At 55.1% G+C, this 141,555-nt stretch overlaps 1 protein-coding gene and 1 non-coding gene across 6 annotated transcripts; one reads left to right on the top strand and one right to left on the bottom strand.

Annotated features, from left to right (window-relative positions):
• Positions 1-26,349: 26,349 nt before the first annotated feature.
• LOC115861398 (U6 spliceosomal RNA) lies at positions 26,350-26,453 on the top strand. The gene has a single exon (XR_004042781.1). It is a non-coding gene; the product is annotated as a U6 spliceosomal RNA (small nuclear RNA).
• Positions 26,454-27,601: 1,148 nt separating this feature from the next.
• Positions 27,602-139,437, bottom strand: GTF2IRD1 (GTF2I repeat domain containing 1). Of its 5 annotated transcripts, XM_060285156.1 has the most exons (27): positions 131,501-131,562; positions 104,884-105,012; positions 102,015-102,156; positions 99,024-99,179; positions 97,033-97,216; positions 95,905-96,215; positions 94,737-94,826; positions 93,247-93,330; positions 88,307-88,490; positions 82,701-82,726; positions 81,662-81,770; positions 80,717-80,754; positions 80,196-80,276; positions 79,526-79,615; positions 72,784-72,831; positions 71,812-71,877; positions 70,532-70,715; positions 64,931-64,980; positions 64,655-64,711; positions 63,136-63,219; positions 58,981-59,164; positions 58,431-58,459; positions 36,362-36,439; positions 33,910-34,102; positions 31,752-31,789; positions 28,903-29,021; positions 27,602-27,819 (listed from the first exon to the last, which is right to left on the bottom strand). In XM_060285156.1, exons 1-27 carry the CDS (start codon positions 131,510-131,512, stop codon positions 27,751-27,753), a joined length of 2,835 nt encoding a protein of 944 aa, XP_060141139.1. In that variant the 5' UTR covers positions 131,513-131,562; the 3' UTR covers positions 27,602-27,750. The 5 variants fall into 5 exon arrangements, with proteins under 5 accessions (XP_060141139.1, XP_060141140.1, XP_030727825.2 ...); XM_060285157.2 differs by lacking the exon at positions 64,655-64,711 and having other exon boundaries at positions 131,501-131,561; XM_030871965.2 differs by lacking the exons at positions 27,602-27,819; positions 131,501-131,562 and adding an exon at positions 139,302-139,437 and having other exon boundaries at positions 27,828-29,021.
• Between the last annotated feature and the right edge of the window lie 2,118 nt (positions 139,438-141,555).

Below are 141,555 nucleotides of genomic sequence, written 5' to 3'. Positions count from 1 at the left end.
TGCAAGCGCTTCAAGATGGAGGAACTCTCCGGAGAGATCCAACTGCAGCAAAGGGAGGGGGGAAGAATAACAGTGCAGAGCCCTTAGTGAAGGCCCCTCCCCACCCGCCTTCCTGACGCCTCACCTTGGGAAGCGGGAGAAGCCACAGGCCGGGCGCACTGCACCGCGTCCCTGGCAAGGCTGCCAGCCTCTGCGCCCCACTCTGGCCCTGTCACCAGCAGAGCAGCCAGCAATGGCTTCCACCCCTGAGCAAATTTGCCAGAACCTTTTATGAAGCAAGAACACAGTGGTTTTCAGCGTGGAGGCAGTAAGAAGTGCTCCCAATGGGCTTCCTGGCTCCATAGTCAGGGCACCTGCTCTCTGGTTTCTCCTGGATCCAGCCTACCTTGACGCTGGGCCAAGTTGGCCCAGGAGATGCAAATAGCATTGGGAGGCCTAGGAACACAGCCTCAAAGCCAAAACTGCAGAACCAGATGAGGCTTCTGTGAAATTCCCAGGCCAGAGCTCTGAGCCCCAAGGCCTCTTTGCACGCCTGGCCCTGGGTTTGATCTCAGAGGCGGCTGCTGTTCCCTCCTGCCATTGCCACTGGTTTCATGTCAACTTTCAGCTATAGGTTGTGTCCTGAGAACCCTCTCTGCGTGTCCATTCTTTGTGTGTGTGTGTGAGGGAGCCTTTTCAGCAGTATGAATTTTTTTTTTGTGGCTGTGTTGGGTCTTCGTTGCTGCGTGCGGGCTTTCTCTAGTTGTGGTGAGCGGGGGCTACTCTTTGTTGCAGTGTGCGGGCTTCTCACTGCGGTGGCTTCCCTTGTTGTGGAGCATGGGCTCTAGGTGCGTGGGCTTCAGTAGTTGTGGCTTGCAGGCTCTAGAGCACAGGCTCAGTAGTTGCGGCACACGGGCTTAGTTGCTCCGTGGCATGTGGGATCTTCCCGGACCAGGGCTCGAACCCATGTCCCCTGCATTGGCAGGCAGATTCCTATCCACTGTGCCACCAGAGAAGCCCCTGCATGTCCATTCTTGTATAACTTGAAAGACCTTGACCCTTCCCAGCTGCCATAAGCACACCTTTCTTTTCTGCTCACTCAGATGAAACACCTGGGGCAGCAGTCTTGCACAACAGGCCTTCGGTGGCCCCCACAGATGGACTTCGTCCCAAGGTCAGTGCTGTGGGAAGCATGTGTCTGGAGTCTGTGTGTATGTGTAGTGTGTTTTACATACTTATTCATAAAGTTCAAGTTTTCAGATCTTCTGCTTTCTGGCTATGAATTCGATGGGACAGACACAATTACGGTTAAAAACATTTGCTTGCACGAAAAGACAAATACTGTATGATTCCACTTGTATGCACTACTTAGAGTAGTCACATTCATAGAGACAGAAAATAGAATGGTGGTTGCCAGGGGCTGAGAGGTAGAGGGAAAGAGGAGTTGTTGAATGGGTATAGAGTTTCAGTTTTGCAAGATGAAAACAGTTCTGGAGCTGGATTGCACAATACCGTGAATATACTTAACACTACTGAACTGTACACTTAAAAATGATTATGACGATGCATTTGATGTTATGTGCATTTTACCACAATTAAAAAACAATTTGCGGGGAGTGGGGGAGGGAAGGATTGGGAGTTTGGGATTAGCAGATGCAAACCATTATGTATAGGATGGATAAATGACAGGTCCTATTGTATAGCACAGGGAACTATAGTCAGTATCCTATGATAAACCACAATGGAAAAGAATATGAAAAAGAATATATATATATGTGTAACTGAATCACTTTGCTGTACAGCAGAAATTAACACAACATTGTAAATCAACTATACTTCAATAAAAATTTTGTTTTCAATTTACTTGGCCTACAGAAGATCATGAATATTTTATGACTTTGTAAGACCCAAGAGTGGATGGCTTTATGTATAGTGAGAGTTGTCAGATATAAGCACTTTGCAGGCCCAGAGTATGAATCAGAAGTTATGATGTTGGGGGGAAGGGGAGCAAAATAGGTGAAGGGGATTAACAGGCACAAACCTCCAGTTATAAAATAAATACGCCACAGGGATGTGGCTTATGCATACAGCATAAGAAGTATGGTCAATAATATTGTAATAACTTTGTATGGGGACAGATGGTTACTAGACTTATCGTGGTGATCATTGCATGCTGTATGCAAATGTCAAATCACTATGTGGTACATCTGAAACTAACATAAAAGTATGTCAACTATATTTTAATAAAAAAAAAGAAAGAAGGGCTTCCCTGGTGGTGCAGTGGTTGAGAGTCCGCCTGCCGATGCAGGGGACACGGGTTCGTGCCCCGGTCCGGGAAGATCCCACATGCTGGGGAGTGGCTGGGCCCGTGAGCCATGGCCGCTGAGCCTGCGCGTCTGGAGCCTGTGCTCCGCAACGGGAGAGGCCACAACAGTCAGAGGCCTGCGTACCGCACAAAAAAAAAAAAAAAAAGAAAGAAGTAGTTATGATGGGCCATGGCTGTGGTTAGGATGATGTAATGAAGGCGTTAGAGATATGCAATCTGGCTACATCCCAGTGGATGTGTGGCCCCTAATAGAGAAATACCTGGACCCCAGCAGCCTGAATTTTGCATTTGGCCAGAAGTTACTGCCCTTCCTTGGTTTCCAAGTCTGCAAGACAGAGTTTATTTTGAAGAGGTGAAGCTCATCGCACATTTGTTTTCCACCATGGCATGTCAGGACCACATTTTACAAGGCCTTGTTTCATTTGCTATTATTCCTGGAAAGGAAAGTTGTATGAAATTATTCCGGTTTTATTACAGAATAGTTTTTCTTTTTTTAAATTTAGGACTTATTTTGAAAAATGATGAGTTGAATTCAAATGTGTGCTGATACCTTCCAAAGAAAGGTGATTTTATAGCAAATTAATCCTGATCAGATAGCATGGAGAAATTTTCTGGAATATTCTTTTTTTTTTTTTTTTTTTTGGCTGTGCATTGCGGCATGCGCGATCTTAGTTCCCCGACCAGGAATCAAACCCGTGCTCCCTGCAGTGGAAGTGTGAATTCCTAACCACTGGACTGCCAGGGAATTCCCTGGAATATTCATATTTGAAGATTATTAATGAATGCCTCTGATTTTATTTGTTTATTTATTTATGGCTGTGTTGGGTCTTCATTGCTGCGTGTGGGCTTTCTCTAGTTGCAGTGAGCGGGGGCTACTCTTTGTTGTGATGCGCAGGCTTCTCATTGCGGTGGCTTCTCTCATTGCAGAGCACGGGCTCTAGGCGCGTGGGCTTCAGTAGTTGTGGCACGTGGGCTCAGTAGTTGTGGCTCACAGGCTCTAGAGCACAGGCTCAGTAGTTGCGGTGCACTGGCTTAGTTGCTCCACGGCATGTGGGATCTTCCCAGACCAGGGCTCGAACCCGTGTCCCCTGCATTGGCAGGCGGATTCTCAACCACTGTGCCACCAGGGAAGTCCCTCTGATTTAAAACTAACCAGAAACTGCTAATATTTTCACTAGAGGGGCTTAATAAACTTGGTCGCAATAAATGAAGTACTTAAAATTAGTTAAAAACTCTGAATTTAAGTATCGTTTTGCAGAAGAGATGGGGAATGGAGGAAGGAAGGTGTTAAAATAATGTATGAACAGGACTTCCCTGGTAGTCCAGTGGGTAAGACTGCGCTTCCAATGCAGGGGGCCCAGGTTCGATCCCGCACGCATGCTGCAACTAAAGATCCCTCATGCCACAACGAAGATCCCGTGTGCCGCAACTAAGACCCGGCACAGCCTAAGTAAATAAATAAATATATTTTAAAAAATTAATGTAGACAAAATAATAATAATAATGTATGAGGGTAGTCATCTAGTGCCTTTGGTTATTTGGACATTAATTTCAGAAGTGTCTCTATAATTATAGTAAAGATCTTTCAAATTATAGGCCACAGATATCCACTTTCAATGTTGAATAATTCTATAAAGATGCTATTTAAAATGAATGAAAGGATGTCCATTTAACTCAGTGAGGTCAGGCTGGCTTTAGCCCCCAAGGGATCTGTTAGGTTGAATTTGAAGCAGCTGTTTAACAGACTCATTTAAGCAAAAGCTTTGGTTTCTTGGCTGGCAGTGTCCTCAGCAAGGAAACCATGTGACCACTCAGGGTAAGGCCAAGTCCCTTCAAGGACATTCAGAGGTTTATGAAGTGTCTGCTTCATGTCCACGCCCGCCCCACCCCAGAGGGCCTGTGGTGATTGCCCCAGGCTGGGGTGAGGGCTCCCTGGTGACTCTGATGTGCAGCTGGGGATGAAAACCAGCCAAGAATTGACTGACAAGAGGATGATGACTTTGGTCTTACTTCCATTGTCTGTCCTGCATGGGAGACTAGCGAAGAAGAAAAAGCCAGCGGATAAAAATATTTTGGTGACCTGGTAAATGTCTGCTCTAGCTCCAGCTAATGCGTATGGCACGTGAAGAGTTTTTAAAGTGTTTTCAAAGATGTTCTCTGCTTTGCACTCTACAATCCCGTGAATAGATATTGTTGTCATTATGTTTATGGTTGAAAAAAACTGGTGTAGAGAGATCAGGTGAGGGGCCCAGCTGGCAAGAGGCGGAGCTAGGGCTCAGACTGGCTTAATCCATCTGCCCCTTTGTTCTGAGGCTGAAACAATTCTCTTCTGTAAGGGCCCATCCATTCTACTTTTTGTTCTCTGCTGCAATCCAGCTAGCTTAGTTCTTTTCTTATTCTTTTTCTTACAGTGTAAATTGAGATCAGTGTTAATTTCCGAGAAACTAGAAATTAACAGGGCAGCCATCCTGAGAGTGAAAAGTAAGGGACACAGCTGGTCGGTCTTGAAGCATGAAACACTTCCAGATGCCCAAATCACTTACTGCCCGCTTCACTTTCTTTGGCAGGGCTAAAATTAAATACTGCTTTCCAGTAGCTGGGATGGGAATTAAATTTTTGCATCTTTTGTTAGACGCTTTGGAAATGACCTTGAAAGATAGAAGAACCTCAACTTTTGTTCGTTGGTAGAAAATACTGTCAAGAGAATAGCGACACTTGAACAGTTTCCATTTTTAAGCTGAAGGACTTGTAAATCACAGCTTTTATTTCAAGGCAGGCAAAATTCAAGGGTAGGAAAGAGATCACTTTATTGGCAAAATTTTTTTAAAAATTTTCAAGCAAGATTATTTTCCACAACTACTTGAAGAACTGCTGCCACCTCACGGAAAATTTTTATAAACTTCCAGTTTAGGCAAGAATCCATGTTTGCTGTCTTCTAAGGCCTTCTAGTCACTGCTACTGTGTAACACTCCCTGGGACCAAAACCCCTGGGAATCTTTGGCCTGCCAACTGCAGCTTTTTTTTGCGGTACGCGGGCCTCTCACTGTTGTGGCCTCTCCCGTTGCGGAGCACAGGCTCCGGACACGCAGGCTCAGCGGCCATGGCTCACGGGCCCAGCCGCTCCGCGGCATGTGGGATCCTCCCGGACCGGGGCACGAACCCGCGTCCCCTGTATCGGCAGGCGGACTCTCAACCACTGCGCCACCAGGGAAGACCCAACTGCAGCTTTTATATCCTTTGAGGTCGCTTCGAAAATGGTTAGCATATCATAGAAACAATGGGATTAGCTATTAAGTAATAATACTTATTCTTAAAATATTTTAAATGTAAAATTTTTTAATTTATAAATAGTTCTTTTTAAAATAAATATTATTTCAGTTGTAGTTGAAATGAGCAGAGAGGACCTAATGATGAAATGTGTTCTCTGTAGCTCATGCCTGCCTGGTCTTGCACATACGTGAAATGACCTTCCCAGCATTGGGTTCGGGTGAATTCTTTTTTCAAAGCTCAGCTAAGGAATGGCTCCTCCGTGGAAACATCCTTCAGCTCATCCAGGCAGAGTGGGTCATGTTTCCCTCTTTGTTTCCACGGGAAATTGTGCCCACTGCTAGGGTCATATTTACTGTTACCATATTTACTGCTGTAGCACTTTATTCCTTTTACTGTCATAATTTTGTAGAGGGAATGAATAGTGTGAGAGCTGAGAGCTCCCACTGCGGGTTCAAATCCTGGCTTTGCCTATTACTAGCTGTGGAGCCGTGAGCAAGTTTTCTCTGGCGCAAAAGGAAGGTAATTATAGTCTTACCTCAAAGGGTTATTATAAGCCTTCAATGAGCTAATAGCCGTCACGCGCTTAGAACAGGGCCTGGCACAGAGGCAACCCTCTGGAAGTGTGAACTCTCATTGCTACTGTCCACATTGTAATGCCCCATGTGCAGGTCTGTCTCTCCCAAGCACAGGCCTTTTGCATCTCTGATTCTTCCATTTAGAACAAAGTGAGTCAAGCAGTGCTCAGTTGTGTTTGGTGAATGCAGGTGTGCACAAATGAGATGTTTAAAAGCTCATTTTCCACACAAATATTGTCACAATGGTGATCTCTGAGGGAGTGTGTGTGCGCTGGGGCCGGAGCTCTCTCTCCCCTGCCCGGGCATGTTCTAGCCCCCCATTCCAAGTCTAGTTCTAACTTGTATACATTACACCAGGCTTAGGAGAGGGCAAGCTCCAGGCAGCCTCAGGCACACAAAGTTCATTTTTTTTTTTTAATATTTATTTGTTTGTTTTGTTGCATTGGGTCTTACTTGTGGCAGGCGGCCTCCTTAGTTGTGGCATGCAAACTCTTAGTTGTGGCATGTGTGTGGGCTCTAGTTCCTTGACCAGGGATCGAACCCGGGCCCCCTGCATTGGGATCACGAAGTATTATCTACTGCGCCACCAGGGAAGTCCCATCAGGCACGCAAAGTTGACATCAGGTAACACGCAGCCCAGAACAGAACCTGTGCACATGATGGTAACGCATCTGGGTCAGAAGCCCAGCGTGGGAAGAAACGCTTCCTTTCCAGACCCTGAGCTGCAGATACCTCCAGTTGCCTCCCCATATCTCCATATTCCCCTCTGTTTTAGTTAATTTCCTAGGGCTGCCGTGATAAAATACCATAAACTAAAAATAAAAATATCAGAAATTTATTGTCTCAGTTCTGGAGGCTAGAAGTCCAAGATCAAGGTGTCAGCAGAGTTGGTTCCTTCTGAGGGTGAGGAGGGAGCATCTGTTACAGGTCTCTCTCCTAGCTTCCTGTGGTTTACCAGTGGTCTTTGGAATTCCTTTGCTTTCACGTGGCATTCTCCCTGTGTCTCTTCACATTGTCCTCCCCTGTGCTTGTCTGTTTCTGTGTCCAAATTTCCGCTTTTTATAAGGACATTAGTCATACTGAATTAGAGCCAACCCTAATGACATCATTTTAACTTAATTACCTCTGTGATGACCCTATTTCCCAATAAGGTCACATTCTAAGGTACTAGGGATGAAGATTTCAACATATCTTTTTTGGGAGGACACAATTCAACCCATAACAGTTATGGAGAAGATTTGAAGATATTACTGTTAGAGGATTGGTAGAATTGCTATATTCTTAACCTTTGTGGGTGAAGTTGAAGCCAATGTGATACAGTATTTAAGATTTGGGGGCTACTATTTTTTTCGCAGTTTTACTGAGATATAATTGACATAGAGCACTGTATAAGTTTAAGGTGTACAGCATAATGATTTGACTTACATATATTGTGAAATATTATTTGGTTTTTAAAGGGCAGAGGGATCAGCACAGATGTTCATTGCTGGGTTACTTATAATGGTCAAATAGAGGAAATATCTAAATGTCCCACAGTAGGAGGATAGTTAACTAGATGCTGATGATGAGAATGATAACCAACATTCTTCATGGCTTACTCTGTGCCAAACACTGTACCAATGACTTTATATGAAAATTACCGTTTAAGTGTAAGTTATGGTTCACAACCTGATAAAGAACATCTACAAAACCCCCCACAGCTAACATCACACTTAATAGTCAGAGACTAAAAAGCTAAAATCAGGAACAAGATGACGACGGCAATTCTCACCATTGCTATTCAACTTTGGTTGTTTTTTTGTTAATTAACTAATTAATTTATTTTGGGTGTGCCGTTTCTTAGTTGTGGCATGTGGGATCTTTAGTTGTGGCATGCGAACTCTTAGTTGCGGCATGCATCTGGGATGCCCCGCCCAGGGATCGAACTGGGCCCCCTGCATTGGGTGTTCCCCTGGACCACCAGGGAAGTCCCGCTGTTCAACTTTGTACTGGACGTTCAAGCCAGGACAATTAAGCAAGAAGAAATAAAAGGCTTCCAGGTCAGAATGAAAGAACTAAATTACTTCTACTTGCAGATGACATGATCATGTATATATAAAACCTAAGGAAGCCATTACACACACACACACACACACAATTAGAGCAAATGAATGAACTTAGCAAGGTTGTAGGATACAAGACCAGTATACAAAAAACATCAATTGCATTTCAATCCAAAAATGGTATTAAGAAAACAATTCTGCTTATAACGCTAACACACATATATGGAATTTTAAAAAGTGTTACTAATGAACGTAGTGGCAGGGCAGGAATAAAGATGCAGACATAGAGAATGGACTTGAGGGCACAGCAGGGGAGGGGGAAGCTGGGATGAAGTGAGAGAGTAGAACTGACATATAGACACTACCAAATGTAAGATAGAGGGCTAGCGGGAAGCTGCTGCATAGCACAAGGAGATCAACTGATGCTTTGTGACGACCTAGAGGGATGGGATAGGGAGGGTGGGAGGGAGGCGATATGGGGATATATGTATACATATAGCTGTTTCACTTTGTTGTACAGAAGAAACTAACACAACATTGTAAAGCATTTATACTCCAATAAAGATGTGAAAAAAAAAGAATTCTACTTATAACAAACTCAAAAATAATACAATATTTAGGAATAACAGTTTAAAAAGTAATGTAAGATTTGTACACTGAAGACTATAAAACATTATTAAAGAAATTAAGGAATGGGGACTTCCCTGGTGGCACAGTGGTTAAGAGTCTGCTTGCCAATGCAGGGAACATGGGTTTAAGCCCTGGTCCAGCCTTGCATGGGGGAAGATCCCACATGCTGCAGAGCAAGAAAGCCTGTGCACCACAACTACTGAGCCTGCGCTTTAGAGCCCGCGAGCCACAACTACTGAGCCTGAGTACCACAGCTACTGAAGCCCACAGGCCTAGAGCCCGTGCTCTGCAACAAGAGAAGCCACTGCAATGAGAAGCCCACACGCTACAACGAAGACCAGCCCCCACTCACCGCAACTAGAGAAAGCCCGTGCACAGCAACAAAGACCCAACGCAGCCAAAAGCAAATAAATAAATTTATAAATAACTTAATTAATTAAAAAAGAAATTAAGGAAGACCTCAATTAATGTAAAGACATCCCATGTTCATGGATTAGAAGACAATGTTATTAAGATGATAATACTCCCCAAATTGATTTATAGATTCCAAGTGATCCCTATCAAAATCCTAACTAGCTTTTTTGAGCAGAAATTAAGAAGCTGATCCTAAGATTTATATGGAAATATAAAAGACCCAGAATAGCCAAAACAATCTTGAAAAAGGAGAACAAAGTTGGAGGACTCACTACTTCCTGATTTCAAAACTTCTATAATAGAGTGCAGTACTGGCATGAGCAGAGATACCTGTATCAGTGGGACAGCATTGACAGCCCAGAAATAAACTCTCACTTCTAGTCAATCGATCTTTGACAAGTGTGCCAAGACCAATCAATGGGGAAAAAATTGTCCTGTCAACCAATGGGACTGGTAGAGTTTTGTTTTTGTTTTTGTTTTTTTGTTTTTTGCTGTACACGGGCCTCTCACTATTGTGGCCTCTCCCATTGCGGAGCACAGGCTCCGGACGCGCAGGCTCAGTGGCCATGGCTCACGGGCCTAGCCGCTTTGCAGCAGGTGGGATCTTCCCGGACCGGGGCACAAACCCGTGTTCCCTGCATCAGCAGGCGGACTCTCAACCACTGCGCCACCAGGGAAGCCCTGGTAGAGTGTTATATATACATGCAAAAGAATGAAATTAGATGCCTATTTCACACCATGTACAAAAATTAACTCAAAATGGGACATCAACCTAAATGTAAGAGCTTAAAACTCAGTCTCAGAAGAGGGTAAATCTTTGTGACCTCGGATTAGGCAGTGGTTTCTTAGATATGACAACTAAAGCAACAAGAGAAAAAACAGATAAGTTGGTAGCCAGCCACTGGGGGAACATGGACCCCAACGTTCCCTGCCTCCAGGGATTCACACCCTGTGTTGTCCTCTTAAGTTGTACTAGGTGTGCTGTGTGATCAGCAGCAGAAGGCAGAAGTGATGATCTCAGGGGATTAAAAAGTCTGAAGCTTCTGTCTTTGGTGCTCATTTTCTCTCTTGAATCACTCTTTCTGGGGGAAGCATGCTGCCACGTTGTCAGCAGTCCTAAGGTGAGGCCTATGTGCTGGGAAACTGAAGCTGCTGTCCAACAACCATCAAGAAATTGAGGTTTCGGTTTCCCTGGTGGCACAGTGGTTAAGAATCCACCTGCCAATCCAGGGGAAACAGGTTCGAGCCCTGGTCCGGGAAGATCCCACATGCCGCAGAGCAGCTAAGCCCACGCGCCACAACTACTGAGCCTGCACTCTAGAGCCCACGAGCCACAACCATTGAGCCTGAGAGCCACAGCTACTGAAGCCTGTGCGCCTAGAGCTCGTGCTCTGCCACAAGAGAAGCCACTGCAATGAGAAGCCTGCACGGTGCAATGAAGAGTAGTCCCCGCTCGCCGCAACTAGAGAAAGCCTGTGCACAGCAATGAAGACCCAACACAGCCAAAAATAAATATATTTAAAAAAAAAGGAAAAGAAACTGAGGTTTGCCAGCAGCCATGTGAGTAAGCTTGGAGCAGATTCTCCTGCCCCAACTGAACCCTTAGATGACTGCAGCCCAACCCACAGCTTGAGTGCAACTTCCTAGGAAACTCTGATCCAAAACCACCCATCTAAGCTGCTCTTAGATTCCTGACCCTCAGAATCAATATTAGATAATAAATGTTTGTTATTTTAAGCTATGAAATGTCAGGGTAATTGGTTCACAGCAATCGATAAAAGCAATAGATGCCCCTCGTTCATGCAGTAAGCCACTCTGGGTAAATCTAAACTTCAGAGACAGAAGCAACCGGCAGTAAAGGATGCATCTACAAGGACGTTTATTGCCACTGGCTTTGTTTTGGAAAATGATTCGGTATAATTATAAATTATGGTGGTACTATTCTGTAGGACGATTGTACAGCTTTTGATGGGAATCTGAAAAGATTCATGATACATCAAGTGCAGAGAAAAAGAGTTGCTGAGTTATTGGTATGGTATCTATAGTAGGCATTGCTGGATGTGTCTCCCCAATACCTGTACTCCCCTTCTTCCTTATTCACAGGCCATGTACCCAGCTTAAAAAATAAACCTTGGGACTTCCCTGGTGGTCCAGTGGTTAAGACTCCCCCTTCCAGTGTAGGGGGTACGGGTTTGATCCCTGGTTGGGGAGCTAAGATAGCACATCCTCACAGCCAAAAAACCAAAACATAAAACAAAAGCAATATTGTAAGAAATTCAATAAAGACTTTAAAAATGGTCCACATCAAAAATTCTAAAATCAATCAATCAATCGATCAATCAATCTTGATTTCTCAGCTTCCCTTGCAGCTAGGCATGACCACATGACATATTTCTGGCTAATGAGATCTATAAGCAGAAATCTACAGGAAGGAACCTCTGGGGAAAATATTGTTTTTCTTGTAGCACGTTATTATACTTTTAATCAGAATCAGCTGGTATATGCCTGTTATCTTTTGCCTTCCTTCTTCTGTCTGCCTGGAACATGGACTCAGCGAATGCAAGGCAGAGCCGTCTTGTGACCAGGGGACCAAAGTCACACTTTCAGGATGGGGAAACATAAAGAGATGTGTGCCTGAGTGGCGGCAGCAGCCCACATCAGCTAACAAAACACATTTCTTACTTAAGCCACCATTTAGGTGCCGCATGCACTCCTGATTACCGTAGGATCCATTTTCATTTAAAGGAAAAAGAAAGGGAGAAAAATTACCAGTGGATGTATGTGTGTGATGAATTATACCAGCATAAAGATGTTGAAGGATACACATGTCACCATGAACATTGACAGTTAATAGCAACGGATAAACTTGGAGGCAAAGTCGAGATTATTAAGTTTCCGTTTGTACTCTATGTTGTTGACATTGGTACAGGAAATGTTCGTTAATTTCGTGATAAACTACAATAGTGTCCCACCTTACAAAAAAAAGAGAGGAAGGGACTTCCCTGGCGGTCCAGTGGTTAAGACTCTGAGCTTCCGCTGCAGGGGGCACGGGTTCAATCCCTGCTTGGGGAACTAAGATCCTGCATGATGCGTGGTGTGGCCAAACGAAAACAAAAACAAAACAACAGAATAAAAAGGGAGAGAGGAAGAAAGAAAAAGGGTACAACACCTTCTTGGAATTACCTGTTATCCCTCAGCCAGCTCAGGTTCAAGGCAAGCTGGGCCCCAGTGACTGGGCAGGTACTACAGAGAGTGTCGTGGAGCCAGGCGTGGGGAGACTGAGGAAATGGAAGATTCGGAAGAGCTCTCCAGTTTGAGCCAACACCGCCAGATTCAGAGTGTTCCGCAGGCCTTGGCGTGGAGGGTGGGGCCCTAGCACTGGCAGCCTAACGAGGCAGGCACCCAGGAGATCATCAGAACCCCGCCCAGAGACAGGAGGCTCCAGGGTCAGGTGCAGCCTGGCAGAGAAGGAGAGCGGCCAGGGGTAGCTGGGGCCCGGGATCAGCGGACGACACAAGGCAGGGGTCCTGACCTGTGGCCTAGCACGGCTGTGGCCTGTAGCGCGGGCCCCAGGCTCCCCAGCGGTCCTGGCTTTCAGGAGCAGGGCTCAGTTACCTTGCCTGCTCTGGAGGCCTGGCCTTGGGGCTGGATCCCGCCGCCGTCCATGCAGCTGAGCAGGGCTGCGGCACACAGGAGCCAGGTGTCCGGACCAAATCACAAGCAAAACTGTGCAGCTGACTGTGCTTGGGCTTTCCAGTGATTCTTCACTTTCTGGAGCCGTCATGGCCCTCTCTCTGTGGCACCAAGGGGTCGGGGTGAGGGCCGCAGTGCTGCTGTCCTGGCCCCACCTCCCCCAGCGCTGCCTCCCTGCTCCAGTTTCCTCTCTCGAGGCAGCCAGAAGCTTCCTGTCCCCTCGGGCTGTCTGGGCAGCTTCCTCATTTGTCTCTCGACGTCTTGCAGCAGGTGTCTGGATTGCTTCTGTGCTGAGAAAGGCGGACAGGCTGGGAGCAAACAGAGAGCCTCTGGGATTCTTCAGAGGTGCACCGTGGAAGGAATGGCAGCTCCGCTTGGCGGGGCCCAGCTAGGTTCTGGGGGAGTCGGTGGAGAGAGGCCACCATTTTCCTGGACCAGGCCTGATCGCTTTGTTTCTTCCTCCATCCTCCCCCACTCAAAGGCCGCCTTTTCTCTGCAGATAACAGAGTCTAGCTTCTAGGGGAGGTTGCCAGAAAAATACAGAAATTTGAATTTCAGATCAACACCAAATAATTACTTTTAGTGTAAGTTCTGTGTCAAATATTGCATGGGATATACATATCCTAAAGAATTATTTGGTGTTGATCTGAAAATCACATTTAACGGCGCATCCTGTATTTTTATTTGCTAAATCTGGCAACCCGATCCTCGGCTTTCAAAGTTCAAATCAGATTTCCCAGAAAGAGAACAAAAGAAAAGAAACCCATAAAAAAACCGGTGAAAAGAGCATGTGTGCGACTCAACAGCTGCCCCTCCTCAGGGTCTGGGGTTGGAGAGACCTCCCCCCCCCCCGGGGGGGGGGCGCGAGACAGAGAGAGGCTCAGTCTGGGAGGGGACACCCGGGTCCAATCCTTACTCAGCCACCAACTTCCTGTTGGTCACCCTGGGCAGGGGCTGGGCCTCCCTGGGCTCCCAGGCTGGCGTCTGTGGCCTCAGCACCCGTCCATTCATCACACTGGTTCTGAGAAACCCCTCCGTGTGTCAGACTCAGGCCTGGGAGAGGAGTGGGATGCCCGGCCCCTTGAGCAACTGGCCAGCAGTTGGTATGTGCAAGATACAGTCACAAAAAAGGATCCCCGTGATCCCGAAAGACGGAATTTCCTCCTCCCTCCAGATGGAGAGTGACTCAGCCCCCACTGGGCCCTGAACCTGCCCTCTTCCTGGTGCCTGTGGCCACTGCAGGGACTGCCTCTGGGAAGCATCGCCTGTCATGGCACTTAGAGTACTCAGCACTGGCACGGCCATCATTGGCACAAAGCCCTCTGGGGCTATTCTCTCTGTTAGGGGAACCACTGACGGAAACCGCCCACCCTGGCCAGGCAAGATAGTAGTCACTTGCAACAGGAGGTCCTGGTAAGGAATGCGGAACTAACAAGCTACCACCAACCAGAAGAATTCAGGAAAGGTCAAAAGGAGAGAGGAGACGCTAGTCCATATGTCCTACCAACCTTCCAGAATCCTTCTCACTGAAATCCACCCTGGCTGAGTGATGTGCACGCCACCAGGAAGGACCCTGAGTCAGAGTGATTGGCCAGAGACAACCCAGTTACCATAAAACCCGAGACCGTAAGCCACGTGGCAGAGCAGTTCTCCTGGGTTCCCTTACCCTGCTGCTCTCCGCCCGGGCGCCCCTTCCCAATAAAGTCTCTTGCTTTGTCAGCACCTGTGTCTCCTTGGACAATTCATTTCCAAGTGTTAGACAAGAGCCCATTCTCGGGCCCTGGAAGGGGTCCCCCTACCTTCAAAATTTCTCTACAGTGGTGTAGTTTCAAGATGCTCTGGAGGGACTTGCTTTCCCTGGACCAGCTGGGTTGGGTTGGATTAAGACAAGCTTGGGTCTCCCAGATGCCCACCCATAAGTGTCCAAGGGGCTTCCGATCACCTGGGTGGGCCAGGAAATCTTTGAATGGCAGGCTGAGGATGCTCTGGTCGATACTACGTGCTTTTTCCAGCATGGATGGATGGTGGGAAAAACGGAAGGAGAGAATTTGATTTCAATGACTAGAGAGGTCATCTAGATGCCACCACTGTCCTCCACACAGCAGCCAGAATGCTTAAAAAAATTTTGTTTTTAATCATGGTAAAAAATATATAACACTCACTATTTAGGTGCATAGCTCAGTGGCACTAAGTACCCTCACAATGATGTGTAACCATCACCACTATTTCCAGAACGTTTTCATCATCCCAAACAGAAACTCTGTACCCATTAAATAATCATTCCCCAGGGAATTCCCTGGACGTCCAGCGGTAGGACTCTGTGCTTTCATTGCCGAGGGCCCAGGTTCGATCCCTGGTCAGGGAACTAAGATCCCACAAGTTGTGTGGTGCAGCCAAAAAAAAAAAAAAAATAGAAAGAAAGAATAATCCTTCCCCATTCTTTCCCCTCCCCTCCTAGCCCCTGGTAACCTCGAATCTCCTTTCTGTCTCTGTGAATTTGCCTGTCCAAATACCTTATAGAAATAGAGCCGTATACTAGTTGCCCTTTTGTGCCTGGCTTCTTTCACTCAGCATGTTTTCAAGGTTCATCCCTGTTGTAGCACGTATCAGAACTTCCTTCCTTTTTGTGGCTACATCATATTCCATTGTATGGATACACTACATTTTGCTTATCAGTTCATCTGTTGGTGGACTTCGGGTTGTTTCCACCTTTTGGCTATTGTGAATAACGTTGCAATGAACATTGGTATACAAATACCTATTTGAGTCCCTGCTTTCAATTCCCTAGGGTAACGCCTTAGAGTGGAATTGCTAGGCGAAAATGAAAAACTCCTGTGTTTCTCCTCTATTACAACATTCTGCATTTCTGGTCACCAAATGTGTGGGGTTTTTCCCACACCAACCAATTTTCAGACACCAGCTTAGTGGGTCTATAATTTAACTCAATTTTAATGCTATCTACCTGGAGATAGCATCAGATCCCACAGGTTAAGGGCTCAATTCCACAAGACTGACCCCACTTTGGATGCCAATCCTAAATCCAGGTTGTCACCTGAGCTTCTGAAGGGCTGGTGATAAATTAGAGGTTTCCATGACTCCCTTCTTGGGTTCAGTCATTTGCTAGAGTGGCTCACAGAATCAGGTTAACAATTTCCTTACTAGATTTCCAGTTTATTACAAAGGATGTTAAAGGATATGAATGAACAGCCAGATGAAGAGGTACATAGGGCCAGGTCCACAAGGGTACAGAGCACAGGGACTTCTGTCCCAGTGGAGTTTGAGGTGCGCCACCCTCCTGGCACATGGAGGCGTTCTGGTTCATCCACTTGGAAGCTCTCTGAACCCGTACCGTAGGGATTTTTATGAAGGCTTCATTACTTAGGCAAGACTGATTAAATCATTGGCCATTGGTGAGTAATTGAATCTAGCCCCCTTTCCCTCCTCAGAGTTCAGGGGGTGGGGCTGAAAGTTCCAACCCTCTAACTATAAGGCTGATTCACCTGGCAACCAGCCTCCTTCCTTAGGGGCGGTCCAAAAGTCACCGCATTAACATAAACTCAGGTGTGTTTGAAGGGCTTGTTATGAATAACAAAAGACACCTCTGTTGCTCTTATCACTTAGGAAATCCTGACAGTTTTTGGAGTTGGTACCGGGAAAACAGGTGAAGACCAAAATATATATTTATCATATCACAATATCACACTGGTCATATAATTCCATGTTTAACTTTTTGGAAAACTGCCAGATGCTTTCCCACAGAGGCTGCACCATTTCACATTCCCACCAGCAATGCAGGAAGTTTCCAGTTTCTCCACATCCTCTCCAACCCTTGCTATTTTCTGTTTTCTTTTTTATCATAGACATCCTAGTAGGTGGTATCTCATTGTGGGGTTTTTTTTTTTTTTTTTTTTGGCCACGCTGTGTGGCATGTGGGATTTTAGTTCCCCGACCAGGGATCGAACCTGTATCCCTTACACTGGGAGCGCAGAGTCTTAACCACTGGACCGCCAGGGAAGTCCCCCTCATCGTGGTTTTGATTTGCATTTCCCTAATGATTAATGATGTTAAGCATCTTTTCATTAATTGATTGGCCATTTGTATATCTTCTTTGGAGAAATATCCACTCAAGTCTTTTGCCCATTTTTTACTTGGGTTGTGTGTGTTTTCTGTCTTTCTTTTTTTTTTTTTTTTTGCCGTACGCGGGCCTCTCACTGTTGTGGACTCTCCCGTTGCGGAGCACAGGCTCCGGACGCGCAGGCTCAGCGGCCATGGCTCACAGGCCCAGCCACTCCGCAGCATGTGGGATCTTCCCGGACCGGGGCACGAACCCGTGTCCCCTGCATCGGCAGGCGGACTCTAAACCACTGCGCCACCAGGGAAGCCCGTGTGTGTTTTCCGTTGAGTTGTTGGAGTTCTTTACATTCTCCACAGAGCAACCAGAGTGAGTTCTGAAGAAGCATAAATTGGAGCGTGTTGCTCCCATGACTAAATAAAACTCTTTGGCAGCGGCCAGGACACTGCGGATGAAGTCGTGCTTCTCCAGCTGCATCCCATGGCTCTCTCCCCTTCACCCACCACTCATCACCTCCACAGAAAGAAGTCCACTTCTTCCCCAGTCCCCAACTCAGGGCCCCCATGCCCTGCTCCCTCTCTCTGGAGATGTTTGTCTTCCTCCTGTTCTTTGCTTGGCTGACTCCTACTGATGTTTAAAGACTCAATTTCATCCTCGTCTCTTCCCTGGCCGACCTCAGCCTTGGTTCCTACACCTTGTCCATTTCCTTCACAGCTCTGGTCTTGTAGTTACATGTCGGCTGTTGACTTGCTTCTTGTCCATCACAGGCAGGAGGCACGAGGTCTTGGCAAAGATGCTTCATGAGTGTTTGTTTCATCACTAAATAAGCCAATGAATTGTCACTCCAATGGGCTTATGACCTTTCGGGAGGATGCTTTCTGGTCCCTTTCACCTCCTGGTCCTGACAGCCAACTCAAGAGGTTCACAAATCTACTGAAGACACAGCAGGTAACTCCCCCAACCTCTGCAGTCCCTGCCCATTTTCCAGATTCACTTCAAACCATTCTCTTCATTGGGGTCCAGGGAACCAGGTGCTTAGGCCCTGAGGATGTCTGAGGCCTGGAGAGCAGGAAGTCCCTCAGGGGATGAGGCAAGTGTGTGAGCCTCCCAGAGTCCTTAGAAACACCTCCTCTGAAAGGAGGTGGGGGCAGTAGCAAAGCAGAGAGAGAGAAGGAAGGAGGCAGAAGCAAAGGGAGCAGAAGCAGCCTGGGGTACTCCCTGGCGGCCCAGTGGTTAGGACTCTGCACTTTCACTGCTGCAGGCATGGGCTCGATCCCTGGTCGGGGAACTAAGATCCTGCAAGCCGAGTGGCATGGCCAAAAAAAAAAAAAAACAGCCTGCAGCTGCAGGGCTGGCTGACAGCAGAGCAGGGCAAGCTCTTGGAGAAGGAGAAAGGGTCAGAGACCCCCCCCCCAAAAAAATGAGGCTTCAACAAACTACCGAATGGGAGAAAATATATGCAAATCACATAGCTGATAAGGGGTTAATATCCAAGATGTATAGTGAACTCACACAACGCAAGAGCAAAAAGCAAACAATGGGCAGAGGAAGTAAGTCAGAAAGGGAAAGACAGATATCATATGATATCACTTATATGTGGAATCTAACAAAACAATGATACAAATGAACTTTTTTACAAAACAGAAACAGACTCACAGATCTCGAAATCAAACTTATGGTTACCAAAGGGGAAACATGGGGGGAAGTGATAGATTAGGAGATTGGGATTAACATAGACACAGTACTATATATAAAATAGATAACTAACAAGGACCTACTGTATAGCAGGGGGAACTCTACTCAATATTCTATAATAACCTATATGGGAAAAGAATCTGAAAAAGAATGGATATATATATATAACTGATTCACTTTGCTGTACACCTGAAACTAACACAACATTGTAAATCAACTATACTCCAGAAAAAAAAAAAAAGGGCAGAGGATCTCAATAGACACTTTCCCAAAGAAGAGGTACACATGGCCAATAGGTACATGAAAAGGTGCTCAAAATCACTGATCATCAGGGAAATGCAAATCAAAACCACAATGAGATACCACCTCACACCTGTTAGAATGGCTGTTATCAAAAAGACAACAAATAATAAATGCTGGCAAGGATGTGGAGAAAAGATAACCCTTGTGCACTGTTGGTGGGAATGTAAATTAGCATAGCGACTCTGGAAAACAGTATGGAGGTTCCTAAAAATTAGAAATAGAACTACCATATGATCCAGCAATTCCACTTTAGGGTATTTATTGGAAGGAAACAAAAACACTACCTCGAAAAGGTATCTGTACCTCTGTATTCACTACAGCATTATTTGCAATAGCCAAGACATGGGAGCAACCTAAGTGTCCCTGGATGGATGAATGGATAAAGAAGATATAGTCTGGGCTTCCCTGGTGGCGCAGTGGTTGAGAGTCCGCCTGCCGATGCAGGGGACGCGGGTTCGTGCCCCGGTCTGGGAGGATCCCACATGCCGCGGAGCGGCTGGGCCCGTGAGCCATGGCCACTGAGCCTGCGCGTCCGGAGCCTGTGCTCCGCAACGGGAGAGGCCGCAACAGTGAAAGGCCCGCGTACCGCAAAAAAAAAAAAAAAAAAAAAAAAAGAAGATGTGGTCTATATATACCCACACAATAGAATATCACTCAGCCACAAAAAAGAATGAAATCTTGCCATTTGTGACAACATGGATGGACTTAGAGGGTATTACACTAAGTGAAGTAAATCAGAGAAAGACAAATACCACATGATTTCACTTATATGTGGAATCTAAAAAACAAAATAACAAATAAAACAACAAAAAACTGGGACTTCCCTGGTGGCGCAGTGGTTATGAATCCGCCTGCCAATGCAAGGGACATGGGTTCGAGCCCTGGTCCGAGAAGATCCCACATGCTGCGGAGCAACTAAGCCTGTGCGCCGCAATTACTGAGCCTGTGCTCTAGAGCCCGCGAGCCACAACTACTGAGTCCATGCACCTAGAGCCCGTGCTCCGCAATAAGAGAGGCCCATGCACCAAAACGAAGAGTAGTCCCCGCTCGCAGCAACTAGAGAAAGCCCATGCGTAGCAACTAAGACCAACGCAGCCAAAGATAAATTAAGAAAAATAAAAAATCCTTACAGATACAGATAGATTGGTAGTTGGCAGAGGCAGGGAGTGGAGGATGGGTGAAATGGGTGAAGGTGGTGCAAAAGTACAAACTCCCAGTTATAAAATAAATAAGTCACGGGGATGTAATGTACACCATGGTGGGGGGGGAAATGAAAAAAACGAGAAATGAGACTTCAAGAGGAAGAGCAGATTTCCTGAGCAAGGAAGGCTTGTATCTCAGACTTCAGAGCAGGACGTCTGGAAGGCGACAGAGAAGAAAACGACATTCTTTTTGCTGGGGGATGTTTAGGAGATATTAGGAGCTAGTGTTTCAGGCTGTGTGTTCAATAAGCTCTTTTTTTTTCAGGGGACAATAGCACATTGTGTGGAGTTTTCTGAGAGCACCTGCTGGGCCGGGACCGCCTGGGGAGGTGGCACAAGACAGGACCTTCCTGCTGGACCACAGAGCAGGGCACACCCTTGTGAAGCAAAGGAAAGGGGAAGGGCCAGCCAGGCTGAAAGCCGGGGCAGAGGAGTGGAGGTATGTTAGGCTCTAGAATGTTCTGAGAACAGTAAGGACATGGTTTGGCTGGAGCCCAAGGCACACTGGGAGATACAGAAGGAGTTGTTGGGGGCTGGGCCCCAGATGCCAGAGTGAGGCCGGAGGATTTCCTCCTGGGGCAGTGGGGTCCAGCAGAGCTGCGTGCTGGCAGGGCCGGCTGTGTTCAGAGCTGTGGCTGAGGATGGCTCCTCTCTGTACCACTTTCTCAGATGCCAGTCCAACATCTGTGAGCCAAGCACTCTGCTATAACTGGGGATTATGACAACACCTCTAATTAACAGTTTTAAAAATATGTGTGCGTATGTGCGCTATGTGTATGAGTCTGTGTGAGTGTGTATACGTGAGATTGTATGTGTTTGTATTTCTCTGGTCCTTCCAGCTGTGGCCTCCTGTTAATATCCCTTTCCTGTGCACTAAGAGGAGTGTCTTAGCAACTTTTCTGGGCAAGCCTTGAACTGGTACCCATTCTTCCCTCCTCTTTTCTTTAAAAATAAATTTATTTATTTATTTATTTTTGGCTGCGTTGGGTCTTCATTGCTGCATGCAGGTTTTCTCTAGTTGCGGAGAGCGGGGGCTACTCTTCGTTGCAGTGTGCAGGCTTCTCATTGCGGTGGCTTCTCTTGTTGCAGAGCCCGGGCTCTAGGCGTGCAGGCTTCAGTAGTTGTGGCTCGTGGGCTGTAGAGCACAGGCTCAGTAGTTGTGGCGCACGGGCTTAGTTGCTCTGTGGCATGTGGGATCTTCCCAGACCAGGGCACGAACCCATGTCCGCTGCATTGGCAGGTGGATTCTTAACCACTGTGCCACGAGGGAAGCCCTCCCCTTTTTCTTATTTTTTAAATAAATTTATTTATTATTATTTTTGGCTGCGTTGGGTCTTTGTTGCTGCCCGTGGACTTTCTCTAGTTGTGGTGAGCTGGGGCTACTCTTCGTTGCGGTGCGTGGGTTTCTCGTTGCGGTGGCTTCTCTTGTTGCGCAGCACGGGCTCTAGGCGCGTAGGCTTCAGTAGTTGTGGCTCGCGGGCTCTAAAGCGCAGGCTCAGTAGTTGTGGCACGTGGGCTTAGTTGCTCTGCGGCATGTGGGATCTTCCCGGACCGGGGCACGAACCCGTGTCCCCTGCATTGGCAGACGGATTCTTAACCACTGCGCCACCAGGGAAGACCCCTCTTTTTATTTTTTTATTTTTATTTATTTATTTTTTTTAACATCTTTATTGGGGTATAATTGCTTTACAATGGTGTGTTAGTGACCCCTCTTTTTAAATGTACCTCTGTTCTTCTTCAAACGAGGAAACGAGACAAGAACTCCTCCCAGCTGGAGGTTGCCCACTGCTTTTCCACCCCTTGCCTTGTACGCAGAGCGGGGAGGGGCAGCTGCATGCAGGCTCTACCTTGGGGCAGCGCTTGGTGGCCTGAATCCTCTAAGTCAGGCAGCCCTAGCTTTGAATCCTGGCTTGGTGCTCAATTTTTCCTAGTTGTGTAACCCTGGATAATAACCCTTGATCTTTTTTGAACCTCAAATTCTTTACCTGTAAGAGGAAGAAAGAATATTTACCTTGCAGAGCTGTGAGGACTAACAGTGCACACAAAAGGTCTTACCTAATGGCTCTGGCATTTTAGACAGTTAGTATATAGTGGTTATATTACTATTATCTGCAGAAGTGTAAGCCAGGTGGAGTGTTTTTCGTACCTCTTGTAGCATCTAGTGTTTATCCTGGCTCCCATTTCCTACATCTTAGGTGGACCATTTCAGGGACATTGATGTTGAAACATCAGGCTTCTGGAGTCTAAACGCTTGACCAGAAATCAAACAAGCAGGCTTTAATGGTGGAAAACAGGCAGAGGCACTCCTGGTTCCCCGTAGATGGGAGGGTGATGGGGTGGGGGCAAGGTTACTGGAATCACTAGGAAGGAGGATCTAGGGTTAAAGGAAGGGAATTCCCTGGAGGTCCAGTGGTTTTAGGACTCGGTGCTTTCACTGCTGAGGGCTCGGGTTCGATCCCTGGTCGGGGAACTAAGATCCTGCAAGCTGAGTGGTGCAGCGAAAAAAAAAAAAAAAAAAAACAGAGTTAAGGGAAGGCTCACTTTCTGCCCCCTGTGGAGATGAGTGCAGTAATAACATGGTTTTATTTTATTTTATTATTTATTTATTTATTTATTTATTTTACAGTACGCGGGCCTCTCACTGTTGTGGCCTCTCCCGTTGCGGAGCACAGGCTCCGGACGCGCAGGCTCAGCGGCCATGGCTCACGGGCCCAACCGCTCCGCGGCATGTGGGATCTTCCCAGACCGGGGCACGAACCCGTGTCCCCTGCATCAGCAGGCAGACTCTCAACCACTGCACCACCAGGGAAGCCCAACATGGTTTGTTTTTTAAAAGGAGGTGAAATTTAAAAATCATGAGGTGGAGGGTATTTCTGCCTTAGACTGGATGGTTCGGAGAGGCCTCCGTGGAGGGGACATTTCAGTGAAAGGTAAAACAGGAAGGTGCTGCCACGTGAGTTGGGAAGAAGGAGAGGCCTCTTTGAGGAAATGAAAGAAGGACCCCCAACCCCATGTGACAGAAGGGCAGTGCTGGGGAGACGGCCCAGGATATGAGATCAGGGGAGCACGGGGCAGAGGCCAGATCACTCAAAGAGAGTCTTTGGGTTGTTGGGGTCCTGTTTCAATCCACACACGTCAACCTCTACCCCCCTTCCCACTTCTGCATCCTCCAAACTCGATCAACCAGAAACTCTGACACCAAGAGCTGCCCATCCTGCGACCACCAGCCTCCAGCTCTGCTCCTCCACTGTCTTCGTGCCTCAGTTTCCCCACCGAAAAATCCTTAATACTATTCTTCCTGAAGAGCCACTACATGAGGCTTCAAAGAGGTGCTACCATCCCTCTCCATCTTTTCTCTTCTTTCTCCTTCTCTGCCTGGCCCAGGTGGGAGGGAGCAGACCCTACACCTTGGAGGTCAGCAGCTGAGCCTTAATAAAGCTTTGACTCCTTACTTAAAAAGGTATCTAGAAGGGTTGTTGTGAAGCCCCTGCCAGTAGAGCTCAGGCTCACCCTCCTCCTTTTTTAGCAGAAGGGAAGCAGCTGGGCAGGTGAGGGAGGCTCCCTGCAGGGGAACAGGTGCATGAGAGCTGCTCCCCGCCCCCCTCCGGCCTCACCCTCGCTTTGTCCCTGCTCTGATTATTGCTTTATTACTGTTTTCAGTCAGATATAATTCCAGCATTTTCTATAATCTTGATCTTTTCATTGATACCAGATTTCTATACAAAGATTTGTATATAAAATGATTATGTACCCACCAGAATACATTCCCCAGCAATTAGAACGCCTAAGATGCAGCTCCCAACATGCTTCTGCACATTCCTCATTTATTACTTTTGAAAGTGTTTTGTGATTTTTTTTTTTTTTGGTGCATGTGTTTACAAATCCAATAACAATTCTCATTTAGAGTTGCAAAACACGAAGCCAATTTTGAACCCAGACAGATGGCAGCTAAATGAAGTTTAATTAAAGAATGAGTGCTTTGAATCAAATCACTTTAAAAAGTACAGTACGCTGAGATTCTGGAGAGGTTGCATAAACAGCATCTGGCTCTCTTGCAGAAAGCAGGGGATGCTTGGGAGGACATACTGGGTAAGGCATCCCCCAGCGTATCTGGGGGTGCTGGCTGGGCACACTGGGCAAAGCGAGCAGGCGGGGTGGGGGGTGGAGGGGAGGTGGCCAGCGGCCCCCAAGCACATCCTCCGTACTCAGCCCGGACACACCTCCCAAAGCCCGGAGCGCCCGGGACAGGAGGGGAAACGGACACAGGTCACCTCTTGGTTCAAAAGCTTTGACTTGACGGGAGGGGTTCCGCCTTATGCTTTTATGAAATGAAGTCCGGCAACAAGGCGCGAAGGTTTGCTGCACCAACCTACCTATTTGCACACGTCCGAAAGATGACAGATGCAGACACTCTGCAGTCCGCAGCGCTGGTGTTCCGGGGTTCCAGCGCCCTTCGCCGGGGCTCCCCGCCTCTCCGCGCAGTCGGCGGCGGCACCGTCTCGGGCACGCGGAGCCCCGCCCTCCCGGGGCCGGAGCCACTTCCGGCTCTGGCCGCAGATCTGAGCCCGGGGGCGGGGCGACGCTGGTCGGTCTAGACAACCGGGAGGCGCCAGCTGGGGTGCGGGGGCGCCAGGTGGACCCGAGTCCCAGGCCGGCCAGGCCGCGAGGAGGCCGGTGCCAAGGCTGCAGCCGCTCACTGCTCTGTGGCTGACGTGGAGAAGAAAGGGGACAGATCGGTGGGATGAGAGGCAGAGGAGGGGGACAGACCGGGAGCGCCAAGAAGTTGGCACTCAGTGCTGCGGGGGAGGGAAAGCAGTGGGGTTTTTTAATCCAGGGAGAGATAGGATGAGATGGGGGAAGGCTGGTGGCAAGAGAAGGGGGCTTGAAGGCAAGGTGGCAGCTGCAACGATGTCCTTGATCTAGGCAGTTTATGCCTTGGGGGGGGGTGGTCAGTAGAGGGGGTCGCCCCTCCCCCTGATCCTGGAGATTACAAGGCCAGCTGGGCCCAGGGCCAGGGGCCTGAGGATGGAGTGGAGAGCCCTGGCAGGTCCTGGGGCCACTGGCATGTGGCAGAAAGAGGACAAGTTTGGGTGGGGCATACCCAGCTCGTGGTTCCGGCTTCTTGCGTCTTTCTAGGAGGAAGCAGAGTCTGGAAGGCTGGGACAGGGCCTTCCCTCCCAGCTCTGGGCACCGGGCTAACCCAGAGGGCTGGCAGAAGCTCCTGAACCATTTGGATTGTGTACTTAGCTGATTCAGGACTCAGTTCCTCCAAGCTGCAGGCTTCCTGCTGGACCTTGGCTGGACCCCGTGGTCACCCTGACTCCTCTATGCCCCAGCACTTGCATCCAATTGACCTCCAAGTCCTGTTGGCTGCCCTCCCTGTTATTCTCCACCTGGCTCAAACCCTGCCAGCTCTTGCTGGAACAACTACAAGAGCCTCCCACATGGCCTCCAGCTTCTCTCTCCTCTGAAGCTTCCTGGCTGCTGGAAGTGGACCCTTCCAAAATGCAGATCTGGTCTTGGTTCTCCCCTGGTACTCCGTGCTGTGGCTCTCACCACCATACCCCATCACCTTTACCCGGACCACAAGGTCTTCCACCAGGGCCAGGGAGAACAGGATGCAACGTGCAAGGCTGGGCCAGCAGAACCCAGGCTGCATTTCTGCCCCCGCCCACCTCTCGATCACAGCACCATGTGCAGGCAACAGCCTTCTGGGAACACACCCACCTATCCGTCACACTTCCAGCCGCTCTCCTTGAGTCCTCTGCTCCAGCGACTCCTTGTTCCTGGAACTTCCAGGTTCTCAGTCCGGGCCTCCCTGCCTTTGCACGTGCGGCTCTCCCCCGCTTTGTGCCACCGTCCTGCGCCAGCCCTCCCCGCTTTGTCCCACCAACTCCTAATGTGCTTCTAGGACCATTTCCTGATTCTGCACTAGGTAAGGGCGCCCTGCCTTCCCCACCAGGACTGAATGAGTGGCCACTGGGTGCCAGGCCTGGACTACCGCCAGGCCCTTTTGACTTGTCTTTCTGCCTCCTGTCTCATCCTCTCCTTCACCTTTCCACCTGCCACCAAAGAGGTCTTTCTGAGAAGCAGCTGTGACCCATCACTCTGCTTCAGTACCCAGAACTCTGTCAAAAACCCACCCCAGGTGCTGGCTTCGGCAGCTCATACACTAAAATCTGAACGATACAGAGATTAGCATGGCCCCTGGGCAAGGATGACACGCAAATTTGTGAAGCATTCCATATTTTTAAGAGAAAAACAAATACCGTATGCTAACACATATATATGGAATCTTAAAAAAAAAAAAGGTTCTGAAGAACCTAGGGGCAGGACAGGAATAAAGACGCAGACGTATAGAATGGACTTGAGGACATGGGGAGAGGGAAGGTAAGCTGGAATGAAGTGAGAGAGTGGCATGGACATATATATGCTACCAAATGTAAATAGATAGCTAGTGGGAAGCAGCTGCATTGCACAGGGAGATGAGCTCCGTGCTTTGTGACCACCTAGAGGGGTGGGATAGGGAGGGTGGGATAGGGAGGGTGGGAGGGTGGGATAGGGAGGGTGGGAGGGTGGGATAGGGAGGGTGGGAGGGTGGGAGGGAGATGCAAGAGGGGGGAGATATGAGGATATATGTATATGTATAGCTGATTCACTTTGTTGTACAGCAGAAACTAACATACCATTGCAAAGCAATTATACTCCAATAAAGATGTTAAAGAAAAACACACACAAAAAAACCCACCCCAGCCCTCCAGGCCCAACCCAAAGCCCCTTCGCCAAGATGCCTTCCCTCCAGCTATGGAAATTCCATACTTGCTTATCACACTTGACTTAAATATATATATATATATATTTATTTATTTATTTGGTTGCATCAGGTCTTAGTTGCGACAGGCAGGCTCCTTAGTTGCAGCTCACTGGCTCCTTTGTTGCGGCATGTGGGCTCCTTAGTTGTGGCATGTGGGACCTAGTTCCTGGACCAGGGATCAAACCCAGGCCCCCTGCATTGGGAGCTCGGAATCTTAATCGCTGTGCCACCAGGGAAGTCCCCATACTTGACTTTTCTGACTTCACCTGAGTTACTGGGGCAAGGACAAGACGGCCCCTTACCACACTGAACGCTCCTTGAGGCCAGGGGGGTCAGCCTAGCACTTTGCCTTCCGTGGTGCCGCATCCTGAGGTCATGTGACCCCAGCAGCAGCCAAATGAGTGAAGTCTGTACCCAGGGCCTCGCGGTCAGGGCCACCGCCTCTGCTTTGGCAAGGACGGAGGGCCCGGGCAGGCCACCTGAGCTGGGTTTCCTGACCTCGTTCCAGTGATAGCTGCAGCCACAAATTCCAAGAGAGAACACACAACAGGAACAAAGGCAATGTTTTTTTTTTTTTTTTTTTTTACTTATTTAAAAAGGCCTTGCCGGCAGGAATATAGTGTAAAAATCATTGGAAAAACTAAAAGGCATCGATACATATCCGAATATACACTTTGTACATAAATTACATTTCCTTTAGTCTTTCTGAGTGAGGTCCTGATTCAGCACTGAGGTCTAGTAATTCAGAGGTCCCGGGAGCTGCACGTTCAGGCCGGCATAGTCCACCATGTACATTGGCCATTGCTAGAAAGAGGGGGACAGAGAGCCCGGGTTAGGACTCCGGGTGACGTGGAGAGCATACCAGAACACTCAGCGCTGCTTTCTGAAGGGCTTCCTCAGATGCTATTTATTTTGAGGCCATGGAATGCCCAGAGACGGGACGTGACCTGTCTAAGGTCATGCAGTTCACCAGTGGCCATGGGGCCTGGGCTGGAGTCTTCTGACCTATTCCCACCTGTGTCCCGGGGGCTAGCCATGTGAGCAGACATGTGGGGAGGGAATTGGGGATTGGCTCAGAACTGCTGGTCACCACCATCAACTCAGCCCCCTCCAGGCCTCAGGCCCCAAAGCAGCTGTCCTGTCTCTCTGGGTGGTGCGAGGGGCTAGGGACCCTCTGTGAGCACCCTGGCAGGAACAGAGGCAAAGCCTGAGCTTCGGGGTTTAGCAGGAAGGGGTCCAAGGATAAACAAATCCTAAAGTCATTTTCAACTGTCTTCCAATATTCTCCCCATTTGGACTCAGGATTTCAAAGCTAATATTTTGAAATCAGAAAGAACCCTCAAGTGTGTGCCCTTAATGAGGTTTTCCTCGTGGGTAGGAGAGAAAAATCCAGCCACATGGCAGAACAGGTGGCGCTTTGGAGGTGGGGTCTCCATCCACCACTGACCAGCCATGAGGCCACAGAGTCTTGTGGCCTCTGACCCTGGTTTTCCTTGTCTACGTAACTGCAGGGAACACCTCACAGGGCTGTGGCTCAGAGCATGTGATGGGAGCGCAGAGATTAGTCTAGCATCTGATTGCCCCGGGAACCCAGGAGTCTGCTTGAGGTCCTGCCGAGTGGGTGGTCAGGTCCCTTCCCTCTCCTCGGCCTGAGCTTGCCCATCTGCACAGTGGGGGTGTGAACTCCTTCCCCGGGCGCCTGTGGGCACTGATGAGAGGGGGGTGGACTGTCTCATGGGTAGGGCAGGCAGATGTGTCTGCAGACTCTACTCAGTGCCCAGCATCTCCCCGCACCCCAGACCCACGCTCTGGAGTAGACGAGCCTGCCCGAGTGCCGGCTGAAAGCCAGAGAGAAGAGCAGTCAGGTCCAGGTCTGTGCAACTTTACCACGAGTGAGATCTGGTTGGTGGATGCCACTGACTCCGGGTTAGAGGAGGAGGAAGAAGAGATGGAATTCCCTTCGGAGACCCGCTTTCTCTTGCGCTTGGGGATGCTGCTGTCTTTGGCTGGTGGGAGAAAGGGTTGCTGACGCCAGGTGCCAGGGCCACTGTGTCTTGGCCTCCTGACACCCCACGGAGAAGGCCTTGCTCTCTGGTTTGAAGTCCCCCTCTCAGCACTCAAGGCTCCTGGCCCACCAGCGGCTGAGGTCCATCTCTCCGGCCTCCTTCCCTAAGCAGCCCCGCGCCCCACTCGCCCACCTTCCTGCTCCCGCTCACCTGTCTGCTTTGCTAACGATAGAGCCTCCTCCCCCAGGTGGGTCTCCCCAGCAGGTTTCCTTATACCCTCCTCAGACCATGTAGCCTGCGGGCTCTCGGCCTCCCCAGAACTCCCAGACTCTGAGCCACACAGACTTAAGTCTTAAGGGGAGTCAGTTAGTGGCCAACGAGCCTTCATTCTGTCACAAGTAAAATGTAAGATCCTGCAGGCTTGCTGGGAGAGTCACATGAGCTAATGTGCCTGGTCCCCAGTAAATAGTCAGAAACTGAGAATTGGTATGAGTATTGTTGCTACTGTTACCGCTGATGTGTGATGACCCAGATCTGATTTGCTGTGAATGATGACAGGTCACAGGTACTAGTAGACAGGCAGTGTCCCAATGGAAAGAAACCCTGGTTTAGAGCCAGAAGTCCTAAGTTCAAACTCCACTGCTGCCACCTACTAGCTGTGTGACCCTGGTAAATTGATTAACCTCTCTGAGCCAAAAGGGGACAACTGTGATATGAGACTCAAAGGAGATTATGTGTATGAAAGAGCCTAGTACCAAGCCCAGCACACAGCAGGCCTAGCAGGGGTCGTGTTGCTGCTGAATTCAATTCATGTGAATATGTAAGACTTATCAAAAAGATCTGCAGCTGTATATTGGGAAATTCCCTGGCGGTCCAGTGGTTAGGACTCTGCACTTCCACCGCAGGGGACCGGGTTCCATCCCTGGTCGGGGAACTAAGATCCCCGAATTCTCAAGGCCAAAAAAAAAAAAAAAACAGAAAACGATTTGCTGCTGTGATGCACAGGTGGGGACTGGGCTCGACTGAGTGGACGGACAGGTGACTGACACAGCCCACCAGAAGGGTCTTAATGACACAGCACGAGGGCAGGCTGGGCCCAGGGGGCAATTGTTCGTTCAGCTGCTGAAGCAAAACCAGAGCCTGGCATCTGGGATGTGGTGTAAAGACCCCGGGAAACAGGAGGCTCTGGAGGCAGGAGGAGCCCAGGTTGCGAGCCAGGGAGGAGGAGTTTTTGTAGGAGGCTTCACATGCCAACAAGTCAGAGGCGCTGGCCCAGCGCTGTGGACCCTAAAGATGGCCATGGGCGGGGGGTGGATGTAAGTGACAGCATCCAGTCTCTGACCATTTGTCCCAAACTCTCCTCCCTGAGGCCTCCATGGAGCCTTCTGCGTGTGTGCCTTTGACTTGGGAGCAGCTCCCAAACCTAGTCACCTCCCTACCATGAGTGCCTAGTGCCGTGCCCGTGGCATCAGCACATGCTAGAAGGAGGTGGCTGCTGGTTGCCTGTGCCACCCCAGGCTGTGGTGTCCCAGGGGAACTGGGACCACCTGGATTTGGGCCATCTTGGGTCTCGGGCTGGGGTGGGGCCACCTCGCTGAATTCCATCACTGTCCCCGTTAAGCAGCCGCGCTGGGGCCTGCAGTCCACGGTGGCCTGTGGTTCAGATGGACGGTCCGGACACCAGGTTCTAGGCGGCCGCCAACTCACTATATGGCCTTGGCAAGTCCCTTCCCCTCCCTGGGCCTCAGTTTCCCAGAGGTACCATGAGAGGTGGGACGAGATGGGTGTTTCTTTTTTTTTTTTTTTTTTTTTTTGCGGTACGTGGGCCTCTCACTGTTGTGGCCTCTCCCGTTGCGGAGCACAGGCTCGGGACGCGCAGGCTCAGCGGCCATGGCTCACGGGCCCAGCCGCTCCACGGCATGTGGGATCTTCCCTGACCGGGGCACGAACCCGTGTCCCCTGCATCGGCAGGCGGACTCTCAACCACCGCGCCACCAGGGAAGCCCGAGATGGGTGTTTCTTAATCAGAGGTGCACCTCCCAATCCCCAGGGCTCCATCCTCTCGAGCTCTGTGGCACGCCTGCTTAATCAGAATCCCAGAGTTTCCCAGGTTCTTGCGCCCTGAGAGGTTCCAGAAGACCAGGGTCTGGTGCAGGTGCTGCCCTGCAAATGCAGGCAGAATCTAGGGGGCCCAGCCAGCCTCCGGCAGCGCCCGCCTGCCTCACCCCTGCCGACCCCAGTCACCCCTCCTCCCCTCCCTAGGTGACTTCCGCCATCCTACCTGACGCCCCCTCTGGCTGGTTCCAGCCTGTCTCTCACCCTCTCTAGCAGATCTGACACCCTCTCTAGCTGATCCTCTCTAGCTGATCTGGCCCTCTGTGGCAGGGCCTCTCTGAAGGGTGCCTGCAGGCTTCCTGTCCTTCCAGCACCTGGGGATACTGGCGCTGCAGAGGGAGGTCTCAGGCTCCCTGGGGAGGTACTGGGCAGGGGGACTACACTTCCCTCTATTGCGTGCCACTTGGCCCAGATCTGTCCATAGACTCTGGTCCCTGAGAGGCAGAAGGGTGGGCTTTTTTTTTTTTTTTTTTTCCCAGCCACACCGCGTGGCTTGTGGGATCTCAGTTCCCTGACCAGGGATTGAACCCGTGCCCCCTGTAGTGGAAGCTCAGAGTCCTAACCACTGGACTGCCAGGGATTTCCCAAGGATGGCCTCTTTAGCCTCTGACTTACCTGGCACCTTGGCATCATTGCAGATTTCTGCAAAAGGCCTGAAAAAGAGAAAGATGAGGTGGCAGTTAGAAAATGAGGTTTCCCCTCCTCCTTCTCACCTGCTCCCTGAGTCTGGGCGACATCTCTCGTGAGATGACATGAGATGAGATGCCGCCACTGCTGGAACATTAGCCAGGTAAGACCCGGATGAAAACGGTCAGCATCCCCGCCCAGAGCAGGCGCGTGATCGCCAGTCTCGGGACCTGGTTTCCTCTAGAGAGCGAGGGTGTCATCTGACCAAGTAATCAAAAGTGTGTGCCTAGATTTATGTAAATGGATATTTGAGACAGTAGTGTATCTTAATATATCTTTTACTTTTTATTTTATTGATTATTTTACTTGCAGTGTTATTATATGAACCACCCCCCACAAATCAGACGTAACCTAAATGTCCATCAGTAGAGGACATTATGGTCCATCTAAACAGTCGTTAAAGGGAGTTATCATGGAAATGGATAATGGTCAAATACACGCAAGATAGCCAGCGAGGAAACAGCAAGTTTTACTTACTGTCTACAGATAAATACTGTTTGATCTCAGTTTCATTTTTCAAAATATATATCTAACAGGCATTAAAAGAGAAGTGGAAACAGCAAGTTTTACTTACTGTCTACAGATAAATACTGTTTGATCTCAGTTTCATTTTTCAAAATATATATCTAACAGGCATTAAAAGAGAAGTGGAAACGTTGAAGGAAAACCCCAGAATGTCTTTGGTGGTTCTCTGTGGAACGTATGCCTACAGGGTGTGGGGTGGGCATTTTCTCCTATTTTCCAGAAGTTACTTCAGGGAGTGGACTGTAGTTGGGAAGGAAGGGAAACCTCTACTTTTCATTTGAGACCCCTCTGAATAATTTGATTTTTTTGACACATGCAAATACTATTTTAATTTTAAAACATGGAGTATAAAATTGAAAAGAAAATATGGGTAGAGGAAAAACTAAGAAAGAAATGCACCATCAGGGACTTCCCTGGTGGTCCAGCGGTTAAGACTCTGTGCTCCTGATGCAAGGGACCCGGGTTCGATCCCTGGTCAAGGAACTAGATCCCACATGCCGCAACTAAAGATCCTGCATGCCGCAACGAAGACCCGGTGCAGCCAATAAATAAATAAATAAATACTATTAAAAAAAAAAAAGCACCACCAGTGTTAACTCTGAACAGGAGTGTTATGGGTTATCTTCCTCGTTTTTTCTACTTTTTGTATTTTCCCAAGTTTGCTGTGTGTATTGTTTCTAAATCAGAAAATAATCAAATAAACTACAATATTTTTAAAAAAACACTATAAGGATATATAGTAAAATACAGACAGTGGTTGTCTCTGGGGGTACTGAATTACTGTTATTTTCTAAATACAGTAAAATGGGTAAACATGAGGGGAATAGTAAAAAAAAAAAAAAATCAAATTTAATTAAAATCCAAAAAGTAAACCAACACCCATGAATGCTGAGGCCTGTGTTTCAGTTGAAAGGGGTTGTAATCAGGACATCCGGGGCTACAGACTGAATGCTAGTGTCCCCGAAAAGTTCAAATGTTGAAACCTAATCCCCAATGTGATGGTATTTGTTGGTGGGGTCTTTGGGAGGTGATTAGGTCAGGAGGGTGGAGCCCTCGAGAACAGGATTAGTGCCCTTATTAGAGGCCCCAGATTGCTCCCTTGTCCCTTCCACCATGTGAGGACACAGTGAAAAGAGGGCCATCTGTGAACCAGGAAGAGCCTCACCAGATGCCAAATCTGCTGGCACCTTGATCTTGGACTTCCCAGCCTCCAGAATGGTGAGAAATAAACTTCTTTTGTTTAAGCTACCCGGTCTGTGGTATTTTGTTACAGCAGCCCGAATGGACTAAGCTACCTGGGTCTAGAGCCCAGCTGACCCACTGTGACTTACACTGTCCCTTTCCTCACCAGTTTCCTGATCTTTAAGATGAGAGTGTTAAGCTAGTCCATCTCCTGGATTCTGTGCAAGTGAAAGGCCCCTCTCTCTCCTTTTCTCTCTGTCTCTCTCTCTGACTCCTGGCTGGGCCTGCTTTGGGCGTTCCCCTCCCAGATCCAAGCAGCACCCTCTCCCATGGCCCCCACCACCCTGCCCACCCTGACGCAGGTGCTGGGGGCACTCACTGGAGCTGGTTGATGATGACCATGCGGACGTGCTCCCGGGCCTTCAGGATCTTCTCCAGCCGGTGTATGTCATATGTGTTGGGGTTCCGGAAAGGGATGTCATCGGGCAGGCCTGTGACCTCGACAGCATCTGGGCTGTCCCGAATCAGTTTGTAAGGGACGAGCACAGGCCGGTTCAGGCCCAGGGCCTCACCTAGAGGGCACAGGGAGTCAGGGAAGATGTCCCCTGTCAAAGCCAAGCTCTGTGGGGAACGGCTGGGACCCAGCACAGCCCCACTCGGTAGCCACCGCACCACTGAGAGTTTATAAGTCAACACACACACCACTTTTTTTTTTTATCCAATTAGCAAAACTAAAACTCCAGGAGGGGTGGGGGTGGGAAAGAGTGGGAGCTTGGGATTAGCAAATACAAACTAGTATATACAGGATGAATAAACAACAAGGTCCTACTGTATAGCACAGGGAACTATATTCAATACCCTGTGATAAACCACAATGGAAAAGAATGTGAAAAAGAATATATATAACTGAGTCACTTTGCTGTATAGCAGAAATAATACAACATTGTAAATCAACTATACTTCAATAAAATTTAAAAAAAAATCCATCAAATTCCCTGGCAGTTCAGTGGTCAGACTCCATGCTACCACTGAAGAGGGCATAGGTTTGATCCCTGGTCAGGGAACTAAGATTCCGCATGCCTCCAGGCTCACCACCCCCCCAAAAAAAATTCAATATCCAACACTGGCAATGAAACAGGTACTTTCACACATGCCCAGTGCAATGATTTGTTAAGTGTGCACGCCTGGACCTGACAAATGAGGACCTGATGCTGCTAAAAATCCACTCCAATTGTGTTAGAAAACATAAAAGTCCTTACTTAGGTATTTGTGGCTGAAATGACGGGATGTCTTAGATTTGTTTCAAAGTACTAAACCTATCAAAGTGTGCCTGTGGAAAGAGATGAACTAAGATTGGCAAAATGTTGGTAAGCACAGAAGCCAGGTTTGAGTTACATGGTGGGTCATTTTGTCATTCTCTCTGCTTTTGTATATGTTTGAAAACTGATTCCAAAATAAAAAGTGAAAAAGACACCACAAACCACCAGCAGAGCTGCTTCCTGTTACTCTCAAAATGAAACCCCAACTCGGAGTCCTGGCCTGCCCACCTCTCCCCACCCCGTCATCAGGACATCTTCCCACTCCAGGCCCTCCTGACTTCTCGCTGCTCCCCAGTCACCGAGCTGTTCCCTCTGCCTGGCAAGCTTCCTTCTAATGTCTGTCCCCTCCTGACATTCAAGTTCTGGCTAAAACATCCCTTCTTCCAAGGAGCTTTCTTTCTTTCTTTTTTTTTCAATTAATTAATTAATTAAGTTTATTTTTGGCTGTGTTGGGTCTTCGTTGCTGAGCATGGGCTTTCTCTAGTTGTGGCGAGTGGGGGCTACTCTTCGTTGGGGTGCGCGGGCTTCTCATTGCAGTGGCTTCTCTTTTTGCGGAGCATGGGCTCTAGGCACGCGGGCTTCAGTAGTTGTGGCACTCAGGCTCAGTAGTTGTGGCATGCGGGCTCAGGAGTTGTGGCTCACGGGCTCTAGAGCGCAGGCTCAGTAGTTGTGGTGCACAGGCTTAGTTGCTCCGTGGCATGTGGGATCTTCCCGGACCAGGGCTTGAACCCGTGTCCCCTACACTGGCAGGTGGATTCTTAACCACTGCGCCACCAGGGAAGTCCCCAAGGAGCTTTCTGGTTCACCGATCCAGACAGGCCACGGCTACCCTGTCTCACCCTTATCACACTTCTACATTTTCCTGTTTTCCTTTGTTACTCTCTGAAATTCTTTCTTTTTTTTTTAACTGTCTTTCTCTGCTACAATACAAAGTGGAGCCAATACTACTAAATTCATCACGAACAAAATGTATATAGAGCACCTAGTGCAGCCTGGCACCCAGTAATCTAGAAAATGCTCCATCAGTGGTAACCGTATTATCAACTGCACCATCCTGGGTTCCGCCCTGGCACCTGGATGCCTTCTGCACAGGACCTGGCACCTTTCATATATTCCACGGCCAGTTCCCTCCCGACACTGAGCCCCTGGACGGCGGGATCAGATGCCTTCCTCTGGAATCTCAGGGCTGAGTGTGTGTTGGGCAGACAAGCGTCTGCGTGAACAAGCACTTGGCCGTGGGGCACGGCCTCTGCCACACAGCCCAGCCCTAGAGAAACAGAAATGCTGACCATAGCCATCCCTACTGTGTGCATCACAGATCAGGGTTTTTTCCCCTTTCTTGGATGGGGAGAAAGAGGGATCAGCTCCCATCAGTCTCGGACAGGGCAACTATGTCCCCAGGGAGCGGACAGGCCAGCTGGGGGCAACTGGAGGCCAGGCTGGCTGCAGAGGGAGGGGCGCCTCCAAGGAAGGCTGCCCCCCAGGCCCTGCCCTCCCCTGCCACGCACTGACCGTATTTCTCGTTGAAGAGCTCCTTCACCTGCTCCCGGAGGATCACCTTCTCCCCAAGTCTGTTGGCATCATCTTCATCTACAAGAGGAAGATGAGGGGTCATGAGGGTTGGCACGGTCTCGGTCACTGGACCTACTCCTTCTCCCCCATGGCGGCCCAGACCCTCACCTGCTGGCGCAGACTCTCCAGGGCCCGCCCACTCCCCTGCAGCCTGTTTCTGGCCTCAGCCGTCTGTCTGTACATCCATCCACCCGCCCCACATTCTCTGAACACCTTCCCCCCGTACAGGCCCCATGTCAGGCATGGAGCACCCCGAGGAGAGGGAGGACGTGAGCCTCCTCCCAGGAACTCACAGCCTGGCAAGGGTGGCGCCCAGAAATGCGACGGGGGACACCTCCGAGGAGACGTGGGGCATGAATCGGGGTGCCTACCCCGTCCGTGCAAGTCTGGGGAGGCCCCCTGGGAGAGCAGGATGTTCAAGTGGTCTCTTGGAAGGCAGGTAGGGGTCTGTGATGAGTGGGGTGCGGGTGGGAAAAGACAGCAGGTGTAGGACTGGCCCATGTGTGGGCACTGAAGGGAGAAAGGTCACAATGTGCTGGATGCGGCTAAAGCCCGGGCCGGTGCCGGGGAGGGGGCAGTAATGGGTCCAGCAGTGTGTGCCCGCCTGACTGAGCTGGGCTCTCAGAACTCACCCTGGTTGCCTTGCAGACCAAGAGCCCCAGGCCTGTGACCAGGGAGACAGGCATGCTTTGGGGGTGTAGGGGCTGCACACCCTTCCGGCCTAGCGTCCAGGGCAGCCCTCCACGGGCACTTTCTGCTTGAACCCCGTGCTCCCCTCACTCCTCTCCTTGGCCTAGAAGAGCAGGAGGGGGGGTCAGTGGAGCCCCCCAGGGACAGGGCCGGGCTGGGTGGGAGTGGCTGGAATGGTGAAGGTCCGGGCTGCGGGGCTGGTGCCCTGGGCTGGGGAGGGAGCTGGAGTTCCAGGAAGGGCCCGGGCACCCTTGCACAGTAACCACGGGGCTGGGCCTCTGGGGTGGGGAGCCGGCAGGGAGCCAGGGCCTGGGAGGTGAGGGGCAGAGCAGACAGAATGGGTCTGTGAAGAAAAACAGCTCCTGTGTTAATCTGGAAAATCTCACAGAACTCGGTTCCATTTAGGAAGCCAAGGGCTCTGTGCCACCCAGAATGTCTGCTGCCCCCGCCTGCCCTTCACGCCCCGTCCAGCAGGCCCAGCCCTCTCCCTGCACCAGCGCCAGGGAGGGGCCTCCACTCCCAGTCCAGGGCCGCCCCTCAGGGCAGAGAGCTTCCCGCACTGCCTGGTGCCTCCTCCCCCTTCACCTGCTGTCCCTGGTCTGGTCCTGTTCTTGCCAGCGCTCCTGACTCTGGAACCTAGATCTGCCGTATCTCAGAGTTCCTGAATCTCTCTCTTCAACCACGGCCTACCAGCCACCTGGGTGCCCACGAGACACTGCAAATGTCAGGCATCCCAGATAACACCCTCCCTCCTGCATCCCCATCTTGGGGAGTGATGGCTCCCCTCGGCCACACCCCAAACTCAGCACCCCCTGGAGCCCTCCATCTTCCCATACGCCCCAACATGGCCCTTCCAAATGGTTTTCACGACCCTGGATGTGGCGAGAATCAACCTGACCCTCCTCCAGGTCAGCAGACAACTAGGACCGAGCGCTGGGCCCCAGGGCCACTTAAGAGCCTGCAGAGAGGTGGAGGACACTCTCTATCCAGCTAACCCCCTGCCACCAGGGATTGCTCTGGTGGCCGGCATTCTGCACAGGCACGGCAGCACCACACGGGCCAGGGAAAGATCAGCCTGGATCCACCCAACGAGCGCTTGGATGCTCTGCTGGCAGCTTTCCCAGATGCGGTCATGGTCACTGCTCACCACAGCCGAGGACACAAAGGTTCAGAGAGGTTAAGTAACCTGCCCAAGGTCACATAGCCGCTAAGTGCCAGGAATACTCTGTCTGACTCAAAAGTCCTCGTCTTTCACGCTACCATGCACTCTGGGTTTCCTGAAGTCTCAGTTTCCCATCTGTAGAAAGAAGGGTTGATCTTTAAGGTGTTTCCTCTAAATCTCTTGTTCCGTCAGCTCATAGTTCCCCGCCTCTGTCTCCTCTCAAGCCCAGGGCAGGGCCGGACTCAGTCGGTACATGACAAAAAGCCTTCTGGATTAAAAGACAGCACCTCAAAGCAAACCCACCAGCTCAGGTCCCCGTAGTTGCTGGACATGGCCGTCACCTGTGCACCTCTCTGGGAGCGCAGGACTCACTCACCAACCCCACCTCCCCCTGCAGGCTCCTGCTGCACCACTGCCAGTGGGTGGAGAGAGATAAAGACAGGGCAGGCCTGGGCTGCACACTGCCCTCGCCTTTTGAGAGGCAACGCCAGGCCTCAAAGGGCCACGCCATGTCACCTCTCAGCATTTCAGCTCACTGTCTTGACACAGTATTCGTCTTGGACAAATATTTCACGAGCACCGTCCCATCTGGATGCAGTGCTGCCCTTGGGCATTTAGCAGAGTACAGAACACAGCCCCAGACGAGGCAGGGGACAGTGGGGAACACTCGGTGACCCACTGGGCTTGAGAACTGTCAGTGCATGGCTCGTGGAAACATGGGGTGGGGGTGGGGACGACTCCAACCCAGCCAGGGATCAAGGAGGGCTTCCCAGAGGAGGTGACACCCATGCCACCCAAGGCCCCGTGGGATGCAGATTTATCTGCACGTTGGGGCTGCAGGCATCCCGCGGGTGCTCAACACATGTTAGGGGACATGGAAAATGTCCCCTCCCCTATGTCCTGTCTGATCTGCCGGGGAGAGCACCCCCAAACCAGGCTGCAGCTGACAGGCAGGGGTGACACCACATCACAGGGCAGCCAGCACGAAGAGCACACAGGTCAGTCCCAGGCAGCAAACTGTGGCCGCAGTTAAATGTCAGGAAAGTGGGACCTGAGTTGCCTGAGGGACGCTGGTGGCACCGAGAGGTGTCCTGAATGCCTCTGGAGTGTGGTGGGAGTTTAGGGGCCTTTTTCCGTAATACCAAGAATAATCACAGCTGCTGAGTGGACCAAGCACGTCCCATGTGCAGACTGTCAGGCCCACGACGCGCGTTACCACTGGATCCTCCCAGCTCAGTGTCGGGCCTCTGAGAGGATGCCCACGTTTCCCCACAGCTGCTCCTGGCTTCTCCCCGACCTCTTTGTTTTTACTTAATTTGGAGGAAGGGGGTTCCATTTTTCTTAGAGGACTAGTTTTTGAATGAAATAGGCCAGGTTAGCCTCTGGCGGGGGCTGGAGGGGAGAGAGGCGCTGGTCCTCCGTGTACTCAGAGGCAACCCCTCAGGTGGTGAGGGCAAAGGAGTGACGCAGTTGCTGGGAGGCTGAACCTGAACCCCAGGTGAAGAGGCCCTCCCTGTGTTCCTGCTTGAGCCCCAGCCCTCCAGCTCCATGCAGGGGGGAGGGCTGAACACGCTTGTGTCGGGGGGCCTCGGAGGTGCCCAGGACAGAGCTGGTCTCCTGTGACGTGAATCATGGCCACTCTCCTCAGCTGGCCCCTGGCTGAGCCCTGGCGAGCCCCGGTGTGGAGGAGGAAGCCCACACATCCTGCTAGCCTGCACCTCCAGCCAAGTGCGCCTGTTGGCAGGCTGCGGGCGGCTCACAGGACTCCTTCCTGACAGAGCCAGGAAGAGCCTGCCACCACCGTCACACACCCATCGTCTGGAGAGGGGGTGGCCAGGCCTGGGGTCACCAGGGACCTCCCCAAGGATGGCTGTGGGCAGCGGCTGTCCTAGCCTAGGCTGGGGTGGGACGGTCCCGGCAGCCATCACCTCTGAGTCTGGTCTGCTTGTGGGCGAAACTAGGATCAGGAAACATGAGAACATGGGGAGGGGGGTGAGGCACAGTCACTGGGGCCCCGTGGGGCCTCGGCTGTACACCCAGTGGTCTTTCCCGGGCTCTGAGGTGCAGCCCTGTTGCCAGGAGTTAAGACCACACTCTCTGAAGCCTGACTGCCTGGTTTCAAATCTTGGCTCTGTTATTAGCTCGTGACCTTAGGCAACCACTGGATTTCCTCGTCTGGCAAGTAGCAACAGGGCTTCCCTGGTGGCACAGTGGTTGAGAGTCCGGCTGCCAAGGGTACACGGGTTCGAGCCCTGATCCGGGAAGATCCCACATGCCGCAGAGCGGCTGCACCTGTGCACCACAGCTGCTGAGCCTGTGCTCTGGAGCCCGTGAGCCACAACTACTGAGCCCTCGTGCCACAACTACTGAAGCCCGTGTGCCTAGAGCCCGTGCTCCGCAACAGGGGAGGCCGCCACAGTGAGAAGCCCGCTCAGCACAATGAAGAGTAGCCCCCAATCGCCGCAACTAGAGAAAGCCCGTGTGCAGCAGCGAAGACCCAACGCAGCCAAAAATTAAAAACAAAAAACACCTTAAAAAAAAAATTAGCAACAATGACCACATGGAGCTGCCGTGAGGATGAGGTGAGGACGTTATGTCCGTGCCTGGCACGGTCCACGGTCTAGTTATTACTCTTCTTCTCTGGGGGGGGGGGTCCTGCCTGAGCTTCTCTGAACCCAGGTTGGTTGTAAGGACACCAACGGTTGCAAACATTTCAGAATGTTCTCCATTTGGAAACGTCACAGGGCTCCATGAGGAGTGTGGTGTGCCCTCAATGTACCTGCTTGAATGCCTGTAGACAGTGGGGAGAAAGGGGGTCCTCAGGGCCAGTGACAGGGAAGTTCCCTGGCCCAGCAGGTTGCAAGGCAATCTTGACTGTAACCCTAAGGCTGTGTGGTATGTGGAAAAGCACTCAACCTCCGTGATCCTCAGTTTCCACATCCCTCAAATGGGAATCCTGGCCTGTTGGGAGGGATCTAGTGATACGGTGCATAAAAACATTTAAGGTCTTATGCCATCAGTGTCAAGTTAGCATTGATGTTATTACCAGATCAGTGCCTCAGTTATCTTGTGTAGTCTCAGGAAACAAAATCTTCCATACGAAACTCTTCCAGATGATGGAGGTTTGTTCTCTTAAGTCCCTGGGTTTTTGCTTTACTCATGTGGGGGAGACCATTTTCTAAAACTCATCAAGTACCCCTCTCTTATTAAGCACATGGTTGGGGGTAGATGGAGGTCACCCTCATGACCTGACCCCAGTGCTGTCCAGAAAGTGCTGTTGAACTTGCCCTGGCTGCAGTGACCTGTCCCCCACTGCCCCAGGCTGGCATTTCTCCTGCCTTTTGCTGCTGTTTCCAGTTTTCTGGTCTCCTCTCTCTCACTACTGTCTATCTCACTACTGTGGCTCTCATCTTGTTGTTTCTAACCTGCTGTCTGTTAGCCTGAGGATTAACTGAATTTTGCCTGGGGAAAGAAAGCAACCAAGCTTATTAAACCCCAGCCATGCTATGTACACAGTTTTAGGCCAGTCAGCTCGGGGTGATGCCTGGGGTGGCCTCACAGCCCTCTCCCGGGCAAAGTACACGAGCCCTAAGCAGCCTGGCCTTTCTGCGCCTACTCTGAGGTCCCCAGCTCAGGCTGATGACTGTGTACTGACAGTCACCAGCTAAAAGCAGCAAGGAATGCTGCTCAGAGGGAGAGACCGGATCTCGGGGGAAGAGCGGAGTAACTATGCCTCCTCAACCCTCTCGAAGCAGCCTCTCCTCTCTGCCAGGCTTCGGCTGGGCGATCCAGGCAGAAAGCAGACCTGGGCGGGCCTGGCTCTCAAGAGAGCAGAGGGTGGATATCCACAGGCACCCCACCCGGGCAGAACAGCTGCCTTGTGCAGGAAGCAGGGGCCGCTCAGGTGGGGGACGAGCCAAGTCCCTCTCTGGGACCCTGCGACTTGCACGATACCTCCCTTTCCCGGCACCAGAGCTTTGCCAGGATAAAAGGGTAAAACTCAGTTCATCGCTTAACCCCTTCCATGATCTGTATTTAGGGGCAGCAGGAATTCTGGGGGTTTTTTTGGCCAGGCTGCGCGGCTTGTGGCATCTTAGTTCCCCGACCAGGGATTGAACCCGGGCCCTCGGAAGTGAAAACGCCAAGTCCTAACCACTGGACCCGCAAGGAAGTCCTCCATCTGTCTTACAGACGGAGAAGCTGAGGCTCAGAGAGGGGATGGCCATGTTGCAGTGGGGTGGAAGCCCTCCCCAGGCCCATGACCTCACGTACCCAAGAGGATCTTTTGTACGTGTGCCAAAGAGAACATACTCAAGCGTGCTAAGAGCGTTCTTAGTAACGGCAAGACCACGGAGGGAACCCAGATGGCCAAGGACAGGAGAATGGACGAGTTAATCGTGGTACAGTCACTCAGTGGAATATTACAGAGCCCTGAAAACAAACTGCTATGGCCACACGTTTCAACCTTGTGTTACGTCATGTTAAGTGACAGAAGCAAATCCCAGGCTTGTTACAACAGGACACCTTGGTTATAAAAGTTAAAAAAAAAAGGGACTTCCCTGGTGGCAAAGTGGATAAGACTCTGCACACCCAATGCTGAGGGCCTGGGTTCGATCCCCGGTTAGGGAACTAGATCCCACATGCATTCTGCAACTAAGGAGCCTGCCTGCCACAACTAAGACCTGGTGCAACTAAGTAAATAAATAATAATTTTTAGCAAGTTAAAAAAAAAGAGCAAAATGAAATAATTTTGGTTTAGGCTCGTATTATATGCAATAGACATGTTAAAAGAAATCAACCTGTGCGCAGTGATTAAATCACGGGGGACGACGGTATCAAAGACATTTTTGGGAATTTGAATACAGACTGTCTATTAGATGACAGGGAGTTAGTAAGTTTTATGAGTGTGACAACGGTATTGTGGATCTGCAAAAGAATAGCATTGTTCTGGAGAGTTGTGGGTTGTGTGTTGAAATATTTAGGCGTGAACACTCAAGATGTCTGCAACTTATTTTGAATGGAGAAAGAGGCAGAGACAGAAATCAATGGGGCGGGGTCTGTGCCTGTGGGAGAGACAGAGAGGAACAGAGGGAGGGAGAGAGGGAAAGAATTTGGCAAATGTTAAGAATTAATGACTCCAGCGACTTCCCTCGTGGTCCAGCTGTTGGGACTCCGTGCTCCCAATGCAGGGGGCCTGGGTTCGATCCCTGGTCGGGGAACTAGATCCCACATGCATGCCGCAACTAAAGATCCTGTGTGCCGCAGTGAAGATCCCGAGTGCCACAACTAAGACCTGGTACAGCCAAATAAATAAATATTTTTTAAAAAAGGAAAGTATTAATGACTCCAGGGAATTCCCTGGTGGTCCAATGGTTAGGACTCGGCATTTTCACTGCTAAGGGCCTGCCTAGGTTCAACCCCTAGTCCGGGAAATAAGATCCCGAATGTCTGGGTTTCCCGGGCGGCACAGTGGTTAAGAATCCGCCTGCCAAAGCAGGGGACATGGGTTCGAGCCCTGGTCCAGGAAGATCCCACATGCTGCGGAGCAACTAAGCCCGCGCCCCACAACTACTGAGCCTGTGCTCTAGAGCCCGGGGGCCACAGCTACTGAGCCTGCGTGCCGCAACTATTGAAGCCCACGCATCTAGAGCCCGTGCTCTGCAACAAGAGGGGCCACCACAATGAGAAGCCCATGCACCGCAACGAAGAGTAGCCCCCGCTCGCCCCAACTAGAGAAAGCCCGCGTGCAGCAACGAAGACCCAACGCAGCCAAAAATAAAAAATAAATAAATTTATAAAAAAAAAAAGATCCCGAATGTCACATGGTGAAGCCAAAAAATAAAAAAAATAAAAAAACAAAATAATAAAATAAAATAAAAAATAAATACAAAGAAGAAAGAAGAATTAACACACACAAACACAAAAAAGAGAATTAATGAATCCTGACAAAGAATATATAGCCAGGGATTCTTTTTTTTTTTCCTATTCTTTTTCCTATTCTTCTACTATTCTTTTTTTTTTCCTGCAGTTTTGCAATTTTGAAGGGAAAGAAACCAAGAGAATGACACACATAAAATTCAGAATATTTGTTCTGGGGAGAGAGGCAGACAGGATGAGGGAGAGCACGTAGGTGGAAGTACGTTATTGGTTCTGTTCTGATTCTTAGACGGGTGGCGGGTTCATGGGCGTTCACCATAGTATTTATTAACGAGTGAGCAAACAAATATGTGGGAATACGAATGAAAGAATAAAAATAAATGAATGCTAAATGCAGTGCGGTATCCTGGACTGGATTCTGGAATGTGAAAACGACATCGGTGGAAAAACTGAAGAAATCTAAATAAAACCTACAGCTTAGTTAATCGCACAGCACCAATCGATGTTAACTTCTTAGTTTTGACAAATGGACCATGGTTATGCCAGATGTTAACATCCCACACGGGTCAGACGGTATGTGGGAACTCTGTGCTATCTTTGCAACTTTTTGTAAATTAAAAATCACTTCAAAATAAAAAGTTACAACCATCAATCAATTGATGATTACATGCAGGGATTGATGGCAGAGTGGGTTATGAGCCAGGGATCATGACGGATCTGATCAGTGCATGGGGTTCACTGGGGAGGGGGACAGGGGAGGGAAGAAAGCAAGCCTTCTCCCCCAGAGTTCCCTCGAGCTGGGCTCTGTGCCCCCATGAATCCATCTCCCTTCCCTGGGATGGAGGTGCATGGTGGGTGGACCACAACCTGCCTGGGCAGGTGATCCAGGTTCCTCCCTGGAGCCCAGCTGTCTGACCTTCAGCTGACCCACTGCACACAGGAGCCTGGAACAATGGCCAACAGAGAGCTGTCTGGCTGGGGCCTCTCCTGTTGGGGCTCCAGGCCGTTTCACTGCCCTCCCAGCTGCCAGACACTGGGATGCAAATCCTCCATTTGCTGACGATACGTGCCCACCAGAGACCATGCCTGGTGACGTACACAGTGATGCTCTTTATTCCTCACGACAAACCTGACCTCTAGGTGTTACGATCCCCATTTTACACGTAAGGAAACCGAGGCTCAGAGGAGTCAAGGTGCCTGTTCCCAGCCACCAAGGCCGCATGGTTTGCGATGGGTGGCGCTGAGGCTCAAACCCAGGTCTCTCTGAGCCCTGGGTGCTGCTTTCCCATCCGAGAACAGCCCAGTACCTCCTCAGAGGGCTTTCTCAAACTCTCCTGCAGCTCTGTGCTCGAACCTGCAAACCTGGCTGGGCGGAGCAAGTGCCAGGTTTTCTTGTGGGCATCTGTCTTGGACGGACGGTCCTGGGAGCAGACATGCCCGTGGCCCTTCCCAAGGGAAATCGTGTCCTTCCCTCTCCTCTCCCCTTCCCTCTTCCATGGTCCCAAGGCCGAACTGTGGCCATGACTGGCCAGGTACGGAATGCCACACACTAACTGTGATGAGCAGGACATCGGCTCCCAGCCTGGGCGAGGTGGGCAGATGGAGGCAGCGGAGCGCACAGGCGAGGGAGGGCTCTGCTGCCTCACGCGGGGAGCGGGTACCAATCCCGATCCTCGTGCTGTACAGCAAACTCTGCAGCCAACGACCCGAGAACAGATGCTTCCTGTGGGCTGAGCGTGCAGTCTGTTTGCACGTGTTCAGGACTACAGCCCCAGCACCCGCAATAACACCCGACACATCACAAGCGCTCGGTAAATAACCGTCTGAGAAATTAAGCTCCTGCGTGCCAGGCACTCTTCTTAGATCTTTGCATGGCTTCCTTCACTTAATCATTCTGACAACCTTACGAAGTTGGTCCTAGGAGTGTCTGCATCCTACAGACGAGGAGACTGAGGCACACAGGGGAAGCCGCATGCCCCGGGTTACACAGTGAGTTAGAGGGAGAGCCGGGATTCACCCCAGCCCGCTGACCACCTGGCAGTACAGCCTCGTTCTGTTGTGGCTGGGAGGACAGAGCAGGAGCGTCCGACTCAGTCGCTGCACACGGGGAGGGAAGAGATCTTCCTTCTGCTCCATCCATGCTGCTGTTTCTTCTCACTGTCTCTGCACCCGCAACCCCCAAACCCATGTTTCCGCCTGCTTCCTCGAGCACCTTTGATTCTGCACATCCCGGGCCGGCTTCTCCAGGTCCCCTCAAACCTGTCCCTCCTCCCTTCTCGTGGGTCCCTGGCTCCAACCTCCCACACGGTCGCTCAGGAGAGAAACCTCGGCTGCGTAGTGGCTCCCAAAGCTGTCCATGCCCTAATCCCCGGAGCCGGTGACTATGTTTCTTTACATGGCAGAAGGGACTTTGCTGGTGTGTTTAAGTTAAGGATCTTGAGGTGGCCAGGTTATCCTGGGTTATTTGAGTGGACCCTAAATGTAATCACAAGGGTCCTTGTAAGGAGGCAAGGTCAAAAGCAGAGGGAGAGGGGACAACAGAGGTTGGACGGATGCGTTTTGAAGATGCAGGAGGGGCTGCAAGCCAAGGAACGCAGGCGGTGTCTAGAAGATGGAAAAGACAAGGAAACAGATTCTCCCTTGGAGCCTTGGGAAGGAACCCACTCTGCGGACACCGTGACTAGCCCCGTGAGACTCATTTCGGACTTCTTAGCTCTACAACTGTAAGGAGATAAACCTGTGTTGCTTTCAGCCACCGAGTGGGTAATTTGTTACAGCAGCCGACGAAACCCCTCTGTGCCCCCTTGTCTCCATCCAACAATCCAGGTGGGTCTTCTCACCTGCCCTCCCCGAATTCATCCTCTGCTTTGCAAGCCACTCAGATTTTTCTAAACAGTCTATCCGCCCATGTCCTTCCTTCGCTTTAAACTCGCTGAGGGCTCTCTGTTGTCTGTGGGGCAAATCCATCCTCCTTTCCCCGGCGAAGGAGATCCTCTGCTGGTACCAGAGAAGTGGTTTTCACCCAGCCCTGCCACTCTCCAGGTCCCCACCCAAGAGGGCGTGCAGAACCTGCTGTTTCACGGAACGGACAGTGGAAACCTGGGGCTCCCCTACTTCGCGCAACGGAGGGGAAACCTCCTCCCGCTTGCCTTGGGTGGCATCTATAATCCTGCACAGTGGGCCTGTGGCCTGCTGAGAAGCCATCGTGGCTCAGGGCCTGACCCCTGACATCCCTGCAAGATGTCAGCCGCGTCTCTGGGCCGTGGGAGGCTCACGGCCACAAGGGGAGAAGGGCCTCCCCCAGGGAGAACGGGGTTCTTCCACTCAGCCCCAGGACACCACCCACTCCTGGCCCCTCCCAGTTTTTTCCTTACCCACAAAGGCTGAAGGCACCAGGGCCCTGGTCCTCTGATTCCGCTCACTCCCAAAGATCTCATTCTGTTAGGGCTTTAAATACCAGCGATTTGCTTGCGATTCCCCAAATTATACCTCAAGCCTGGACCACTCCCTGGACGCGCCCCCCGCCCCCACTCTACATGCAACAGCGCCTGGATAATACCCCGGACTTAACACGCCACAAACATGCCTGAGACTCCCCCGCACCCCCGGCCAGCTCTTCCTGCATCTTCCTCGTCTCAGCTACCTACCCGCACCTCCATCCTTCCAGAAGCTCAGCCCCAATCCCTGAGGTCAAACTCGACTCCTCTCTCTCTCACAGCCCACATCAGCAAATTGTCAGCTTCAGCTACGAACGCTGCCCAGAGTCAAGGACTTGCCACCACTGCTGCCACTACTGGGCCTCACCTGCTTTGCCAGGACCAACTCCCTACATCGTCCCCTGCTGCCGCCCTGTGTGTCCTCACCCAGCAGCCAGAAGGATCCTGTTAGATCCTAGACGGGATTCTGTCTCTCCTCTGCTCGGAAGCCTGCCCTGGCTCCCAGCTCACTCGGAACAAGGGTCAGCGTCTTGATCCAGCGTCCACAGTCGGCCTTCTCTCCCATTTCCATCTCATCTCCTACCAGGTCCTCCACCCGACCTGGCCTCCCACACTGGCAGGGGACCTCAGGGCCTTTGCAGTCTGTACTCGGCCTGCCAGGCTCTTCTCTATGCCCTCCTGGCTCACTACTGCCGCCTCCAGGCCTGTGCTCACCAGCCTTCCCTGGCCGCCCCACACCTGGGGTTGTAACTTCTCAGCACTCACACCTGGTACCCTTTACCCTTCGCACATGGTCTGTTCTCTGCATCCACACCAGAACGCAAGTTCCCCGAGGCAGGGCTCTCTTTAATTGGTGTTGATCAAAAGCTACTCACACCCAGCCCTGAAGACACCTCGGAACGTTCACAGACTAAGTACTTGGTCCTGAGCTCCCAAACCTGCAGGGGTCCCTCCGCAGACTGTGCTGTCCCCATCCCCACCTCCCACCATGAGGTCTCTTCTGCCACCAGACCCTCCCCCACCCCACCCCACCCAGCCCAGGAGGTTGGAAAGATCCTGTCCACCCAGTAAGCCATGTGCGCTGAGCCATCCTTCGTGCCCCACCCCCCAGGCCTCCACTTGCGTGGCTCAAAGACGCGTTTATCAGCCAGCGAGAGAGCTTCTGTTCCGCACGCAGTGCCTGGTGACCCTGAGCTGATCTCATCCTAGCCTAAATAAAGGCGTTGGTTGTTCCTGTCGGCTTGGGTGGTCCCAGCTGGGGAACTAGTTTAGGTGAGGTTTTCTGGAATGTTGCAGAAGAGCCTGGAGCCCCCCCACCGCTCGCTCCTGGGGCCTGAGAAGCCCCCTGTCTAACAGCCGCTGGGAACCTTGAGGTACCCTTCCCCCGCCTGGCAGAGCTGAGGGAGGGCAGGGCTGGGACCACTGACCAGCCCAGGGACAGACTGGGGCGGCCACGACCCAGATGGAAAGGGCGGGGCCTCCCCTCCTGCAGGAAAGGAGGCAGCCGGCCAATTCTGGGCCTGGCAGCCGGGCGTCTGCCCACAAAGGCCTCCGGGCCCCACCCAGCAGATGCCAGCTCTTCCCGGGAAGGCAGAAGTGAGATCATTACTGGAGCCTAATTAACAAAGAAAAGCAGAGATAATGAAGTGGAGAAACATGTGGCTGGCACTGGAACTGTGACATCTTTGGAAACTTGAGAAAGCAGGGTTTTATTTTGAGCTCTTACGAGTTGGAAGGGCGGAGGAGGGTGGCGTAGGGAAGAGAGGGAGGCAGGGGTGCGTGACAAGGGTCGGGGGGTGGACCACGAAGGCTGTCCCTGCTCCGTGTGACCTCGAGGCCCAGAGATAGCAAGTTAACTTATCCAGGGTCACAGACAGTAAGTTAACTCATCCAAGGTCACCCAGCTCCCGAGGGCCCAGCAGGCGACTCCTTCCAGCTCCTATTCAGTCCCTCCCCCCACCCCCAAATGCCCTCTGCTGAGGTCAATCCCAGGCCCGGCTCAGGTCCCCTTCTCCGGGAAGCCCACTCCTCCCAGCACCCGATGAGTGACAGGAGACCCCGCAGAGACCTAGCAGAGGCCCCAGTGGGGACAATGACAAGAGGTACCATTTGGGGCTGGAGCCGTTCCCTCCTTGTACCCCGCCCCCCTCCGCAGACCCTTCACCCACAGCTGAGCTTCTCAAACTGGGCCTCAGGGAACGCTGGGGGTGGGAAGTAGGTCGAGTGGGAACATCTATTTTCTCAGCAGAATGTAATCTGACATAGTTCCTTGAATGAAAACTCAAGTGGAGACTCTCTGGAATGGGGGCTTCCTAGGTAAAGCTGGGGCCCGGCAGCGCTTCGGCCCTGTCCCGCGGGGGTGCTCGGGCTCCGGCCTCGGGGACGTCAGCGGAAGAGCTTGCCAAGGCCGGGTCTGCAGGGTCCAGTCCACGCTGCAAAGCCAGGCCTTCCAGGCCCTCCACGCTCCGGCCTGGCCGGCCTCTCCGCCTTACCCCTCCCGCGCACGACGGGCCATTTATTCCTCCTTTCCTTGCCCTGCTGGGGCACCCCGGGGCAGCCCCAGTGTGACTCTTCCCACTTTGCAAAGAGGGAGAGCGAGGCCCAGGCAGGCAAACCGGACTTGCTGCTGGAGTCACACAGGAAGTCGGCAGCTCTGCTCTGTCTGTGGGGCCCGGAGCCCCTGCTCCAGGGGTGGGCGGGTTTGCTGCTCACCAGGGAGTTCCCCCAAGCTGGCAGGGAGGGCTGAGCTGCTGGGGTCCAAAGAACCAAACCAAAAGGAGAGGAAGCTGGAAGCCTGTGTTTGGCCAGAAGGGAGCCTGGAGCCGGGCAGCAGAGGGAAGCGAGTCAGTGCGTGGGGAGACCCCTCTGTCTGCACCCTCCCTAGTTCTAAAGGGCTGGGGCTCCAGGCAGACAGGTACAGGATGCACAAGCCAAAGGTAGCTGCAGCGGGCAAAGCCTCTCCCACCTCTCCTGCAGTGCCTCCAGGTGAGTGCTGCTTGGATGCCTCCAGTGATGGGGAACTCACTACCTACAAGGCTTTTCGTTTTTTTTTTTTTTAAAGCCACTGCTATTCGAGAACCTTTAGAGAATGTTCATTTCCTTGATCTCTCTGGTGTTGCCTAGGACTCTGCTCTCATGGGAGATTTGCAAACAGCTGCCTGACTCAGCGCTTCTTACCCGTAAATCCCTCCACCTCCTTTTCTGGGGCTCCACCTCCTCTGTTCCTTCACAGGCTCCTCTCCCTCAAGGTCTCTTGGAGGTCGGTGTGCTCCCGGCTCTGCCCTGGGCCCTCTCTGCTGGCTCCACGCTCACCCAGGCCAGCCCCAGCGCCACCCTGCAGGCTCTCAGCACCATGACTGTTCCTGGATGTCCCACAGGCCTGCAGACCCCGCCTTGGGGATGGACACCACCATCACCCTTCTGGAACCTTCTGCCCTCTCTCCCTCCTCACGCCCCAGTGCCACCTCTAGATCCTAACCCCACCCACCTCTGGGTCCCACAGCCCATGCTGCTCCACTTTTGCCTTCTCCCACCCACCTTGGTAGGTGGAAGTGTGGTTACCATGGCAATCGTAAGACAATACAAATCCAACCCTATCAGTTCCTTGACTGAAAAAGCCTCCAGTGCCACCAGAGAAAGCCTGAGTTTAGGTCAAGGCCGTGCATGATTCGGCCTTATTCTTTTTCTGCGATCTTCCCCCCACTGCCCAACCAGCCCAGGCTCCAGAACGGCACAGCCCTGTGTATGACTTCAGCCCTGTGTTACCTATGTGACTGCTTCCTTCAGCCTCAGTGTGCTCAGCTGCAAAATGGGAATGAAAACAGCATCTGCCTCGCAGGCTTGCTGTGAAGACCCCACGAGGCTCTGGGGGAAAGGCCTGGGGCCTGGCACGCCGTGGGCACTCAGCGAGGGTTGGACAAGGATGGTCATTTCAGGGCTCCCCACCTCTGCAAGTGCTGCCCCCTCAGCCTGCAACCCACCCCCCATCCCCAGGGAGGAACGTCAGCTCCCTGGGAAGCTCTCCCAGACCCCCAGATGCACGTGGCCTGCCTGCGGGGAGCTGGTTCTCCTGGGGAAGGGGGAGGACTGGTCTTTGCCTGTGGGTGGCACTGAACTTGCACGGGGCTCAGGACACCCACACCGCTGCCATCCGTCCTGTTTCCTGGGGATCAACGTGCGGGTAGACATGCCTTCCAAGCCCCTGGCCCTCCCTGTCTCGACCTCCTCTCCTCTTTCCAGTCATGTCCAAACCCCTTGGTCATCAACGTTGGTGGCCTCTCCACGGTGTCCAGGTCATACTTCCTTCTGAGACTGTCCCTTCCCATCTTTCTAGCCCTCCCTCTAGGACGCTGACTCCAACAATCTTCCCTCCGCCCCAGTCACCCTTCCCCTGTTCCCCTGTGTGCAGAGGGGTTCTGGCAGTGCTCTCAGCACCCCCTTCCCCACCTCCTGTTCTCAGGGGGACGTCCCTCCTCTGCCCACTCTCCCCACGCTCTCTGCTGCCATGTCATCCATTTCTCTAAAATCATACTGTCACTATTCAACCTCTAAAACCCTCTCCTCATCCCATTTCACCCTGCAGCTCCCATCCCACCTCTCCTCTGTCCCTAAAGGGCCATCATCTGCAGCTGATGAGTTCATTTCTTTTCTCTTGTTCTCCCCTGAGCCCACGATTCCACTCAGGTCCTCTCCCCTCCCTGAAACTGCTCTTTTCTTTTTCTTTAATAAATGTATTTTATTTATTTATTTATTTTTGGCTGTGTCGGGTCTTCGCTGCTGTGCGCGGGCTTTCTCTAGTTGCGACGAGGGGGCTACTCTTTGTTGCGACACACGGGCTTATTGTGGTGGCTTCTCTTGTTGTGGAGCACGGGCTCTAGGTGCGCGGGCTTCAGTAGTTGTGGCACGCGGGCTCAGTTGTTGTGGCTTGCGGGCTCTAGAGTGCAGGCTCAGTAGTCGTGGCGCGTGGGCTTAGTTGCTCTGCGGCATGTGGGATCTTCCCGAACCAGGGCTTGAACCTGTGTCCCCTGAATTGGCAGGTGGATTCTTAACCACTGCGCCACCAGGGAAGCCCCCGAAACTGCTCTTGACCATGCCATCCCTGGACCTCTGGGCGCTCCACCCCACAGTCCCATCTCAGGTCTGAACCTGACCTTGCAGCAGCACTGGGCCCAGGTGATCACTCTCCTTCAACAGTTTCTCACTCAGCTTCCAGGACATCACACCCTCTGGGGGTTCACTTGTCTCTCCTCAGCTCTAAATGCTGGAGGGCCCCAGGGTTCATCCTCGAACCCCTTCTGACTATCCCTGTTGAACCCCACTGTGATCCAGTTTCATGACTAAAATGCATGAAATACAGAATGGCTCCCGACTGCATGTCTCCGGGGGACTCTCTCTGTAGTCAAATGCTCTATCCCTAAGCTATACCCCTCAGTGGGGCTCTCTCTGATTTGTAGATCCAACTGCCTTCCCAACCTGTCCACTTGGGTGTCAAATTTGCCCACCACTCAGATCCTCACCTCCCTTTCCCTCTCCAGCTGCTTGGGACAAAACCTTGACGCTACCCTGTTTTGTTTTGGGTTTTTTGTTGCCACACCATGTGGCTTGCGGGATCTTAGTTCCCCGACCAGGGATCAAACCCACGTCCCCTGCAGTGGAAGCGTGCAGTCCTAACCACTGGGCCACCAGGGAAGTCCCTTGATGCCATCCTTGATCTCTCTCTTTCCCCCTCCCCACATTCACTCTCAGCAATCCTGTTGGCCCTACTTTCAAAATATGTCCAGGGCCCCAGGGCCTTTGCACTGACAACTCTTCTCCCTGGATGTCTCAACCTAGATTTCTTTCTTTTTTTAAACATTTATTTATTATTTATTTGTTTAGTTAATTTATTTCTGGCTGCACTGGGTCCTAGTTGCGGCACGCGGGATCTTCACTGAGGCACGCGGGATCTTTCGTTGTGGCACGGGCTCTTTGTTGTGGTGCGCGGGCTTCTCTCTAGTTGTGGCGTGTGGGTTTTCTCTTCTCTAGTTGTGGCGTGTGGGCTCCAGGGCACGGGGGCTCTAGTTGAGGTGCGCGAGCTCAGTAGTTGTGGCACGCAGGCTTAGTTGCCCCACGGCATGTGGGATCTTAGTTCCCTGATCATTGACCTAGATTTCTACATGGCTTATACCCTGTCTTCATTCAGGCCTTAGCTTCTGGTGGCTTCTCTAAAATTGTGCTCTTGACAGTGCCATCCTTTGTGTGTGTCTCCACGGCACTTGTCACTATTGAATACGATACAATTTGTTCTTATTGACCTGTCTCCCCTATTAGAATATAAGCACCACAGGCGGTAGAGATTTTTTTTCTGTTTTGTACTCCCAGATCTTCCTTGGCATACGACAGGTATTCAATAATCTTTTTGTTGTTGTTGTGCAAATAAATGAACTCAAAGGATTATGAGCCTTAAGGGTTAGACAGGCAGGACTGTTATAGATGCTGATAGCCAGAAGGGGGCAGCAAAGACCTACCCAGTGTGGATGAAAGGTCGGGGGTGGGGAAAGCCTGGGCACATGCTGTGTGACCTCCAGCGAGTTCCTTAACCTCTCTGAGCCTGTTTCTCCCTGTAGGACTGGTTATTGGGGGAGATCGAATGTGCTGGTATGGGAAGGCTTGGTAATCAGCAAATCATCAGCATGACGTGGGTGTTAGGTATCCACGGTGTGAGAAGTTGCCCCAATGTCCATTCTCGGGGGACAGGGCTGCTATATAACTATGATGCACCCTGATGACAGACCATTGTAAAGTGTTTTAAAGACATGGGAAAATGCTTATGCTTAAGCGCGTGTGTGTGTGAATTTATGGAAAGGACGAGATATACAATTAATAAGCTTGGGGAAAAATCTGTGGGGAAAAATCTGGAAGAAATGTATCATCGTAAAAATAAACAGCCATCTGGGCAGTGAGATCTATGTATTTTTCAGATTTCCACCATGGGTATGTATTCGTGTTTCCCGACCTACTAGAATGTTCTACAGCTGTTACTACACCAGCTACCTGGGCGGAGGGCCTCTCCTTCCTTAGTCACCACTGATCTTTCCCAACATATCATGAACAGCCCCTTTGCCGTCCTGGGTTTACACAGCCTCGGGCCTCTCTGGGTCTGGGGAGAGACCCACCTTGACTTGGTGCTGCCGAGGGCAGAGACTGTCCCCAGCCACCTGCCTCTCTGGCCCCTGGCCCAGTGTCCCTAATTTAACTCAGGGCTGCTGCAGGCAGGTGGGTGAACTGGGGAGCAGCCTGGCCAGGTGGCAAGGAGCTTCCAGTGGTGTGCACCTCGCCCAGGCCTCACTCACTCAGGCCCCTGGGATTGAGCCTGGTTTAGTCAGACACCCGCTCTGTGCCCCCACTTAGGCTGTGCCCTGTGTTAGAACCACACACCCTTCTGCTCAACTCCAAGGCCCAGCTTAATGTCACCTCCTCCAGGAAGCCTTCCCGACCTCCAGGAATAACAGTAACAACTGCCAACCCCATTGGCTGAGCCCTTCCTATCACAGCTGGTCCAGGGCTGAGAGCTTCACAAACATCTCTCTCAAGCATCAGCAGGGGGAAAACCGTCCTCCATGGCTCACCCCCCAATGCCCACCATTCATTCATTCAGATCACCCGGGGAGGCAGACATGACCATCTCCATCTCACCGATGAGGAAGTGAAGGCTCGGAGACGTGAAATAATGAGCCCAGAGTCATAGGGTTAGTAAGAGGCGTCTGGGGTTTCAACCTGGGTCTGTCTGAGCACCAGCCTGTGCTCTCCCATGGGCCCCCACACCACCTCGGCCCCCAATCCCAAAGCACATCATCTAACACCCCTCCAGGCGCACAGCTACAGCCTTCCTTTCTTCAGGCTACGGCACCTGCCAACGTTCCGCCTTCCCCAGAGACCTGACCTGACCTGCTCCAGTTCACCTCGGAACCCCAGGAGCTGGCCCGCATCAGGCTTCAGCGACTGTCTAATGGACGGTTTGGGAACAGCCCTTTCTGGGGCAGGAACAGCACCCAGCGACCTCTGGTGAACCCTCGGAGGCCCCTGTGAGTCTGGACACCTTCCCAGCCCAGCGTGATAAATGGCGTTAGGAAGCACACAGCTGGCCTGCCAGCCCATCTGCCCCGGTCCCTCCAGGCTGACACCCGGCCCAGAGCGCCAATGCCTGGAAAGGCGCTGGCAGTCCCATCCCTGAGGCCTGGGGCCAGGGCCAGGTGCCCATCTCTTCTTCTAGGCAGCCTGCCACCCTCTCCCATACCACGTGGGCAGAGAAAGCATTTCCAAGGGCCCTCTCTACACACAGAGGGGCCACAGGGAAGGCCGATGGGTGGGTGGGCAGACTGGCACAGAGAAATGGGGGGCGGATGGCCACCCTGGGGTGATGGCTGAGATTCAAGAAGCTGTTCGAACAGGAAGATGAGCTGTCAAGGCCCCCTTGCTAGAGGGTGGGCCGCGGTCAGTGGAAGAGGTCACCCCCACAGAAGGAGGCAATGGCTGCTGGCCGCCTCTCCGCCCCCCAGTGTCTCTCCCCAAAGCCCGACACTCCGCTATTTGGGGGCTGCTCTGAATTACGTGCCGCCCGCCTGGCATCAGTGGGCCTCCCTGAAGGAACAGGGAGCCGGGTGTGGAACCAACGCTATCTCCACTACAGGTTGGGCGTCCAAGGCAAGTCACTGAAGTTCCCTTGGCCTCAGTTTCTTCATCCGTAAAAAGGGGACAAAAAAAGGTGATACACAAAGTGCTGAACTCACAGCCCAGCATACGATCAAGTGTATTTCTTGCTTTTCAAACTCGTTAAAATATGTGCATACCCCTGGAGCAGCTATACTTTCAGGCCTCCATGGGGCCCTTCCTTCTGGGTAGGAGGGGCTGGGGATCACAGGGTGTGCAGGGGGAGGCCGACGGACTGCCTCGCCGTGTTTCTCCTCTCCGTCAGCAAAGGGAGGCCCGGCCATCCTTCCTGCTGCCGCTCATGGGAAGAGGACGGACACTGCCCGGCTCTGACACCAACCTGGGCAGAAAGTGAAGTCGGGACGGGCAGTGGCTTGAAGCTGACTCAGTGGCACAGGGCTGACAGGGTCACGGGGCCCCTGCTGCGGGGCAGGCGAGCAGACCACAGGCCGCCCACCACGGTCCTGCAGCAAGGCAGGTCCACAGAGGGCTGAGTGGCCTGTCACAGAGCAGGGATGGGCCAGGGGCCCCAGGTGGCACCAGGGGACGTGTGTCCTGCCCCCCATGGCCGATAAGAAGAGGGTCCCCGGGCCTGTGATGTTCTCATGAGCACCTGAGCCCCCGTACCCTTGTTCTGTCCTGCAGCCCCCAGAAGCACAGGCCTACCTGTCCACGGGGGCGAAGTGCTACAGATCATGGGCCTAGAGGCCGGCCAGGCCACTGGCTAGCCGTGTGACGTGGGCACATTGCTGAAACGCGAGCCTCAGTTTCCCCCTGAAGGTCAGGCTCTGGCGCCAGCCTCACAGGTGTGAGGAGTAAACGAGATGACTCCTCTGTCTGTAACCACGGTACCCAGACCACTGCCCAGCCCTAGGAGGAAGGACCTCCGGACCCACGTGAAGCGGTCAGCACAGGGTCTGACGCCCAGTAATCTCTTGGCAAGGTTTCCGCCGGGGCCACCACTGCTGTGCTTTGCTGCTCTTACCTTCACCATCTCTACCTTACTAACATCACCTGACGGCTTTCACACCTCTGAGAGTTCTGGAAAACCACCCTGGGCGTAGGCCTTGGAGCCCTGCTGCTTCCCCAGCTGACCACCTGCCTCTCCCTCCCTCTCCCCCTGGCCCTCCAAGTACTGCTCTCCCCTGAGGCCCCGCGAGAGCCTTCCTCTCTGGGAAACCCTCCCAAGCACCCCTTCCTCTGTTCCTCCTCCCTGGGGTCCCTGCAGCCCGACGGCAGCTGCCACACTGCTACCCCCCTCAGTGAGTCTGGCCCCGCTCCAGGTCGCCCCTTCCTCAGAAGCCCACCGAGCCAGGCCTGGGCGCAGGGAGTGAACAGCTATAGGTAGCAGGGTCAGGACACACGGAGGTGAGTGAGGAGTAAAGTGGATGTGACCGCGACTGTGAAATTGGAGTCCTGTCCTGCAGGCTTTGTCTGTTCCCAGCGCAGCCTCCCCAAGGGCCCAGGGCTGCCAGTGACTCTGGGCGGGAGCAGGGGAGAGGCGGCAGAGCTCCTCCCCGTGTCTCCACCCGCAGGCTCTGGGATCTGCGTACGCAGCTGCCTCCGTGGAGGCCCGGCCAGCCCTGAGTGCTGACCAGGTGGTCATGCCACCCCCCGCAGGGACAGCCCCTGCTCATTCAGGGCTCGGGAGGGCCAGGACATAGCCCGGGGGACGGTGGGGGTGGTGGTGGATGCCTGGAAATGGGGCCAGGAGAGGCATTTTACGAAGCGGGTAAGCACTCACCCCCATCCCACCGCCAAGCTCGCGGGTTCCCCCGCAGACACCCCTCCCTCTGAGGCTAGGAATCCCCCCAATCACCCTCATCTGCTCACCAAGGCCCCTGCATTAGGGAAAGTGGGGGGCACTGACCCGGCCAGGCCCCTCCCTCCTGAACCCCCATCCCAGGCTTAGAAGTCACCAGTGCCACCCCACCACCCCTTTCTCTGTCCCAGGAACTGGGGCCAGGTCCCAGCTTGGCCTTCCTCCTCTCTGCTGGGGCCAGAGCCCAGGGAGGTGGGACAACAGAAGGGCGGGGGTCCCGCTCCAGGGCCCTGGAACCGGTGCCCCACGGTGAGCTCCACTCCGGCCTCTGGCCCTCAGCACCATGGCCCACCCCCGTGCCAAGTGGCCCCCCCCATAGCCAGCGCCTCTTACCAGGCTTTGGGATGAGTCCTTGAAAAGGCCTGGAAGAGAAACAGAGACGGGGGTGTCAGGGGAGGGCCTGGGAACTTGTGCGGAATGCGTGGGACCCACCCCAGACCTGCCGGAGCAGAATCTGCATTTTAACAAGATGCCCGGCGCTTCGTGCGCACGGGACCCTGGGGACCCTGGGACGATGCGGCAGGGCCGCTGTGCACCAGGCCCAGCAGGGTCTCCCGCTGGCTCTGCCCTGCTGGCTCCACGCCTCTTCCAGGGGTTGAGGGAGTGCAGTGAGCAGGTGCCGCAGCAGGTAGACGGGGCCCGTGAAGGCTGCCCCCGCTATGGTGGCTGCGGGGCAGGGGAGCTAGTCTCACTTCTGTGGGGCTCCCTGCACCCTGGCTGGCTGGCAGTCCCCCTTCCTCCAACCCCCAGGGCCCAGGGTGGTGCTGGAAGAGCTGCCTTGTCCATGGAGGGCAGGTCCACCCGAAGGAAAGGCCAAGGGTCTGTGGTGCGAGCCCCCTCCCGTGGTAGCTCGCCTCCTCTCTGTCTCCCTTCCCCTGAGTACCTGGTGACGGTGAACTTGATCTTGTCAGCCACCGCAAGGATCCTCTCCAGGTTCTGGGAGCCAAAGGTGCAGGGCTTTCGGAAAGGGATCCCGGGGGGCAGCCCCTCGATGATCACCGAGCCGGGGTTACTCTTGATCCTCTTGTAGGGGACCTGGACCGGGTACTTGATGCCCAAGGCTTCCCCTGCGGACGAGAGGGACAGAGGAGGTGTCAGGAGCCAGAGGCGGGGCTGGTGGGCTGTCGGCAGCCAGGGGGTGCTCCACGCACGACTGTGATACACCCCGTGCACAGTGGGGTACGGTGGGGGGCTGTCGTGTAGCACTGCAGCAAGGCACAGTCAGTGAGGGACTGGGAAGCAGGGGCCCTGGGGGGTCGGGGGTGTGGGCGTGTGCCCAGGGCAGGCTGAGGAGTGGCCAGGGGACGTGGGGCTGTGGCTGCTGGGAGAGGGCAGGGGCTAACGTCAGAGGCTTCACAGCTTGAGAATCTGAAAGCCGTCTCAAGGATGGTACCTGGCGGGCACAGCTGGCCCTTCCCTACAACGATCCATCAGCCCCACAGGCTCTGCCTCACCCTGGTTCAGGATCGGCCTGGCCTGAAAGGGCGGATCGCGTCTGGGAGCAGGGAGGCCAGCCAGGGTGCGGCTCAGACCTCAGGGCTCTCTTTCCACATCTGGCGCTCGGCCTCATTCCTGTCGCCAATCCCCTCTGCAGAGGGCTGTGGCATGTCCATCCCGGGGACTGTGCCTTGTCTCACAGCCTGGGAGCGGCCCTGAGTCCACTGCTGATCCACTCTGGGCCAAGGCCTGCTGCTTGCTGTCAGGCTGATGTGAACGTCCATGGCTCTCTGACTTAGGTGGGGTGCACCATGGGAGCCCCCTCCTGGACGGAGGGCTGGACACTCCTCAGTGTCACAGGATGCCCCTTTACGAAGATGTGCTGCAGAAATCTTTGCACTAGGAGAAGTAGCTGAACTTTTTCTGGGCAATAAACTAATTTTTATCTCGTGGACACTGGGAATGGTATAACTGGCCTCACTTCCCTTTTTGCTCTGGCTCCTGGGAAACTCAGAGCTTGATGCATGCCCTGCATCTAGCAAGTACAGAATGGCTGAGTCTTCATGTCACCCCTGGCTTCGTGCCACTGCTTCAGCTTGTTTGTTTGGCTTTATTTAATTGAGATGTAATTCACGTACCATAACATTTACCATCTTAAACAATCCAGTGGTTTTTAGCATACTCAGGAGGTTGTGAAATCATCACCACTATCTAACTCCAGAGCGTTTTCATCACCCCGAAAAGAACCCCCACCCCCATCAGCAGTCACACCTCACTCCTTCCCTCTGTACCCTGGCAACCAAACCAATCCACTTTCTGTTTCTATGAATTTCCAGCCTGTTTTAAATTCTTTATCCTGACTTTGCTGCAGACAGAAATGTACTTATACCCACAATCCATGAATGGGAACACTGCCATCTCTACTTCCTCACTCCTTGCCCCCAAAAGGGCTCTTGCTAGAATGATTGATGGCCTCTGTGTTGCCCAACTCAGAAGGTATTTGCTCTCTTTTGGCAAAATCCAACACCTTGGTGTCCATGATGCCTCACTTTCTTGGTTTCCCCTTTCTGGCCACGCCTCCCCTTCCTGGACTTGACCTCTAAACACAGGGCTCCTTGGCTTTCTGCATGGGTCCTCTTTCTGCTCTCTTTGCACCCCTAGGGGTGTCCCCTCTGCTCCTGTGGTCTAATTTTTGCATCCAGTCCAGACACCTCTCCTGAACAGCAGACTTTTCTCTCTGCCTGCCTATGAGACATCTCCACTCACCCTTCAGACTCAACATATCCAAATGGAACCCATCATCTCCCCTCTTCAAACTTCCCCGCTCAGTGAGGGCGCTGCCCCTTCTCCCTGGCTGGCAGTTTGGGTATCCACCTGTCTCTGGCAGCTCTGTGCTCCCCCCTCCTCCCTCTTGTCATGGTGACAGGTCTGGGTAACCCAGGCCTAAGCTGATGAGCACATGGCATTCTCTGCCATGGGGATTGGGTAAAGACTGGACATGTGACTCAATGGGGATCAATGAGAAACAGGGGAGGGCCCAGGGAATTCTGGGACACTATCAGGCTTTCCTGAGAAAGCCTGTGGAAAAGCCAGCTCTCTCCCTGGATGGGATGTCTGGACCTGCCGTGGTCATCCTGCTAGCAAGCAGGAAGTCAGCCTGAGATGATTCTGACACAGCGGAAGGACACCAAGTTCACTCCCTGAGCTGCTGGATCCAGCTAATCCTGAAAGCCACCTTCCTGCTGGATTTCCTCAGTTATGGCTAATTGTACTGTCCAAAGACAGCTGCACCAATCTTTCTCCCATCCCACATGCTCCTCTTATAGTGTAACATCGACACTCCCCATAGAGGATGGGGTCTACATCCCCTCCTCTTACACTAGGGTGGAACTCTGTAACTGCCTTGACCAATGCAGTACGGCAGAGGGGACACTGCACAACCTCTGAGGCTGGGTCATAAAAGGCAACGTGCCTTCCACCTGGCTCTCTCTCTGAGGACACTCAGGAGCCCCGACCAACAAGGAGGAAATCCAGCTGCCATGGAGTTGCTATGCCAGAAAGCCCACGCAGAGGGGCCACACAGACACTGAGAAAGATGCTTGAGGGGCCCAGCCGCTCCAGGACCAGCTCTTTCCTCAGCCCAGGCGCCAGGCATGTGAGTGAGGGGGCCGCCCAGACGGCCCAGCTTCACCCGCCTTCTGCCTGCGATCCCGGGACAGACCGTGAGTGACAGCTCCCCAGCTCGGCTTGCTCCCAAAGTCCTGACTCACTGACCCTCAGAGACAATACACGATCATGGCTATTCTAGGCAACCACGGGCTAGGGTGATCTGTTGTGAAGTCATAGTAACTGAATCACGAGCCAATTAACCCCCTTAACGGTTGAAGCCAGTTTGGTTTTGCTACTTGAGACCGGAAAGCACCTTAACAGATACAGGTTGTCCTCCTCGAGGCAGGACGCAGCTGGATGCCTCCACTCCTCCCGCTGCCCCGTCAATCTGCGCCTGTGGTTCTCCCTCGGAAGCACATCTCACTCCATCCGGTTTCCTGCAGCATCCCGGCCAGGGCCTGCCCAAGCCATCATCACTCTCGCCGAAATACTGCTCCAGCCTCTGGGCTGGTCTCCCAGTGTCCACTCCCACCCTCCCACAGCCACTCACTTTCCTCACGGCATCCAGGGAGACACTTTAAAAGTGCAAAACTGCTCCATTTACTTCAATCCTCCCAAAATACAAACCCGGTATCATGGTTCCCTCCAAGGCCCTGGACAATTGGATCTGTCTTCTGGCCAGCTCCGCAGGGCCCTCCTCTCCCCCAGTGCCTGCCCTTACGCTTCGGCTTTTGGCTCCTTCTTACATCTATCTATCTACTTACATATATATATGTGTCTATATACATATATATATATATATATGTATTTTTTTTTTTTTTTGACTGCACCGTATGGTTTGCAGGATCTTAGTTCCCTGACCAGGGCCCACGGCAGTGAAAGCGCCAAGTCCTAACCACTGGACCGCAAGGGAACTCCCTTGGCTCCTTCTTAAGACAAGCCTCAGGGCCTTTGCACATGCCATCACCTCAGCCAGAATGCCCTTCCTTCACACTCTGCTTGATTCCCCATGGTTCAGTTCTTTCTTCCAAGAGCCCTTCCCTGGCTTCCAATCTAAGGAGAGCTATTTTCTCTTGAGCAGCCTGCTCTTTTTCTGCATAATCATGGGACGACGCCTCACTGTCGCTGGATTCTGGGTAGAGCTGTTCTATGCCGGTCTCACGTCACTGGTCTGCAGGGTCCCCCGAGGGCAGGGACTGCGTGGTTTTTTTTGTTTGTCTGTTTGTTTCTGGCATGTGGGATCTTAGCTCCCCGACCAGGGATCGAACCCGCAGCCCCTGCAGTGGAAGCACGGAGTCTTAACCACTGGACCGCCAGAGAAGTCCCCGTGAGACTGCGTGTTTTCTTCACTCCCTTTTCCCCAGTGCCTGGCACACAGTAAGTGCTCAAGACGTATTTGTATGCAGGTGAGCGGTCTTCCCAGAGGAGACCACGGCCAGAACCGGGTTGCTCCTGCCTCTCTTCCCTCCCGCCAGGGTGTCCCGGGGCTCACCGTATTTCTTATTGAACAGATCCTGGACCTGCTCCCTCAGCGTGTTGGCAATGTCGATCCGTGAGAGTCTGGCATCATAATTTTCTGCAAAGTGAAAAACAATTACGGATTTGGGCTGTTAAATGAAAAGGCACTTGGTGACTTTAAAGGAATACGATTTCCTAACTATGGGGAACTCCTTCTCAGGCAATTATCAGCTCCGTGGAGTGGGCCCCTTGGAGTCCTCCAGCACTAACTTCTTGACGGAGACGTGTGTTTTTTCTGGAAGGACGCGCACTCTCGCGACAACAGCGATGAGTCGGAAATTAACTGTTGACATTTGAAGCCCACACCAGTGAGCCAGCCCTGGAGGTGAGAGACGCCACGGAGGGGAGCAGCCTCCTGCGTCACCGGCGGGGGGAGTGGGGCCTCGCTCAGAGTCAGGCGGGAGGCAGGAGGCAGCGCGGGGACGTGAGCTCAGTGGACACGGCGGCCCCGCGGAGGCAGGAGCCGGCCTGGAAGCTCCCCGTGGTCACTCATTCACCCAGAAGCTATCGCTTATGGAGCCCGCGTGCCAGCACCTGCCATGAGATGCCTGGACGAGCCCCCGGCCTTGGGGAGATGAGAACCTGCACTGCCTTGTGGGAAGAGAGAGGTGGAGGATGGAGGAGGGAGGGGGTGGGTCTCTGGCTGGTCGGACCCCAGTCTGCTAAGAGGGCTGAGTATGAGGGGTCACAGGGTGAAGTGAGAGACGGAACTCCCCCGTCCCAGAAAGTTCCGGCTGCCCAGGAAGGAGATGAGAGGCTGGGGGGTAAGCAGGTGCCCCTGTGGGATTTGGGCTCCTCCACCCACAGGGGCTGGCCCTTCCTGCCGCTGGTCTGGCTGACCCCACTTTCTCCTCTGGGTCACACTGACCACCCAGGACCCACATGGGGAGCACCCACCCTAGGGGACTCACAGCCACACCCTAGAGCTGCCCCGACGTGCACGTGGACGGCTGCTCTCAGCCACCGCAGCCCCTACCGATACTACACTTGATCTTAACCAAAAGGTAATACCAGCCTCCACTGTGGGGAGGGAGCCTCCCCTGTCAGTCCCTGGCCCCTCCCTGCATCAGGCTTCCCCCATCTTCCACGCCTCTTCCTCCACGCTCACATCCTCCCGCCCCTCCTTGGCCCAACCAGGGTCCTCCTTCTTGGGAGAGCCCTCCCTGCCCTCCGTGACCTCCTCTCCTCTGATTTCAAAGCACTAAGAGCACGGCCGGCTGCCTAATACGAAGCGGGCAGGTCAGCTGCTTCCCCAGACGGACAGCAGGCCGGCTCCCGCGCCCTGTACCCCCGAACCCCCAGCCACCTTGCGGAGCCTCTCACTGGGGCTGGCAAACTCCAGCCCTGCCTGGCTGCCCGCCGGCCTCGCTCAGACCCCGGGGCCCTGAGGTTGGCGTCCAGCCCCTCCCACCCCTAGCCTGGCCCTCCAAACCCAAGCCAGGTCAAGGTCATGGCACTGGGACTGCGGACCCCATCCTGAGCTGCAACCTTACCTTGAAAGCCCTGTCTCTTCAGGCTCTCGTCCACAAGAGGGTCCCCGGAATCCCTCTCTGGGGGCGGGGGGGAGAGAAGCCAGGGTGAGCAGGCAGCTCCTGGGACCCGGGACAGAGGTGGTATCTGGTGGGGGCAAACCCAGCAGGGAGGGCAATGGGGGGATGCCAGGGTAGACGGGACCAGGACAGAGGAAGCAGGAGGAGGGGTGATGGCAGAAGCCTGGGACCCCTCCCACGCCCGGCCCGCGCCTCGGCCCATGACCCTGCGCAGGGTACCTTGGCTGTCTGTGAGGGGCTCTTTGACTCCTTCGGTGAGCAGCTCAGGCCTGCAAAACACAAGTGGGGCTATCACCAAGGTCCCTCCAGGGCTCCCCGGTACTACCCAGCTCTCCCCCTGGGCCTCAGTCTGCACATCTGTGCAGTGGGCGCTCCTGGCTCTGGACAGTCAAGGTCTGGGGTTTCTGCCTCCCAGGCAGCTGTCCTACTGACCCACATGTGTGATCTGGGGGCTGCGCTGGGCTCTGAGGATCCAGCCAGGAGCGAAACCAGCCTGGTCCTGGCCCGGTGGAGCTGAACCCCTCACTCTCGGTTCCAGGATGCATAACTGCCACTGGCCAGGGTCAGAGCACGTGGTCTGGGGGCCTTCCTACGGAGCTGTAGACACAGTCGGGACTGACTCTGGCAAGATCCTGGTGTAGGGAAGGCCCAAGGTTTCTGGCTGACACCATCTCACTCTGGGGTCGGGGCCTCGGGGACCAGACCCAGCTTTACACTGATGTCTGTATCCCTGCAGACTCCACAGAGCCTGTCCTCACATTAGGTAACCCGCCCGACATCCTTGAGGTAGGCACTGTTTCCATCATCCCACTTGCAGGAATGGGAGACTGAGGCATCGGGAAGGTGAGTAACGTGCCCAAGACCGCACAGCGAGAGGGGCAGAGTTCAAACTAGGCATCCCCTCCTTCTTGCCTGCAGCCTCTCCCGCTGAGGGACCCCTCCCACCCCAGGCCTGTTTTCTCATCTGAAATGGAATAATAACGCTGCCCTGGCTCAGAGGGGAACAGGCCTCATAAATCCATACTTGAAGACACAACAGGACCGCAGACAGCACTCTGGCCTGGGAGCCCTGCTCAGTGCCTGTGGGGAAATCATTACACTTTCTGGGCTTCCGCTTCCCCATAAGAAGGCAGAGAGGAAGTGAGGGGGGTCTAGATGTAGTCTGAGGGCTTTTCCAGCTCCTGAAACTGTGATCTAAGGCAGGGCTGTGCCTCCTCCTTCCCTGGCCCTGTAAGCCCAGCTCTGTGTCAGGCACAGATGCCCGCTGCCAGGAGGGACACCAAATCCTCATCCACTTGATGGAGGGGGTGGTGCCCTGAGAGTCTGGCCTTTGGCCTCACTCCCAGGCAGGGTCTCCTGTGTCACTGCTTGGATACCCCTGTGAGGAAAAGCCCAGCACCTCCCCGGGCAGCCTCACCTACAGACTCACCCTCACACTGAACCCTGGTCCAGCATCCCTTCCCTTCGGGAGATGCGAAGGAGTGATTCTGGTACCTGTTGCACCCGCCATGCCCTGCCAGCCCTCCTCTGGCCAATGTGACCTCCCCAGTGCCCTCAGCCTGCCATTCAGCCCAGACCCCCGCCACCCAGACAGGCCTGCTACAGCTGGACAAGGTTGCACCAAAAATGGGGCACTTAGAATCAGTGCTGTATAATATAGCTTGTCTGGTCTTCAAGCCACTGTTATCAGCCAGACCTCTTGACCTCTAGGGAGGGGAGGGGGGCTGGAGACAGTCCAATCACTTGGCCAGTAAGCCAGTGAAGGCTAGCAATGAATTCCAGTAAAAGTGTGGACACTGGGGTCGGTGGAGCTGCCTGGTTGGTGAACACACTGATGTGCTGGGAGGGTGATAGGCCCTGATTTCGCAGGAAGAGGGGATGGAAGCTCCACATCCAGTCCCTCCCAAACTTTGTCCTTTATGTCTCTTCATTTGGCTGGTCCTGATTTGCATCCTTTCTATAAAACTGTCACACAGTGCTTTCCTGGGTCCTGTAAGTCGTGCTAGTTAATTATCAAACTTGGGGAGGGGTCCTGGGAACCCCTGAATTTGCAGCCAGCTGCTCAGGAGTGTCGGTGGTCTAGGGACCTTTGAACTTTAGCTGATGTTGGAAGTGGGGGTGGTCTTGCTGGGGACTGTGTCCTGAATCCGTAGGGTCTGCTAAGTCTGGGAGGTCGGCACCAGAACTGCCCTGCAACGCTGCAATCAGACAGACCTTCTGCCACTCCTCCCCTGGACCTCAGTCTCCCATCCGTGTGAATCCACCCATGGTTTTAAATTTCCCAAGGTTTTTTTTTGTTGTTGGTTTGTTTTAACTTTGGAGAATTTGATGAAGCAAGGGACCCTATTTCCAGAAGAATGCACAAAAGAATATGAAAAGTTTGGATACATGTTTGTTCAAGAATCTGGGTTAAGAATGTTTTTTGATCAAAGATTTAGAAAGTTTGATTTGACTCTGTGCCAACTCTCATCAACTGGCAGCCGCTGTCTGGAGGCTGTTTAGAAGGACGTGGAATTCAGGTTTAGGTGGAAATCAGTCCGTCAGTGACATCCCTCCAAGTGCTGATTTCTCATATATTTTTTTATAGGCTCACTGTATTTCAAAATAAGGTCTTTACATGAGGACATTAGGGTGGGCCCTAATCCAATCTGACTAGTGTCCTCATAGGGAGAGGAGATTAGGTCACAGAGAGATACCAAGGATGTGTGGACAGAGAGGAATGACCATGTGAAGACTCAGCAAGAAGGTGGTTGTCTGCAAGCCAAGGAGACAGACCTCAGGGGAAACTAACCCTGCTGACACCTTGACCCTGAACTTCCAGACTCCAGAACTGCGAGAAATAAATTTCTGTTGTTTAAGCCACCCAGTCTGTAGTACTTTGTTATGGCTGCTCTGGCCAACTAATATATATATATATACACACACGCACACACACACACACACACACGCACACACACACACATTTATACTTTATTGAGATGTAATTCACTCTTTAAGGTACACGCATCAATGGTTTTTAGTATATTCACAAAGTTGTTTATGCAGCCATACTTTTAATTCCAGAACAGTTACATCATCCCCCAAATACATATTTTTTAGAAGTAAGATTAATGAGAAGTGGCGATTTTTCACTAATATTCCCAATAGTATTTTTGACTAATTTTTTAAATGAAGAATAACAAAATAATTATACTCAAGTGCTCCATCTCTCTTCTCCGATTATCTCTTAGAATCACCCCAACTGGTCCTTAATCCTAACACCCCAACTGTTCCACTGGACAAAGTTAATCACTCTTTCCTACTTGAATCATTTTCTTCACTTGGCATTCAGAAAACGAATTATCTAAATTCACTTTTTAAAATTTATATATATTTTTTAAATGAACTCCTGATACAGGCAACCACATGGATGAATCTCAAAAGCTGAGTGAAAGAGCCAGACCCAATGAGATGCACAATGTATGATTCCATTTATATGACATTCTGGAAAAGGCAAAATGGCAAAAAAATGATCAACTACCAGGTCGCAGGGTCTGGGGTAGCCAACAAAAGGGCACAAGGGAAGCTTGTGGAGTGATGGAACTGTTTTGTGTCTTGATGGTAGTGATGTGACAGTGTGAGTTTGCCAAAAATCAAAGAGTTGTGCATTTTAAAAGGGTGAGTTTTACTGAATGTAAATTAAACTTCAATAAACCTGATACTAAAAAAAAAAAAAAATCTTAATTGAGTACCTACACTGTGCCAGGTCTTTTGCTAAGCCTTGACCTCCAGGGCCACCCCATAATTGGTACAGTATGCCCCATTTAATGCCCTGAACAACCTACCCAAGGTCAGGGGGAGTAACAGGAGGAGCTGGGCTTAGACCCAGGAGCCTGCTAGTCACCCAAGGGCTTCCAGTTCTCAGTTTGAGGGGGTGGATGAGGCAAGCAGTCCCCATGTGCTACGTCCCTCCTGAATGCTGACAGGTTCCCATGTTCTGTCCCCACCCCGGCCTCTCTCCTGAGTCTGACCTCCGTAAATCCACCTGCCAACCCTCGCTGGAAGGCCCCCACGCACCTCAAACATAACACACAGCAGACTCACATCCCATATATCAGCAAATTCTACCAGCCTCATCTTCAAAACACTGTCTGAATCTGACAACTTTTCACCATCCCACCCCTACCTTTACCTAATCCAAGATGCCACTGTGTCCCCTGGGCCAGGAACAGCCTCCTCACTGGTCCCCGTTTCTGCCCCTGCCCATCCTCCTCAAAAGCTTCCGGTGAGTCCTTGTTAAATTTGAAATAAAATCCAGATTCTTTAAACCAGTCTAAGACCCTGTATGATCCAGCTCCTGCTATCTCTTGGGCCTCGCCACTCTCACTCTTCCCCCACTCCCCCTGCACCAGTCACAATGGCACCTTGCTAGACTTCAAACACACAAGGATGTCCCTGCCTCAGGGCTTTTGCACCTGCTGTTCCCGCTGCTTCAATGCTCTTCCACTGCAAATAATTTGCAAACCTTGCTTCATTAAGTCTCTGCTCCAAAGTCCCCTCCATGGACAGGTTCCTCCTGCCCCTCCTTCTTTGCCCCTTTAACCTGCATCATAGCATTTATCTCTACCTGATACTGTATTGTGATTCAATTCCGTGAGATCAGCCAACTCGAGGGCAGGACTCGGTGGCATTTGCTGCTGCGTCACTCCTGGAACACGGTGGGCACTCAAGATGTATTTGTGGAAGGAGGGAACCACGTGTCCACTATTTGCATCTCCTGGAGCATCACCCTCTCTGCTTCTCCTGGCACAAACCAGGCCCCACGAGAGAGCTCCCTGCTCCGCACCCCATCACCAGCCTGCCACTCGAGGCGTGAAGGACACTGTGAGTCTCCCAATTTGGGGGCCATCTACTCCCCCAGGGACAACAAGCCCTTAAGAGTCTCCTCTTTCTTGTCACTTCCAACCAAACTAAAAGTAAATTTATAAGACATCGCGTTAATACACAGAAGCAAAAAAACACAAAACAGGGCTTCCCTGGTGGTGCAGTGGTTGGGGGTCCGCCTGCCGATGCAGGGGGCGTGAGTTTGCGCCTCGGTCCGGGAGGATCCCACATGCCGCGGAGCGGCTGGGCCCATGAGCCGTGGCCGCTGGGCCTGCGCGTCCGGAGCCTGTGCTCCGCAGCGGGAGAGGCCACACAGTGAGAGGCCCACGTACCACAAAAAAAAAACCCAAAAACACAAAACGGTTCACCCCAGGTCCTCCCTCACCTTTTAAAAATTTAGTAGCTGCCTCCACCTCCTCCAAAGGGACTTTATATCTGAGCCGGCACACAGGCTGGACACACTGGAGTTCCCTGGGTCCTCGCTGACAATTTATATCTGAGCCGGCACACAGGCTGGACACACTGGAGCTCCCTGGGTCCTCGCTGACAAAAATCAGATGCCCGAGGAAACAGAAGAGACTCAAAATGCCAATGCCTGATTTTCCAGTCCTGGGGTCATGGGGCATTGTCCTCAGCCTGGATGCCCCCTGGCCCAGAGGTGCTCAGAATTACCCAGGAGGTCAAGCTGGCGGGAGTTCTCCCATTCTACACCTGGGTAAACTGGGGGCTGTTCTCGTGGGACTGAGAGGGCGTCAGTCTAGTTGCTTAAGGTCCTTCAGGCCTGGGCTGGGCCTGGGCAACCTCGTGCCTGCTCAACTGAGGCCAAACCTCATCGAATGCCCTATTTTTTTTAAGAAAAAAGCCTTCCCCAGTCTGAAGAGGAAGATGGCTACTTGGCGCTGCTCCTGGGTGCCGGGCGAGCCTGGAAGGGCTCCCGTGGACCCGGCCGGGCCTTACCTCTTGATGACGAACTGGATGCTGTTGCTGGCCTCCAGGATCTTCCGGAGCTTGGCGATCCCGAAGCAGTTGGGCCTGCGGAGGGAGATGCCTTCAGGCAGCCCCACCACAAACAGCTCCTCTGGGTACATCAGGAACTTGGAGTAGGGCACCTTGACAGGCTCCGAGATGCCAATGGCCTTGGCTGCAGAGATACGGCTGCTGTAGGGCCACCCAGATCTATGGGGCCACGAGCCTCAACTCCCACCTCCCATGTCTGCATGGGGGGGCCGCAGGTGCTGGAGCCCTTTTGAAACTTAGCCCTTAGTTGAACCCTCCTGACCCTCCTGAGGTAAGTACTGTTAGCCCCAGGCTGTGGGTAAGAGACCCAGAGCCCAGAGGGGATGTGACCTGTCTCAGGTCTCAGAGCCCCAGAGCTGGGGGATGTGAACCCAAGTAAGTGGGTAAGACCTATGCTCAGTTCATGCCCTCATACCCAGGCAATGCAGGAGAAACTGCTGACAGCTGGTGAGACCTGGCATCGGCTCCACCCAAGTCCACTTGTCCCCGTGCTGCCAGAAAGGCCCTCCAGAGGGTCCCCCTGCCACCATAAATAACCCCAACCCCCTGCATGGCCCAACACCACGCCTTGGGAACCAGAGACATCTGAGGCCCAGGCCAGGCACTGCCGCTCACTAGTTCTGGGGCCTAGGACAAGCCACATCACTTCCCCAGGCCTCATTTTCCTCATCTGTAAGATGGGCATTAGGACACAGGCGTTTTGTGAGATGGGATGGGAGAAGCACCTCGCCAGTGCCTGGCCAACCACAAGGGCTGAATGAAGGGCAGGCTTCTCCCTGCCTCCCTGTTTTCTTTCCTGGTCTTTCTAGTAGGAAAGACCTTGTTATCCATCTGTCCTCCTGAGGACCCTGAACAAGGGTGTCTGTGGGTACAGAGGGGCAGTGACAGCAGTCAGAGAGGCCTCTGTAAGCTGAGGCTGAGGCAGACCATGAGTTGAGTGTGAGCCTGTTGAAGGAGGAGGTGGGGACGCTGCGTTTCAGAGGGTGGGGTTCTCTGGCAGTGCCTCAGTCTCCCAGGGAGGGAGGTCTAGAGCTGAGGAAGGGGCAGGATGGCAGGCCCTGCGGAGCCCCGGCCCTTTCCCAGTTGGTCCCAGCCCCTCCGGCCCCTCCCTCCTCTGTCTCTGTTCCAGGAGCAGCTGGGATGGGGGATCAGGCCCTCTGAAAACAGGGCAGCTGGAGGGAGGCCTGGATGCCCTCGACCCTACCCGGCTCCTCGCTCACCGTATCGCGTGTTGAAAAGCAGCTCCACCTGCTTCCGCAGAGGCCGGATCACGTCACCATGACTGTCTGAAAGGCAAAGAACAGTTTGGTGAGCCTCCCCAGTGGCAGCAGGACCCTGCTTCTCAGCTCATGTCCTAGGTCTGCTGGCACCAAGAATGACCCTGTGCTGGGACCTTGGAATGGGGAAGGGTAATGGTGGCAGTAACCTACTTCCTCAGAAGTGGCATCCCTGCAGACAGGTCCACAATTCTGGGGCTCAAATACCTGCTTGTGAAATCGGATCTAGGGCATTACCAGGACTGAATGGAAGGTTCTGAGGCCTAAGAATGACCATGGGGCTTTCTATGTGAATGTCACTCTAGACCAGCACCGTAAGTGACTTTGCTAGCTTGTGAACTCTAAGCCTGCAAATTGAGTATGCCGCCACTAGGTGGCAGTGGATGTTGATTAAAACTTCAGAGTTCCTCCCCTGCCAGGCTGGGTTTGGGATTGGGAAAGTGACGCTCCTCTCCTCTGACACCCACTCATTCCGTTCCAGGGGTGGAAACAGACCCATCCTCACCTTGATCTCCCTGCCTGTCCTACTCCCACCCTCCGCAGGGTGGGAATGAGCAGTGTTCCTGAGATTGAACATGTCTATTGGACACAAAGCCAATTTTGTGCTTTCAGGCCTAAATTCGACTTGCTCAGGAAGACTCAGCCTTAAAACCTTTGTGGAAAGAGGCAGGGTGTATATAAAAACAAAATAAGAAAGGCTTACAATTTCCTTTACCAGAAAGAGCTGCTTCTACCTCTGACCGTGTACCTCTTAGTTCTACAAGACAGGTCTATAAACCTCCTCCCAACTCAGGCAGCCCACAGGACACCCACCCCCAAACCCGGTGTTGGGAAGAGACAAAAAGGAGATGCAGGACTGGGGAGGGGAGGAGACGTGGGGGGAGGGTGAAAAATGGGGGGTGAACAGTGCCTCACCCTCCACAGGCCTCTCCTCAGGCCGCGGGTCCTCGCTGGGGCCTTTGTCTGAAAAAGAGGGTGCCAGGCAGCCATGTTCATCATCTCCTGCACCACCAAAGTCAGGGCAGACAGGTGGGGAACGGCAGGCCCAGACTCTGGAGCACGGCATGGTGACTCCCAGATGGGATCATGGACCCCAATTTTGCACAAGCACCTGCCCTTGCCTCCATGTGAGTTTCAGAGACCAGATATCCTGTCACATTTGGTAAACACCCCGTGGAGACCAGCCCTGCACCAGCCTGTCCTTCCATCTACTGACTGCCAGGTTCTGTTCTAGGTATTGAGGACACACGGGAACAAGACAAAGCCTTGTCTTCCTGGTGTGATGTCAAACATTACATATGATGCCAGATGGCAGTGATGCCGTCAAGAAAAACAGAGGGAATTCCTTGGCGGTCCAGTGGTTAGGGCTCCACGCTTCCACTGCAGGGGGCAGAGGTTCTATCCCCAGTCAGGGTACTACGATCCCACATGTCAGGTGGCATGGCTGGGTAAGGGGATGGAGGAAAGGCAGGTGGGGGTGTGGAGCCATCTAGGGTCACGTGGTCCCAAAGCATCTGACAAGATGACACTGGCTCTGGCCTGGGCACAAGGGACCCAACCTTGTCCCCAGGTGCCCGTCCAACAGGCAGCAAGGTCGTGGCACAGTGAACAACAGGGGAGGTGAGGGCTCAAGCTATACAGGGGAGGGGTGAGACTGGCCCTGGGGGGCTGAGGGGGGGTACACCTGGGCTGGACCCAAGTGTCCAGGGAAAGCAGTGGGGTGGGAGAGGGACACAGGCAGGGAGGGGGGAAGTGTGTGTGGGGAGGGTGGTGGCAAACTCAGAGATGGCGGATTTCCGCAGCAGGATGAACTCCAAGTGCGGACAGTGGAAGTGGGGTGCAGGGGGTGCGGCACAGGCCGACCGGCGGGCTGCAGGGCCTCCATCAGCAGCAGCTCTTTGGTGCCAAGAGCTGGAGGAAGGTGTGGGGACTTTCAACACTTGAAAGAACCAGAAGGAAACTGCGACTTAGGAAGTTTGCTGTGCGTTTGCCAGGTGCTTTCCCAGGCAGGGCTAACCCTTAACAGCCCTTCTCAGCCCCTGACACGAGGCTGAGCTGGTGCGGGGTGGAGAAGTCGGACCTGGGTCTGCTCTTGGCCAGCTGGTGGAGAGGATGCTCGGTGATGAGGGATGCAGGGATGTTCCAGATGGGATCGTGAGTGGGATGGAAAGGGGCTGATCCTGGGAGAGCTGCCCATGGTCAAGGCCCACTCACGGACGGAGGGAGGGGGAGCCTGCATCTGGGATTGCCAGACAAGCCTAAGCCTTGGGGCTCAGCCCGGAAGGTTCTGGAAGGTTTCATCTATGCTCAGCCTCTGACTTAAAAAGGGCCAGGCCTGAGCTTTCGGCCTAAATTTTCCTCATGGCAGTAAGTACACTATGGGCCCACCTGACTCTGCCTGGAGGCTTTTTTTCTGGCTGTGGGAGCAGACCAGCAAGGTACAAGGGCTGGGATCAATGCCTGGAAAGAGCTCTCAGCCAGTGATGGAGGGCAGATCACCAGCCCAGCTCCCAGCTTCCTCAGCTGCGTTAACTCAGGTGTGTGATTTACGTGGGCTCCCGTGGTCCCTCAGCTCAGCTGCCCACAGGGGTGACGGGCCTGACGGCACTGCTGTCCTGTCCAGTCCCCCTTCGTACCAGGACTGCCCTTCCCGGACTCTCCTCCCAAATGAATGAAGGCCCCTGTCTCAGGGGAAGCCCCTGGGGGATCCCAAACTCACCAACTTCATCTTTGCCATTTCTAGACAGAGAGGGGCAGACAGGAGGAGAGGAGTCTGGTGGGGACAGAGGGACAAGCAGTGCTGCCAGGGAGGGTTCCCTGAATCAGGGAGCTGGATCTGTCTCAGGGCGGAGGGAGATGCCCAGATGTCACAGTGGCAGCACCGATCAAGTTCATGAAATGGCTTGAGAGGAACAAGAGGGGAGACCGGGAAGTCTGTCCCCGCTCTGAGCTGTCCGTGTGTGGAGGGCCACCCCCAGGCGGTAGCAACAATCTGAGAGCCAGGCAGATGACCGGACCCAGACACCCACAGGGAACCAGCTCAGCTCTGTGGCTCCACTAAGGAGGGGTTTCTGCCAGCCTTTGTTGTAGGACCCTGAAAACAGAAGGAAGCGGGGCCGGGTCCTCCCCCGGGGGGCGGGGGGCTCTTTCAAAGGCAGCAGGAGATGATGACCTTTGTACTTTGGGGGCCCTAATTCCAAACGTGAGAAAGTTGCCTGCTTTTCCCCCCTGCCCCCTGGCATGGTGCGGGGCTACTTACCCTGAACAAACCCGTCCATGTGCTCACTGCCTCCCCATTTTCAACCTTGGTAAACGATCGAGGGCATGACCAGAGATGCCCAAGGCACCAGGTGAGCAAACGAGGGATGATTTGTACAATACAGTAACACCACCAGCTGGGAGAAGCCTTTCCGATAGAAATCGCACCATGCTGGTCCACGGCCCCCCAACCCCAGGGGCCTCCACAGATCGGGACCCCCTTGGTCTTCTTTTTTTTTTAATTTATTAAATTTATTTATTTTTGGCTGCGTTGGGTCTTCGTTGCTGCGCACGGGGCTTTCTCTAGTTGCGGCGAACGGGGGCTACTCTTCGTTGCGGTGCGCGGGCTTCTCATTGCGGTGGCTTCTCTTGTTGTGGAGCACGGGCTCTAGGCGCGCGGGCTTCAGTAGTTGTGGCCTGAGGGCTTAGCTGCTCCATGGCATGTGGGATCTTCCCGGACCAGGGATCAAACCCATGTCCCCTACACTGGCAGATGGATTCTCAACCACTGCACCTCCAGGGAAATCCCCCTCGGTCTTCTTAATTCTGCTGTGAATGCAGCCAGGTGACATGCGACTTCTTAAAGACCAGGCCACACTGTCAGCTCATCCTGAGCCTTTGGTCCACTACACTCCCCACACAGTTACCGGATTGCTTCCAATTCCACTCATGCCCAGCCCGTGCCTGACAATATTCTTTCTTCATCACCAAGGTATTAAAAGCACATCGCAACTGATTCAGGGAGTGACAAAGATAGATCACTTAACCTAACATAGCTACTTTTTTGGTATTCCCCCCCCCCCCCCGCCAAAACAGTGATCATGTGTTCAACACAGTTGTAAACACCATCAGCTTTGTGTCTTCTACAGTCTCCCTCGTTGCCTCTTTTTAGTGGCTAATAGTCCATCGGGAGGATACCGTTAACAGTTCCCTGACAGCTGGACGAGCTTGTTGCAATCTTTCATGGTCATCATTAACGCTGGCACGAACATCTCCGTGCAGAAAACACTTCACATTTCAGACAATTTCCTCGGACCGGGTTCCTGCTGGACGTAGGGGGGAGGGGTGGTGGTGCTCGTTTTTACGGCTCTTAAGGCTGACACATTTCCCTAAAAAGCTATTTGCCCATTTGCGTTCTTACCAGCGCCAGGTCTGTGCCCATTTCCCCATGCGCTCAGCCAAAGTTCTGTTCAGTTAAAAGGTGCAAGAGATGCCCCTTTGTTCAAGCCCCTGTTTCTCTGTGGCTGCATGCGTTTGTTTACTGTCTGTCTCTTCTTCTGTGGCAGGCACTGGGATGTACTGACTACTCAGATCCCCTTCAAGGAAGAGCTTGTTGGCCTAGCAGCGGGGAGTGCGGTCAGTGGGCAGCTGCCCCTTCAAGGACTGCCCTTCCAGGGTGGCCCGCATTTCGTGACTGATTGAGGTGAAGGTATAAAGGCCAGGGTATCCAGTGCAACTGGGAGCAACTCTAAGGGGCCTTTCTGGCTCCGAGCTCCCCGTGGGGTTGGTGGACGTGTTGAGGCAGCCAGATCATGGCTTGCCTTCCCCCTCGTCCCCCTTGTGCTTCTGTCCCCTCCCTTACATAGGTGTTGATCCCAACGGCAGCCCCTAATAAACACCCCACACATTAAACTCCATCTCAGAGACTGGGCCCCACGAACACAACCCATGACACACGTCCTGGGGCTGTGAATCTTTCTTGTGCGTTTCAGCCCAGCGTTCTGGTCTGTCAAGGCCACGGGGAACACCATTCTTGGATGGACTGACCATTCCTCCCCAAGGATCTGCAAATTGCATAATCTTGCTGCCTAAGGTCCTTTATCCAACTAACTGACAAATGTTTGAGGAAGGACCAAGCCCTCCAGGACAACAGGGGAAACCTTCCCCGTGTGGAGGCTGGGGTCCCCCTGCGGCCCTCCCTTTTTTTGCTTGAAATTCAAATAACTTTTATTTAAATTGAAAACAATACTTAAAACTGCATTTAGAGTCAAAACCCTTTTGTTTATAAAAATGAGGAGCTTCCGCAGCTGGAGGGTCCTCTGGAGATCTCGATGTCGTATGAGTCAACTCAGTCCCGTGGATGACCCCACACTGGGTCCCCTCTGATGGCTCCCAGTCGCCCACGTAGAAATCTGTTCCAGAACTGTGCCTGGGACTAACGCACGGTCCACCTGTTTGCAACTGGGGCAAAACCTCATCTCCAAGTCTATCTCTGTTGTCAGCTCATCTGTGTCCGCTGGGACTTCTCACGTCCGAGGCACGTCTTAGGTATTATCCATAGAGCACACTGATCCACAGCAGCTCTGAGGACCCTTTATATCTCCTTATCGAACTGGACTCCCAGGTCCTCCTCACTCTTTCCTGTTTCCAGACCCTTCTCCCTGACAGAGAAGACAGAAGCAGACGAGGAGCAGAGAGATTCTGCCTTTATTCTGTCACCAATTAACGCGGCACCACCCATCTGGGCCTGTAGGAAACCTTCTTATTTATTTTTCCAGTCACTTGTTTATTTTTGGTAGGGGAAACGTTAAAAAGTGCAGTAAAGCATACAGAATATTACCACAAACACTCATGGACCTATCAGCCGGAATGAATACACATTAGCATTTTGTCATAGTTGCACACGATTTCTAAAAATAAAACATTAGCAATACTATTGTTACGTCTCCAAACTTACAGAAATGCCATATTGTCTATATCCTTCTGCACTTGCTTTTCACATTGAACATTATGAGGTTTCTTCACACTGTGCATTTAAATACACCTACTACGCTTTTGCACAGTATCCTTAAGCAATACCCACCCCTCTCCCCTCCTCATCAAGCCCACACCAGACATCACAGGCAAGGGAAACGAATTCCAGCCATCTTCCTAAAGTTTCCTGCCCTGGCCCTGCATCCCTTGTTACACAGCCTTCCAAACTCAAATCATCTAAGTACTAATATCGTTTTCTGCCATATCCGCAAACCTTCTATAATTTACATACTATTTGTCTTTATAATGATTCACTTAAAAAAATTTTTATTTTTATTTTTTGGCTGTGCCACGCGGCACGCGGGATCTTAGTTCCCCAACCAGGGATCAAACCTGCGCCCCCTGCAGTGGAAGCGCGGAGTCTTAACAACTGGACCGCCAGGGAAGTCCTATAATGATTCACTTTTTGAAAACATTAACTACGTGTAATAATTCTTACTTCTTATTATCAATAATAACATCTGTTGAGAATGGTTGCAGCTGAGAGTTGGGCATGTGAGATTCATTAAGCTATTCTTTTCAACTTCGGGTGGTTTTGAACATTTCCAAAATAAACTTTCATAAACAAAACACACAGAACCCTACCCTCTCCCTGCTGCTATCCACCTGCCCAACCATTCCTCTTGTCTAAATTATCGTCAGAGTCTGTTTCCGTCCTTGTCCCCAGACCTTCTGCAGTCTGTTCTCAGCTCCACGGTCAGAGTAAACACTGTTAAAATGTACTCCATTAGCGCCAACCCCCGCACTGGTTCCTGTCTCTTCAGAGTTAAGTCTCCAGTCCTTCTTTTGATGTACACAACCCTGCATAACTCACCCACCACCTCCCTTTCCCCACCTCACTCCGTTCCAGCCACCCGGCCTCCTTGCTGTTGCTGAGACATGCTGGGCATAGCCCACCTCAGGGCCTTTGCCCATGCTGCTCCCTCTGCCTGGAAAGTTCTGTCCTGATATCCACACGGCTCCTGCCCGCACCTCCTTCAGGTCTTTGCTCCAATGTCATTTTCTCAGTGAAGTCCTCTCTGACCACTCAAATCCTGTAATAACCACCCCTCCTGCCCCTGATACTTCCCCTCCTGGCTTTGTGTCTCCCTATAGCACTTACCACCATCTGACTTTCTATTTTTCTTTTTTCCTTTTTTTGGGGGCCGCACTGCACAGCTTGCAGGATCTTAGTTCTCTGACCAGGGATCAAACCCGGGCTCCTGGCAGTGAAAGCCTGGAATCCTACCCACTGGACCGCCAGGGAATTCCCCTATTTTTCTTACTGATTTGCTTATTACCTGTCTCCCTGCACTGGGATGTCAGCCCACAAGGGCGGGGACTTTGGTCTGTCGGGTTCACTGCTCTGTCCCCAGCACCTTGCATGGGACCTTGTACATAGTAGGTGCTCAATAAATAGTTACTGACTAAATAAACAAACTTATCCAAATGGGAGCTCCTGGGAAAGACAGAGTAACCAGACTTAATATTAACTCAAGGCCTATTTCAAGTTTTCAGAAAGGAACCTGGCCGGGATGGGGGAGCCAGGCATATACTGAGTTTCTTCCAAGGGGGACAGTCAATACCAAGAAAAGTCTAGAGGCTTCCTGGCCCACCCCTCTCCCTGTTACATCCCAGGGAGGTGGGTCCCCAGCCCATTTCTTACCAGTCAGCATCTCCATCCCGTAACCGGAATCTTCCGAGGGCACATGTCCAGGCATCGAGTCTGTCATTTCCTCAGAGGTTGGGGAAGGGTCTGGAGGCAAAACTCCAAATCACAACAGCATCTTCTGTCTGTCCCACCCCGTCACGGTCCCTCAGGGACCTCCCAGCTCAGCGTGCCCACAGAGCAGGACCCTTAAGGAAGGAGGGTAGCCGTGCCAGAGGACAGCAGGGACCCAAGGGGCCTGGAGCCTGTGGTTACCCCACACTGAGCCTCCAGAGGACAAGTACATGCCCCTCTTCACAGATGCGGAAACTAACGCTCAGAGGGACCCAGGGCTGGAGTCAGACTCAGATCCTCTTACTCCAATGACCTTTTCTTCTCCCCCGCAGCCTCTCAAATCCCAGGCAAGCCAGGCCAGAGAGGTGAAGGCTGGGGGGACCTTTAGGAAGGTCGGAGCTGAGACCGGACCCCCAGCCCAGAGGGCAGATGTGCCTACAGAAAGCACACGCAACGCTGCAGCCTTTCACGATCAGACCAGAGAGACAGCGGCCTGGCGACCCCTTCCTGGCCGGGGCAGGTTCTCCAGAGACAGAGCAGGACAGCCCGGGAGGGGACACGGTGGTGCTCGACCCCTGTACCTTCAGGCGGGGGTGGCGGGATCAGCCCTTACCTGGGACAGTGACCTGAATGATATCTAGATCCTCTGGCTCAATTTTGATGGGTCTCAGCCCACCCAGCTCCCCAGAGGTTCCTGTGGGGGGAAACGAGGGATCTGGTCAAGTGTGGCCGTGAGCTCGGCCGGGCAGGGCAGTCATTCTTGAACATTCTCCCGTCTGTGACTTGTTAGTAGTGCCAAGAAAAGTCATGTCAGCCCTGGTGTCTGAGCTATAGGTAGATACAACGTATAGACCTGGCAACTGAGACCTGCATTGCCAAGGATGTGGAGGCAGAGGTGATACCCGAATCCAGGTCTCCCACAAAGCCACCCACATCCCACCTGCCCCTCCCGGCCCCCAGCGAGCTCCCAGCATGCTCTAAGGCCTGGGGGAGGGTCAGGGGACAGGGGTGGATGGAGGACATTCATGAATACCCAGGCTCGTGGTCTGAGCCGGCCTCCTCCCCAGAGCTGCTGAGTGGGGCTGGTGGACGCCCTCCCACCCCAGACACGCGCAGTGGGGTCCAGCTCCTCACCTGGCCCACAGTCTTCAGAGAGACTGCTTTTGTCCGACCTGTGGGAAGGAAGCCGAGAAATGACATGGCATCAGCCCCAGCTTTCCCCCTCCAGGCAGTCAGGGGCCCACGGCGGCTGCCAATTCAAAATGCACCCCTGACCACATCTGCTCCCATCCCAGCGGGACCCACGCCGCTCCCCCGCTACGCCAGCAATACCCCCAGTGCCCCGTCTCCCGGACAGCAGTCTCCTGGCTGCCCCAGCCGAGCTCCTGATCTGTACCCTCGGGTGACGTGCTGGGCGTCCACCTTGCCCACCAGCTGGGAGCTCCTGAGGCCTGGGACTGGCCAGTCTAGGAGCCCCACCACTTAGTGCAGTGGGGGTTTGATCAGTGCTTGTTGGGGGCACTGAGAGCTGTAGGGACCACCCGCCTGGAGAGGGTTCAGGAGTCTGGGGAGGGGCTTGGGGAGTGAAGCTGGGCAGGACCCTGGGATGGAGGATTCGGTTCATTCATAGAACTGTCGGGGAGGCCTGGGCTGGACGTGGGGATTCCGGGATAGATGGCCCGTCCCTGGCCCCCAGGAGCCCAGGCCCTGGGTGGGGGGCACTGGTGAATGGCGACCAGGCCATGAGCTGAGTGCGAGGCCTCGTGGACATGCAGGGCAGATTCCTGACCTAGTCTGGGTGCCAGGGAAGGCTTTTGAGACTAGATAACGTATGGCTAGATCCCAAGGGGGTGACAAGAATCCTCCAGGTGGAAGAAAATTGGCGAAATCTCTGTTCTCCTTCTGGGTCCCTTTAGATTCTCCCTGGCCCACAGTGGGGTGAGGCGTACAGGTGCCTGTGTGGGATAACCCTGTGCGGGGTGTCCAGGTGGAGTGAGACGCTGGGCCCAGCATCCTCCAGCCAGCCCTAGGCCTCGCTCCTCCCTGCAGAGCTGGCGCAGAGCCGGGGCGTGGCCTTACCGAGCAGTCCCAGCCAGGTCCAGGACGGCAGCACGGGAGACCTCCGCAGAGATGTCCTCGGGCGGACTGGCTGGCTCCAGCTTTGTGGGGTCTTTGGTAAACTTGTTCCCTGGGGGGAGAGCCGGGGAGGGGCAGGGTGGTCAAGGCGAAGGTTCTCCAGCCTCCTCTGCCTGCGGGGCACCCAGCAGGGGCCTCTGGGGGCACCCCTCAGGTGTGGTCTGGCCTCTGTCCCTCCTTCTTGTGGCCTCCATGTCCAGCCAAGCCAGGAAGGGGTCCAGGGAGAGATGCCTCCCCTGGGATGAGGAATAAGGATACCGGGGATCTCAGAGGATTTGGCAGGAGGAAGAAGCCAGAAACGGCTGTCCTGACCTCAGGACAGGGGCTATGCTATTGGGGCTGAGGGAGCCCTTGGGAAAGGGACCGAGTCTCTCCCAAGGCTGTACCATGGGACCATTCTCTCATTTAGTTATCCCAGGAACCCAGAGGATGGTGCTCTTATCTTTTCACAGATGTGGAAACTGAGGCCAACATGACCGTGCCCAAGGTCCCAAAGCTGGGGGGAGGTAGGGCTGGTATTGGGACTCAGATGTGTTGCACCCCAAGATCCGTGCTCCCTTTGCTGCACCTGGCAGAGTCCGCCTCTTCCTCCTGAGAGGCAGGCCACCCACTGGTCATGGCCTGGGCACTTCGGTTTGCATCTAGACCCCAGTGCTCACTAGCTAGACTTCAGGGAAAAAACCAGAACCCACTTTATAGGACTGTTGAAAACTAAATTAAATTAAAATTAAATATGCTAACAGCGTAGGAGAGTAGCCATCACACGTTAGTATTCAGCAAATGTTAGCTTTATGATTCCCCATCCAGGGCTTCCCGTGTCTGGAGGGGATGTCCTGACAGTCTGTCTGCGCCTGGGAGCTGGGGCCCCCGGATACAGAAGCCACACCCAGGCTCCCTTGGGTCCGGTGTGGTGGCAGCTCAAGCACTCTTGGGGGCATCAGCTTGGTGGCTTCGGAACAGACTAGACGGTACCCACACATACCTGTGAAAATTCGCTCATCGAACATCCTGGGGAGAGAGGAGAGATGGGCATGAGAGGGGAGCCGGCCTCCAGGTCCCCTCAGTGACGGTCACTCAAGTCCCACATGCATGGCTGCAGACCTGGGCACCGGGCTGGCCTCACATGGGGGCAGAAGAGGGCACGGTCCGGGACAGCCAGATACCGCCAAACAACCAGACATCCCGAACCATTTCTCCACAGCCAGGGAAGGCACTGGCCAGCCCCTGTGGGGGTCCCGGAGGGTCCAACCTATTCATCTCAACAGCCCAGGTTGGGGGGCGGGGCTTCTTCCGGCCCTGAGCTCTCCCCGGCCACAGCTGGAGGATAACTCACACCCCTTTCCCACCAGAGCTCCGCAGCCTTTACCCACCACCACCTGTGTCTCAGCGACAGGCAAGGGGTAGGCCCTGCACCCAGGAAGCTCTCTGTCGGTGGCACAAGCCAGGAGCGTTCCAGATCACAGCCTCACAGCGTGACATGTGGGACCCCTCCGGTTTGTCTCAGAAGCCAAGGGGACCCAAGCAGGGAGGGGGTCAGGAAAGACTTCACGGAGTTGGGGATGGAGAGCCCAGGTGGGAGGGCTGAGAGGTTGTCCAGGTAAAGGCACAGGGAGGGCTGGCAGCTCCATCTGGCCGGCTGGAGGCGTCCTGTGGGAGGTGACCAGCCTTCTGTGCTGTGCCCAGGCATGTGGTCTCTACACCGTGGGCAACGGGGAGCCCCCAGGGGGCATGGCACCCTCAGATCACTCCATCACCACGCAGAGGATGGCTTGGAGGGGGGATGGCTTGGAGGGGGGATGGCTTGGAGGGGGGATGGCTAGGGGCCCAGGGGCCATTTGGGGACTCCTGAGTCATCCTGATAAGACACCTGGAGTTCTTATTCCTGGAAAACGAGGATGGAGTAAAGGTCAGCGAGGGAGCTGGGATCACCTGGCTGCCTACCTGCAGGGCTGCTGTTCTTTCTGCTCTGCTCCCAGACCCCACCAGGTGGCTCCCAGCGGGCTGGGGAGCCTCAGGCAGCTGGTCTGGGGGGTCTGCAGCACAGCCTGCGTGCCATGGAGCGGCTGGACAAGAGGACAGGGCTTTGGCCCCTAAACTGGCACCCCCAGAGGCGACATGGGACAAACGAAGTCCCGCTTGTCTGAGTCCAAATACAAGGGGACCGACAGTGCCCAAGCCGGGCCCAGAGGGAAATTCAAACAGAGGCGAAAAGGTCAGTGACAGAAGGTAGAGCGTGTGGGTTACCAGGGCGGTGAGACCCCAGGCACGGCATCCTGTTCTTATTCTGAGAGGTGCAAGCTTCCCCCACTGTTCCTGGAGGTTCATGCTCGTCTGGGTCCCCCAAGGCCGAGAAGCGGCCACAGGGCATAATTCTGGAGAGAACTGGCTTCCACTCTGAGGCACGCTTCCTCAGCTCCACCCAGTGACGGGGAGGCTCCCAACATTAACAGCAGGTTTTATTATTTATGGTTATATTTACTTATCAGGGAGCACAAGGGAGGGGGTGTGACACCTTGGCCTGCAGTTCCTAGAGGAGTTGGTGGGCGGGGAGCGGGGAGACAGATGACAGGGAGAAAGTCTGATCTGACGTGGCTCCGATGCTGTGACAGACGCTCTCATGGGCTGCCCGGCCTGGAAGGCCCACCTGATGAGCACTGAACAAGGGTCGCTGTTGCACACTGCAGAGTTCTAGGACCCCCTCCAGACACTTTTCCCTCTGAAGTCCTCCCTTAGGTAGAACCGACACACGTGAACTCAGAGCCTCTCGCTCTGGGCTTGTGTCCTGGTAGAAACTGGGGATTTAGGGGTCAGGGCTGGGCATGACTGGGGACCCAGGGGCAGGAAGCCCCCTTCCACTAATAACAAGACCCACAGGCTTTGTCGAGGGGCTTCTCCCTTTTGTCAGGAGAGCACCCTGACCTCCCCCGCACTGCAGACACCTGGGCTGGGGTGGCAACTCCCCCTCCTGGCTGCTTCCTAAGCTCTCTGTTCTCTGACTCCCTTCTGCTAGGACGATCGCAGATGTGATCTCGAATGTCTCCCTGACGAGGCTGGGACGTGTAACAGTGAAAATGCACTGGGGCTCAGAAAGGAGCAGCCTCTGTTCTGAGCACGTCGCTCACGTCCATGTCGTCTCCCATCAGCACTGTGGGGCCTAAACAATCATTAGCCGCATTTTATTTTATTTTATTCTCTAGCCACACGGTGCAGCATGTGGGATCTTAATTACCCCACCAGGGATCGAACCCATGCCCCCTGCAGTGGCAGCGCAGAGCCCTAACCCCTGGACCACCAGGGAATTTGCCTCATTAGCCCCATTTTATAGACGAGGAAAGTAAGGCAGAGCAGTTAAGTAACTTGCCCAAGGACACACAGCTGGAAAATGGTAGGGCCAGGATTCGAACCCGGGTTGTCAGCACTGATTAACTACTTCTCTCTACGTGAAGGAGATGAGGTCAAGGGAGACGACTCGTGTTTATTGAGCATCTATTTCATGCCAGGTATGTTATGTCTACCTCCTCATACTATGTTGAGAAAAACCTGAGGAATAGGGCATCATTGTCCCTATTTTTACAAATCAGGAAACTTAGGCTCAGAAGAGAAGTGCTAGCCAAGGTTTTCACGTGCTGTGTGGCTTCAAGCCCAGTCGGCCTGATGCCAAGCCTCCTCCTCCAGGAAGCCCCACAGGCTTGCTGCTCAGATGCCATCGAGTCTACACCTGGAAACATGCTGTTTGATGCTCCCAGGACTCATCGCAGGAGTGACCACCCCCCATGACTCGCGGTAGCCCCTGGGGGCAGATGGGGACTGTGCCTGCTGTTTCGTGAAGTCCTCAGTAGAGCTCAGTGAAGGGCTGGGCCTGCAGGAGGTGCCTGGCAAATACTAGTGAAGGGTTAAACGACCTACAGTTTGGATAGAGGGAGATGAAGGTCAGCCACAGTGAGGACTCAAACACCACGGCCAGGAATGTAAGGGGTCACTGGGATGCCCTTGCTGCTTTCTGCTCTCCTAGCCTCCTCCCTTGCTACCAGGAGTCAACTGAAGGAAAAGGACTTAGGCAGCAGCAAGAGAGACTTAAGCTAGACAACAGGAGGCACTACCTGACAGAAGGCCGAATGATTTTGTTTTTGGCCCCGCCACGCCACTCGGTTTGCGGGATGTTAGTTCCCCAGGCAGGGATCGAACCCAGGCCCTCAGCAATGGAAGTGCAGAGTCCTAACCACTGGACCGCCAGGGAATTCCCTCGAATGATTTCAAATCCACCTCCAGAATGATTTATCAAGTGGGACCCCTGGTAGAGGTTGAGAGGGAACAGAGGTGGCTCAGCTGTGGTCCCACTGCCGCCAGTGATCAGGGTGATGGGGGGCTGGTGGGGACGCGGATGGGGGGAAGAAGCCATCTGCTGCGGAAGGGGGAAATTCTTTCCGACTGAGGACAGGGGAGGGCTTCTAGACAGAATAGTGAGCCTTGAAAGACAGGACAGGTGGGAAGGAGGGCGGGGAGCAGCTCCAGGCAAAGGAAAGGGCTTCAGTGATGGCTGGAGGCACGTGAGGAGGCAGGAGTTCAGAGAAACAGGAGGGAAGGCGGAGCAGCACTAAGGCGGGCACGGTGGCTGCTGACGGGCTGGACTGTGGTACCCTGGGAGCCGCTACACCGGGGCTCACGGAGAGTGGGGGAGCGGGGAAGGGTTCTGAGCAGGCGTGCCCCACAGTCAGAGCTGACTCTCAGAGTCACCTCCCTCGGTGGCAGTGAGACGCCCGCCCAGCTCCCTGGCCACTCTCAGCCTCCTCTGCTGGTGGCCCCAGCCTCTAACGTGGGGATCCCAGAGTCCATCTGAGTCCTCTCCACCTTTTCTCTCTTTTTTTTTTTCTTTCTTTTTTTGTTTTTGGCCACGCTGCATGGCTTGTGGGATCTTAGTTCCCTGACCAGGAATTGAACCCGGGCCCTCAGCAGGCAAGAGTGGAGTCCTAACCACTGGACCGCCGGGGAATTGCCCCTCTCTTCTCTATTTCTCTCCTGCCCGTGATCCCTTCCTGGCCCACGCTGCCAACTCTCAGATTTTCATCTCTAACTCCCAGACCTCCCTCACGAGCTTCTGACCTCTCAGCTGGGCTTCTGAAAATTCCATCTCCTGATCTCCTCCAAGGTGAACTCACTCAGAAACATGGGGGTGACCCTTCCTCCCCACTCCCCTCCCCACCTGCACGGTCCACTCACCAGCACACCCCGTCACCGCTCAGATTCCATCCCCAACCCAGCCGCTCTCTCCCTGTGCCCACCACACTGGCCTGGCCCACGGCTGCAGCAGCCTCCTCGCCAGTCTCCTGCTTCTGCTCTCTAGAGTCCGTTCTCCCCCAGCAGCCAGGGGGCCGGGCAGACCCCAGCTCTGGCATCCAGCAACCCTGCAGAGGTCCTTCCCAAGGCTCAGAACAACTCCACGCTCTCAGGGTCAATCCCCACCCTCTTGCACCCCAGCCGTCTGGGCTGCTCACTGAGGTCAATTCTTCTGCCCAGACACTGCCCAGCTGGGTGCAGGCGGCCCTTCTCAACCTCCCAGCTCTGGCTTAACCAATGGGACCTTGTCTCAGAGGCCCCCGGGCCACCCTAAACAGGTCTCCTCCTCACCCACCCACCATTTTTCTCTCTCCTATTACCCTGTTTATTTCCTAAGCTCTAACAAGTTAGATGGCCTGAGTCCAAATTTGGACAAGCACTTTCATCCATCCATCCTTTTATTCCACAGATATGGACTGGCATCTCCTGCATGCCAGGGACTGCTGTGGGCGCTGGGGATTCAGCCACGAGCCACACTGTCCCTGCTTACAGTCTAGGGCAACAAACAATCAAGCAGGCACGTGGGCGCGTGCACACGCTGGGAGCCACGCCCTCCGCGGGCTCCCAGAATGGATGCCTGGGAAGGGCCCGATGCAGGCAGTGCTGCTGGAGGCAGGGGGCTGGACGGCATGGCCTCTGGCCCCCTCCCTCTCTCACTATTTAGGAGGAAGCAATCCCAGGAAGCCTGGCATTGCCTGGGGATGCCCGCTCGCTGGTGAGTCCGGCCAGCTGTGAGGACAAAGCCCCCTGTGGGAGTTGGGAGACAAGCCTGGGGGGTGGGTGGCAGCAGGCCGGGGTGAAGGGGCTGCAGTTCCAGAGTCCATAGTGCTCTGCCTTCTCCCGCCCACCCGCACCTGCACCAGGGAGACTGGCCACCTGGGAAGACAGGAAAGGTGGACAAACTACCAGCAGGCAGGGTAGTCCAATGGGAGGTACAGAAAGGGAGAGGCTGGCCCAGCCCCACCTGAGCTCAGGTGGGCTCCTCTCTGAAGGGAGGTAAGTACAAAGGCCTCAGGTCTTCTTCAGTGGCAGGAAAACACCTCTGAGAGCTTAGCCAGCGCCTACTCGGGTCAGGCACTGTGCCTCCATTTCTCCATTCAATACTCAAAAGAGGCCAGAAGGAGGCGGCCACGCAGCTGTCAGGCTACAGAACCCCTTCGCTCCGCTCCTGACCCCTGTTGCCTCCCCAGGGCCTGCCTCGTGCCTGCCGTCGCCCCCTTGCCCAGCCCTGCCCCCCTGCACCCCACCCCCTACCTCTTAATGACAAAGTGGATGCTGTGTCGCTCCTCCAGGATCCGCTTCAGCTTGGGGACCCCGTAGGTGCAGGGGCGCTTGAAGGGGATCTTGTCCGGGATGCCCACGATCTCCACAGCCTCCGGGTCGCAGGCGATCTTCCTGTAGGGGACGGGGACCATGTGGTCCAGGCCCAGGGCTTCCGCTGGAAGGGCAACGGCAAGGCTGAACGCGGGATGGAGGCTGCGGGACATGCAGGGCCCCAGGGCCTGGTCATCACCACCTCCCACCTCCCAGGCACCACTCTGGCCACTCAGCAGCCAGAGGGATCCTCCTGAAACACCAAATACATCACTACTCTCTTAAAAAAGGCCCATAGGCTCCCCTCCCACTCAGCGATGGCCGAAGTCCTACAAGGCCCTACGTGACCAGGACCCCATCACCTCTGGCCTTATCTTTCACCCCTCTACTTGCTCACCCCGGTCTCTCTGGCCTCCCTGGTGCTTCCCTAACACGCCAAGCGCGCACTCATCCCAGGGCCTTTGCACCTGCTCTTCTGTCTACTCAGACACTCTTCTTCCAGATCACCATACCCTTCCCTCCCTCCCTCTCTCCATTCAAGCATCTGCTCAAATGTCACTTCACCAGCCTAAAACAGCCCCCTCCATCCCTCCCTAGCCCACCCTGCTTTGTTTTTCATCCCACATTTATCATAATCTGACGTTACAAACATATTCACTGTGCGTTGGTTCACTGTCTGGAACCTAAATAGGGCAGGACACGTAGTAGCTGCTTCCTGCATATTTGGGAGTGAATGAGCGGCTGAGGGAAGCTTCCAGGCTGGAGGTGGACTCTTGGCAGGATGCTCCCAGTTGTACAGGTGTGCCCTTTCCTCCAGGGAGGGGCCCAGCACTCTGCTCACTCGTCAGTGACAGGAGACACCGCTGGAAGCCGACAGCTTTGTCAACAGCAGTGTAGACAGAACCCGAGCTCAGGAAGTGGTTACTTGCTCTTTTCCTCCAAACCATTAGGTGCAGTCCTGTGCCATTTCAGTCACTCATACACCCCAGCTCCTCCTTTTCATTCATTCACTCACCAAATACTTCTTGAGCACCTACTATGTGCTTGATGGTACTTTCATGGGGCCCCAAGGCCTGGGAGGCGAGCTGAGCTGGGTGTCCCCTTCACTCCTGCCTCTCCCAAGGGTCACTCCAACCTGTCCCAAGGGTTCCACGTCTCCTCACTGTTCCTCAGGCCCCTCCCCGTCCTGGCCTGGCTCCTCGGGCCACACCAGGATGTGTCTGTGTTCTGACAAGGCCAGCCCACAGCCGGACCCCTGCAGTCATGCCAGGACCGGGGCAGGGCAGAGTCGCCTGCCTGTGGCCCTCCCTGGGGCACCGCCAAGATTGCTTTTCTGTTGATGCGGCCCAGGCCTGCGCTGGAGGCTTTGGCAGCCAGGTCTCACTGTGAAGTCACACTTAGCTCATCGTCTAATTAAACCCTCACCATCTCAGCAGCCGTCAAACCGCCTCTTCCCCCGAACCCCAGCGTCACCAGCCACCCCCCAGCCCCAGCACTTGAGCGACGGGCTCTTGGCTTCTTCGAGTCTACGTGAATCCACCTCCCCTCGGGTTCATCTGACTTGCTAGGCCTGTCTTTTCAGCCCAGGGCACAAAAGCTCCAGCCCGCGCAGCCTCCAGCTGCTGCCCACCTGGAAGAGGAGGATGGAGCCGCCATGCACAACCCTTAGACCCTGGTGTAATCTCAACCCCCCCACCGGTGACAGAGACACTGCGGCTTCCTCAAGGCTGGGGCTCCCCCCATGTCTTTTCTGTTTCTTTTTCCCCCCTCTGCACCCCCAGCAACATCGCGGGCCCACTTGGCCCGGAGCTGGTAGCTGAAAGGGCGAACCAGGAGCAGGACCTGCTCGTCCTGGATCTGCAGGACTGTTCAGGCTGCCAAACATCCCCAGCCCTGCCACAGGAACCCCCAGTACTCATGGGGGCGGGGCGGCGGGCGGCAGCTTCTCCCCAGGGCAGCGGAAGGGACAGCTCAGAGGGAGCTCTGGCCTGAGGAGGGGCAAGGTCTCAACCACCCCAAGCCCGACACTCCTCCTTGGATTTGGCCATGGTGGTGGGCCCAAGTGCCGACCTCTAGGAAAGGCTCAACATTCTGGAAACATCCAGCACGCACGACAGACTGGAAGACTGGCAGCTGCCATGCCCGCAGCGGTGGGGCAGAACCCACCCAATGTGGACAGAGCCAGCCCTCCCCAGCTCCCCTCTCCCTACTCCCCGCCCTGCTCACACCTGTCTAGGGAGGGAGGGGAGAAACTTGGGTACAGACAGCCCCCTGCAGTACGGGGCCTCGCTCAGCCCCACCCCAACCAGAATGGCCCAGCCCACCGAGCCCACGTGACCAAGCCTCCCAGGCCCCAGGGTGGATCAAAGAACACCTCCTCCATGAAGCCTCCCCTGACTCCCCAGGCCTATCGAGAAACCTCACCTTTCTCTGAGCCGTCCTCCCCTTCTGAGGGCCCCCACCCCTGCACGTTACTACATACTCGAACGTACTACCGTGCACCACTGCGTGTACTGCAGACCCACCTTCAGCCACTTGCTGAAGCACCTTGAGACCAGAGTTGGTCTGAGTGCCTGGCACAAGGTAGGGGGCTCAAAACGCGATTAGAGGGACTTCCCTGGTGGCGCAGTGGTTAAGAATCTGCCTGCCAATGCAGGGGACACGGGTTCGAGCCCTGGTCCGGGAAGATCCCACATGCCGCGGAGCAACTAAGCCTGTGTGCCACAACTACTGAGCCTGCGCTCTAGAGCCCGCGAGCCACAACTACTGAGCCCACGTGCCACAACTACTGAAGCCCGTGTGCCTAGAGCCTGTGCTCCGCAACAAGAGAAGCCACCACAGTGAGAAGTCCGCGCACCGCAAGGAAGAGTAGCCCCCGCTCGCCGCAACTAGAGAAAGCCCACGTGCAGCAACGAAGACCCAAGGCAGCCAAAACTAAATAAATTAAAAATAAAGTTAAAGAAAGAAGACCCAATGCAGCCAAAAATAAATTAATTAATTAAAAAAAAAAACCAAAAACGCAATTAGAGGGTTGGAAACATCCCCCACTCCTGGGAGGGGACAGGGGCTGGAGGCTGAGCTCATCACCAATGGCCAACGGTTAAATCAATCACACCCACTTAATGCAACCTCTGTAAAAACTCTAACCGAAGGGGTTCAGAGAGCTTCCACGTGCCAGGAGGCTGGTGCACCCTAGGCTCCATGGGGACAGAAGCCCCTGTGCTCAAGACCCTTCCGGACCTTTCACCATGTACCTCTTCATCTGTACCCTTTGTAATAAACAGGTCAAGAGAAGCAAAGTGTCTCCTCCCTCAGTTCTGTGAGCCATTATGGAAAACTGCCAAACCCGAGGAGGAGGGTCCTGGGAACCATACGGGTGTGCAGCCAAATTGGATGGAAGTGTGGGTACCCTGGGGACCCACTACCTGTGACTGGCATCTGAAGTGGGGTGCTGCCTTGGGGCACTGAGCCCTTCACCTGGGGAGGCACCTGTGTAACTCCGGGGAGTTAGGGTCAGAATTGAATCGAGTTGTAGGGCCCCCAGCTGGTGGCCACAGAGAACTGGAGGGTTGCGTGGCGTGGAAAACCCACACTCCTGCTGTCAGAAGTGTTGTTGAGTAGAGAGAGAGGCTTTTTCGTAGCCAAGCAGGAGGGGAGGGGGGGCAGGGAGGGCAGTGAAGCCCTACCCCGGCACGTCTGGTCTGCTCATGGTGAGAAAGCCAATGTTAGGCAGGGAGACTGGCCATCTCCAGGGCATCCAGCGAGTGTCCGTGGACTCCCAGGGCAGTGCTCTCCCCTGACCCGCACATGTAGGTGGCCCGGGACCCTCCTCTCTGTCCCTGCAGCTCTGGGTGGTGCCCCTCCCCCCAGCCCCCTCCCTTGGTCCCATCGTGCAGAGGGGCTGCCCCAGAGAGGGGCTGCGCGATTCAAGTGGGGTTCAATGACATCACGCCTGCGTGATGAGTGATCTGTGGGTACCTGCGTCATCTCCGCGGTGACTGAGAGCCACCCACCCCGGCCAGAGCCACGCTGCGTCTGACCATTGAGCGGGGCTTATAGATGGAGCGCAACAGAGGCTGAGCGAATAAGTGAGAGTGAGCGAGGACTACTGAGGGGACAAAGGAGACCAGGTGTGGGAGGGCACTCGGGGGTCCCAGGACCCAGAGCGGGAAGGGCTTACAGGTCCATCTGGTCCAGCCCCTGCCGTCTAGCCAACGAGTGGCCACACTCTGCACCTGGCTGAAGCTCTACCACGTGGAGGGCACCCCCGCCCCGGCTACCACCTGTGTCTGCTGCCTACAGTGCAGTGAGCCGACACGTGCTCTGAGCTCGGCTCTGTCCTGGGCGCTGGGGGCACAGAGGGGCCGGTGCTGTCCTGGCTTTCACGGGGACAGATACAGACAAGGCGCATCAAGTGTGCAACATGGAACAGAGAGGAAACCATCAGAGCTTTAAGAGCTGAGTCTTGATGAACAGGTAGGAGTCTGCCCGCAACACGTGCAAAGGGCACGCTGGGCAGGGGGCACGGCACGGGCAAAGGTGGGGCGGCAGGAGACAGGGTGGTGCGTGGGGGACTTGCAGGCACAAGAGGCCAACAGCCGTTTTCCCGGATGGTCGCCACCGCCCCCCCCCAAGCGGCCCGCCTCCCACAGGTGAGCCAAGGTCTGGGGCTTTGCCATCAGTCCCGCCCCCTGGAGAATCTGGAAGGGAAATATTGACACAACCACCCCCTACCCAGACAGGAGATGACATTTGCGTTGATGGCGTGTGAAGCCAGCATATGGCTGCCACCGTCATGCTGGGGAACACGAGTGACTGCCACACAATGAGATGCTCAGTGCGCTGCTGGGGCCACACCACGGGCCGCGCCGCCCACTCACCATATCTGCTGTTAAACAGGATCTGCACACACTCCCGGAGCGTGTTGATGTCCTCGGTTTCTTTTATGAAGGCGTCCCACTTCTCTATCAAAACACAGGAGGTACAAGTGAGGGCCCGTCGGAGCAGGGACCCCATGGCTTGGCTGCCTCTTGCCTCTCTGTCCACCCCCACGGCAGTAGATATTGTGCAGGCTCAGCCAGTCCATCCAGTCCATCCTGGGCCTCTCCTGAGTCTTGACCTTGAAAACCTAACCCTCATGCCTTGTGCACCCGGGGTCTCACCCAGCTTTGGCCCTGTTGGAGTCCCTCGAACCCTCAGCCCTGCTGGCCTCTCCCATAAAACCAAAGCCTCTGCTTCAATTTAATATTAATAACTAGAGCGATCATTTGGTTCATTAAAATTATAAAAGGAACATCTTTAATTTATTACGTACTTATCTGTGCTAAGCACTTAATATGTATAATATCCTAGTTAATCCCTCAGGACAATGTGCGGAAATAGATATTATTCCCATTTTGCAGGTGGGAAAACTGAGGCTCAGAGAGGCTGAGTAACTTGCCTGAGATCACCCAGCTAGTATCTGGTGAGATCCTATCTCTGCTTTTTATCTCTTGCCCACCACGGCCTCCCACAATGCCGTTCTGCCTGGACATCCAGGTCCCCTCCCTGCCTGGGATGCAGCTTGTTTGTGGCAGTGGTGGTCTCCATTCTGATCCCAGGAAACTAGGTTTCTTAAAGAACCTTTCACTGAAGGTGAGGCTGAGACCTCCACAAGGCAAAGTTGCTGGAAAGTCTCACTACATCCCTTTTTGGTACAAATGAATCCCAAACCTTCTGGTTCTCTGTTCTGTGTGGTACTTTTAAAATCTGTCTCCATATTTTTTTGACGCTGTTCCTTCATGAGGTGGAGTTTAATTCCTCTCTCTCCCTTGGGTATGAACTGGACCAAGTTCCTGACTTCTAATGGGTAGGATATGGCAGAAGTGACAGTGATTTCTGAGGCTGGGTCATAAAAGACGTGGTTCCTTCCTTACTCTCTCTCACATCACTAGCTCCAAGAAACCAGTCGCCACGTTTTGAGGACACTTACGCAGCCCTGAATAGGTATCCTGCCAACAGCCACATGCGTGAGCTGGAAGTGGATCCTCCAGCCCCAATCGAGCTTTCAGATGATCACAGCCCCAGCTGACATCCTGAGAATTCTGAGCCAGGACCACCCAGCTAAGCTGCTCCCGAATTCTCACCCACAGAAACCGTAAGGTATAAATGCTTGTCATTTTAAGCTACGTTTGGGGGCAATTTGGCACGCAGCAGTATGTAACTATTATATATTGGCTTCACTCTGGTTTCACTCACAAGTCCCTTGTGCGGTGCCGTTCCTCCTTTCTCTCACAAAGACCCAGTGGACACACATCCATTTCAGTAATAAGCACCACCCCAGTCCTGGATCCCCACTCTGGTCAGGGTGCTGCCACGGGCACTGTCCTACCTGACTTGTCATGGACGATGGAGAAGAGGATGCGCTTAGAGGCATGGACGTTCTGAATGAGAGGACCGCCAGGCCCAGTGGGCTTCTGTCCTGGACAAGGGAGCGGAAAGGTACAGGTTCCAGGTGGGCCCCAAGAGGGGTTCCCCAGATCTGGCCTGAGTGCACGGGCTGGGGCTCTGGGGTAACAGTCTCCCCCACCAGGGAGAACCCAGGACTGAGCCGTGTGATCATGAACTCAAGGCAAGTTCCCTGACCAGAGGCCCGAGACATCCTTTAGCAGAGTGTGCTCCCCGAATGGCAGATTGGGGGGGGCAGGACGTCCCAGGTCACATTTTACAGATGGGGACACTTGTTTCAGGCATGTAAGTCCCATCCCCCTGCTCAGCCCTCATGGCTGTGGTGGGGAGGGGGTGTCCTTTTTTCTCCTTCTCATAATAACAATAACAGTTAAGTATAACTTATAAGCACCTACTCTGTGCCAAGCACTGGACTCGGTGCTCTAATACAGAGGTTCTCAAACTTGAGCACCCATCGGAAACACTTGGTGGACGCGTCAGTTTGCAGGCAGCTGGGGCTCACCCCGCCCCCAGAGTGCCAGATTCAGCAGGGCTGTGGCTGGGCCTGAGAATGTGCATTTCTAACGTGCTCTGTCATTTCATCATGATAACAGCCCAGCGAGACAGGTACTATTGGCATCTCCATTTTACGGATGAGGAAACTGAGGCTCAAAGAGGTAGAGATTTGCCCTGGGACACGTAACCATTAAGTACAGGGGCCAAAATATGGACACAGGTCTTTCTCATGTCCAGCTGTTCCTTTTCTTATGCTTCCAGTACCCCGAATCCACGCTGGGTGGAGGTAGTAGGTGCTCATTAAATGCACGTACCTGATTAGCATGTCTACTCTCTCCCTCCATAGACTCCCCTGGGAGTCCTTTCGGGCATCTCTTGGTCCCAGGCAAGGATACTGTTCACAGATGACTGGGCAGAGGCCCGGGGTCTGACTGAGTCCGAGCTACCACACCTTCTGTCCCGCCCCAGCTCCTTGCTCCGACGTGCCCCCTGCAGCCCTGAGCACCCCGACCCGCCCTGGGAAGCTGCCCCTGCATGAGTGACCTCTGTCCCCCACCCCCCACCCCCCAGACTCGGGAGTCCCAGCAGCAGCTTACCACAGCAGTCTGGGAAGTCTTGGGCAGTGGGGGCCTTGGGCTCAGGCCCAGGCCGGCCGAGGCCCAGGTCACTGGAGGCAAGAGGGCAGGCGGGTGCCTCCTGCTTGAGCTCCCGCGCGGTGCGGTTGGCAAGGGCGGTGCTGTACAGGAAGCTGGCCATGGACGAGGAGGTGGCGGTTGGGGGCAGGTCCTGGGGTGGCCCCTTGGGGGCCTGGCCGTGCAGGCCACAGTCCCGAGACCCCTTGGCTATCAGGGAGATGCCATTCAACTCCACCAGGGCCTTCGAGTCCCGCCCGCCATCCTCGAGCGGCCTGGGTGAAGGAAAGGACACAAGACAGCTTCATCCACCTGTCCCACCAGGGGTATGTCTTCCCCGAGCCCTGCCTCTGCAGAACACGACAGCCCGTGAAGTATGCATGACCAGTCCCCATTTTACAGGTCGGGGTGCAGGCCCGGGTGGGGGTGTGACGTGCCCAGGGCCACACGGCTGGGCCATCCAAGGACCTGGGCCCTGCCCCTTGGCCTCTGTGCCCCCTCTCCACCAATCACATCCTTTCAGCTGCAGCTGATCGTCTCGCACCCCCTAATGCATCGCTCGTGCACTGGCCGGCCGCGGTGCCTGAGCCCTGACGGGCCACGTTCAGCCCTCAGGCTGCTTCCTGGCTGCCCCAGAGATCGGTACCCTCCCCAGCCCAGCCTCCATGACCTCATGGCCCGTCAGTCCCTAATGGAGCCCTCGGCTGGCAACCCAAGCAAGCACCCACGATGTGGCTTCCTGCCTCCTGCTTTTGCACGGGCTGTTCCTGATACCTCGAGTGCTACTGGCGCTATTTCTTCCCCAACCAAGCCTCTCTGCAACACAGAAGTCCCCCGGGGAAGACTTCCGTGACTCCACACCTGGCTCAGAGCATGCTCTGTGACTGAGTTTCTGCCTCACCTCTGCCATCGGACTGGGAGCTCTTACAACCAGGGTCCCCTGTGGGAGTCTGAAGTCCCCTGCCCTCGGGCAGGACAAGCGGCCACGAGCGGCTGAGCCCGCACGGAAGCAGGTCATCGCCCGGCCCGGCCTGGCCCCCGGGGTCCAGCCACCCGGCCCCGGGCCGCTCCCAGGCGGGCTGCCTCACTCACCTCTTGAGCTTGAAGCGGATCCGGTGGCTGTGCTCCAGGATGGCCATGAGGGCCTTGGGGTCGTACTCGGCCGGCCTCCGGAAGGCCAGGCCCTCGGGCAGCCCCTGCACAGCCAGCAGCCCCGGCTCCCGGAGCAGCCTCTCGTAGGGCAGCGGCACCACGCTGGCCCGGCCCAGGGCCTCGCCTGTGGGAGGGGTCGAGGAGGGGGCCTAGTATGAGACGGCAGCCGGGCTGTGGTGAGCACGGGGCGCGCCCCGGAGCTGGGACCATGCTGAGTGACGCCCTGTGGTGCCGGATCCCCGGGAAACAGGACCCCAGAGGCCCCTTCACTGCCAACCTCCCACAGAATAAGCCCCTGCCGGCGGTGAGGGGGGCGGCAGGGGCTGTGGACAGGGGCCTGCGGCCTGCACCTGAGGGCTGGGGCTGCCCCATCGAGGGGGTTCCCTGCTTCCCCCGCCATTCTCCTCTCTGGGCATCTGGGTGGAGGGGAAAGCAGGCCCCAGGGCTGCGAGCAGGGGGTGAGGAGAGAGGGGTGAGGGAGAGAAACCGCAAGAAAACAGCCACAGGAAGGAAGGGAAAAGGAAAGCGAGGGAGAGGAGGGCAGGTAAAGAAGAGAGGAATGGAGAGGAAGCAGAAGAGAGAGGAGAGACAGGATGAGAAGCTGCTGAGAACGCGGGAAGGGGGGAGGGGAGGGAGGGCCGAGCATCTGGGCTCACAGACGTCTGCTGCCTCCCACCTGGAGCCAGAAGGAAGCCCCTCCCCTCATAATCACCTCTGATTCTGCCCGAGGCAGGCAAGGGGGGTCGGGGCAGAGTGGGCAGGGGTGCAGGGGGCTCTGGGCGTGAACCCTGCATCTGGCAAAAGCGTCTGCAGAGGCACAGCCAACCACGCGTGACAAGTCCTCCCGTCCCCGGGGCCAGCATGCCCACCAGGGCCTCCGGGCCCCCTACCCCTCTTGGCCTCCTCCTGACATCTAGACAACGACAGGAGTCCCCCCACCCCACCCCGACCTTTGCTCCACAGAACCAAAGAAAGGAATAAAGCAAATTAGAAATCATGGGGTGGGACCCTTAGGGACGGAAGGGACCCGCATGAGGTCACCCAGGGAGTGTGAAGGTCACCACTGGGCCAGAGACTCTGCAACCTGACACTTCCCAAGGGAGACCAGGCCTGCCTGTCCCCTCCCCTCTTCCACCCCAAAGGTAGTACTTGGCTGGGCAGTTAGCCTTCACTCAGTCATTCAGCAAACACCCTCTGAGAGCCCGCTGTTGCTGGGCTCTGAAGTGCAGGCTAGGAACAGCAGAAAGAGCAGATACAGTCCCTGATCCTGGAGAGCAACTGGGCGAGTGAGGACACAGGGCATAGTGGGTGCCCAGAGGAGGCCTTAACCCAGCTCAGAGCTGGGGGTTTCCTGGAGCTGAGCCTTAGAGAGCAATGCGGCGTCCACCAGACAGAGGAGGGGAAGGTCGGCCCAAAGGTCACAGCAGGTGTGAAATGAAGCCAGAATGAGCGGGAGAATAGGAGGTGGGTCAGCGTGGCTGGAGGGGGCTGGGGACGGGCCGTGGTAGGGTCTGAGGCCACGCCCAGGGTGACAGGGAGCCCGAGCAGGCAGCGGAGGGAAGAGCTTTGTGGTCAGACTTGTGCTTTGGGACCATGCCCTTGGTCACAGGGCAGGTGGGGACAGCAGGGAGCTGGGCTGGTGGCGAGCAGACCAGGGCAAGCCTGGGGCCTCTTCAAGGCACGAGGGAGCAGTGAGCAGCGCCAGGGCAGGGGTGGTAGGGATGGTGGTTCAGGGAACGGGGCTGGGACGGCAGATCCATGCCTGGGGATGCAGAACGAGGGAGGGCTGGGGGTGGAGAGAGGCGTGGGAACCCACGCCTTGAGGTTCCGCCCAGGGCCTGTAGTGGGGCAGGAGGGGGCCTCCTCCTCTGGGCAGGGCTGGGGGCTCCCACCCGCCTGGGGGCCCCAAATGGAATGAGGAAGGATCTTACTATAAAGAACATCAAACACCTCCTCTACCATCTTCCGCAGAAGGTACACGTCCGAGCCATGTTCCAGGGCAGACCGTGGGATGTTCCGGCTGCCACCCTCACCCCGAGGCACCTTCTTGGGGTGCTCTGCCTCCGGCTCCTTCCACGGGGGCCCTCCTGTGGGACACAGAGCATGCGGGGCCATGGTGAGTACTCATCACACCACCAGCCCAGTGAGCTGGGACGTCCCTGCCCTGTGCTAAGCCCTGTAGCTGGGCACCCAACACGGAGTGCAAGTCGATGAATGAAGGAAGAATAAGTGGGTGAGTAAGGCCTGCCCCAACCGCCCTGCCTAGGGCCAGGGCTGCTTACCTCAGGGTTCCCAGTGCCCAGCAGAGGGCATTCATCCCTGCTCACCTCTAACTCGCTGTGTGACCTTACGCAAGTCCCTTCCCTCTCTGGGCCTCAGTCTGTGAGCTCTCATGAGAGACCAGATGGGCTGGCTCAGAACTGGGGTTCAACGAATGTCTGTTCCATCACCTACTTCTTTTTTCTTTTCTTTTTTTAAAAATATTTATTTATTTATTATTTATTTATTTTGGCTGTGCCGGGTCTTAGTTGCAGCACGCAGGCTCTTTAGTTGTGGCATGTGGACTCTTAGTTGCGGCATGCAGACTTCTTAGTTGCGGCATGCACGTGGGATCTAGTTCCCCAAACAAGGGATCGAACCCGGGCCCCCTGCACTGGGAGCATGGAGTCTTAGCCACTGGACCACCAGGGAAGTCCCCCATCACCTATTTCTGAATTAACCAGTTGAGGCCCTAGTTTTCTGCTCTGCCAAATGGGGAGACAATGGGGACCCCACCAGGAAGCTGAGGGTCTGGGAAGAGGCAGGTTCATGCCAGGCTGGGCCAGGGTGGGGGCCTGGGAGTGTCCCTGGATCCCTGGGTTGGGAAGATGCTAGGCACTGCATTGGAAAGGGGATGAGAAGAGGGCTTGGGGGTGCCCCTCCCAGCTTGGAGTGTGCTCTCCTCTGGGACCTGAGAAGCTTGAAATAGACCAGCCAAGTTCCCGGTGCTATAAATAGCAGATCTGCCTGGCTCTGGGAAGCCAGGTGCACCTGCCCCAGGCCCCAGTCTGGCTCTCAGCCTGGCCATCTAGGGCCACAGGACCCTGCCACTGGCCACCCTACACCGGTCCAGCCCCCTGCCCAACCTTGGAGAGGGTACAGGTTTTGAGGGCTGGGTGGGAGAGGGGGCTGGCTGGGGAAGTGGCTGGACCCCAGTAACGATACGCCCCAGCACGGTGTGTGTGTGTGTTGGGGGGGAACAGCCTTCCCAGAAATGGCTGATCCCAGGGTCCAGGCCCAGGCCGGGGTCGGGTGATGGAAATGCTAATAACGGTGCGAAAAACAACAGCTGGTGTTTAGTGAGTGTAAACTAAGTGCCAGGCATTGTTCTACGTGCTCGCCGTGTATTAATTCGTTTAATCCTCAGATCGACCCAGGACAGGGTAGCACTGTCCTCCCCTTTCACAGGTGAAGAGGCTGAGGTCCAGCAGGCAGCAGCTGGCAGAGCCAGGATGTGGCCCCAGGTGTCTGCCTCTAGGGCCTGCTCTTAACCCCAAGATCTCTGAGTCCCAACTTCTGGGCTAGAATGCCCGCCCAGGCTCTAACCCCATAGGACTTAATCCACCATGAAGGGGAAGCTGACCTGCCTCGGGAGCTCACCGCTAAGCTGGGGCATAGGCGTGGATGGAAGTTTAGGGCACAGGAAGCTGCAAGGGGTGGGGGGCAGTCAGGCATGGGCGCTGGGGCGGAGGGGCACCGATGGGGCCGGGGCGGGAGGGATGTCAGTCTGGAGGCTGGGGAGGCATCTGCCAGGCAGAGGGGAGGAGCGAGGGCCTTCCAGGTGGGGAACAGCAGGGACAAAAGGCAGTGGTGAGCAGGGACACACAGAGCCGGGGAACGTACACTTCAGCACAGTGCAGCCTGGTGAGCACCAGGGATGCTTGGAGGAGAGAGTGCAGAGCCCGGGGCTGCTTATGAGGGGCCCTGACGGCCTAGGTAGCATTGAAGAGGTGGGGGCTTCAGAACGACCCCTCTGCCTCGGGGGTCCCGGCTCACAGCTCTGAGTGCTGGGGCTGGTCTCTTCCGGGAGTGAGCAGGACCCCTTGGCAGGAGTCCCGGGGGTGCCCATGCTGCATCCCTCGTTTTTTTTTTTTTGGCTGTGCCACGTAGCATGTGGGATCTTAGTTCCCTAGCCAGGGCTTGAACCCGCGTCCCCTGCATTGGAAGCGTGGAGTCTTAATCACCGGACCTCCAGGGAAGTCCCTGCATCCCCCGTTTTGAAGGGTTGCAGCCAAAAGAGCAAACTCCACCTCCATCACTCGTCAGCTGTGTGTCCCCTATGGTTACACTCAATGCATCTCATTTTCTCATTTGTAAACCGGTGATGACTGTTTCCCGAGCCTGCTGGGAACAGTAAACAGCCCCAGCACGTGGCCCAGCCCGTGGCTCTATTTATCACATCATCCCTAACTGCTCCCGTTTCTAGAGCATTTCCTACGTGCTGGACAAGTCCTCAGTCACTTCATCCCCACGGGCCACCAGGAGGCGGCTCCGAGATTCTGCTACTGTAACAGGGTCAGCGCCAGCCTCTGACGTCAGGATAAGCGAGTTCGTGCTCAAAGGGTGTCGCCCACAACAGGCGCTAAGTATTAGCTGAGCACGTGCACTGGGTCCCTGCATCAGGGCCGCACAGGAACTGGGCCACAGTGTCCCCTTCTGTCCACGAGCACAGGAGGCAGCTAGGTCTGGCCTGCCCGGAGTCTCTATCGGCCGAGGGGCTGCTGTGTGACTCCAACGAAAACGGTGGCCGCCCCTGACGACGCCACATTGGGAAGCTTGCGGCAGCCCCGCCTACCCAGTGCCTCCTCCCACACAGGGCCACCGGTGTTGCTCCTCCCCTCGGGGACAGTGGGGACTGGCCCTCTGGAGCCCCGGGTACTCACGGCAGAACCTGAGGAAGTCTGACTGCAGCTCCTTGCGGGCGTTCAGGAACATCCTCCCCTTGTCGGTGCCGACCACGAAGGCGCTCTCATCGTGCACAGCGACACAGGCCACTTCTGCGTTCAGCTTGGAGAGCGCTGAGCACTGCCGGGGGAGCAGGGGTGTGAGCCGGGGGGAGGACCCCCCACTCTGGACACCCCCAGTACCAGCTTTGTGTGAGCCGGGGGAAGGACCCCCTACTCCGGACACCCCCAGTGCCAGCTGTGGGGGGTGCGAGGTGAGCTCCCAGCTGCCCGAGAGCCCACCAGCAGCTCCAGGGAGAGGTCACCGTCCCGACGATCTGGGTCTTAGACTGCAGTGGGAATGAACGAACGACACCCCCAGAGCTTGGCCAAGGTCAGGGGAAGAAGACAAGGTTACAGGGGCTGGAGGAGGACGCAGCCTGTGCCCCTTCCTCCTCCTTGCTCTGGGGTGGGCTTCCTGCCTCGGGCCTGGCCCCAGCCTCACGGATGATCCTGTCCTGGGCTCTCCAAGTCCTGGATGAGGAGGTGGGAGGGGTCCCCGGAGAACCAAGGCACAGACAGATCCAGGCTTCAGTCCTGCATCGGCCTCTTCCTGCAGGTCACGCCCTTCTCTGGGCCCCAATTTTCAAATGTGCAGAATGCGGACAAGCGGCCCAGCTCCCAGAGTTGTGATGGGCTTGTTGTGGGGGTTCAATGGGGCCCGGTTGGTGGGAAAAAGTCTCTAAACCGGGGCATCCCGTGTGGGTATGAGGCAAAGAGGTTCTTTTTGCAGCCCCAGAGTTGAGATTGGCAGGTCTACTGCACAGGAAGCCCTAACACAGGGGGCCCTGCGACCGAGACCGCCAGCATCTCAGGCCTACTTCACTGGGAAAACCCTGCCTGCAAAGCTCGTGGCATACGGTCGGTGCTTGATAAATGCTGGTTTTTTTCTGAGTTAGCGCTCTGCGGACAGTTGGGAAGCCTGGCTTCTAATCGCAGTTCCACTGCTGTGTGATCTAGGACAGGTTCTACAACCTCTCTGAGCCGTGATCATGCCTTTAGTGCCAGCTCCGGCTTGCAGTCGCTCCGGTGAGGAAGGTGGGGACATCTCAGGGCCAGCAGGACTGTCCCCCGGGAGCTCCTGGGGGCAGGGATGGTGTTCATTTCCGCCTCTCTAAGATGAAAACCAAACCCCACTGCTCCCTTGCCTTGTGGCAACACTGTATAACAAAGACGATAAACGGATTCAACCGTTTCCAAGGAGTGGCCAGCAGAGCTGGAGGAGAGCCTTCCCTGCGCTGCATGGTCACTTCTCAGCTGAGGAAGCTGAGGCCACAGCAGGGAGTAGACTCACCCAAAGGCACAGAGAATGGGGGTCAGGAGGAAATGTCTGGAAAAGGGTCTGAGGCTGGGCGGGAGGAGGTGACGAACGGACAGCACTTTGGCCCCAGTCTTCCTGCAGGCCGCCTGAGAACCTGGCCCCAGGCCCGCTGGGTGCCGGCGTTAAGTCACTGCCAAGTAAGTGCCGCTGTCACCCACGAGGTCCCTTAGGAAACCTGTAAAGGCCTTGTCGCAGGGCGGGGGGAGCTTGTCTTGTTCATGCCACCAGGACAGCTACAGGGTCACTGGCTCCTCCAAGGACCCTCTGAAAGACCCTCTAGACCAGCACTGGACCCTGGAATTTCTGCAATGATGAAAATGTTCTATTTCTACACTGTCTGATACCACAGCCACTAGCCACGTGTGGCCACCGAACTCTTGAAATGAAGCTAGTGTGATGGAGTAACTGAATTGTTTAATTTTCACAAATTACAATTTAAATATCGACTGTCACATGTGGCTAGTGGCTGTGGCATTGGCCGTCGCTGCCTGTGTCAACTGTACCTCCACCACCACACCAAGCTGACACTGCTACCGGCACAGGGCTGAGCTCCTGGGGCCCCCCCTCCTCATGAAGGCCACTCTGTACAGGGGAGGGGTCAAACCCAGCTGGCCTTCCCAGGGGTGTCTACCACCTCTGCCCCAAATACCACCTAAGCAGCCCTTGAGCTGCCTGCAGCTGGAATAGCCTGGAGGGAGGCCCTTTGTCCTTGGGAAACTGTAGACTTTGCCCCTGGGAGCCCACTTTAAAAACTGATCATGCTGTGTGACATCAGGCAAAGTACTGCCCTCTCTGAAGTTCAACTTCACTGAACCAAAATGCAGGGGGTGCAGCTACCTGATGCCAGACAGAATTTTTTTTTTTTTTTTAAGACACCTGCCCACCCTCTATCACAGAACTTGCCCCAGGAAAAGTCTACAGGAAAATGACGTTATTATTTTCTCTCTCCCTCTCTTTTTTGTTTTTTTGGCTGAGCCGTGCAGCTCATGGGATCTTAGTTCCCCTACTGGGGATCAAACCCGGGCCCTTGGCAGTGAAAGCTCTGAGTCCTAACCGCTAGACCGCCAGGGAATTCCCTGTTATTTTCTCATTTGGGATAAACTGCTATAGGTTTAGGTACGGAGGCAAGGGTGCCAGAGGAGTGATGCAGTTACAGCCCTGGCTTTAACAACAGGGGTGACAGCTTTCTAATGAATCACTGACGCATTACCCTCCAGGTGACCTGCTGGGAGGCAGACTTGTGACCATCCCAGGGACGGGACGTCAACTGTAAGAGGTGACGAAACGAAGACAGGGTGAGGGGGCGAGGGGGCGAGGGCTGGAGTCCCACACACTTGACCTCACTTAAGCCTCCCACCCCCGGCGTCGGCAGACGGGCCTCGTAGCAGACGGGGACTCTGAGGCTCAGGCCGGCGAGGGCTCCTGTGAGCAGCAGAGCTTACGAAGGCTGGCTGCCCCGCTCCTCCCGGGACGGGCAGGGGCCCTCACCATGGAATCTAAGGCAGACACGAGGCTCGTGATGATCTCGTCTTTGCGGGCGATGGCGGAGTTCCAGCGGTCAGGCCCACAGCCGTTTGTGGGGACGTCGCAGCGCTTTCCCAGCAAGGCCATGGTCACCTGGATGGAGGAAGGGAAGAGGCGGAGGTGGCCGTGGGCCATAGGGCGTGGCATGCCACCACTAACCCGCCAGGCCCCCGGGATCCCCAAGGCCACCTCGACTTCCCGGGTGGGACAAATCAAGAGCTGGCCTTTTCTTCACCTAAGGGTCTTACATGCATGATGGGGTTTGAGCTCTGACAGGCCTGGACACACAGCACCTGCACACAGGTGTGGGAACAGACAGCAGGATAACGGAGGCGGGTGCCTCAGGGCACGTCTCCCGAGTCTGCACACCCACAGCCAAAGCCACAAGCAGTGTGCCCGGCAGGCCCTAAACGCCAACTCTCCCCACGCACACCCCTCTGGCCATGGCCCTCCCTTGCCCACACACCCTCCATAGCGCCCTGCTGCCCACATTAGCTCCTGACTCCTCAGCTTGGTATTCAAGGGTCTAGACTCTTGTCCCTCGCCTCAACTCCTCCTTATACCCCATGCTCTAGGCACTCTAAGTGTCACCATCCTCCAAACATATGGACATCCTTCACGGCTCCTCAGCTGTCACCAGTTCTGTTCTCCCTGAGTGCCCTCCCTGGCCCCTTTGGCATCTACTGACTGCCCCCTTAGCTTTTTTTTTTTTTTTTTTTTGCGGTACGCAGGCCTCTCACTGTCGTGGCCTCTCCCGTTGCGGAGCACAGGCTCCGGACGCGCAGGCTCAGCGGCCATGGCTCACGGGCCCAGCCGCTCCGCAGCATGTGGGATCTTCCCGGACCAGGGCATGAACCCACGTCCCCTGCATCGGCAGGCAGACTCTCAACCACTGCGCCACCAGGGAAGCCCTGCCCCCTTAGCTTTTAATTGTCACCTCTGCTGGGAAGGTGCCCCGGATTGCCCCACCTCCTGCCCCTTCCTGCCCAGGCTGGTCAGGTGTCCCTGGCCTCCCACCTGTCCCCAAGCCCCCCATCACAGCTGTGTATCAAGTCACATGCTCCCCGGGGGAAGGCCGCCACCCCAAGGCCGTGGAATTTCGGTCTACTTCCTGGCTTCCAGGACTGAATCTCAGAGGTGCAGAGAGATGCCACGGGGCAGAGGCCCCTTCACCTCAGGTGAGGTTTCCCCAACATAGGACGTTGCCCCTCGTCATGAGGTTCCCGGAAGACAGAGCTGTATCCTCCCCCCTTGCTGAGGCGCCCTCAGATCAGGGCATCATATCGGGGCTACAGCAGGCAGGGAACAAGTCTGCTGGCCCTGTATTACCCAGCCGGGCCTGGGCCCCACTAGATACAAAGGTCAGCCTCCCTCGGTCCCCGATCCATCCTGCCCCTCCCTTTCCTGACCCAGGAATCAGGTCCAGGGGGCCCACCCACAGGATGCCCCAGTGCTAACATCTTCCTATGGGGCAGCTGTCCCCTCGCCAATCCAAGCAAAGGAGAAGGTAGAGGGCAGAGGCAGGAACGCTCAGTTTCCCTCCCCGGGCTCAGACCTTCTAGTGCTCTGTGCAAGGGCCCCAGGTGGCCAGTTCAGGGGTGGGATCAGGGAACAGAGCTGCAGGCATCGGAGGGAGCCTGTGAGTCCTGCCCTCTCTGCTTCTTGGGGGTAAAGGAGCCTGTGCATGTAACTGGGGTTGGGGGTCGGAGGTCCTGGGTAGGTGATGGCTGGGCCTGGCACCTAATATAGTGCCAAGTCCATAGTGTCTTCTGCCCCCTGGACTGTAAGCTCTATGAGGTCAGGGACTGGTCTGCCAATCACTGCTGCACCCCCAGCGTCCAGCTCAGTGTAGTCCAAACCACAGACTGTAGCCTTTTAGTGGGTTGTAAAATCGATGACACGGAACAGCAATTAGAGCACGTCACACATAACAAGGTGAGATGCATCCAATGACGGAGACGGAAACATTCAAAGGAATTAGGGATGCAGCAGAGCTTGGCTCTGGACTCCGTCCTGGCCCAAGTTGGCTACTTGGCTGTAGATAAATACTGATTTTAATAACAGGCCAGGGACTTCCCTGGTGGCGCAGGGGTTAAGAATCTGCCTGCCAATGCAGGGGACACGAGTTCGAGCCCTGGTCTGGGAAGATCCCCCATGCCGTGGAGCAACTAAGCCCGCGAGCCACAACTACTGAGCCCGTGTGCTGCAGCTACTGAAGCCCGCGCGCCTAGAGCCCATGCTCCGCAATAAGAGAAGCCACCGCAACGAGAAGCCTGCGCACCGCAACGGAGAGTAGCCCCCGCTCGCTGCAACTAGAGAAAAGCCGGTGCGCAGCAACGAAGACCCAACACAGCCAAAAATAAATAAAATAAATTAAAACAAAACAAAACAAACAAAAACAAAATAACTGGCCAGGTCAGCAGTTGGCCAAAATGTGTATGGGTTCACTTCAAAATGTTTATAAAATGTATTTCTCCTCCTAGGTTGCCTTATTTATTTATTTTTGGCCGTGCTGCGCTCATGTGGGATCTTAGTTCCCCGACCAGGGATCCGAACCTGTGATCTCTGCACTGGAAGCGTGGAGCCCTAACCACTGGACCACCAGGGAAGTCCCAGTTGCCTTATTTTTAATAAAAGCTCGAAACCCACGTTATTAGGGATGCTGAGGGTATGACAGGCCCCGATGGGACCTGCTAATGGACCAAGCAGCAGCCAGGGGCCTTCTGTGGCACGAAGCCCAATCGCAGGTCTGTTGCACGACCAGCTGAGAGGTTTGCCTGCCTGGGGCGCGTGAAGTCTTGCCTCCTCCCCTCAGCCGCCCCCTGCCCCCCAGTCCCTTGAGCCACTTCCAGAAAGGCCTCCGGCTGCCAGCCTCCCAGCTGCTGGAGCCCAAATCGAATCAGGGCAAAGCAGGAGGCACCAGACAGCGCGCCAGCCCTGGCCTCCGGTCGCCCCAGACGGCTGCTGGCTCCTTCCGGCAAAGGTCCTAATCCATTTAGAAAGGAGCCAGGGACTCAGGGACGGAGGAGGAGGGGGCCGGGCTGTGGGCCATCCCCTGACTTCTAGTCCGTCTGGGCTCCCGGGACGCTCTGTCTGGAGCCGGAGCCCAAGGAGGCCGAGCCCTAGGCAGCTGGGTGCGTTTGGGCAGGAGGGCAGAAGATCCTCCCGGGCCTTGGAGCGAGGGGCAGGCTCCCGTGGCTGGAGCGGCTGTGGGTGGAACAGGGGGACCAGAGCGCTGGGCTGGAACCACGCACACAGTGAGACCCAGGCCTGAGGCTGCCAGGACCACATTGGACCAACCACCTAACCCCCCCGTTTTCTCATTTGTAAGGTGGGGCTACTTCTAATCTGAAAACGAGGGAGAAGACAACCACCCAATGAAACCAACAAACGACAGAACAGAGCGCGAAGTATGCTAGTTAACCAGGAGGCAAGTGCCCAAAAAACGAACAGGACAAAGTCCCCAGGGGGAGTGGATGGCAAGAACAGAGGCCACTGCCTGAGCCGTCACACACGCCACACACCAGCAAGCGAGGACAAGGGGCCGGGCGAGGCTGGAGGCAGCTAAGGGCTGCTCTGTGTCACCTGAGAGAGGATATCAGAAGTGACATCCTGGGTGATGGGTGGCTGGCTCCTGACCTGAGGCACAAGTGGCCAGGAAGCCCTCAGTGACAAGGGACTTCCACCCACCCCTGGGTTCCTGGGGGGGTAAGGCCTACGAGGGCCGAGAGGCAGCAGGGGGCTGTGAGCATCCCTCCCCAAACCCTTCTCCCAGGGCTGCCAAGGGCCACACACCTGGCTTCCGCCCCACCTCCCGGCCACGTCCCTCCTGGCACTGACCGCTGGAGGGTCCTGGGCCCTCTTCTCATCCCCGTCCAACTCCCTCCCTCGCTGCGAGGCAATCTCGCGGCTTACATGTCACCTGTATGCTGGGGACTCTCCACTTCTCTCTCCCCTCCCCCGTCTCCTGAGATGCTACCTCCTCCCCGTCTCCTGTGCAACGTCTAACAAGCAACCCAAACGGAACACGGCCCGCGTTTCCCGCTCAGATCCGCTCCTCTCCTGCCATCAGCTCAGATGCAGGCTGACACTGAGGCCTCACCCCCGGCTCTCTCCTGCCACGTCCCTGAAACAATCCAGGGAGAGTCCTGCGAGCTCGGCTCCAGGATGCACCCAGGTCTGCCCACTTCTCGCCGCCTCCCCGTCCAGGCCACCATCCTCGCTCACCCACGTGGGGACAGTGGCTCCCCACTGTAGCCTCCCTGCCCTCCTCCTGCCCCCACGGTCCCCCTGCAAGCAGCTGCCACACCAGTCTCACGCCGCTCTCCCGCTAAGAAGCTTCCAGGGGGTTCCCACCGCGGGCAGAATGTCACCTCCCCACGCTGCAGGCCGTGTGACCTGGGCCTGTCTGCCCTCCCCACTCTGTGCTGGTTCCAGCACCGCCCTCCTTCTGTCCCCAAAACACACCGTGTGCTCCCTTCTGGGGCCTCGGACTCGCGGCTCCTCCCGCCCGGAAGGTTCTGCCCGGTCCCCGTCTCCTCCCGCTGCCCCCTTCGCTCCATCAGGCCTCCCCACAACCACCAGGTCCTCTGCGCCTTCCCTGACCCAGCAGCCAGGCGGCAGCCCCCACCCCTTCGTTTATTTCCTTCATAACATCCGAAGTGACCTGTTCACGTGCGTCCTGCCAGATTTCCCCACCTGGAACGTGGCCCCGGGAGACCAGAGGCTGTCAGGTTTACCAAACCTTCACTGCCTTGAGCACCTGCCTGGGATTTCAGGGACACTCAACAAATATTCGGGGAAACGGGGACTTCCCTGGCCGTCCAGTGATTAGGACTCCGAGCTTCCACTGCACGGGGCATGGGTTCGATCCCTGGTCACGGAACTAAGATTGGGGAGCTAAGATCCTGCGTGCCACGTGGAGTGGCCCAAAACAAAAATATCTGGGGAACTGACAAGTGTGATGGTCAGCCACTTTGGGTGGGAGCCAGGATGTTTGCAAGCTATAAGCAGGGTGGTCTGACAACAATAAAAAGGTAACATGGGGGACTGCAACTTTGGATGTATTTGGATCACGAAGGAGGAACAGTCCAGGAACTGAAAATGAGGGAGGCTGCTGGGTCAGACAGGTGTCCTGCACAGGTGCTCCTCCAAGCGTGGTCCCAAGGACCTGCAGCATCAGCACCGCCTCGACGCTTGTCACAATGTGAGCCACCTTCCTTGCTATATCATCACTCCGTCACAGACGGTAGTGGGCATGGGCTCGTCCATCTGTCCCTCTGTCACCAAGCCCGGTCCTCTCCCGTCAACATGCTCCATGAGGACTGTACCCCTCACACCTGCCAGGACGCGGGGAGCAGGAAGACCGGCCGATCGAATCCACAGCTGATGCTCAGCCAGGCTGAACAACTCGCCCTGGTTTGCCCGGGACCTTCCTGCGTTTAGCACAGAAACCCCTTAGTCCCAGGCAAAGCAGGATGGCTGGTCTCCCCATGACACAGGGACCAGCAGAGCCGGGAGCCCAAAGGCCCCTCTCGGCCACTGAGGACAAGGACAGACACCAATAAGGAAGGCAAACCATGGACATTAGGTCCTGCCTTTGGGTCCAAAATATCCAATTTCAGTTAGAGATGAGAGACAGGCTTGGGGGCTCCTCAGGGGAGGGGACAAAGGGGGAGGGTCTGCCAGAGGAGAAGGCAGGGCTGTTTCATCCAGGAGATCACAGGAGGGGAGGAAGCCACGCTCTTGATGTGTTTGAAGGTCACACAGGGACCAGAGGGGACAACCTTGTTTTATAAAGCCCCAAAAGGCAGAGCTGGGGCAGGTGGAGGGAAGCTCTGGGTCCCCGGTCTGCAGGGACACTGCTGTGTGACACCTGCCCCATCACCCGGCTTTGCCCATGTGTGAGTGAGGCGGGCAGGTGGCCCAGCTGCCGCCAACACCTGCCGGTCCAGCTCCCAGCTTCCTGGGGCCCTCCCCCTAGAAGCCCTGAGGTGACAAGTCTACCTCAGGCCCCGGACGCTGTATTTTTCAGCCCCGGGAGATTCTGACACGCAGTCAGCTACAGGGCCTGGATGATCTCTGGGGATGTTTCCAAGCAGCTCAGTTTTTCTGCCCGCCGCCTGCCTCCTACACTCGTCCAGGATTCCTGGCCCAGACAGTGGCAGCTTTGCTGGCCACCGAGAGGTAGAGGCCTTCCCGGTCCCTGAGCCAAAGATTAGCTGAGTGCTGTGTCCATGGCTGAGTCACCGCTGCCCCAACTCAAGGCAGACTTGCCCCCGGGAGGGAGGCCCCCGTGGCAGTCAGGCCCAGAAAGGCCACTCCCCCGGGCCCTGGGAGAGGGTGAGGAGACAGCACTTGGGCTGGGGTTTCCAATCCTAAACAACCCGCACTGGGCCACTAAGAGGCTAAGGGGGGACTGTCCTTGAACTTGTCCTTACTGCTGTCCATGGCCTGGGCATGGCCTTGGGAAGACAGGTGCTCACTCTGGAGGGAACCTGACCTCCCCCAGTGACAGGGGGCCCCGCAGGAGAAGTGGATGGGGCTGATGGGGGGGGAGGGGAGAAGGGTGTGTAGGCAAAAAATCAGGGCTGCAGATAAACGTTCCAGCTCAACCCATTAAAAAAAACCCTTTCCCCACCCACCATCCTAGACGCCCCCTTCATCCAGGGGTTCAGCACCCCCCACGCCCCTTCCCTCCTTGCCCTGCTTCCCCTGCCAGCTCCCTCTTCCTCTCCCTGGCTGAAGAGCCACTCTCTTGTCCCCCTCCCCTGGGAGTGCCTGTTTCCGAGCACGCTGACACCTGTGACCTCCACCCCTGGAGGGCAGCAGGATGGAGGGAACTGGGCCCATTTCAAGGGTGAAAAAACCAAGTCCCAGAGGCAGCACAGTTTTGCTCCAAGTGAGTGATGAAGCCAGGATGAGATCAGGGACATCTGACACTCACGGTCCGTTCTCTTTTTGCTCCTCCTTGGCGCAGGACTCTTAATTCAGAGGAACGGGGCTAAGGGTGGAACCCCAGGCACGGTGACAGGACAGCCAGGTGGCTGATGAGACCGGTGGGTTGGCCCCACTCCTGGCTGGAGCCGGGCAGACGGGAACCAGGGCAGGGCTTGTGCACAGGACCGCAGGAGCCCAGGCGCTGGTCCTTCACACCGTGAGCCCAGGGACTCAGGGCCGCACGCAGAGGACACGCAAAGTGGGCCAGAGCCAGAACAGCAGGTGCCCAGGGGAGGGAGGGAAGAAGCCGAAGCACTGCTCCCCAGGTGCCCAGGGCTGGTTAGGCCCCGACGCACGGTTAATTCTCACAACCACCCTCATTTCACAGAGAAGGATTTCGAGTTTCAAGCGTCCCAAAGCCAGGATGTGGCAAAGCCGGGACCCGAGTCCAGATCGCACCGACTAATCCCGGTTCCTTCCACCCCACGACGCAGCCTTCAACTCACTTCCCTCTGGAGCAGCGACGATCGGGGGGCTCAGCCCGGCTGGCAGAGAAGGGGGCCCACCCTGCACCCTGCTTCCCTGCCCGTGGGACCCCAGGGCAGGCACAGGTAAGGAGACTCCTGGCAGGAGGGTATATTTCTCCTTCCTGGGCCTGCAGGAAGCGAGCCTGTCCCCAGAGCCCAGGGCCACCTTTGACAGGTTCCTTCCCTGGACAGTGGCCCAACTGGGAATCCCACGTCCCTCAAGTCTCCACCGAGGTTGAAGAGTACTTGTTGAAAGAGGCAGAAGTGTGAGTGAGCATTCATGTGTCAGCATGGGGACGGGTAAAAAAAAGAGACAGTGCGTGTATGACACACACAGAACAAGAGAAGCCACCAGTCAGAGTGAGACCGAGAGGCCTGGCCTCACCAGGCTGGGGAGGGTCACTTGTCCCTGCTGGCTTGGGGGTGAACCGAGAAACAAACGCCACTCGCCCTCCTGCAAGCAGCCTATCTAGGGGGTGGCGAGCAACGGGCTACCCACGGGCCGGGCCTGCAGCAGCCCAGGCCCTCCTCCCACGTGCCGGCGCGTCCGGGTCCCCCAGTATCAGGAGCACACGTGTTGGGCGCCCCTCCTTCCTTTCCACACACATTTGTTGAACCCCGAGGGCTACACTGGGTGCTCATCAGACACCCAGCAAGGCCCCACTGGGACAGAACAGCGAGCACACCTCCACCTGGCCATCAGTTGGGTCAAAGTCCCAAGGCAATGTGCTCTGGGGGGGTGGGGCGGGCAGCCTACAACAACTCAGCAGAAGCTGGAGGTCTGGCCACCTGTGGGGAGGCCCCAGGGGAGATGCTTCCCGGGCCTCCTTTCACCCCAATTTGTTTACTTAACACCTCCTGGAAATGACTCAGACAGCCGTGCCTGCCCTCCTAGAGCTCACAGGACCAGTCCACAAAAAATTATAGGACCAGGGACTTCCCTGGTGGTGCAATGGTTAAGAATCTGCCTGCCAATGCAGGGGACACGGGTTCGAGCCCTGGTCTGGGAAGATTCCACATGCCGCGGAGCAACTAAGCCCGTGCGCCACAACTACTGAGCCTGCGCTCTAGAGCCCACGAGCCACAACTACTGAAGCCCGCGCACCTAGAGCCCGTGCTCCACAGCAAGAGAAGCCACCGCGATGAGACACCTGCACACTGCAATGAAGAGTAGCCCCGGCTCGCCACAACTAGAGAAAGCCCGCACGCAGCAACGAAGACCCAATGCTGCCAAAAATAAATAAGTTAATTAAAAAAATTACAGAACCATGAAATGAGAATAAGAGGAGAAGCTCACCCAGGCAACAAGTCTTGATATGGGGGAAAAGGGCTCCCCCCCTTTATTTGTTTATCAAATATTTATTTATTTATTTGGCTGTGCCAGGTCTTAATTGTGGCATGCGGGATCTTTAGTTGCAGCATGTGGGATCTAGTTCCCTGACCAGGGATCGAACCCGGGCCCCCTGCATTGGGAGTGCGGAGTCTTAACTGCTGGACCACAAGGGAAGTCCCCACCCCCTTTTATTTAAACAATTTCTGTTTATTTAGCTTTGGAGGAGTCAGGGTTTCCAAACAAGGTTTTCCTGAGTTGATGATTGTTGAGAAGGGTTTTGAAGGGTGAATAGGAGTTCTCTGAGAACACAAATGTACAGACAGTATTCGCATTTCTGTGGAGAGAGGCATAGGCAAGAAGCATGGCTTGGAGATACATAACATTCACTCTATGGGTAAGGGGAAGTGTTTGGTTGTACTCACTAAGTGTCAACACTAAAATGGGAGTGGCTGCTCAGTGACCTCTGCTGGAATGGGGCAAGGGGGGAGAGAATGTACCTGGCAAACACATCTCTGACCCACAGGTGAGTGTGAGCACTAGCAACCCAACACATACTTACCCACATCACAGGTGCACACGCAAGTATGCTGATGCAAGTCCTGCTGGGGCTCCCCCCACAGGGAGACAGTCAGAGAGAAGGCACCAACCCAAGCCCAGGCCCAGCACTGCCACACACAGATGAACAGGACACAAACCTTGCCCTCGGGGGTCACCGTCCTGTCCAAAGTCACTGCTATACCAGGAGATGACCTGATCCCTGATCCCAGCCTTGCTGCCCTCCCTCTGGTGCCCAACACACCAGCCTACAGGCCCCGGGACATGCCTGACCTCTGGCTTCTGGGCCGTAGCACCCCTGTGCCCTTCAGAAGAGACACCCTTCCCTCTGCCTGGCTCACTCTTTGCTGTGGTCAGGCATGTCCTGACCCTCCAGGCTGGCCTGCTGCCCCTCGTCTGGGCACCCACAGCTCCTTCTTCCCTCCAACCCTGCAACTCTCCTTCAGTTAGGATGCAGAGGCGTCTGGGCCCCCATGAGACCACCAGTTCCTGTGTACCCCCAGGCCTGCTGTGTACCAGCCTGGTACACAAAGGCCTGGAAAGGTGTCTGATGGGAAGGGCTGTTTCTGCAGGTTTGAAAGAATCAGGAGACGTGAACAAGGTGGGTGGGGAGGAAGGGGGCACTCTGGACAGGAGGTGGCATGGGCAAAGACCCTGAGTCACTAGCAAGCACGATGTGGCTCAGGGTCGTCAGTGAGGTTGGGAGGGCGGATGGCTGAAGCACTTTCAACACAGACCACAGTCAGGTTCTGGGACTGTCTAGTAGGAATCCCACCCTTGACCTCAGAGCCTGGGACTGCACTTCAGAGGTCCTGCTCCAGCCCTGGTCCGAGGGGCAAGCAGCCTACAAGCCTAAGAGGACACACCCCGCCACAAGCCCGCATCTGCCCCAGACCACCTTCTGGGCACTCAGGCCCCTGGAATCCACTGGGCAAGCAATTCCCCGACCTGGACCCCCAGGGGGCCTCTCCTCTGGTGTGTCCACCCAAGGTGGCTTTAAACATGATGGCAAATTCTTTGACACTTCTCCCATCCAATGGTGACATCCAATTCCCATCCTCTTGAACATGGGCCTTAATCACTCACTTTTTAAAATTAATTAATTAATTAATCTGGCTGCACTGGGTCTTAGCTGTGGCTCGCGGGGGTCTTCATTGCCATGTGCGGGATCTTTAGTTGCGACGTGCAGGATCTTTAGTTGCGGCACACAGGATCTAGTTCCCTGACCAGGGATGGAACCCGGGCCCCCTGCACTGGGAGCAAGGAGTCTTAACTGCTGGACCACCGGGGACGTCCCTTAATCACTCACTTCTAACCAACAGATGTTCTGGAGATGCCACCCTGACCTCCAAGGCCAGGTCCCAAAGGGCGCTTGGTTTCTCCTGGCATCTTGCTCTCTTGGAGACACTGAACATCGGAGCTCCGGGTCAACATATAAGCAGTCTGGCTGTCCTGAAGCCACTGTGCTGGACAGGTTGAGTGGATCTAGAGATGCCTGAGGAGCCCCAGCTCTTTCCCAGGCCAGGCACCAGCCTTGTGAGTAAGGAAGTCTTTGAGACAACCCTGACCCCAGCCATCTTTTGACTGTAATTGTAGGAGAGACCTCGAACAAGAACCATCTAGCTGAGTCTAGTCAAATCCCAAACTGTGAGAGATTAAAATGAGAAATGACTGTTGTTTGACACTGCTAAGTTTGGGGCTATTTGTTATGCAGTGATAGGTAACTGATACACTGAGGGCAGACCATGCAGGTGCAGGTGCATCCCCAGGGGGCAGCTGTTTGGAAGGGCGAATGGAACTTGGGTACATGTTTAGGGTGTCCACAGGCATGTGTGCAAGGTTGCCCCCAGTGTGGGGCAGAGCTGAGATGGCAAGAGAAGCGGGGGTCAGCTGGGAATTTCCACCCACCCCCTCTTCCTGGTTGGTGTATATTACCAGAGAGCCCTTCTATAAGAACAGCTGCTCAGATTTGCCCTTAAGGACTTGTGGTAGGCCCAAAAAAGGCCCCGCAAAGATAGTCATATCCTAATCCCTGGAGCCTGAAATGTCACCTTATATGGAAAAATCACTTTTGCAGATGTGATTAAGTTAATGACCTTGCAATGCGGAGATTATCCTGGATTATCTGGGTGGGCCTTAAATGCCATTACACATATCCTCATAAGGAGGCAGAAGGAGATTTGACCCACACAGAAGGCCACATGAAGACAGAGCAGGGAGAGATGGGAAGATGCTGGCCTTCAATACTGGAGTGATGCGGCCACAAGCCACAGGATGCCAGCAGCCACCAGAAGCCGGAAGAAGCGGGGACAGATTCTCCCTGAGAGCCTCTAGAGATAGCACAACCCTACTGACACCTTGATTTTGACCCAGTGGTACTGATTCTGGTTCTGGTCTCCCACACTCTAAGAAAAAAATTTTTCGGTTTTTTTAAGGCACTAAGTTTATGGTAATTGTTACAGCAGCCTCAGGAGTGAATCCAGGACCCCTTCACTCACCACGTCCCCCTCACAAATCCCCGTCCACATCCTCAACCTCCTGGACACACATTCCTCAGTTCAGACTTCTACAGAGCTCAGACCTGGGTTTGCTGGAAAGTTCTCCCATCCCTACCCTACAGGTAATGCCAGGAGCCACCACTGGAAAGAGTTGGATTTTCTCGGGATGCCAGGGGAGCACCTTTGACTCAAGTCTCAATGCCCGAGGTACCAGCTGGGCACTGGAGCCAGTGGAAAAAATACGACCACCACGCCAAAGGCAAGAGCACACACACCACCCAAACACGGCCCCCGCACCATCCGCTGCCATATGCCTGTGTTTCTTGAAAAAGAAGCTTGAGAGAACAAACAAAAAGAAATGTCTCCCCTCCTGAGGGGAGGGGGGGCATCCCTTCTCCCCAGCAGCCCTACCCACCATGGGATCTCCTGTCCCAGGGGCTCCCCAGTGGGGATGGAATTACCTGGGGCCCTGAGTTCTCGCCCCCTCCCCACTGTCCACCCATCGCTGCAGCTGGCAGAGAATAAAGCAGGCCACCGCCCTGACTTCCGCACCAGCGGGGCAGCTGGAGGGGGTCTTACACGGGCCACAGTACAACGGAAGGCAGCCCGGATTTGTGGTCGAGACACCAGAATCCCAACCCCACCTCTGACCCCAGTCCTTTCCCTCCTCCCTGCTCACAGAGCCCCCGTTATGTCCTGGCACCTAAATTCACACCTGGGGCAGCAAATTTTGGGGACGCCCCGAGGCCTTAGGTCAAGGCAATCCCACTCCCTCACCTGGGATTGGTTTAAGGAGAAGCATGGAACCCACTTCTGGCCACTGAGACACGAGGCTTCTAGGAAAGTTTTCCCTGCTCTTAGAAGGGGACTGAAACGAGGATGTCGGGATGGTCTGAATGTGACACCCCCAGCCGTGACAGCCATCTGAGGACCACGAGAGGAGCCAGTACAGGAGGTGAGGACAGCTGAGCAGACCCGTGGAACAACCTGGACGCTCATGATCTGGACCTGCCACCTCCGGGCTTCAGGCTGGATATAATAAAAGCCCACGTTTCATAAGCCTCGCTCAGTGGAGGTCTCTTTTTCTTGTAGCTAAAAGCATCCTAGTTAAGTCAACCTTTACCAGTTGTAAAAAAAAAAAACAAAAAAACCCACCCATTTGGGGAATTCCCTGGCAGTCCAAGGGTTAGGACCCGGCGCTTTCACTTTCAGGGCCCGGGTTCAATCCCTGGTTGGGGAACTAAGATCCTGCAAGCCTCACAGTGTGACCAAAGCAAAAAACCATCCATCTGTTTTTGCCTCCTGGTCTATTTTATAACAGACCAACACTCCTTTTGTAACTGGCGGCTAGAGAGTGGCCATCCCATCTGGTGATCGACCCGCAGAAAGAACCTAGGATTCTGTGGCCAACGGTGTAGCTGGTTCACTCAACCCTCTTCTCTCCTGCCCACAGAGCAGGTACTGGCTGCCCCACCCCTTCCACCTGCTGCCTGGTGGCCAACAGTCCTGTGTGCCTCAGGATGACCAAAGCCACCACCTAGGATGGAAAAGCCAGGGAAGGGAAGGCACTGGTCTCCCTGAAGTCCCAGAAGGCTGCCCCAGGGCTGGGCCACACTTTTTTTTTTTAATATATTTTTCTTTCTTTCTTTCTTTCTTTCTGGCTGTGTCAGGTCTCAGTTGCGACACATGGGATCTTTTGTTGCATTGCGTGGGCTCTTCGTTGTGGCGCGGGCTTCTCTCCAGTTGTGGTGCCTGGGCTCAGTAGTCGTGGCTCGAGGGCTTAGTTGCCCTGCAGCATATGGGATCTTAGTTCCCCAACCAGGGATTGAACCCGCATCCCCTGCACTGGGAGATGGATTCTTTACTACTGGACCACCAGGGAAGTCCCAACCCTCACTTCTTAAGTCTCTGTTTCTCAGATTACTTACAACTGAACACAGTCCTAATGGAAACAGACTCCACGGCAAGCATCTTCATCAAACTCAGACTCACTTCTGCTTCCGTGTCAGGCCACAACCTTTGTTTTTTACTGTCTTTTTAAAAATTTTTATTGAATTTGTTACAATACTGCTTCTGTTTTATGTTTTGGTTTTTTGGCCGCAAGACATGTGGGATCTTAGCTCCCCAACCAGGGACTGAACCTGCACCCCCTGCATTGGAAAGAGAAGTCTTAACCACTGGACCACCAGGGAAGTCCTCCAACCATCTTGCTATATAGTTTATGTTTCTTTACGAATCTTTCAAATCCCTTCTGAAATAAGGTGGGATATAACTAAACAAAAATAAATCAATCCAATAACCTTTAAACAGCCCCAGTGCCGGGCACTGTTCAAGGAGAAAAAGCCCTTCCTTCCAGGAAGCAAGTTATTTCATCTCCCCAAACCTTGTTTTCCTCATCTGGAAAATAGGGCAAATCGGATGTACCTCACTGAACTGTTGAGGGATTAATTCCTGTCAGTTGAAATGGAATCTATTCTTATAGACCTCAGTCTCCAAGACTCTCTTGATAAATATCACCATCTCCTAATCCCTGCCATGGAGGAACATTGGCCCAAGCATCAGATTCGAGTTTCTCCAGCCAAAGCCCCCACCTGCTTCCTTCTAGTGGGTCATCTGGAGACAGAGGCGATGGCTGGTTGAACTTCCTTCTACCATGATTCCTCTCACAAAGCCTCTTTCCTCCACCCTATGCCACCCCAGTTCCTGGCACTCAGATGGTCAGAGGTGTTAGAAGGTAGTAGGGCTCTCATCCCACCCCTGGCATGCATCCAAAGCCGGAAGAAGTCTCAGCAGGATACTGGATGGACCGACTCAAGCACTGAAGCAGGGATCGAAAGAGGTTACTTCTCAGATCCATCCCAGGTTTGAGATCCTATATCATAGCAATGTGGATAATAATAAAATAATATTATTATTTTTTTATAATAATTAAAAATAATTATTTTAGGGCTTCCCTGGTGGCGCAGTGGTTGAGAGTCCGCCTGCCGATGCAGGGGACACAGGTTCGTGCCCCGGTCCGGGAAGATCCCACATGCCGCGGAGCAGCTGGGCCCGTGAGCCATGGCCGCTGAGCCTGCGCATCCGGAGCCTGTGCTCCGCAACGGGAGAGGCCATGACAGTGAGAGGCCCACGTACCGCAAAATAAATAAATAAATATTATTTTATTAATATTATTATTATCAGTCTCCAAGAGATAATTATACACCCATGTCCATAGCAGCATTATTCACAATAGCCAAGTGTCCACTGATGGATGAATGGATAAAGAAAATGTGGTCTATACATACAATGGAATATTATGCAGCCTTAAAAAGGAAGGAAATTCTGACACCTGCTACCACATGGATGAACCTTGAGGACATTATGCCAAGAGAAACAAGCCAGTCACAGAAAGACAAATACCGTGTGATTCTACTTATAAGCGGCACCCAGAGGAGTCAAATCCACAGAGGCAGAGTGACATGTGGGTGCCAGGGGCTGGGGAGGGGGGGAGGGGGAGTTAGTGCTCAAGGGGGATAGAATTTCCATTTGGGAAGAAGAAAACAGTTCTGGAGATTTGTTGCACAATGATGTGAATGTACCTAAAGCCATTGAACTGTACACTTAAATACGGTTAAGATGGTAAATTTTACGTGATGGGTATCTTACCACAATTAAAAAGTAATAAGGACTTCCCTGGTGGCGCAGTGGTCGAGAATCTGCCTGCTAATGCAGGGGACACGGGTTCGAGCCCTGGTCTGGGAGGATCCCACATGCCGCGGAGCAACTAGGCCCGTGAGCCACAACTACTGAGCCTGCGCGTCTGGAGCCTGTGCTCCGCAACAAGAGGGGCCGCGATAGTAAGAGGCCCGCGCACCGCGATGAAGACTGGCCCCCGCTTGCCACGACTAGAGAAAGCCCTCGTGCAGAAACGAAGACCCAACACAGCAAAAATAAACTGATTAATTAATAAAAAATAAGGAATGATATTTTTTAAAAAGTAATAAGAACACTAACAGTAGCTCCTGCCATTTACCGAGCGCTATCAAGGGGACCCATGATGCCAGGCCTGGTGACGCCCATCATCTCCCCAGTCTTTGATTCGTGACTGGCTCCTGAAGCCCCCCACTAGTCCATGTGCATTCATGTCACACTGGTAGAGGTTACAGGGATACAGGCTTTGACTCAACACAGGAAAAGCTACCCCACAGGAGGGCTGTCTCCAAATGGAAGACCAGGAGCCTCGTGGGCCCCGGGGTTCCCCGTCCCTGGGGGTTTTCAAGTGGAAGTTGCCCACTTATCAAGGCCTCTTAGAGAGGGTCTGTGCAAGTTTTTAAAGGAGAGACGGGCACCATCTGCAAAGATCCTTCCGTCAAGTCACCTGGCCTCGGGGTAACGTGGGCAGAGGTGGAAGACAGCTCACATTTACTTTATGTAGAAAGTGAGGCAAATTGGTAAACAGGATGGCGAGACCAAACTTCACCCACTTTAGAAAAGAAACTCTTAGTGCTTTTAAGTATACAATGTCATAGCACTCAGAGCTGGATGGACCCCCATCCGACCACCTCCACGTGCTTCTGGGGAAACCAAGGCCCAGAGGGGACGGACTGTACCCCAGACGCCTGCACACTCAGTGCAAGTTCATCCCATAACACGGCGTGCTCTCCCATGAGCTTCAGTGCTGTGCTGGTTGCAGAGTCTTTCTTATTCACCAGAGTAGGGCCTTTAGGGAGACACGCTTTATGTCTTTGAAAACGGGCGATAATCCAGATGGTATCCCGCTTTCAGTGCGTTGCCCATGTGTTTGCCTCCAATGCATTCTCCCTGATGCCTGGTCTGGTGAAAAAGACATCAGATGTATGAACAAAACACAGCTACACGCCATGCTACGGCCGAGTCTCTCCAAGATGATGAAAGAATCCAGGTGCGAAAGGTCACGCGGTAGAACTCCTTTTATGTGCGGTTCAAACACAGGCCAAACTGACGGACGTTACAGGTTGGGATGGTGGTCATGTTGGCAGGGAAGTGGGGTGGGCTGGCTGCTGGAAGGGGGCATGATAGAGGCCTCTGGGGGGCTGGGAATGCTCCAAACTTGATCTGGGTAGTTACCTGGGTGACTTGCTTTCTAACACTTATCGAGCTGCTGACGTAATAAATAGCTTTGTCCCCCCTCAATAAACCGCTTTAAAGAGACAGGTTTGGGATCCCCAGTTACGCAACACACAAGAAAGTTGTCTTGACACGTCTCCAGAGCTTTAACAGAGTTCCCACCCTTTGACCCAGTCCTTTAATCAATTCATCCTTTTTTTTTTCTCTTGGCCTAGCCGCAAGGCATGCGGGATCTTAGTTCCCTGACCAGGGACTGAACTCAGCAGTGAAAGTGTGAAACCCTAACCCCTGGACGCCAGGGAACTCCCTAACAATTTATCCTGAGAAAATTATCCAAAACACAAAGATTTATGTACAAAAACATTTCACCAAAGCATGTCCTACATCCGTAAATACACACGCCAACACACAAAAAAGGGAAATGGCAGACAACCTAAGTGCCCCACCGGAGCTGAAACCAGCATCATACAGACTAATGACCTCGCGGAAAAGCCTGGGATGGAGACTCCAGACATTTCATCTCCGTGGGCGGCATCCACGAGTGACTTGCTCTCCTCTACTCTTCTGCGTTTTGTAAATGATCTGCGGTGAGGAGTATGACTTTTGCAATTTGGAAAGAAATAACAGAAACCTCGTTCTTAAAAAAAAAAGTTTTTTTAAAGAACCAACCCACGTGCTGCCCCACCCCCGGGACAGGAAAGCAGCCCAGGCCCGGGCAAAGGGCAGACACGTGCATCACGCTGCTTCCTGGGGAAACGAGGGAGGCCTTCTGCCTTCCCCGCCTTCCGCTTGGAGGAGGAGCTGGGGCCTGGCCGTGGGAAGCCCCGCCCCTGCTGAGCCCTGGATTCTGGAAAGTGGGGCTTCAGCCCTCTCAGGTGGGGATGGGGGCTCATGAAGGTGAGCTCTCTTCTCAGAGCGGGCTCCCGAGGACCAGGCTAGGGCCACGCCTGTGCTCAGGGCGCTAAGCTAACGAAGGGAACCCTCAAACCCAGGCTCTGCCCCAGAGGGGACGGGGCAGGTGCTGTTGGCAGTGTGCGGGTGTCTGGGTCGCCTCAGGGGCCTGTCCCAGCGGGAGGGGAGGCCAGGCTCCGGTGGGCAGACAGCTCCCCGGGGGTCAGGTTTCCATTTCGTTATTTAAAGCCCGGCTCCTGGCGGGCAGGCAGGGGCGGCCACCGCCTGCGTGACCAGGATGAGGAATCGCAATCCTGACTCGGCCCGCGTGCCCATGGCAACTGGCGTCGTGGCCTTGGAGACTAATCTCCAGGCTGCCAGCCCGCAGGGGCCTCTCTGGGCGGGGCGTCGCTCCTTGCGGAGGCCCTGGGCTGGGGAGCGGAGATCAGGCACTCTCCCAGCTGAGGAGGGGGCATCTGGCCTCGCAGCAGGGCCCCCAGCCAGGCTCAAAATGCACCAGTTCCCATGGGCACAGCCTCTGCCACACCCCGCCCCCAACTCATGGTCACGCATGTGGGGACATGACCATATGCGCACACACGCCAAAACCATCACACTTCATTCCACAGAGCACTGGGACAGACAGCAGGTGTTCCTGCCCTAGAGAGAGTCCCAGGCTGGGAGGAGATAGGATAGTTACAATAAAACAGACTTAGAAAGAAAGAGATTAAACACAGGGTGACACTCCTTGATTTGAGTGGTGGTTACACGGGGCATATACGTAGGTTAAAACTCATCACGCTGGACACTTAAGATTTATGCATTTTACTGTTAAGTAAATTATACTTCCGTCAAAGGTAAAAAGTGACACCCAAGAAGCACAGGATGGTGGAAGGCGGAATCAGGGAAGACTCCTTGGAGGAGGCGATACCCAAGCTGACTGCAGTGTGTCATGTCACGTGGGAGCAGGAGTTTGCAGGGGAGGAGCAAAGCCCGGGCAGCAATACCCAGGCACCGCTCACCTACAAGGGGGATGACTGCTCTGCCCCCCGCAGGGCCCACCTCCTTGGAATAAAATGCTGAGCAAATACGGCAGGACCGTTTGAAGGAAACCCAACCACCAGCCAGGGCCGCCCATGTGTCTTGGTCGAGCCTGAGCCGAGCGCTGGGTTGAGTGGGGACGGGCCTGGCTCTGCGTGGCTGGAATGTCCAGGGCAGGGCAGGAAGTGGTGGGTGAAGACGTGGGCATGGTTGCTGGGGCCAGGTCAAGGACCTTGGACGGTCATCATTTGGGGGATGGGAACCACCGGCAGGTTTGGGGCGGGGGCAAGACAAGGTTAGTTTAGGGGTTCCTGGCAGGTGAACTACAGGGGGCAGGACTGGAGATGGGGATCTGGTAGCTACCAAGCTTCTGCAACAGTCCAGGCCAGGGATGGCCACGTCTGAGGCAGATGGTGGCAGTGGGGCAGAGGAGAGGAGGGGTGTGATCACTGGGCAGGGCAGAACTTTGTGACTGAGTGGATGGGGGTGTCCTGAGAGGGAGGCGCCCGGAGTGACACCTGGCTTTCTGGTTCTGTTGAGAGAGCGGATGAGGGTGCCCCCAGCTCAGCAGGGAACAGAGGGAGGAGGACAGGAGGCCTAGAGGCTGACTCTGGGATCCCGAGGGACACCTGGAACCCGTGGGTGATCAGGGGCTGGGCTGGTTGGGAGCTCTGGGCAGAAGGGACAAGATGTGCAAGACATGCGGCAGGGCAGCAGCAAAGGCCTAGCGTGCCAGGGAGAACATAGTGGGAGAAGTCAGGGGCACTGAGGACAAGGGAGAGTCAGAGAGTCAGGGGAGGGGAAAAGGGTGGAGATCAGAGGTCAGGAGGCTGGCCAAGGAGCCTAGAGGAACACAAACACGGGGGTGGGAGGCGCGGCAAATGGGTGACCCCCGGGGAGCAGATGTAGAGGGCTGAGGAGTGGAAGCAGGTGGAGGCCGTGGGGTGTGGGCGAGAACGGAGGGGTGGGGAGGGCTCAGAAGGGCTTCATCCTTTAGGATGAGCAAACCTGGAACCAATCGGGTTGGATGGAGACACAGTCTCCGCTGGGGACCAGGCCTCCCGGGTCCTTCCAGATGGACCCCAAAGCCTCCGAGTTCAGGACACAGGCCCAAGAACCCTTGTGCCAAGCCCTCTGCCAACCCAGGACAATGAAGAGTGCCGACCCCACGGCCGCTTCTTTCCATCGGACGGTAAGGTGTGTGCCGGTCAGCAGAGGCCGGACCCAAAGACCAGCCAGGGAGGCAGAGAGAGTGCTGGTCTCACCAGCCGCCCCAACAGGACGTGCCCACGTGGGGAGGGGGTTTTGTTTTGTTCACGGCTGTCCCCCAGAACCACAGCGGGCAGTCCATGATACTTGCTGGGTGGATGAATGAGTCACTGAAAGGAACCAGAAGCCTGAAGAGAGAGGGAGAGGAGACCAAGCGGAGCCAAACTCCACCATCCTTGGCATCCAAGGCCCTGCCCCGGCACGTCCAACCCCACCACGCCTGCACCCGGCCGGCCCGAGTGCCCCTGCTGCCCTGGCTGCCCCTCTCGGCGTGAGGAGGGGGCAAGTGCCTGGGCTTTGGGTCAAGCAAAGCTGGGATCAGGAGTCCACCCAGCTATCACCAGCCTGTGACTTCCATCGGGCACCCAAACCCTCCACGCGTTTCCTCCTGAGCGAAATGGTACCACCAAACGCGCCGCTCCCGGCATCGAGAGGATCACGTGTGACATAACGTGTGAAAAGCGTCTGGCTCGCGCCTGGAGATCCTACGGGCTCGTTAAAGAGGCAGCCGAGATGATGGCGATGACGGCTTCGCGCTGACATCACCTGCTGAGTGGCTGTCTCCCCCTGACATCACCCGTCTCATCATCTCCAGGCCAGCTCACCCGGGACTCCTGACGGGCAGCACAAGGACCCTTGTGTTCCCCTACGTGCTGGGGGGACTTGGGTGGGAAATGCAGGCCTGGCACTCAGCTGGGTGTCAGGAGACGGTGGGAAGAAGCTAGGAGGTACCAGCCCCTGGGGCGGGCGCATCTCCCGAGAGCCCCCCTGCCAGACGTAAACAGGCCTTCTCAGAAGGATGAGAAACCTGGACAAGGAGCCCCAGGCCCTGCCTTGTCGGGAAAAGGCTGGGCGGAAGAAAGCTAGTCACCTGTGGGTGAGCTAATCGGGCCGCCGGGCTCGCTCACGGGCCCCCACCCCAACTGGCAGCCCAGCCCCGCCCTCCTTCCTCCTGTTTCTGGCTTCTACTCAACCCGGCCCCCTGACCTGTGAGCCACCAGGGGTGTGGAGCAAGGGTCCCAGGAACCCATCGGAAGGAACCTAGCTTCTAACTCCTGATGACACCCTGAAGTGGAGCCTGGGCACCACCCATCTCTGAGCCTCAGTTTCCCCATCTGTAAGTGGAGAACTTGGGCTAGAAGTTCTCAGCTCCAGATGGAAGGATCACCACGACCCCTCCCCGGCATCTGGCCTCTATACCTGCCCTGATCCACTCCAGAGCAGTCATCTGAGCCACCCGCCCCCTCACACCCCTTCCTCATTTCCGGCCTGTCCACAGGCACTACCCCCAACCTGGATGCCCTCCAGCCCCCCCACCCTCTTGTTCTTACTCCTTTCTTTCATTCTATTTTTAAAAATGGTTTATTTATCGATCTGTTTATTTATTTTGGCTGCGCAGGGATCTTAGTTGCAGTACACAGGATCTTCCTTGCGGCACATGGGATCTTTATTTGCAGCAGATGAACTTCTTAGTTGCGGCATGCATGCGGAATCTAGGTCTCCGACCAGGGATTGAATCCGGGCTCCGTGCAAGGGGAGCGCAGAGCTCCCACTGGACCACCAGGGAAGTCCCCTGTTCCTGCTCCTTTAAATCCTGACCACATACACTCCAGGACCCTTTCCTCCTGCCCTCCCCATTCCGGGGGCTCCCCCAGTCCTAGTCCTGGGCCTGTCCACCCCCCTGAGCCCCTTAACCACCTGAAGGATGCCACAGGACCCTAACTAATTGCACAGTATTTTCACTGCACCTGTTATGACACAGACCTAGAACTGGGGTGACTCAGGCCCAGTTCCCACCCCAGAGCTCCCAGGCGGGGAAAGAGAAGCCGAAGGTTATAAATGGTGACCCACACATGAGAGAGGAGGCCACCTCCGTTCAGAGGTCCACTCATCAGGTATTTGTCAACTGCACCTGCTGCCTCCCCAGGTCCCTGCACCCTCTGTCCGCACACTCACGCACACGTCTCATGGCTGACACGTGCTGGTGCCCCAAGTCCCATTCATTCCTTTCACAAATAGTTAAGTGTCACCTGCAGACCCACTGTGTGCTCTAGACGAGGAACGCCACCAGACAGGGAAGATGGAGCCACACGGGATGGAGCCACATGGTCCATCCCGGGGGTGTCATGGTGAATCCCTGCCCCTGCAGGATAAGGGGGTTGGTGCACATCAATGACCAGGTCCCCAGGGGATGACACGCATTCTTTTGTGGCGGGACACTCACAGGCTCCCGCACACAGGTGCACACCAGTCACCCCTCCCCGGCCACAGCTGCTTTCACACACCATCACATTGGAGGCCCCTGCACCCTGGGAGCGGGGCAGGATCTAGATCATCATCCGTCCTATGCTGGACAGCTGAGGCCCAGCGTGTAGGTGACCCGCCCTCCACCACACAAGCCGGGGGAGCCAGGGTTCCAGGCCACATTCCCGCTCCTCTCCCTGGCCCTCCCCTCCTGTGTGTACTCAGGTGGGTGCACAGACACCACTTCCTGCTCCAAACTCATGCCCCCATCTCCACCCTCACTTGGGCGAGGGGAGCCTAGCTACCTCGATCTACCGGGGACAACCTGGGGCTCCCCTAAAGCTCCAGCCAGGTGATGTGATTCAATAAAGTGACCCCACGGGCTTCCCTGGTGGCGCGGTGGTTGAGAGGCCACCTGCCGATGCAAGGGACACGGGTTCGTGCCCCCGTCCGGGAAGATCCCACGTGCCGCGGAGTGACTGGGCCCGTGAGCCATGGCTGCTGGGCCTGCGTGTCCGGAGCCTGTGCTCCGCAACGGGAGAGGCCACAACAGTGAAGGGCCCGCGTACTGCAAAAAAAAAAAAAAAAAAAAAGTACCAATAAAGTGACCCGTGCCTGCCCTTCTCTCCCAACCCCAGGGACGCGGACAGCCTGGAGGAACCCAGCCCAGGTCACACCATTCCCTCCTTAGGGCCTGATCACTGCTGATGGGCAGCACCCCCCCCTTCCAAAAGCCCATGGTCTCGGGAGCGTGCACAGGGCCAGCCCTTGGGAGATCTGGGTCTAACTGACGGTGTGCCACCTGCCGGGGCTGTGTGACGTAGAGCAACCTGCTTCCCCTCTCTGGGCCTCAGTCTCCTCCTCCCGTAGACACGTATGGCACCCTGCTCCTTCCTTCCTCACAGAGCAGTGGTGGGAGGTGAGAGCCATGCCCCAACGGAGTCTTTCTATCCAAATCCCACCTTAGCCTGGGTCCTGGCTGAACCTCACTTTTCCACAAAGCCTCACAGTACGGCCATCCTTATCAGCAGCTATGTGTGACCACCCAGTGCTGTGCTGTTAGCATCCTTCTTTCAACCCCCTACAGCAACCCTCCAAGCACAACTCTACCCATCTGACAGATGAGGACACAGATGCTCAGAAACGCTGAGTAGCTTGCCCAAGGTCACACAGCAGGAAGACTTCGGGGCCAGCTTCAAAGCAAAGCCTGCCAGAAGCAAACATGTGCCCGACACCCACACACCTCCCCTGAGCAGCGCCCCAAGCACGGCTCACTGCCCAGTGGCTCGCGTGCGGGTATCTGCAGAAAGGCTGAGGGGTCCTCCCTTGGTTCGTTATTCCAAACTGTCTTTTTTGCCTCCCTCAAGAGAGTGAGGGGCTTCAGGACAGCGGCCGGGCCTCCTTTCTGGGGTCGCAGTGAGGCCCAGCGTGGGAGTCATCATGGGTCCTGACAACCAGAAGGGACCCTACAGATACGGAGATGTAATTTTCTGAGCCAAAAACAGGGCGGAGGGCGGTGCCAAGATCGCGGACCTTCCGGGACGTTGGGATGAGTTGTGGAGACGGTGGAGATCCTGGCAGCTGTCAGTCCTCCGTGACGTGGGGTCGCCCAGTCTGCCCTCACGTCTGCAACAGCAGACACCAAGCCAGGAAAATGGGAGCAAGGAGGCACTGGCTTCATTGCCAAAAAAGAAACCCTGTCTGAAGCCTGGGATGAGAAAATCACTCCTCTTCCAAAGTTCTGTCCCTGCAGAAGGGCAGGCCGGCAGGGAGGGGTCCCAGGCACTGCCCCTGGCATCCCTATGTCCCCTCCCATTGGGCTCCAGGGTCCTGGCCCTCCAAGGCCTGCAGGGTGAGAACCCTGGTGGGACTGACATAGCTCTGAACTGGCTCCCCAAGGTGGGTGGTGGGCACCCGGACCTTAGCCAGCGCCAGCTCTGTGCCACGCCCACCTGCCCACCACCCCACGTGCTCACGGAAGCCTCGAGAGCTCTCGGCAGCGCCGTGAGGACGGACGCAGCCCACACAGGCAGTGACTCAACATCTCACCAGATGAATGTAGCACCTGCATCACCAAGACTGGGTCCACCCGTACCAGGAGCGTCACTACCCATGATACTCCACCTGCCCACCCCTGCCCCCGGGCTCCAGGGGTCTCTTTTTTAGGCAGTCCTTCCAGTTCGTCAGCCCCACTCTACAGATCCCAAGGATGGTGTCCGCTGGGATTTACCCTGGACACATAATGAGGCTTGAGGTTTCCCCGAGGTGACACCATGAGCTCCGGGGGCAGAAATCGGTGCCCCTCTCTCCTGCTTGGTCCCAGGGGCCATCAGCCTACACTCCATTACGTCAACTCCTCAGCAGCCCCCTGCCTCCTGCCTCTGAGCAGAATCTACAGCCGCCAGGTCCCGCTGCGGACTCTCCTCTCTCCTCCTCTGGGGTGTTTCCCATACCCTGATCACTCTCACTCCCCTACCACCCCCCCTCTCACCACGGTCTGCCCCCAGACCTCCCGCCAGCTGTCTGCCTCAATGCGTCCACCCAGCCTCCGGAAGAGGAAGCCCGGGGAGGCTCCGGGGCACCTGCCGGAGGACAGGGAGCCCTGGACCAAGAGTCACGAGATGTGGTTTTGGATCCTGATTCTTGTAACTCTGGGACCTTAGCCACGTGTCTTCCCAGCCCTGGGCCTCGGCTTCTCCATCTGAAAAGGAAAAGAGGCCCCCTCCAGCTCTAAGGGTTGTGGCACACCCCATCCAGGAGGCTCAGGAGTAGGGGAGGGGGAAGGGTGCCTGAGGAAGGTGGCACGGGGGCTCCCACAGAAGCTCTGGGCCCCAGCCCTGGACAGAAGTCACATCCTGAAAGACAGACCCCGACTGGTTGCCAGGGGATGAGTGTGTGTGTATCTACTTAATGGGTCAGGACTTCTTTTTGGAGTGATGAAATGCTCTGAAATTAGACCATGGCGAACACTGCACAACTTTATGAATATATGAAAACACACTGCAGTGTACATTTTACTTTTTTTTTTTCTTTTCGACCGCACTATGCAGCACATGGGATCTTAGTTCCCTGACCAGGGATCGAACCCGGGCCCCCTGTGGTGGAAGCACGGAGTCTTAACCACTGGACCACCAGGGAAGTCCTGAAGTGTGCATTTTAAAGGAAATAATTTTCAAAAAAAAAAAAAAAATCCAACATGCTAGAGAGGAAGAGAACAAAGTCCCTAAAGGCACCACTGAGCCCCAACCCGAGGCTCTGAGGACCTACCACAGGCTTCTTCCTGGGGGGGCTACATAAACCCCTCTTTGTTTACGCCTCTGTACTTGGGCTTTCTATTACCTGGAGCCAACACGCTCCTAACTGATGGTCTCGCCCCTGTGCCACCCGCCGGGACTGGAGGGGGCTCCGCACACTGGGCGGCATGTGTCTGACGCTGGTGGTCAGGACTCAGCTAAACGTCAAGTTCCTGGGCACGGTCGCTGCCAGCAGCCTCTGGATTGCCACACAGATGTGTGCACACGCACGTGCACGCATAAAAGCGTGTGTCTAAATAATCCAGGGGATTAACTGTTCTGAGGCTTCACACTTGTGCTCTCTCCACACGCACCAGCTGCCCTTCACGGAGGGGGAACCCCCCAAACTGGTCTGCACACAGTGCCCCCCACCACCATTGCCATTACCCCCCGGATGCCTCTGAGAGGCACAGCCAGGCCAGCAGAGGCAGCAACTGGGGACGAGGGGGTGAGCCTGTGAGAGCTGGGATGGAAGGGTGGAAAAGCCCCTTGACCTTCCAAGGCCCCGCCCCAAATGTCCTGGCACCCAGCTTGCTTCTAATTCACTTAACAAGTGGGTACAGGACACTCACTGTGTCAGGCAGCGAGCTGGGGGCAGGGATGCAGAGGGACAGGGCAGCATGGCCCTGTCCCATTGGAGGGAGACAGACAAGTACAAGGCCAGTTGGAACACAGCAGGCGAGGGGCGCTGAGCTGTAGGAACACAGAGGAGGGGCACTTAACACAGACCCGGGAGGGAACATCAGAGAAGGCTTCCGGAGGGAAGTGACATCCAAGCTGGGACCCGCAAGAATTAGCCCAGTGAAATGGATGGGGAGCGGGAAAACGTGTTTAAAGGAGAAGCAATAGCACATTGTGAAGAAGACGGGAACGCAGTATGTTCTGAAAACTGCTGAAGCTCACCATGGCTTTCATAGGAACAGACAGGGCCTGGCTGGGAGTGAGGCGATCAGATGAAGGTCTTCACCTGGACCCAACACAAGACCCCCCACCCCCCCAAGTTGGTCCCCGCAGAAGACCTTCTGGAGTGTCATTTCCCATCTCTGGACCCTTTCCTACACTGCTGCCCCCACCTCGCCCCACCCCAGAATGCCCACCCCAGACTACTCCTGAATCCCACCCGTCCTCCAGTCACCTCCTGCAGGCTGCCCCCAGGCCCACTGGGGAGTACGGTGGGGCCCACACCCCTGGGTAGCCCAGCACCAAGGTAGGACTTGGCATCGGGACACCTGATCACCCACCCCAAGGGTCTGAGAGGTGGACACGCCAAGGGGACTAAGCACTTCTACCCCTGGGGTTTTCCCAGCTTACAGAAACAAAGACTCAGCACAGCCCACGCGCCGCAGGCAGAGTAGGCAAGAGCAGAGCAGGGAATGGTGGTGGCCAGGTCCTCTCTGGGCAGGCCTGGAGCTCTCCAAGGGCCAGCCTCTGGGATCATCGTGTGACAAGCTGAGAAAACACTCTTCACTGGGATGGGGACCAGCTTCTCCCAACTGAACACGCAGATCCTCCCAAGAACCCTGTCACGCAGGGATAACCACACTCATTTGTTCAGGTGAGGCTCAGAGAGGTAAAGTCACTCGTCTGAAGTCACACAGCAGGTGAGGGGTAGAACTGGGGCTCCAACCCTTGCCTGTCTGGTTTCAAAGGCTCTGATGGTTAAACGGCACCCTGCTGGGAAGTGGGGAAGCTCTAAGGAAGCCAAAGGAGCCCGCCCCCAAGGAGGGGCACTGGCCTCCCACCCAGGGCGTCCAGGAGCATCTCCCCGCCCTGCATGTGCAGAGAACAGAGCATCTGAGGCAGTGGCTGGCTCCAGGAGGGCGGGTGGGCAATGGACCAGGATCAGAGGGAGGATGTGGTTAGCCTATCCACCCAGAGGACTGCACCCCCCAGCCAGGGTACACGTGGAGAACACGGGCACCTAGCTCCTTCCCAGAGGCCCTACCTTTCCCAAGCTGGGCCTCTCTGCTGAAAGCCACCACACCTGAAAAACCAGCTCCTGGATAAACATGAGACACCAGATGGGCACAGTCACAAGACCCCCTTGGAGCCCGCCAGGACCACCTTGGAGCTGGCTGGGTGGGTGGGCAGGCAGGAGTCCTGCCTGCTCCAGGGAGCCACCCAAGGGCCCTTCTGCACAGGGCTAGCCTGCCATGGTCCCTCCACCGAGTATAGCCCAAGGGTGGGACTCAGGGGTCCAGCTTTTGAGGACATGGGGGAGGGGACAATGGTGGGGTAGAGGGGGGGGCAGCTGGCTCATCAGGAAAAGTCAATGACTTCCTCACAAGAAACAGTTAAAACCCCCCAAATCTCTCAAGACACCCATAGGCCATGCTGCTGTCACCCACGGTGCTCCCTTTCCTTAGGAAGCCACGACCCCTGGGGGGCCCCCCTTCACTCAGGGACCGCCATTCATGAGCCCACGGGCAGCGCTGCCTCCATTTTCTAGATGGTCAAACTGAGGCTCGGCAGACTGGCCGTCCTCCAAGCCACGCACAGCAGGCAGGCGGCAGAGCTGGAATCGGCCTGACCAGGAGCTTGGGACCAACCGAAATCTCAGTGCTGCCGTCCACACGGACATTCAGCACATCTGTGGATCTCAGATGGGTGGCAACCAACGTTTTATCCAGAGCCCTAACAGGTAACTTGGATAGAAGTGGCCCTACTCCAACTCAGAGGGGGACACGGGGTGCTGGAAGCCCGCATGTCTCCACCTCCTTCCCCCACGGGGTCCCGTGCCCTCCAGGGCTCTGCGGAAGCCCAGCAGCTTGTGTGACCCCTGCTGAGGCTCATGCTGGCCCTGGAAACCAGATGCTCTGTTCTGTTCACAGATGACCAGGCCGAAGCACAGAGACGTGGTGTCACCCACCCGAGGTCACACAGTCCCATTCTGTCTGACCCTAAATCAGGCTCCTGCCTGCCCTCCTTCCATATCCGCTTGTTTCAGGAAAACACAGAATTTGTATCCCAAACTATAGAGCCGCAGAAGTGGAGACCAGGGACTCACTGCCAGAGACCCCCAGACTCCTGGGGGAGCGGGGCACACAGAGACGGGCAAGGTACCACCGGGCACAGAGAACTTCCCTCCCTTCAGGTTCACCCTCTGCCCCCAGAGCATCAATTGTCCAGGAAGCCACCTGGTCACTGGGCGGGTGGAAGACTGCAGCCCTGAGGGCGGCTGCAGGCAGGTGTAATTTCATCGGGAGCTCCCCGTTTGTGCAAGTCACCAGAAACGGAGGATGAAATTCCAGCTCTGCGGACAGAAGTGTGCAGCGATCCTGGCTCAGGGTCAGCTCTCAAAGCGGGTGGGGAAGGGGTGTCTTTGTGAACATGAGGAAAAGATACCCCCTCCTCTGGGCGGCCCCGAGCCGGAGCTCAGCTCTCCTCCACGAGAAGAGCGGCAGAGCTCTGTGGTATAGCCGTGCCGTGGAGTACTACTCAGCCACAAAAAGGACCAGCTCCCGATGCCCCGACAATGCATTAGGCGGAACGGAAGAAGCTAGACGCAGGCTGCATACTGCGTGATTGCATTTATATGACGCGCTAGAGGATGTGAAGCCATAGAGACAGAAACCAGATCAGGGGTTGCCAGGGGCTGGGGGAAGGGAGGGGGCTGGCTGCATACCGGCTTGAGAGAACCTTTGGGGGGGATGGAATGTTCTACGTCTTGACAGGGGCTGGGCTATGTGAATGCATGCATTGGTCGAGTTCCTTGGACGGCACACTTAAGCCCTGGGCATTTCACCAGATATTCCTCATCCCTCGACAATATACATGATAACACGTGGGGTGAGCCCTTCCTACGTGCCGGCCTGGGGCTGGATGCCAGGACCTGAGACCCTGCAGACCTGGTGCCTCTGCAAGTTTCGCACTAGCTTGTGGAGTGACCGACGGATGGATGGACAGATACAGACCCCCGCATAGGGCAATTCTGCCAGTAGCCAGAAAATGTACCTTGAGACCCCACTAGACCCCACCAGCAAACAGGCCTGGCCCTGCCCAAGCCTCCAGGAGAGAAGCAGCCTGAAGAGTCTCCTCCAGCTACAGGCCAGGAAGGGACATGGCCTCAGCTGTCCCTCCTTCCCCAACCACACAGCCAGGCCGGGCACCTAGGAGCTGCCCAGGACCCCAAGCCCTCAAGCTGGGACCTCTCGCCTCTGGCTTCCCACCCCGTCTCCACTCCAGACCTGCAGTGGTGTGACCCACCTACCACCCTCTGGAGCCTCCACCATGCAACTCCGAACCCCCCAAAACCACAGCACCACCACCGGGCTCAGGCAGGGCGGGGGCATCATCGCCACTTCGCACACAAACACACAGCCCGCTGGGGGCAGGGGACGTGGGTCACTCCCTGGCCTTGGGCCCTCCCGTGACATTCCAGGGGCCTCAGTGCAACACAGGGGCTGGGGCTTCTGCCTCAGATGGTGGCATGGCAGCGGGGAGGTAATTCCCAGCAACCAGCATGCTGTACCCACCCGGCATCCCTTTAAAGGGACAGCCCCTCAAACCTGTGACCAGCCCACCAAGGACCCTCCCCTACCAGGGGCCCCGGAAGTGCGATCTCCAGCCTTGGAGAGGGGAGCACCAGAGACACGGCCTCCCAGGGCTCAGGCCTGGCTCTGCAAATCCTAAGTCGGCGTCAGACAGGGCGACCCCGGCAACCTCCCTGCTCCTCCCAACACTTCTTCATACACCGTATGGACTGCAGTGGCACAGAAGACTGAACGCCAGGGCCTCCCAGCCTGGGGATCCCTGAGGCCCCACGCTACCCAGGCCTAACAGGAGATCTGGACGCTTGGACCCCGGACAGGAGAAAGCCCAACCGAGGAAATGAGAATCGCCGCTGCCTGATTCAGACTCGCTCTAGACCATCCCCCGCCCCTCAGGTTGAGTCCTGACCCCAACTCCAGGCCCCAGCCACACCCTGAGTCCCTCCCTAGCCCCCAACAGTCTCACTGCCCAGAGGCCGCAGCGGAAAGGTTGCCGGAAAAAAACACAAGACCCCCAGTTCAGTCTGAACTTCAGGTAAACAGGAAGTAAATTTTTAGTGTCACTGAGAGCCCCAATACTGCATGATCTGTTGCTTATCCGAAATCCAAATGTAACTGGGTGTCCCTCTTTTAACTGGCTAAATCTGGCAGCCCGGAGCAGGTGGTCCTGAAGGAGGGAGACAGGTGGGCACACAAATAGCTGTGGGTCAGCCAGGCCCAGCTCGGGACCAGGAGGGAGTTCGGAGCGAGAGCTCTGCTCCCTGCCGGGCACACCCCCGCCACTCACGCCAAGCCCGTGCCTGGTCAAAGCAAAGCCTCACCCCGAAGTGAACAAGGGCAGTGCCCCACGCGCCATCCTCCCCCGGCGCTCGGAGCCTCTTTGTGTCATCAGACATAACCCATAGCACGAAGTCTGAACTGACGAAATATCAACCCCAGTGAGACAGTCCCAGCCAGACATCCTGCAAATGAGGAACCCGGGCGGGCGCCCAGCGAGGCTGGCTCCCCTTGGGACTCACCTGGACACCCCAACATTTACACCCAGAAGTCTCCACTGTCACCCTGTCACCAAAGGGGTGACATGCCACTGTCTTCGGACCAGGTTTGTCTCCTTCACTCCTCCCATATAAAACAATCCTCCCCACCTGCCCCTGCTTGTGAATTCCTGCCGGGAATTCCCTTCCAGTCACCACAAGGGGTCACATCTCATAGGCCCCACATCCTCCCGGGGGATCCCGAGCCCTCGGTCCTGGGTCTCGCTCTGCTCTCCGGGACTTGTGAATTAACCCTGCAGCTCCTGTTCCCAGTGCCCCCTGAGGCCTCCACAGAACCCCTGGAGCTGGCACGCCCTCCTGGTCTGTCCCAAGGAAGCTGGCTCTGTCCTGGCTGCAGGGCATCAAAGAGAGAGATGTCCGCAAGTGGCTGAGAGTCGGAGGATCAAGAGACGCTGGATGGATGACGCTCAGGGAGCAAAGCCCCAGACTCAGGTTTGGGGGAGACACAGGCTGGGGTGATGGGGTGAGGAGCCTCCCAGAGGATGTGGGGCAGGAAGCTCAGGAAAAGACCCTGGGATTCCAACCATTGTGGGAATCTGCCCCAGAGACGGGAATTCAGGAACAAGGCGAGAAAGTGTGCTTAGCAATTCGGACCCTGGGGCAGGACTTCATTCATTCATTCACTCAATAAGTATTTGGGGACCAGCCCTGGGGCACCACGGAACCAAAAGCAAGCCTCAGTCCCCGCCCTGTCCCTAGTACAATCGGGACATGTAACTCTTGATTAAGATCAATGTTGGGACAGGGGAAGGACAGAAATGTCATGGGGACACAGAGGTAGCACCTTGGCCAGTCCTGGGAAGGTCTGGGAAGGCTTCCGGCTGGAGGACATGACAGCCAGCTGAGTCCTGACAGAGGAGAGGAAAAAGGCAAATTCTACAGCTCTTATCCCCCATCCTCACCAAGTGGGGCCATTTCAGGAAGCCCTGCCCCTGCAGGTGGGAAGAACCTCTGAGGTGAGAGGAACGGCACGTGCAAAGGCCATTCAGGAAAACTGTAAGATTGCAGGTTTCAAAGAATGGGCCCAGGAGGCAGCGGGTGGGCAGACGAGAGCCAGAGGACACGAAGCAGAACCTGGAATGAGGATGGACCAGCAGATGCGGTCTGTGGTTCCAAGGTCACGCTTAGGACACGAGAGCCCCAAGCTGTCACCCACCACATCACCCTCAGATCCTCACCCGGGGTCTCCAACAACTGGGCCATTACCAAACTGGGGACGCCCTGGCTGCTGGAGACAGGGAGGCTGCAAGAACAGCTGTCTCCGAGACCCCTATCATTACGTCTGCCTTTCCGACTATTTCCAAGCATCAAACAACTAGAACCACGTCAGAAGGCTAGCCAGCTCGGGGAGACTGCCTTAAACGAACAGATGAAGCACACTGCAAATAAATGACCCTTCCTCCAGCATCTAGAGAACGGTCCTCCTAAGTAGGTTAAGCCTGCCCCTACAATGCTACCTTCCCAGACCCAGTTTTGCAACCTTTCCCCCCCACATTTTGAACAAGTGGTCAGTGAGTGGCGGCCGAGAACCAACCCTGCCTCGCTTCCTCCGCTGGGGTCCTCTGGGACCCTTTGAGTCACAGCCACAACTTTCTAGGTCACCCTCGGAGCAGGGTACAGAACGGGGTGTGGTCTTAAGCTCCCCACCTCCCAAAAGCAGATTGGGGGCTCCGACATCCTGTCCCCTTGGGGCCAGGCCTATCCCTTGGTCCACAGGTCCCTGTTCAGAAGAAGGCAGAGTGTACCCCCCACCCTCCTGGACCCCTACTCCTGATGGCCACCTGACCACCCCCATCCTTTCTGCCCTTGTGCCCGGCCCCTCCCTGCCAGCAGTCACCAGCCTCCCCCCCACCACTGCCTCTCACTCTGAATAAATAATCGATGTCGATGCCCTTACCCTTTGGGAATGACGTTGCTGAAATAAATGGGCTGCTCAGAGGCACCTCCCCAGCCCGGAGGCCCCAGGTCAGTACCAGGGAGCAGCAGTCCTGGCCACCGAGCAACCAGACACACGAGGGAGACGATGTCCAGAGGGGTCAGAGCAGCTTCTGGCCACCCCTTCCTTCTGCTGTGGGCAGTAAGAGAAGCCCCCGCAAATGCCCACTCCTCTAGAAGCTGTCCGGGCCTGCCCCACGCCCCACATCAACAGCACCATACTCCACCCAAGGCCATCGCTTTCCCCACGTGCCGGGCAAGGAGACCCTACATGCCGAGCTCCCTCACTTGGGCTATGATGTGGACACAGGAGCCACCCAGCCCAGGTCTAGTCCTGGAAGCCTGGGTCACAGGGCCAGATGTCCAGGGCTCGAGCCCCCTCCAGCAATGCCGGGAGGGCGGAACTCTCAGATGCACTGTCCCCCTCTCCCCTGGGCCCAGGCCGGGGCATCACCCCTCTCCCTGGCCACAGGCAGGGGCTGGGGAACCCAGGAAAGGCATTAAGCCCATCATCCTCAAAGCCCATCCACAGCCTATGGCTGGTCCAGGGGCCTCCCCACCCATCTGCGGGAACTCAGAGACCACCCACAGACAGAGCATCCCCAACTTGCTCCTCTGAAAGCTTTGCGACCCCCACTGCCATCCTCTGAGTCTCCTTCCCCCACCCCACGAGGAGCTCAGCTGCCACCACTCAGGCCAGCCCCCTCCCCAGGGACCCCAACAGGAACCACTGTGCCGGGGCAGTCCTGCCTGGCTGTCCTGTTCAGTCCTGCCTGAACTCAGCCTATAAGTGGGGGGCACCGGCCAGGAGACCGGCCCAGCCCGAGAAAGGCGGAGGTGGGGGGAATTGGGGGGCGGGGGCCGCGGCCTTCCCAGCCCCCTCCGCTCCCACACTGGCGCCCGCCGTCTGGGCAGCACAACTGACCTCATTCGCCAACTGCAGCAGCCTGCGGGCGCCCGCTGCCCGCCCCGGGCGCCCCTACATCCGGAAGGGCCGGGGGGTGACAGCTCCCGACTGCCACCCCCTCCCGGCAGGTGGGGGCGGCCGTCCCTCCCCTCCCCCGGCCCGAATTATAATCCCAGTCACGTGCCTCCCAATGCACCCAAAAGCCGGACCCAGATTCTGTAACACCTTGAGGGGGAGGGGCGGGGGCCCCGGGGGGGGGGGTGGGAGGAGAGGGGAGAAGGGCCTCGGCGCCCGCCCCCCGCAAAAGTTTCTCCTACCTTGGAGGATCCCCAAGCGCTCCTGCCAGCGGCGCCCCGGCCCCGGCCCGCGGCCAGGACTCAGACTCCTGCCGCTGCCTCCTTAATTAATCCAGGAGAATGGGGGAAGGAGAGGCAGAGGGAGGCGCGGAGCGGCGGAGGGGGCGGGCGGGAGGAGAGCGGGGCGCTGGGCGGGGAGGGGGCCCGGCGGGGGCTCTCGGGCCGGCCGGGGGGCTGGCGCTCGGCGGCCCCCACCCCCGGCGCTGGCTGCGGCGGAGGGCGGGGCGCGGCGCGGGGAGCGGAGCCGAGAGCGGGAGCGCAGGGAGGCTCTTTGTTCTGTAATCCCAGTAAGATTGCCAGCCATTCGCCCCGGCCCTAATCCCAGCCCCGCGCAACACCACCCTCCATTGGCTGCCATTTACATACGGGATTAGCCCGCCCTGCCCGCCCCGCGCCCCGGCCTGGGCACCGCGGGGGGAGCGCCGTGCCCCCGCCCCGCGCCCGGCTCCCTGAGCGCGCTCCGCCGCAGCGCCCGCCGCCAGGGTGGCCCTCAGGAGGGGCGGCCCCGGCGCCCCCTGGCTGCCCGCGACACCCCTCTGCCTCCCCAGGTCAGGCCGCGGCGGATTAGAAAGCCGCGGCTCGGCCCTGGGAGACCCGGGCGCAGGAGCCGGGCCGGAGGGTCAAGGTCACTCAGCGGGCTCCGGGAGGATCCCCGGGAGACACCGGGGCCCGGAGCGACCGTAGGCCCGGCGCGCCACGCGCTGGGGAAACTGGAAGTGCAGCGGCTGGTCACCCCTGCCGTGCCCAGGTTATTTCCCGGTGGCTTGGCCCGGGTGCCTCTTTCAGCCTTTGTCCCCTGGGATGGAAAGGAAGGCAGTGACATGCTGAAGGTCACAGCAGATGCAGTTGAACACGCCAGGTCCCATCTTGTCTGGGCAGCCCTCCTGACTCCCCCCCTTCCCCTCCAGGGCCACCCCCTTCCCCTCCATACCAGCCGTGCTAGGAGTCAGAAGCACACCTCCGATCCTCTGCAAAGCGTGCATCTCAATTCATCACGAGGAGCACGATGGTTCATGGCAGTGCCCTGAGCCCTGTGCTAGGCCCTTGCTATGCTGGACACTGTGGGGAGGGAAACAGGCCAGGCAGGCCCCAACCCCAGGGAGTGCCTGGCCTAGATGGAGGGACTCAGACTGAGACTCTACTAGGTCCTCGCAAAGCCCACTGGGGCCCTGCCGGGCACACAACGGGCCCTTGGTAAAGGCTGACCTTGGCTGGCCAGATGTGCCCCTGGCAGGCTGTGTCCACACTGCCCAGCCCGAGGCCAAGCCCAGAGGGCCCCTTGTGCCCACTGAATGCCTTGCCCACAGAGGGTATCAGCCAGAGCAGGGGATTGGGAATGAGGCCACAGTCATGCCCTCTATCCCATGGTGCCCCGGCCTCTTGGGGATACTCTCTCATCCTCCTTGCCGCTGGGAGGCCTGGGGACCCCTTGAAGCACCCTGTCTTGTGGTCCCCCTCAGACTCACATCCCCACCTGCCCTGTGCTGGCCCTGGGGTGGCAGAGTGACTAAGGGGAAGGGCCAGGGTCTGGAGGCTGACCAGGTGACTTCAAATCCTGGCTCTTACCACCGTGTGACCTTGGGCAAGGCAGTTCACCCCTCAGAGCCTCCATTTCCCCCTTCCTGCAGCCTCTTAGTGAACCACGGTGTGGTCTCTGCAGATAGCAGTGATGATGGGCACTGCTAGTTAAGCATCTACCAGGCACCTGTATCTACTAGGCATAATACCTAGGCTATTACCATTCCTTACATGAAGCCTGCAAGGCAGTATTATTGGCCTCGTTTTATAATGAGATGAAGTGACTTGCTTAGGGACATGCAGCATGTGAGTGGCATTGCTGGGACCCTCTCCATAGCCCTCATTCTGCCCACTGGCCTATGGTCCCTCCATTACATTTGCAAAGACCCATGAGATTTGGGGGGTTAGGCATGGCCTCAGTGCACCCAGCTAGGGGAAGCTGGTACCAGGAAGGGCTGGCTGGCTGAGCTGTTGGCTTCTCTGGACCCCAAGTCCAGGGGCAGAGTGCCAGAAACCTCTGGACCCCAGCCGGGGGCCTAAAGGATCCGAGGCTTGGTGTGTGCTCAGGACTGCCCTCTGCAGGCAGAATCCAGAGCGGCAGACAAACAAGTGGAGTGCTGGGAGGGCACGGCCTGCCTCTGGGCTGCTCCTCCACGTGGGAACAGGCAGCCTCACTTCAGCCTCACCCAGGCAGAGA

Source organism: Globicephala melas, chromosome 15 (genome assembly GCF_963455315.2).
Source record: "Globicephala melas chromosome 15, mGloMel1.2, whole genome shotgun sequence".
Taxonomy (NCBI): Eukaryota; Metazoa; Chordata; class Mammalia; order Artiodactyla; family Delphinidae; genus Globicephala; species Globicephala melas.
The sequence above is the reverse complement of the archived record's forward strand: the minus strand, read 5'-3'. Positions and strand labels throughout refer to the sequence as shown.

Coding starts and splice junctions, on each gene's coding strand:
- GTF2IRD1 (XM_060285154.2), bottom strand. Junction 80,755..81,661: donor GACCTGGCTGGGACTGCTCG/GTAAGGCCACGC, acceptor TCCTTCCCACAG/GTCGGACAAAAGCAGTCTCT. Junction 71,878..72,783: donor TGAGGAGAGGCCTGTGGAGG/GTGAGGCACTGT, acceptor TTTGCCTTTCAG/ACAGTCATGGTGACGTGATC.